This window comes from Silurus aristotelis (assembly GCF_946808225.1).
Source record: "Silurus aristotelis genome assembly, chromosome: 25".
In the NCBI taxonomy this organism is placed as follows: Eukaryota; Metazoa; Chordata; class Actinopteri; order Siluriformes; family Siluridae; genus Silurus; species Silurus aristotelis.
This window is the reverse complement of record NC_139598.1, coordinates 2,982,835-3,104,730: the sequence shown is the minus strand read 5'-3', so window position 1 is coordinate 3,104,730 and position 121,896 is coordinate 2,982,835. Positions and strand designations below refer to the sequence as shown.

General features: G+C 38.2%; 11 protein-coding genes across 21 annotated transcripts; 4 read left to right on the top strand and 7 right to left on the bottom strand.

Moving 5' to 3' along the window:
* Positions 1-514: 514 nt before the first annotated feature.
* On the bottom strand, positions 515-3,180 carry mix23 (mitochondrial matrix import factor 23). Its single transcript, XM_083530202.1, has 5 exons — positions 3,078-3,180; positions 2,146-2,271; positions 1,883-2,029; positions 1,270-1,329; positions 515-679 (listed from the first exon to the last, which is right to left on the bottom strand). Exons 1-5 carry the CDS (start codon positions 3,126-3,128, stop codon positions 629-631), a joined length of 435 nt encoding a protein of 144 aa, XP_083386328.1. The 5' UTR covers positions 3,129-3,180; the 3' UTR covers positions 515-628.
* Positions 3,181-3,571: 391 nt separating this feature from the next.
* Positions 3,572-7,243, top strand: fam162a (family with sequence similarity 162 member A). The gene is made up of 5 exons (XM_083530201.1): positions 3,572-4,179; positions 4,589-4,675; positions 5,157-5,268; positions 6,221-6,329; positions 6,571-7,243. The coding sequence occupies exons 1-5, from the start codon at positions 4,128-4,130 to the stop codon at positions 6,676-6,678; spliced, it is 468 nt and encodes a 155-aa protein (XP_083386327.1). The 5' UTR covers positions 3,572-4,127; the 3' UTR covers positions 6,679-7,243.
* On the bottom strand, positions 4,587-22,648 carry kpna1 (karyopherin alpha 1 (importin alpha 5)). 3 transcript variants are annotated; one of them, XR_014531614.1, is made up of 15 exons: positions 22,536-22,648; positions 19,264-19,397; positions 18,889-19,002; positions 18,588-18,687; positions 18,210-18,304; positions 17,476-17,607; positions 16,423-16,511; positions 14,856-14,955; positions 14,502-14,665; positions 14,160-14,238; positions 13,925-14,050; positions 13,715-13,842; positions 12,834-13,009; positions 9,117-11,291; positions 4,587-8,776 (listed from the first exon to the last, which is right to left on the bottom strand). XR_014531614.1 is itself a non-coding variant. In XM_083530178.1 (14 exons), exons 2-14 carry the CDS (start codon positions 19,387-19,389, stop codon positions 11,104-11,106), a joined length of 1,617 nt encoding a protein of 538 aa, XP_083386304.1. In that variant the 5' UTR covers positions 19,390-19,397; positions 22,536-22,648; the 3' UTR covers positions 4,587-11,103. The 3 variants fall into 3 exon arrangements, 2 of the variants coding, with proteins under 2 accessions (XP_083386304.1, XP_083386305.1); XM_083530178.1 differs by having other exon boundaries at positions 4,587-11,291; XM_083530179.1 differs by lacking the exon at positions 22,536-22,648 and adding an exon at positions 21,988-22,215 and having other exon boundaries at positions 4,587-11,291.
* A 2,929-nt stretch (positions 22,649-25,577) lies between these two features.
* On the top strand, positions 25,578-28,372 carry LOC310720143 (thiosulfate:glutathione sulfurtransferase). The gene is made up of 3 exons (XM_083530487.1): positions 25,578-25,748; positions 26,989-27,111; positions 28,021-28,372. The coding sequence occupies exons 1-3, from the start codon at positions 25,625-25,627 to the stop codon at positions 28,212-28,214; spliced, it is 441 nt and encodes a 146-aa protein (XP_083386613.1). The 5' UTR covers positions 25,578-25,624; the 3' UTR covers positions 28,215-28,372.
* A 2,412-nt stretch (positions 28,373-30,784) lies between these two features.
* Positions 30,785-44,347, top strand: drd3 (dopamine receptor D3). The gene is made up of 8 exons (XM_083529587.1): positions 30,785-31,171; positions 33,767-34,066; positions 35,194-35,306; positions 36,793-36,929; positions 38,030-38,223; positions 40,769-40,840; positions 41,601-41,958; positions 43,470-44,347. Exons 2-8 carry the CDS (start codon positions 33,779-33,781, stop codon positions 43,664-43,666), a joined length of 1,359 nt encoding a protein of 452 aa, XP_083385713.1. The 5' UTR covers positions 30,785-31,171; positions 33,767-33,778; the 3' UTR covers positions 43,667-44,347.
* Positions 44,348-56,094: 11,747 nt separating this feature from the next.
* On the bottom strand, positions 56,095-67,761 carry qtrt2 (queuine tRNA-ribosyltransferase accessory subunit 2). Of its 3 annotated transcripts, none has more exons than XM_083530327.1 (9): positions 67,434-67,761; positions 66,231-66,437; positions 66,062-66,117; positions 63,458-63,534; positions 63,097-63,306; positions 61,871-62,070; positions 60,205-60,374; positions 57,390-57,495; positions 56,095-56,620 (listed from the first exon to the last, which is right to left on the bottom strand). In XM_083530327.1, the coding sequence occupies exons 2-9, from the start codon at positions 66,428-66,430 to the stop codon at positions 56,386-56,388; spliced, it is 1,254 nt and encodes a 417-aa protein (XP_083386453.1). In that variant the 5' UTR covers positions 66,431-66,437; positions 67,434-67,761; the 3' UTR covers positions 56,095-56,385. The 3 variants fall into 3 exon arrangements, with proteins under 3 accessions (XP_083386453.1, XP_083386455.1, XP_083386454.1); XM_083530329.1 differs by having other exon boundaries at positions 60,223-60,374; XM_083530328.1 differs by having other exon boundaries at positions 66,231-66,434; positions 67,434-67,561.
* A 1,278-nt stretch (positions 67,762-69,039) lies between these two features.
* Positions 69,040-77,444, bottom strand: LOC310719962 (importin subunit alpha-5-like). Its single transcript, XM_083530187.1, has 13 exons — positions 77,262-77,444; positions 76,826-76,922; positions 75,526-75,625; positions 73,841-73,935; positions 73,180-73,311; positions 72,337-72,425; positions 71,389-71,488; positions 71,094-71,257; positions 70,476-70,554; positions 70,257-70,382; positions 70,047-70,174; positions 69,285-69,445; positions 69,040-69,171 (listed from the first exon to the last, which is right to left on the bottom strand). The coding sequence occupies exons 2-13, from the start codon at positions 76,904-76,906 to the stop codon at positions 69,092-69,094; spliced, it is 1,335 nt and encodes a 444-aa protein (XP_083386313.1). The 5' UTR covers positions 76,907-76,922; positions 77,262-77,444; the 3' UTR covers positions 69,040-69,091.
* Positions 77,445-81,224: 3,780 nt separating this feature from the next.
* On the bottom strand, positions 81,225-82,817 carry LOC310720110 (uncharacterized protein; the record flags this gene model as incomplete). The annotated part of the gene is made up of 5 exons (XM_083530455.1): positions 82,390-82,817; positions 82,163-82,288; positions 81,954-82,081; positions 81,429-81,604; positions 81,225-81,313 (listed from the first exon to the last, which is right to left on the bottom strand). Exons 2-5 carry the CDS (start codon positions 82,283-82,285, stop codon positions 81,225-81,227), a joined length of 516 nt encoding a protein of 171 aa, XP_083386581.1. The 5' UTR covers positions 82,286-82,288; positions 82,390-82,817.
* A 612-nt stretch (positions 82,818-83,429) lies between these two features.
* ccdc191 (coiled-coil domain containing 191) lies at positions 83,430-95,436 on the top strand. 2 transcript variants are annotated; one of them, XM_083530161.1, is made up of 17 exons: positions 83,430-83,625; positions 83,781-83,888; positions 84,152-84,190; positions 84,277-84,412; positions 85,198-85,317; positions 85,396-85,798; positions 86,673-86,805; positions 87,319-87,509; positions 87,685-87,925; positions 89,430-89,812; positions 90,013-90,104; positions 91,318-91,400; positions 91,490-91,591; positions 93,283-93,426; positions 94,050-94,202; positions 94,371-94,525; positions 94,629-95,436. In XM_083530161.1, exons 2-17 carry the CDS (start codon positions 83,829-83,831, stop codon positions 94,798-94,800), a joined length of 2,607 nt encoding a protein of 868 aa, XP_083386287.1. In that variant the 5' UTR covers positions 83,430-83,625; positions 83,781-83,828; the 3' UTR covers positions 94,801-95,436. The 2 variants fall into 2 exon arrangements, with proteins under 2 accessions (XP_083386287.1, XP_083386286.1); XM_083530160.1 differs by having other exon boundaries at positions 83,431-83,888.
* Positions 94,856-101,953, bottom strand: zdhhc23b (zDHHC palmitoyltransferase 23b). 5 transcript variants are annotated; one of them, XR_014531615.1, is made up of 5 exons: positions 101,266-101,557; positions 100,176-100,358; positions 98,863-99,570; positions 97,044-98,260; positions 94,856-96,781 (listed from the first exon to the last, which is right to left on the bottom strand). XR_014531615.1 is itself a non-coding variant. In XM_083530191.1 (5 exons), exons 2-5 carry the CDS (start codon positions 100,310-100,312, stop codon positions 96,048-96,050), a joined length of 1,287 nt encoding a protein of 428 aa, XP_083386317.1. In that variant the 5' UTR covers positions 100,313-100,358; positions 101,806-101,953; the 3' UTR covers positions 94,856-96,047. The 5 variants fall into 5 exon arrangements, 4 of the variants coding, with proteins under 4 accessions (XP_083386317.1, XP_083386315.1, XP_083386318.1 ...); XM_083530191.1 differs by lacking the exon at positions 101,266-101,557 and adding an exon at positions 101,806-101,953 and having other exon boundaries at positions 94,856-96,321; positions 98,093-98,260; XM_083530189.1 differs by having other exon boundaries at positions 94,856-96,321; positions 98,093-98,260; positions 101,266-101,552.
* A 2,017-nt stretch (positions 101,954-103,970) lies between these two features.
* On the bottom strand, positions 103,971-120,919 carry gramd1c (GRAM domain containing 1c). Of its 2 annotated transcripts, XM_083530168.1 has the most exons (18): positions 120,742-120,919; positions 118,940-119,047; positions 118,141-118,249; positions 117,307-117,407; positions 117,018-117,116; positions 116,805-116,885; positions 113,433-113,557; positions 113,184-113,349; positions 112,648-112,807; positions 112,416-112,559; positions 112,031-112,149; positions 111,784-111,926; positions 111,603-111,706; positions 109,859-110,026; positions 108,405-108,471; positions 107,333-107,452; positions 105,336-105,441; positions 103,971-105,128 (listed from the first exon to the last, which is right to left on the bottom strand). In XM_083530168.1, the coding sequence occupies exons 2-18, from the start codon at positions 119,030-119,032 to the stop codon at positions 105,060-105,062; spliced, it is 1,974 nt and encodes a 657-aa protein (XP_083386294.1). In that variant the 5' UTR covers positions 119,033-119,047; positions 120,742-120,919; the 3' UTR covers positions 103,971-105,059. The 2 variants fall into 2 exon arrangements, with proteins under 2 accessions (XP_083386294.1, XP_083386293.1); XM_083530167.1 differs by lacking the exon at positions 120,742-120,919 and having other exon boundaries at positions 118,940-119,164.
* Positions 120,920-121,896: the final 977 nt, after the last annotated feature.

Here is a 121,896-nt window from a genome sequence, read left to right as displayed (position 1 = left end):
ATCATTCACCTGTCATAATGTAATGCTTATATATAAACTTAATTAAATATAATTACTTTTAATTTCAACTTTCTTAATGGGATACCATTTGGCCAGCAAATAACCAACAATGCTATCTAACATTTATGGAAGATTTTCATGTTTGTGTTTTTTCCTTGTTCCTTTTCTGTGTTCCTTCAATAACAAGTTAAAGACTGTCTCATTATCCGGAAGAGAGACTAAATGAAGCTTGAGAGGTAAAAACGGTTTGTGTCTCTTATACCATTAAAGTGATTACGTGAAATTGTGTGACAACTGTGACTTCCTGTTAAATTTCCATCAGAAAAATATCATCACTGGTATTCTGTGGATAAAACACTACACTGGTACAACGTAAACCGAAGTGTCCAATCAAATGTATCCTCCTTGTTATATTTTTCCCCATTTGATTTCCACCCAATCCGGTAATTTGCAGTGTAAATTTAAAACGGACAAAGAGACAGAAGTAGAACTAAACACACATTGGCCACTGGAGAAAAAAACAAACAAAATGTTTATAAAAATCCATTTTGTACAACAGCTGTATGAAGTCCAGTTGTTTTTTCACAGTCGTCTCAGCGAACGCTGCAGCTACAAATGGCACTGAAGTTTAATTGCTCTTAGGGGGGATGTAGTGGATTCGACATCGCTCATTGAAAACCTGTGGAGGAAGTGGGAAGCGGGTTAAAATTTGGTTTGCTAGAGAGACTTTCAAAAGAGAAAAAGAATACATCATAAATCATTGTTAAGTTACTAATAAATAAACACTTGTCTAAGGTAGTAACTGAAGTGGCAGATGCAAGAAAATGTTGCATTCATGAAAGCAGAAAAGTTTAATTCTTGTTCTAAAATTAACATTACATAAAGCAGTTCCTGTAACTTTTCACCTGTTTTCTGCTATTGTAGCCCCTTATACCTCAAAACTTTTTTTTTGTACATCTTGAAATGGTTTTCTGCTCACCACGGTTGTAGAGTGGTTATTACACTCGCACAAGAAACCACTCCATCATCAAAGTCACAATGTCAAAGAAAAATTATTAATTCATTCTGATGTTTTATTGACTCCTGATTAGAGAATTGCCTTCGTGAGCAGGGTAAAAAAATATATATATATTTATATATATGGCAGTGATCTAGCTGAGAGGTGGTAAATGTAAAAGTAAGGTTTCTGAATCGGCTGAACGGTGAAGGATAAGACAAAATGCACTGTTTGCGCAAATAGCCGGATAAAGAGCACGCAGCCTTCCTGACCTTCACACTGCGATCATTGATGACTTCTTCAACGTTCAGTTCGGACTGCATGAGTTTTAACTAGAAGAAATTGCGAAGAAGAAAAAAGAAAAATGTTATTGCTCATGACAAAATTCAATTCACTATATCAATTCAACTCTAATAACTTTAAAACAGATACAACTACAACAATTTGAACTTTTTTGTTCATTCCAATCATTTAATAGGATGTCATATGCGCTTTGTGCTAGGGTTTGTCGCCATCTAGTGGCAAGTCAGCAGACATATACAAAACATCAGTACATAAACACACATCCTTGGTAGACAGACACAATCCGCTGTTAGATAACTTTGCAAAATATGTACAAAACCTTGACAAACGTACATGAAAATTACACAACTTAGGTAGATGTACCAGATGTATAAGACATTAGAATAGAACACAATTTCAGTAGATAACCTCAAAACATAGATATGCACAGATTTGTACACAGCTTCAGGGAATACACACAGTCTCCACAATCTCAAAGTTAGGTATACAACCTCATTAGATAATCATGCAATCTCAGTATAGACATATAGGCCACTACCTCTGTATGCATGTAAATAACCTCTCCATAAAACGGCTCACTACCTTGTTTTGTTCTTTCCTGAGTTGTTTGATGATAGACAGGTTGTCGCTTTCCTTCGCCCTCGCTTCACGTAACCGCCCCACAACTTCTGAAGTTTCTACAATACATGTCTTTATTGCTTTATCTCTACTCATGTGGGCCTCCATCAGCTGGAAAAGACATGCAAAACATATACAAAGTTGCTAAGTCTCTTGTACTAGCAAACACATAACGACTGAAAACTGAACGGTATGTTCGGATCGGTTTAGTTACACAAGACACGTACAGACTCGTAAAGCTCTTTGCAGGTCTGTGAGGCGTCCACTTTTCCTGAGAAGGACACCGTGGGCACAGTAGTGTTGAGAGCGTGGACGATCCTGTCATCAAAGGTACGCATTGATTTTAACATCTCCTAAAGGAGAGAAATAAAGGACTGTAGTAAAATTTGCTCAAGGATAAATAAAAATTCCCCTTAAACAATAAAACAAACATTTATCGAAAATAAAAAGGGAATTCGAAGTTTGTCAAAAATATGTAGGGAATTTAAATTCCCTAACCCTAGATTTTTTTTTTAAACTTTATAATAAGATAATTAAAAATAAAGGTTGTCAAAGAAGATAAAAGATCTTTATTGAACAAAATGAACAACCAAAAATGGCATGTTACAACAGAAAGAATTTCTTAAACAGACAAGCATAATTATATAAATATATATTAGCATAAATATATATATCATAATATAAAGGACAGATTATTTAAAAAAAGAAAAAAATGAAGAGACTACTGGTTCTCTGCAGGTTTTACATCCCCTATCAAGTTACAGAGGTTTAAAGCATTTTCTTCTTCAATAATCTAAAAGTTAATAAGTAATAACAATCATTTGTGAAATATGAAGAAAAGACTTTAGTAAGGTTTAGGATGTAGAGCAAAATTCCTTCCTATGCATCCTATGTGCTGATTCGTATCCCAAATTACTGTAGATTCCCTATATTCGTGCCCTACATAGGGGATAAAAATAATGGATTCTACTCCCTAGTTAGTGCACTATATATTAATCAGGGAGATGTTTGAATTTCAGCTATGGTCATGCCTGTGACTAACCCTATGACAAAAAAGGACATTCATCTTAATTAAACTAAAACAAGCTCATAAATATGGGAATCTACTCAATAGAATTCCTCTAAATTAAATATAAAAAAGTGAAGCTAAAGTTTTTACCTGAAACATTAAAAAGTCCTCACAATTCAGAATGCCACCGGGCGCCGCCATGATAGACTGAAGGGTCCTCAAAATCAGTTAGGGTTATAGCTGGTCAAACAGTGCCTGAGTTATATTGCTGAAATATTATAACATGAGTTTTGTTTGGCAAATCTAATAAATGTTTTTTTTAAGTATTTATTATGATTTTAAATTAAAGAATTGTATGCATTTCGGGAAAAGTATCTAACTAGTAAACAAATTTTTACAGAAATAAAATTAAAAAAACGAACCGAAAAGTTTTTTTAAATGAACCTAAAAATACTGTAAAAGCAATCAAATGTAATATTTCAGCTGTATTGGTTATGATTTAGTGTGAAAATGACTGATGGTGACATTTTTATTCACTGTTTATTTTTATGCCCGATTTGTACTTGAACGTTTTAAATAGGCGCACTTTATGGACTACTAACAGTCTCCAACAAGGTCCTGTTTGCCAAATGTACATTCACTGCATCTACGTGTTGCAAAGTGTTTATCACTCCTATAGCAGTAAACTGTCAAATACTTGTTATTTAAATGGGTTACTAACTACGTGGTGGAAAACAAAATGCAGTCTTGCGCGTTATGCTGATTTAAACAAACTGTTATATTTAATTAGGTTTGTAAGAAAGTTTACTTTGAACTGTAGCGACAATGCAAGAACAACGTTTTAAGTTATAAACACGGAAAATGCATGATGAGGATTAATGTTTCGTACACATTTGTGTGCTCAGGATAGCTACTGCATCCTTACAGTGTTCGAATCATAAGCAAAGACGTCATGTGGGGGAAATGCATAATGTTGTTTATGATATTTGAAAACAGTGTATAACAAAGATCCGCTGGACCAGTGAATGTAGCACAGACCGGCTAGACAAGCTACGCACTTTAGAGACACAACAGTTTATTTGCAGACACAGGAGCAGCAAGCTGGACTGTTTGTATGGTTCTTTTTAGTAGTTAAATAGTCAAATTATTTGTTTTATTAGTACTATTATAGTCGTTGCACACATATATTGAACAACAGACATGGCTTTTAACGCAATCAGCAGATCTCGTGGCGCCTTTGGTGCTTTTATAGGTGAGTAACATTATTGTGTGTATAGGATATTTTTTTTTATTGTTTCTGGGTGCAAATAAGATTAATTAGTCAGAAAAAATAAATAAATAAAACTAAACATACAATCAAAGCTGTATTCATAGTAGTCTGATGACAAAACATTCATAATGACATATGAGTGAATATATTGTTAAAGGGAATATACCTTATTCCCACTTTCATACATCATCTATCTAACATATTTCTTTTTCTTAAACATGACCTTTAATAATCTGATTAACGTCACAAATTACAACCAGACCCTCCATTTTATGACGTCACTACTCCCGTTAAATAGCACAACTTGTACCCTCAGATTCGCACGTTTTCTTTCACAATATTGCTGAGTCATGTTTATGATTATATGCTTCTGATTTCGTTTTACCTGCAGGGCAACTGCAGAGATCCACATCGAATTCGGAAAGATGGAGGCTGTTGTGCACTAAACCACATCAGGAGGCATGTGTGCCAACACAAGGTGACCTTTTTTTTGTTTGTTTTTGTTTTTTTGAAACAAAATTTAAACCCATTTTCCTGTTCAAGTCTTTAAAAAAATAAGCTCAGCGTATGGAGTTTTAAAAATCTAATTTGTCTGAAATATTTTACTAATAAATTTTGAAAAACATTTCGCTGAGATTTGCTGAAAAACCATTTTTAACAGCCTTAAAAATGAAGATTCCCAATGACAAAGTAAATAAATCTAATAAAATTGAGTAACCCAATGATTTTTGTAGACACACCTCTAATTCACAAGGGATCTACACTATTTATTTATTTATATTTGTCTATAATGTATGTATATTTTCTATCCAGAATTTTTATATAAATCACTGAAAGCCTGTCCAATTATATTTAAAATAGCATTACATAGTATAAGGTTAAAGATGATGTCAGCAGACAGTGTGATAGCTGCTTGTCTACCAGGTCACTCTGACTCATCATTTTTCTGTTCACTGCAGCACAAAAGGCAGGGTTTAAAATGCCTGGCTACCGACCATCCGAGATGGATAAGAAGATTCTTGTGTGGTCCGGACGCTTCAAATCCAAGGAGCAGATCCCAGAGCATGTGTCGTAAGTGGTCACTTCCTGTCGCATAAACAGATAAAACAGAGTTTATGAAGTCATGTGATTTCTGTTCTAAAACTTCCCAGCGTGTAAAGGTAATTGGTGTAATTCGAGATCTCTGGGAGGGGATCAAAGAACAGATGTAGCTCAGGTGGAGAGCTGGAGATGTTCATATGATGGCATACAGATGCTTTCTTCCACGTTAATGAGATAAAAAAGTAAACGGGAGAGTGACCTCTGCACCAGCCGTGTCTGCCTGTTTATCTGTCAGTCACAATAAAGGAGGTGTGGCCTATGTATGTGTGTCAGTCAAGAGGTGTGGCCTATGCACCTTTTCTTCACAGTAAAGATGTGACCTTTCTACATGTCAGTCACAGTGAATGAGGTGCCCGCATTACCTGTCAATCATGGTGAAGGAGGCATGGTCTATGTACCTGTCAGACAGTTAAAGAGGCGTACCTCAGTCAGTCACAGTTAATAAGGTGTGGCCTATGTCAGACCTGTCAGTCATTATGAAGGGGGTGTGGTTTTAGTACTTGGCTTTTCTGGTGAAGGTGTGAAATATGTAATTGTCAATGAGGGAGGTGTGGCTTATGTACCTGAGAGTCAGAGGAGGTGTGGAGTGTGTGCTTTTCAGTTATGGTGAAGGTGTGGCCTATTTATGTCAGTCATGGTGAAGACTACTTTTTTTGAAACCAAAACAGGCTTGTCATAACTTAACATATAATAGTATAGTATAATAATAATTAATCACATATGACACACACTGTGTATTACTTCATTCCTAATATTTATAATGCAACAAATCCAAATAATGAACAAGTTCATTTCGGTTCATTATATGTAAGTGTTGCAGATGTGGCAAGTGTATGTATCTTCACTCAGGTTTTCAACAGCACTAACGCTATAAGCATTTTAAACATGCAGATTACAAACAATCTCTGTTACTGATTTCCAGATTTGAGATGATTGATGCAGCCAGGAACAAACTGCGGATAAGGGCATGCTATGTCATGATAGGTTTGACTATTGGAGGTTGCATCTGGATGGTCATTCTGGGAAAACAGGTACGTCATTCTTACACCTAAACCAGCTATCAGTAATGCACTATACAGATTTACTACTGACTGACTGTAGGAGGTGTATGTTACCTAATTATTAGGTGTATGTTACCTAATTATTTGGGTACTTGTGTATGAGACAGAAATCAAACCATTATAATTAAACTATAAAGGACACTTGTCTCCTTATTTCTGAGTGACCAATTTATATTAGTACCTAAAAAAAAAAAAATTTCTGCCCTTGCAGGCTGCTGGTCGCCATGACAACCTGACCAGCAGGAACATGGAGAAGAAGGCCCGGTTGAGACAAGAGAAGAAGGAGCTGGAGTTGGAAGGATCTCTGATGGAGAAATAAACGCAGTAAGGCGTTTCCAAACCTAAACAGGAACCCTAAGACTCACGCTTTTCAATAGTATCACATCGTCATCGAATAATTACATGGTAGTGCAGAGAAGATCCTGCGATGTTAAATAGATATATACACTGTTTAGAAAGTGTTTATCACCTGCTTCGGTATTTGTGAAAATATTTTCTATATTATATATAGAGAGATATTTGGGTTGAAAAAATTAAATAAGAATTGATGTTATCAGTGTCGCTTCTCTCTCTTTAAAATCAGGGATTAACCAATTGAAAAGTGTTATTCTTATATCTAATGAACTTTCACGTTCTTGTAAGCATAAAACACTTGAAATGATAAATTAATCTATAATGTTTTGGACCACTGGATTAGTATCTGATTAAAAATATATTTTTAAAATGTGCCATGAATAAACAGTCCTAGGGTCATATCTGCCCACCTTCCCTGCCTCTACAGCACCCCTTTTATTTTTTTATCTTCTGATATAAAACAAGTATCATATCAGATTGATAGCCAGAACTTTATAATCATAATGATCATTAAATGAATTATGCCAGTCTTCTTTTGTTTTTAATTGCTTATATGTTCCTTTTCAGACCAAATTAATTTAGCATCCAGTATGGGGTTAAAAATGCTTTATTTGTGCATTAAATTGGTAAAAGGTTGATTTAAAAAAGAAAAAAAAAAAGGAAATATGTTTGCTTTAAGACATTGTTTCACTGATCTTTTTATTTAGTTTAAGACTACTTTATTACTGTAAATGCTGCAATCCTTACTGTATTGCGATACGTGTGATCATGTGTCTCCTGATTTTATTATACCGTGGTGTGTTTTTCATCAGATCAAAAAAAAAACCCACAAACTGGATTTAGTGCATTGCTAAACTTGATAACGTTTATATAATTAGTAAATGTTTACCTCTGACAGGATGTAATTGGTACACCTGCAACTATGAGCAAGCTCAGAATCACAAGGCTCTTTTGTTTGATGTTGCGTTTCATATCTTGAGCTAAAACCCTGCCTGACGAAAGGGAAGTAGCAGGGTATTAAACATTACTTCTAAGTGTTGGGTTAAAAAAAAAAAAAAAAAAAAAAAAAAAGATATGTATGACCACCTGCCCAAGTTGGTCCCCCTTTTGCGGGCAAACAGTCCCGACCCTGTCGCCTGGTTCACCACTGTTCCTTCCTTCTACTACTTTTGATATATACGGAGTACTGCAGACTGGGAACATCCCACAAGAGCTGCAGTTTTGAAATTGCTCTGACCCAGTCGTCTAGACATCACAATTTGTCCCTCGTCAAAATCACTCAAATCCCTACACACCATTTTTCCTGCTTCTAACATGTCAACATTGAGGATAAAATGTTCACTTGCTGTCTAATAAATATATCTCACCCACGAATACATGCCATGATGAAGAGATAATCAGTGTTATTCATTTACCGGTTATAATGTTATAATGCCATAATGTTATGCCTGATCTGTGTATATCGCCATCCATTTCTCAGGAGGGAAAATGCAGCTGTTTGTACTTATTTGAATGGCAAATCCGTGTCTACAGGTCAGTCACAAGGAAGTAGGCACGGCTTGGGGAGTGGTAGCTCAGTGGTTAAGGCACTGGGTTACTGATCGGAAGGTCGGGGGTTCAAGCCCTGGTGTCACCAAGCTGCCACTCCTGGGCCCTTAAGCAAGGCCCTTAACCCTCTGTGCTCCAGGGGCACCGTATCATGGCCGACTCTGCACTCTGACCCCCGCTTCTGAGCAAGCTGGGATATGCGAAGAACAAATTTCACTGTGCTGTAAAGTATATGTGACAAATAAAGGCTATTCTTCTTCTTATGCACTTGTTAGTCACAGTGCAGGAGGTTTGGCCTGTGTGCCTAATAGGTCACTCAAAAGCCAAAAGAAGGTGGTAACATATGCGGACAGTTTGTATTTGTGAATAAAGACACGTGTCAGTTTCTACACAATCACAGGGAAGGGGGTGTGGCTACTGTACCTGTCAGTTACAGTGAAGAAGGTGTAGTTAATGCACCTGTCTGGCAGCTTATGAACTTGTCATTCATAGTAAAGCAGGTGTGGCCTGTGTGCCTGTAAGGTCATTTAGAAGACAAAAAGGAAAAAAAAAAAGGCAGCCGCATATTTGGGCAGTGCCATAAAGTATTTACTGTGTTCATTAGTTCTGACTATTGGCTGGTCTTGATTGACCGTTCTGCTTGAAAATAAATAAATAAATGTGATCGTTTCACAAGTAAAATATTCATAATTCATACTGTTAAAAGAAATCCGATTTAAAACAGTACATGAAAATCATTAACTGGATTGCCTACTTGTTTTAACTCAATTCAATTTAAACTGGTGTAATATGTAATAATTCACTCATCATTCGGATCATAGAACAGATCATTCCGCTACATGTGAAAATATTTACCTTGTTATTCACCGTCCTGTACGGAAGTCCTTAAAGGCCATGCGTAGTAATTTTACTTTTGTTTTCTCGTGATCACGAATTTTCTCCACACGCCCACACTGGTGCCCGTCCACGTGCCCGCTGCCACGAATGGTTATGGTTATTATCCATGATGCTGCGTTTAATTCATGCTCTTATGCCGAATACATAGAAAAATTAAGTACTGATCATGAGGAAACCATATTGTGTCAAGATCATGGGAAAATTAAGTCGCGATCACGAGAAAACAAGAAAGAAAATCTAAATCTATATTATGCGTGGGTTTAGGACTTGCAGTCCTAAACAAAGAGGTGCAGAAATGGAAGAGAGCACAGGACAGGAACTCATGAAACAGCATTTATGCAAATGGCTTAACAGAGAACAGTTACACAATCTCAATACAACAGCAGTATTGAAAATGAAGAGCTGGTCATCTCTCTCTCTCTCTCTCTCTCTCTCTCTCTTGGAGAATCAGACATTAAAAAAACAAAAAAGAAAAACCAGTAAACAATCTTGCAGCTTTTGAGCAAACAAAATCACCAGTATGCCTCAAGCTCAATTTGGATTCATTTTTGCCTTTTTAAGTAGCCTTTTATAAGTTGCTGCTGGGTTGTAAATCTTAATTATCAGATAAGGATTATGGCACAGTTGGTACTAACAGATTCCATCCCCAAAATGAGACGTGAAGAATTTTTTTTTTGTTACTTTATATGTCACTAGATAATATTGATATTACATGAGGATATCTGAACATGGGTCTGTGATCAGTAATATCAGTCATGTTAAGTGTGTGTGTGTGTGTCACACACTGGGAAGCTAAGATTTCAGCTCGCTAAATGTTATGAGTCCGAGTAGTGGAGGAAGCTTCAGAAGGGCAAAGCTAATCAGCCATGAAATTTCACTCCAATATTTAGTGTGTTCAGTTCTGTAAAGAAACGTCCTGCGATCTGGGGTGTGCACCGAGCACACACACCTTTCTCGTTTCATTTCCTGAGGAGCGGAGAGCCAAGTACTGTATGGAAAGGAAAACGATTTCCATTTGAACCAAACGATTTGTGTTCCTGAACATAAAGTGCTGCTGATGATAAAGGATGGTTATCGTATGGAATCGTCCTTTTAAGTCCGAAGCGTCTGGCACACAGGCTCGAAGAGGGGAAGGGAACAAAAGTTCGTCTTTGTCTCAGTGCGCAGGGAAACTCCACCTCCCAGAAGGTGCAAACACGTAATTGAAGGAAGCCTGCACACTCGTCGTAGGAATGCATGAGAATGAGAGCAAACGAGTTCGATATTCAATTAAGTGGCACACAGTCAGTAACACACAGTCTGGAATCAGGTCTCAGTCAGTCAGCAACAGTTGCCTTTTCACCGGCAGTCTTCGTAGCAGGAGTAGAGAAAATGCTTAAGTCTTTTCAGTCTTCAGAGCAGACTGGCCAAATTGTGCCTTTCTGTTGGTGTTTTTTCTTCTTTTCTTCTTTGTTTTTAAATATTTGTCCGTGCGCTTCAAGGCGCACCCACAGTCACGCGGTCAGTCCAGTGTTTCTGAACGAATGAGAAAACAATCGCGTACAGGCCATCTGTCTCCAAGACGTCCATATTGCAGCAAGGTCGTACGTACAAGCAGTCAATATCCAGCCTCTAACAGACGCTTAGCTGGATGCAGTGTTTAGTCTTAATGCTTGTTTATGTTGGACGGAGGATCTATTCTGGGTTCGGTGGTGGGAATAACTGTAAGGTAGGCTATGTGGGAGTCTTTCAACAGTACCAAAGCTGCACTGGTGGTCATTTTTAGGGTCAATCTGGCTCTATATTCCTGAATTCGCTCTTCGAAACCAGTTACAGCAGATGTGAAGGGAGCAGGTAAGGTGAAGGTTAAGGAAGTCGACCAGCAACACAGGCTCTTGCAATGTGACACGCTTTAACATCATTATACTCATATTAAGAACTCTCTTCGCTGTGGCTCTTCTGGCGCTCAGAGCTGAAAGCCCTCCATGGGAGCCTCGCACTGCTGGAAAAGGAACTGCTGCTGCTCCAGGTCGACAGCCGGGGCCAGGGCTGGATCCTCGTCATCGGGGCTGAAGTAGCGCTCGATCAGATCGAATGCCTTCTGATAGATCTCCTGGTTTTCGTGGCCCTGCAGGAACTCCAGCTTATCGAGACCTGCATGGAAAAAAAGAGAATGAGTACTTAACAATGCAATAGGGGTGACCCTGAAAAGTTAAAGATTTGATGCCTCGAAAGGAGGAGCCTGATTCCACTGCAAATCTCACAGTCGAATCTTTGCAGAGGTGTTATAAAATGAGGATCATGGCATTTTGTTTATATGGGGGTGTTCAATGTCTGATTTCACATAGAACTACTGGTTTTCCACCAAAAAGTGGAAACAATGGAAACACCATCCCAACAATGAACTCTTTTCTTTGTTGCGTTCAGGGAAACGCTTCCGCTCCCTGAAAGCAAACACAGAGAGAATGAGGAGGAGCTTTTTCCCGCAGGCCATTCGGAGTTTGAACCAGGAAACACCCAGGATCTAAAAGCTGGTCACTCTCTCCATCATCACACTTCTGCAAATATTTTTCTTTTCGCACTACAACACTTTAAACTGGACTGTCACTTTAACTGTGGACCTGCACAGCACAGTGCACTTTATACCACACCACACCACACCGCACACGTTCACTTTATACCACACCACACCGCACACGTTCACTTTTTACCACACCACACCACACACGGTCACGTTATACCACACCACACCGCACAGTGGACTTTATACCACACCACACTGCACACGTTCACTTAATACCACACCACACCGCACATGTTCACTTTAAGGACAATCACATCAACCACCTTATGTAATTACTGTTTACTGTACATAAGCATACCCTGTATATACACTTTTTACTATATATATCTTTATATATTTTATATTTTACATAGGTTTTTCTCTTTATTTATCTGTTTTCTTTTTCTTTGTTTTAATTTCTTCTCCCCATCTGATTCTCTCATGTCGGACAGTCGTACAAAGCATTTCTGTCGTATTCTGTATGTATGTGTATGTGACAAATAAATTATTATTTTTTTAATTTGATTTGATAAGTTAACATACAGTCTATTATGCTAAATACAATATGCACAAAGCCAACTGAGCCGATTTTGCCGACATGTGAAATGCAAATCCTGTCTGTAGTGTTCCGCAGTATTCATTAGGTTTATTGATCCAAAATGTTATATATACACATTTTCTTCTATAGCTTTGTGTGATGATTTGTACATCATGGCTTTAAAAATTTAACATTGTTTTATAAATGTTTATCCTTTCATTTCAACTTCAAAAAGGAAAAAAGGAATCATCAGTTTTCTCTATAACCTGACAGGCAGTTCTGGGCGCTTTATTACAATATTGTTTCCGTGTGCTGTGTGTGAAAGAAAATAAAAGTTGTCTTGCCCACTTGTTTGCTACCTGGTATGCCCCATCCCCCCAAACACACAAACTATTGGACTATCAGTCTAGTGTGAGCTAGGTGTGAGTTTAATAATAGAAAGTGTTCATATATAGACCACCGACTGAGACCATTGCGTTGCAAGACTTGATTCTAATTTAACTATGTAAATCAATAGTCGGGGACACCCATAAAGGCAAGATCTTTTTTTTATTTTTTTTATGAGAAAAATTAAATCCTGAATGTGTTGAGTTACCGTATGCTTCCTCGATGAGGGCACAGTACGGGTTGATTCCTCCTCCTCGCTTGGCCTCCAGCTCTCCCAGTCTGAGGATGTTCTCCAAGCCATTCAGTGCCACCTGCACAATCTTGGAGTCCATCAAGGTCAGAAGGTCACAGAGAGGCTTGATACAACCCAGCTCCACCAAATTCCTGTTTGTAATAAAAATAAGTTTTAAGAAAATCCTTTAAATTTTCTCTGCCATGACAGAATGATGAATCCAGGCATCTTTATTTAGGCCTAGAATTTTGTTTACTTTCAGGGTTTCGCTTGTAACAGGTTGAAGCTGCGCTTTTCCCCCCATGCTGGAATGTTGTTAGTATTTAACAGATATTTCTTGTGGTATATAATGGAGGTAGTTTGGCACTTACTGAATCAAGTTTTTGCTCTCTACCGCTTGTGAAAGTAAATAATTACAATATTTAATTCATTATGGTCAGGTTTGCCAGAGTATCTTATGAGGGTCAATCCTGTTACTATAGTAAGTGCTCATATCTGACCCTAGAAAGTAACAAAGTCACATAATTATAAATAAATGATCAGCAGCAGCATGCACCAAAAGTGACAATGAAATTGAGATTTTCTCAATTTGATGCATTTATAGATCAGATAGTTTTACTATAAGTGAAAGTGGAGGAAAAACAACACCCGAGAGTGCACATCCACTGAGTAACAGCAGGGGTCACTACACAACCACAAGGCTACAAGCTGAACAAGCGACTCGTCAAATATGCTGTTCTTCTACCTCCTTTGCATCTTACTTTTTATGAAAAATCTTTCTGAGAGTAAATTAAATAAAACACGGTACACTGGCTCCTCTGCTCATGTTTGCATAGTTCGTTTTAGATAATACTGACCTGATCTGCTCAGCAGAGCCCCCGGACGTTGCATTGGTGATGGCCCATGCAGCCTCCTTCCTTGTCCGAAACTCGGCCACTTGAAGGATAGAGATAAGAGGAGGAAGCAGACCTGCATCTATCACCATCTAAAGATAAAGAGAGGGGGCGAAATCAATAAAGTACAAACAGATTATAGCTGAGTAAATACTGAGCCTGACAGAGACACACCTGTATCTGTGCCCGGTTACCAGCAGTAATGTTGGAGATTGTCCAACAGGCTTCTTTCTTAATGGACTCTTTAGGGCTACATAGCAGGTGAAGGAGACTCTGAAGAGCAGAACAGTTCAGGATCACCTGTTCAGGTAAAACACAAAAAACGTAAAAATCCTAAATGTCTAAATGTGATTTTTTTTTAACTGCCAAGTTAAACACGTTCCTAAAGGTGACACTTTGTTTTTATGACCTGTGTCTGGACGTCATCTCCTGTGACGATGTTCCCCACAGCCCGAAGCGCGGGAGAGACAACCTTATAATCTGAATGTCTACAAAAAATAAAAAAATAAAAAATACGCCAATAAAATGGAGTTTTGCTCTTATCTTACATCCATTATATATAAGATGAAGATTTGCCTTGTCAATTTTTTAGCACACTTGTATATGGGCTACTATGTAAAAGGAATAAAACAAATCTCTACTTTGTAGAATTTGTATTATTTTGCATTATATTTAGCAAATTATAGCACCACCTGTAAATCCTTCTAACTGCACACCACACCGCCTTCTAAGCCCAAGAGTAATATCTTACAGTAGCAGCTCCACCAGTCTGCGGCACACGCCCGAGTCTATAACAGATTGGATCTTTTCATTGGGCCCGTCAGACAGGTAGGAGAGCGCCCAGCATGCATCAGCCAGAATGTCCGTGTCATTCACAAAGAGTAGCCAGGAGAGTACACTGAGGCATGGTGACACCTACGCACACACACACACACACACACACACACATTTAGCATACAATCTATCACTTAAGTAAATATACCTAAGATTACACACCCAGTGTTACATTTCATAATGCTCTTATTGAAAACTGGAAAGCTACAATAGAAATCCATTAAATGAAAATAGGAATACAATATGAAAACCCTCATTCCCTGTGTCTCACCTTGTTGAAATCTGGAGGTGGGTTCTTGCCTCTGCACAGGTTAGACAGAGCCCACACTGCATTTCTCATCATAGTCAAACGATTCTGTTTGGTCAAGAGCCTAAAAACAGTATAACAGACACACACAAACATCTATATACAAGTGATGCATAAAAAATATTTATTTATATATATATATATATATATATATATATATATATATATATATATATATATATATATATATATAATGTTTGTTTATATGTATGTATGTATGTATGTATGTATGTATATGACACCCACCAGTCATAACTTTATAGCCACCTGCCTAATATTGTGTTGGTCCCGCTTCTGCTAAAACAGTCCTGACCTATCGAACATTAAGAGCATTAACTTCTTCAGCAATTTGATCTACAGTAACTCGTCTGTTAGATCGGACCACACGGATCAGCCTTTACTCCCCACGTGCATCATTAAGCCTCGGCCGCCCATGACCCTGTCGCCTGCTTCAACACTGTTCTTTCCGTGGAGCACTTGTCAAACTCACTCAAATCCCTACAATCGCCCATTTTTCCTGCTAACACATTAAATTTGAGGACAAAATGTTCATTTGCTGCCTAATATATCTCACCTACTAACAGGTGAAATGATAGAGATAAACATGCCCCCGAGGTTCCAGTGACCAATGTTACTGTCTTTTCTTCTCTTCAGTTCTGCCAGGTTGTCCTATGTCCTACCTCTTGATGGAGTCCTTCTCAATTGAAACCACTCTGTGTAGCTGGGGATGGTTCCACACCTACAGCCTAGAAAAAAAAAAACCTCTCTTTCGGCTTCTCCCGTTAGGGGTCGCCACAGCGGATTATCCGTATTCATGAGCCGCATGTTCGATTTGGCAAGTTTTTATGCTGGATGCACTTCCTAACGCAACCCTCCCCATTTATCCGGGCTTGGGACCAGCACTAAGAGTGTCTGGGGTTGGTTCCCTGACCGGGGATCGAACCCAGGCCGCAGCGGTGAGAGAACCACATCCTAACCACTAGACCACCAAAGATCCATAATATCAACAGTCTACTACAATGGCTGAAGACCACAAGTTTGCACAAATAGATCTGAATTTACACACCTATTACTACACACCTAAACAATGGTGCTGTAATAAATCGACATTCGGTGCCACCCAGATAAAAATGGTTCCCTTTTGAATCTGGTTCCTCTCAAGGTTTCTCCCTCCTACTATCTAAGGGAGTTTTTCCTTGCAATAGTTGCCACTGGTTTGCTTATCAGGGATAAACAATTATAAGGAACTACCTCATATCTAATAAACTTACACATTTCTTTATATAACCATATTACTGCTTTATCTGTGTAAAGCTACTTTGAGACAATCTCCATCGTAAAATGTGCTATACAAATAAAACTAAATAAAATAATCAGTGTTATTTACTTTACCGGTCATAAAGTTATAATATGTCATTCCTTGTTGGTATGTGCAGGCATATTTGTATATATGTATATAAATGCGCAGCAGTATAAAATGTGATAGACATTCACAAAGAGGTCAATTAGGGCATTTTGGAAAGAAACCTACTGTACAAGTGAGGGAAGGATGTTGCAATCCAACACATAATCTCTGCACTCTGTGCTATCTCCTGCAATGTTTCCCAACGCCCACACCGCCTGCACAGAAACACAAGACCATAAGGAAAAACGAGACAGGATAGAGCATGAATCAAAATGAAAAAAAGAAAGAAAGAGGTCCACATAGACAATTGTGCGTTTGTTTCTCTCACTGGCTTGAGAGAGACAGACACAGACAAACAGACAAGGAGTGTCTCATAGAACATGGACAGACAGACAGACAGACAGACAGACAGACAGACAGACAGACAGACAGACAGACAGACAGACAGACAGACACAGAGATACATAAACAGGCATGTACACAGACAGAGACACTCCCAGACAGTTCCACTTATTTACACAATAGAACAAAATCAAATGCAAAAGAATTCATGATTCAAGGCAAGTGTTTGGCCTTCTGTCAGCAGTAAATAAATAAACAGTCATATAGCATGATTTTGGGTTGATCTGTTTCGACACATATGCAATACACTTGTCCAGATGCATGCTGCATGACGATGCAGCAGGTAATGTTGCCGTCTCACAGCTCCAGGGTCACAAATCCTGAAGTCAGATTACTGTCTGTGTGGTGTTTTACATGTTCTCCCCATGGCTGTGTGGGTTTCATCCCACCTCACAAAAACATTCTGGTGGGTGGATTGTCCATGTTAAATCATTCAATGTGTGAATGAGTGTGTGCATTATCAGTATTGCCAAATTCAGCACTATCCTGAATCCCCCATGACCCGGACCACTACAATTACCATATATTTAATAATGAAGTCAGTCTGAAAACATTCTTAAGAATCTGAGACTGAGTGAAAAACAGGGTCTGCTGTTGCTACGGTAACCTGATTGTTTAGCAAACGCGATACTGGGAATACGGTTTGATCATTTTGAATCGGTCTGCTCAGTCCCATTTATGTACATTTTTAATTCTTCATGTACTGCTAACACCTGGTGAAGACTTATCCTGCATTTTAGAAAAATAAACAGAGAACTGGAGTATAGTTGACTCTACCTGCTCCTGGACATCCTCAAAGTCAGAGCTAAGCATCTCTATGAAGATGGGCACAGCACCAGCCTGGATCACCACGCGCGTCTGGTGAGATGTGCCAGAGGCGATGTTTGTCAAAACCCACGCTGCTTCAAACTGTGGAGATACAACACACCGTTGCCACAATGGCTTTCTACTTCTGTCGTTTTTAGACCAAGCAGATCACACACACACACACATTCCTCCAGCATGAGCTTATCGCAATAGCATTTCAACTGGAGTAAGTAAGTGACTCATGGCTGCTGTGGGACTGAAAGCTTAAAATGGGATCCTGGCTGTTTAGCATCTGAGGAATGAGGTGGTATGGTGTGTTTATTGTCAGACGGACCCTACATTTACAGTAGCAAGCTATACACAAATATTCGGTTTAGATGTCCCATTGCTCCACTCATGCATTTTATTCGATTATTTAACAGCAGTCTGCTTGAGTATGTACTTTCTTTATACTATTTATACTATTGGTTCAATCATAACAGGAACGACATAACTACATTTAAAAAAGCCCTACTGAGGAGGGGCCAAATGCAAAGTGTTGAAGGACATCGATGAAACATCTTCACACCTTGCATTACCAGAATTTTGGTATGTTCAGCTAAAACATTAAGACTACCACTAAATACTGAACAGATCCTAACTGGGGGCAACATCAACTTGTTGCTAAACATGAAGAGTCACTGATATTTCTGTGTGGGTTTCACCTGTAGTGTGCAGTTCTCCTTTCTCTTCAGGAACTCCACAAATCGCTCCACTACACCAAGTGTGGCTATGACTTCATCAATGGGGGGGTTGGGCTCTAAAGACGGGACAGACACCAATTACATGAACAACGAATACTACATATTAAACACACAGTGTGTTTATTTCACATGTGGATAGGAATGTCAGGCGTTATAAATAGTGTGAACATGTGGCTGACCCCCGTGAAGAAAACTGCATTTTAACAAGACAAAAAAAAATCCAAATATATAATTCAATTGTAAATGTTGAGGTTATATTCGATTAATATGCTAATTATGGCTGTAAAAGGTCCTCACAAGTACAGTAAGGCAAGTGCGAGTGTGTGCGTTTTCTCTAACCTTTAGACAAAAGCTTCCTGAAGCGTTGCGTTCCCATAAGCTGTTGTTCTGGAGAGCTGGAGAAGATCATCTGGGTCATGTCCTCGGATATAACACCACCCTGACGAATAAAGCACAAGACCTGAATAAACTGCTACTGAAAACGTGTGTATGTACACGGCATGCATGCACCTTTTTTTTTTGCTAATTGTTTACAAATGTATTATGTGAATAATCACTATTGTTATTTAATATAAGTTCAAACAGGGTTACAATTTAAGAAGGGTGTACATGCTTTTGTTTATTAATGCAGGCATCTTACCATGATTTGTTCCATGTTATTGGCCTGGGATTCCAGGTAGCCACTGTCTGACATCCCATCATCCTCCAGTGTGCAGTCGTCCTCCACTGTGGCCACATTCCTCCGTTTGAACAGCTGTAAGGCCATACAGATGTGCAAATGTTTTTTTTGTTGGTTTTTTTTTTTTTTCCAGCCATATCACCCATGCTGTCCATGTGACATTGTCGCATTCCTGGTCTGTCCACCAACATGGAACTCACATGTGACTTATAGCATTAAATTACTGACCAGATGGTTTGAGGAAATCCCCCTGATCAATTATGAGCAAGTTCCTGCCACCAAGGTAAACCAAGTGAACTCAGTTAATAAAAACACCAAAGCTGCTCATCAGCTCACCTGTTCGTCTTTCTTCTGTTTGCGTAGCTGCAGGCCTTCCTCCTCCCTCCTCCTCCTCATCTCATCTGTGTTAAGGGATTTGTTCTTATAGCTCCGGAGTCGTGCATTTTCCTTTCCTTGACTCATGGTTTAGACTTCCGGGGGAAAAAAAGCAATAACAAAATGAAAGTGTGTTAAGTAGGTGTTTGCTAATATATATTGTGGGCAAAAATATCGTAAATGTTGCTTTAACGATATGCAAAATCAGATAATCGACTACATCACTCAAAGCCGGAAGTGCGCAAACAAACAAAAAAATTATTCCACATACACCCAGAGAAAAGGTTCAAACGCAAAAATAAATCTTCGATCAAAAAGGGGGCAAAGACTCAGGCAAGAGGAAGTAAAACCAAACAACAAATAATACAAAGCAAACTTGCAGGCATCAGGAACCCATAGCAGACAAACCGGCAAAAGAGCGAAACAAAAGGAGAGCTATTTATTCACGCAGGAAAACGAATCTCAGCTGAATCTTAGCGTTGGCAGTCGCGATATTGGAAAAAAAACACGGGGGACATTACCCGGAAAAACCCCCGAATACTGACAAGTTCTCTTTACAGCAGAGCAGTGATTTTTGTTCTTACTTGAATACTTCAGTCTTAAATAATAAACACTGACCTTCAATATACTGTTTCAATTCATCAGTATACTACTGACTACTACAATGTAAGAAATTTACAAACACAATTTTAAATTATGGACTATCGTCTGATTATTGTTATCGGCAAAATCCAAGAAAATATCGAGATAAAACTTTTCCAATATCGCGCACACCTAGTGTTAAGCTTCCAGTTTAAATCCTGTGATCCAATTGCATTGCAAAGTTCTGAGGATTAAATCTCGGGGCTGGACAATACATTAAAGCCAATATTTAATAGTTCAGGTAATTGTAGGGTCCACCAGGAGATAACAATCATAAATCAATTGGCTTTCAAATGAAAAGTAGTGGTTGTCTTAGGCATCTGGTATTGTTTCTTCATTAGAAAGTGCTGTTGAATTTTCTCAACCTGATTAGTCAGAATGTGTTCGAATACATCTAATCTTCTCTATGGTAACAGCTCGTTTACGGGGACCTGTAAAGCAGACATGGCTAACGTTCCATAAATCAATGCCATGCAACTCCATTGGGACTGCAGCTAACTGGAACTAACTTCACCCTAAAAAAGACAATGAGCCGAAGCATATGTCCCAGCTCTGTAAGAATTATTTAGAAAGCAGCCAGTCCTCTGAAGTGTTATCTATCCTGGAATGACCTGCCCAATCACTTCACCTAAATCCTTTTGAACTGGATCCTACTGTCAGAAAGAAATCTCCAACTAGTAAATAACAATTTTCTGGCATTTTTTCAAGAGGCAAGTATTTCAACTAAACGTTTGGAACTGTTGAGATGCAGAGAGTGTGTAAAGCTGTTATTGATGCTAAGGGAGGATTTTTCAATGACAATACAGTGAAACATCTGGACATTAATATATTGTTTGGTTAAAGTAAATCTTCAGACTGTTTAATGTTTGTTGCATAAAAATGTAAACAACTGATTTGTATAAACATAAAAAAACATTTATATAAGATGTGCATGGGACTACTCCTAATGCCGGCACCTACGCAGTGTTGAAAACCTGAAGCTGCATTCATTTTATTTATGTTTTGCAGACTGTCAGGCTCACAAGGGACGCCATTTGTTTATATTGCTCGTCTTCCAGCTTCTTAACAAGCTTTCATTTGCATTGGCAGGGAAAGCAAACAAAACAATGATAGGTACATAAACGCTTTGCAACCAAGAGCAGCTGAGTATTTTCATCATCATACCAAGTTTGCTTCACGGGAAACAAAAAACAAACCTTTTTTGTAAAGAAAACTAGAAATGCTGTAGTGTTTCTTGGTCTATCAAAGCCAACATGGCACATTTTAGTGTTTTAGCAGCTGAGACCTGACGGTCATCACTTCATTACCATTCAGCTGAAGCAAAAGCGAGTGTTTGTGCAGAAAAGTCACTGCAATGTGCAGCTGGAAACAGATTAAAGGATGGGTGCAGGATTTAGTGAAACACTAAAGTACTCCGGATTACACAACGTTCAAATCTGCAATGGCTGGAAAACAACAATCGTTGCACAGGATTACAATATTTTTTTCTTATCCTGATATTTAAACCAGGTGTGTATTCATTTCCGTTTCCAGGATTCCCGGAGTGAAATCCGTGTCAGTTTAGTAGTGAGTGAAGGTAGTGAATGAATGCATGAGCATCTACAAAAGCCAGGCAGGAAAACCCTGTTCAGGAAACAGACTGCAAAACGGATATGAAATAGACCTGGGATACACTGCACCATGATGACCAGGATGACGTTAAACATGGAAATGTACAAATAAAGACTGTGAAAATAGGCAGATTACAAAGTGTACCGTGATATAGTAAACACAGTAATATTCAATGAATTAATGATTTAATAAATGTCTACTGAATTTCCATAATATCCCAGGAATGAACAGGAGTGGAATTAAATTACCAATTTTTCCAGACATGCGCAGTTTGCCCACTGTACAGCATGTACACTGCACAAATACATGACATAAAAAGCTTGCTACCTGCACTTTCGCCCAGTAATATCACTATAATATATAATAATAATATAATATCACCAAATAACATTTTCTGTTTATTGTATTATTTTTTTCCAGTATGACACAAACCCTTTGCTCGCTCACTTAGGCACCAGAAGCCTCGGTATCCTTAAACAGGAAGCCCCTTAATAAAGAATTAATCTTTACATTACCGTGTATTTCACCTTATATATTTTTATGTAATATCTCCTAATTTCCCTCTGTATCGCAAGATAAATGTCAAACCATATACAAATATCAAAGAAAACAAGCTAGCCGCAATGACGCCCTAGCGGCTTTTTCGAGAATAAATTCCCCATCCGTGTTCAGAAAGCCCCGCCTACTTGATAAGGATTGGCTCGTCCACCAAATAACGTGTACGTACAAACGTACTAACCAATCCGATCACAGAAAACAGGACAGTGTTAACCAATCAGAAAACAGGACGCGGGACTTGTCGAAAACAAGTAGAGAAAAAGATAACCGCCTAACTGGCGTCGCTAACTGACAAGGGCTAGATCTACTTCACCGGATAGCTTGTACATCGTGTATTCGGAATGATTTCCGTTCAGTAGTTCTCGCTGAATAAGTATAAATAGATAATAAGTGAAATTCTGCTCATTCCTTTAGACACCAACCTGTTAAAACGGCAACGATTTATCCCCTCGTCGTTCAGGCCACTGATCTGAAGAGTCCGCCGGTATTGTGCTACTGCGCATGCGTGATTCCTTAGGCTGGCGTTCTATCGGCGCATGCGCATTCAACTACTATTATTTAACGTAATTCATATACAGTTTATATGAATACATCATACTCCTTATTATTATTGATTAATACATTATTTGTGTATTTACATTACCATTTATTATTATAAATATAATACATATATTTATAATAATACATGTTAATATTAATACACAAGTAATAACAGTGATGTATTACATGATTAATATTAATTCATTATTATATTTAATAAGATTCATATTTATTAATACATGAATTATTATTTTTTTATATTTAGTTTAACCTATTAAAACTCATTTATTTTAAATGTTTACAATTTAAAGTATTTTTTTTATTATTTTTTGGGCAAAAATACTGCAGTACCTCTTGAGGTCTGAATGCAGTAAAAAAAATATATATATATATACATTGTTTGTCAGCTTTTGTTTGCTTGAATCAAAAGCCAATTTTTTGCTATCATTTCACATATCATATTAGCCCTAATGGGCTGTGATTCATGGTGCCAGAAACATGGAAAGCTGCAGCCGAGTGACCCAATGGCAAGAAGGCAGACACACAGTGATTTATTGCATTATATAAACATATAGTAATGGTTAAGGTAAGGGTTAGATAGTCCTATAATAATTATTGAATGACAGCCACAGGAATCCTGTATGCGAGTTAAGAACACACATAGGATTAAGCATTAGTTCACGATTAGCCTCAGCATTAGTCTTAAAAAAAAAAACCCAGAGGAAACCCAGACAGGCACAGGGAGAACATGCACCAAAACTTCGCACCAGAAGTAATGCCAGCTCAAGATCACATCTGGGCTCTTGAGGCGAAAACACTGCCCACTGCACCAGCATGCTGTCCTTCAGCAAATACGTCCTTCATATCATTTACAATTGCAGTGTCCCTGGTTCAACCTTGAGCTGTGTATGTATCCACATATCCATGTGTAGTTTTTCTAGGTTCACCACACCTCACAAACACATACCAGAAGTATTTTCTGTCTTAAATGATCTTGTGTGAATGAAATTGTGAATGTAGTATGCAAGGTGCCCATCAATGATCCCATTCAGAGTCTTTTCCAACTTTACCAACAAGATTTCAGATTCCTTTCCAACCCTGACAGAAGATATCTGAATAAGGATTCCCTGAATTATTGATTTTCTGAATTATGAATGATTTTTTTTTTGTAGTCTAAATCAAATCCCTGATAGCTTCTAAATACCTGTATTACTTTAAACAAAATCCAATATCGTTTTTTTATTATTATTATTATTATTATTATTATTATTATTATTATTATTATTATTAATATAGTTTTATTGATTTCTTATTAAAACTTAAACAAAACAACATCATGCATTGAGGCATATTAATAACAATATAACAACAATGTATTGTTAATATGAGAAAGTGATCAACGGAAAGGCAAAGGGCGAATCAAAACATGAGGGGACAAATAAACAAATCAATCAATACATAAATAAATAAATAAGTCAGGACTAGGGTCTTGCTTGTTCAAGTAAATTCCACAAATGGGCCCAAATTCACCAAAATATATCGGATTCGTTCTGCAAGTCATATGCAAGTTTTTCCAAAGGGAGAAGATTAGTCACTCGTGCTGAAACAGTTGGTACCCGTGGCGATGACCATAGAATAAGTATACATTTCTTTGCTGAATAAGTAATGACATTTATTAAAGAGTGTGAGTCAGTAGAGAAATCTAATAACCTGGTAATCTCTAATAATCTGAACTCTGTTTACCTGCTGTTTTTTTGCACCTCTTGACTGCTGCTACTGCTGTTTTTTGCACTGCATTGTGTCTGTTTATATAATACTCCTAGTTATAGTTTTTACAGTTCTCTTTGCACAGTACTGTATATTCAGAGTATACAGTAGGTTTACTGGTTGGCGCTATCTTGGGTTTTGTTTTGTGTTGTCTGTCTGCACTGTCTGTCAGGACTGTTTTTCGTCTGCACTGTTTGCACTGGGTTGCACTCTATGTAGTTTTATGTTGTGTTGTTTAGTGTTGCACCAGGGTTCTGGAGGAACGTTGTCTCGTTTTTACCGTGTACTGTGTACCAGTGTATAGTAGAAATGACAATAAAAGCAAGAGGCTTGACTTGACTTGCAGTTTATGAGATATATAGTTGGAGACAGTGAATTTTCTAGCCATATCAAGTACCTCATGCCAAAAAGGTTTTATATTCTTACTGTTCCAAAATAAATCAACTTTCCTATTTCAGATTTTACTAGGGTAAGATTTATTCTTTATATAAATGTAAAGTTTTTCTCATGCACAGAGCTTGAGTTTGATTTATGAAAAACCTCCTCACATACGGAGATTCATTTGTCATCAGTAAATGGTTGGACCATATCCCTTTCCCAAATCTTTCTTAAAAGGTTTAAAGGGGAAGAGGGTTCTGATAACAGAGAATACAGATAGGAAATCTGGGAATTTGGTAGTCTAGTCTAAGCGTCTCAAAAAGATTTAAAAACATTTCCTGTAAATAAAGTGGCTTAATCAGGTACCCAGGAACCCTTCTGCACAGGTCTGAAGGCCAATACAGGCTAACGAGTGAGAGAAATTAGGGTTTAAAGCGATTGTGGATTACATTGACAAATTCTTGGGGGCGTCTTCCAAAGCCAAAAATCAATCACTTTCAGAATGTTTTACTTGAAAATGTGTTGCACTTAAATACATGCTCATTTTCCATGGTTGAAAGTCAGTTAGTGAAATTGTTTGTCAGACACTATACAGAGATAAAATAGTCAGAAATTAATAATCATTTTTATGCATTTACTCTCTCTTCCGCGCGCGCCCTCTGACGTCTAAATTGCGTACTGCGCGTAGTTGTCTATAATACAGTAGGATTAGAAATAAATGGGCGTGGCTCTGCATACACCAGGTTTGACTGTTCACACACACACCTATGAATGCAGTCATTTACAACAACTGTAACAGAAGTGAGATTTTGGTTTTCAAGTGACTATGATGCTGTACCCCTGTTTACGACGTGTTATTGTATCTGTGTCTGCGCTTAGACCTGTTCACTGTGTGCGACTCAGTGCTGGACTGAAGAGATCATGCATCCATCAGGACAAATCTGATCTGGGTAAAGACAAGAAAAAAATAATGCTTTGCATATGTGTTTATAAGTGATCTATCTATTCCAGATTGATATTATATCTATTTTAATAAATGATAATTAATGCATGTTAGAGTTACAATTTACATTCTTTTTACAAGCAAACTCATGTGTGGTGCCAATATTTGTTTTCCATTTCCTACTGCCCTGCCACAGTAAACATTTTTTATTATACAATATGCATACGCACATATCATGGCCTCATTACTAAATATGCACAAGTGTAAATGTCTAATTTATTTTAGGCTTGTAATAATTTGTAATAAAATGCCTGTGGGTTTAAAGGTCACCAGGAGAGAAGTGTCTTATCGTGTATGAAATACTACAAAGGTTAACTCACATTTTACAACTCTAAATACTTGTTGTCCTTTTGTCCTGATGCGGGTTCAGATGTGTAAAGAGTAGCTATAAATAATACTTGAGTAAAAGTATAGACACCTTACTGCAAAACTTTCTCCATTACTTCAAGTTAAAAAGTCACCAATACCAATATGACGATTAAAATTCTTAGAGTATCATATTGAGCATAGGCTTAAAGATGCACTAGTCCACAACACCAAGACACATGTTAGTGAAAAGCCCCAAACAGTTGATTTTTTTTATATAAAAATATAATCGAATTGTACACCTCAACACTGAATAAACCAAAGATAAACACAAGTTGGTCGAAAAAAAAGAGACAAAGAAGTAAAGCAATCTTTTAAAAAGCGATCTTCAGTTAACAAATAAAATGACCATATCAGGTCACAAAGTAGAAGAACCATTAAAATTCAATGAACAAATAAAATGAAAGTAAATACTTTTAGATTAAGTCAAAGTAAATATTCAGAGCTGACTGTAATTTGATACACCGCTCATGTTTTAGAGAGGGGCAACATTTTTTATTGAACTGCAGCAAAAGCTGCTTCTCAAAGTTGTTGGAATTTATTCAAGCTCTTTTCAGACTGAAAATAAGCACATCGTTGATAAAAAAAAAAAAGTCGCTTACAGGCAGCAGAGGCGAGTAGGGGAGTGTATATTAAATCATAAATGTAGTTGAGAAGAGAGTAAAAGTTGCTTATATCTTTGAGAAAATGATTTCAGTACAGTAACTAAGTACATGTATTTAAATAATTTACACAGCTGTTGTCCAGATCAGATCAGCTTGTGTTGGACACTGTCCTTTTACCCTGTTATGACTAATTCCGTATTTGCTTCACATTTTCAGACTTTGTCGTGACATATGAACAACTTAAGGTGATGCTGGCCGACCACAGCGTCCAGTTATTTGACGTTCGAAAACCAGATGAATTCCAGGCAGGCCGTATTCCCGGGTCTGTCAATGTTCCATGTGAGCACCATCTCAATTAAATCTACAGTGTTTTTATATCATAACTAATCATTAAATCACAATGCTGTTGGATTACATGATGAAAGGTGTCGATTCAGTTTATGTATTATTTATGTAAAAAATATATCAAAAATATATCAAAGCTGAGTGCTCATTCCGGTTCAACAGTAATGTCATGGTTTTCTGTTTTATTGAATGAAAGACAGAGAAAAAAGAGAGGCAGGTACAACTGTTTATAGCTGCTATAACACCAGTAATATCAGGAACTTATCTTGTGGAAGTTTCACAACAGTAAATGTAATTCTAACTAAAATGCACACCGGATCATTCATAATGAAAAATATTGTAATCTGTCTTATATGACATATAAGTACATTTTAATAAAAAATAATTTTACTACTACTTTTTCTATAAAAGCAAATCTATTCAAGGTGCCAGATTGTGTTTTCGTAACCCAATGCCCCCCCCGCAGCTACAGTTTGCTTACACAGCTGATAAAGATTTTGCTTACATTTTTATAGTCTTTTTATTTGAGCAATTATACCATACATTATACATTATGCACAACATTAAGTGTAATTTACGAATTGTCATTTATTAATAATAAATATTGTAATCCTTGGCAAATGTAGTGTAAGATAAATAAAACATTCTGTGGTGGTAATGCTTTACACCACCTTATTATGGATAACTTTCTTATAACAGCACACCATGTTGTGTTTAATACATTGTTTAATGAATACTGTGTTGGCTTAGTATTTCTGGTTCTGAACATGTGACTAAAAATTTACTCTTTACTTTTTCCTTTACTCTTAAAACCACTATTCGTAAAAAAAAAAAAAAAAAAAAGTGCGCCTAAATGCAACGCTTGATCATATCATCATGCTCCCCTTTCCCCTCCTTACACAGTGGGAGTGCTTGAGGAATCGTTGAAACTTTCTCCAGTGCAATTCGAAAAGGTTTTCAATGTGAAGGCCCCCAAAAAGGAGGATGACAATATCATTTTTCTTTGCCAAAGAGGCCGTAGGAGTCTAACAGCTCTGGAAACTGCATGGCGTCTGGGATTCAGCAAGCAAGTAGCAAATTATTTATATGCAATTTGAGCTTCATACCATGCTTGGGTGCTAAACACACACTCTGCTTTTGTTTTTCAGGGCGCGTCACTATGCAGGAGGATACAGTGAATGGGCTGAGAAAGAAAAAAGTAGCTAATCAAAGTGAAATGCACATTACTTTTTTTAGGGGGGGACAAACCAATGGACCTGCTCACCATTCTGATTCTGATGGTATGAACATAGAATTTAAATGCGTACTGAAATAAAAAATTACAAAAAACATCTGTATTAGATTTCATCTTTCAGAATCCATGTCAGATTATTTGCAGTTATAAAATGCATCATTTCAGATTACACAGTACAATATGAACTGGCTGGGGCTGATTTATTTCTCACCCAGACGTACAATAATGCAGCCCCTCAGATTCAGTGGTCTCAGGTGATTACTCATTGGGGCAGATATATTGTAGACACATCCCTAATATCTCATTAGCTGTTATTGTGCATGTAAAAGACTGCTATAGGTGTAATGAAGGTGAACTTAAACTTAGGTGGTTGATTAGTTGTTAACGCATCTGATTGTGGATCCGAAGGTCACGATTTCAAATAACACCACGCCCTTAACCCTGCTCAGTTGTAAGTCGTTCTGAATAAAGGCATCTATCAAATGGCATAAATGTAAATGTAACTGTAAAGGATGAGAGATATAGTTCAATGGTACATTGCCAATGTACAATGTGACAACTAATAAAGCTATTAAGTTTGAGCAATGTGCCATATCTCTCATCAGTGGCATAGTAAGAATGTTGTAGAGCAATAAATTAAACGTGCTTAAAGGTAGCTGCTTTATAATTTCTCATTTTTTCCAGTGTTTAATATTAAGTGGCACTTTGGCAACCAGCAGCCAGAAGGGGGCAGCAGAGCAACATTCATGGTTCACTTCAATATTTCATGAACTGTAGTAGTGTCAAGAACTTTAGTACTGTATATCATTACCCATAGAACCAGCCCCATGGCCACAAGTGCTGAGGAACTAATTAAACTGACAAAGGATAGATGTGGCCACACTTGCTGTCACATTCAAGGACTACACATTTCTGAGGAAGATCTCCAGCTCAAGTTTAACAAATAGCGTTGCAACAAACTCTCACTGAAAAAAAAAGCAATTGCAGGAGTCAACTTATTGATTCCACTGACTATTTAGTCTTAGCCTGGGACATTCCTCCATTCACTTAGTCAATCAAGTTAATCCCAAAGCTTTGTTTCTCTACACTAAAGGGGCTCATAAATTACCTGATTTATTTTTCTTCTTCTGGATTTTCAGTAGATTTCCAGTTAATATTCTTGTTGATGTCACTCACAGTTTCTCAGGCTGATAACAATATAAAAACCCCAGCCCCAAAATAAATCCATGAAATACAAATCTCTCTCTCTCTCTCTCTTCTCTCTCTCTCTCTCTCTCTCTCTCTCTCTCTCTCTCTCTCTCTCTCTCTCTCTCTCTCTCTCTCTCTGCAGTTTCCTAATGCTGTAAACAAAACACCCAAATTGCCTGTTTTATATGTTAATATGATAAACGGGTTTCTATTAAATGCCAGACAAGCCAAAGAACATCATTCATTATGTCATTAGTATGATGTAACTTATAATTCTGTGGTTAATTTTATCTTAAAATTAGTGGATTCAGTCCCTCTGTCCAGACAATAATTAATGTCAAGGCAGCAAAGAGGAGGAATGGATAAACAGAAAGACAGATGCAGATACAGATGGTTGGATAGATATACTGGCAAACACCATGAAAAGGATGGATGGATGGATGGATGGATGGATGGATGGATGGATGGATACAGTAAGTTGGATGAATGGACAGACAATGCCAGGATAACAGATAAACAGACACAAAAAGATAAGAAAAAAATAAATATATATATATATAAACAGAAACAATTGTTGGATGGGTGAGATTGTGTAATGTATGTATGGAAGAGGGATAGAAAAACAAATATGTTGACAGATTCGACATACTTTTCAGCAGTTGTATAGATAGATATTTTCATTTAGAGCATTTGGCAGACCTTGCTCAAGGGCCCAGCTGTGGTATCTTAGTGGTGCTGATAGATAGATAGATAGATAGATAGATAGATAGATAGATAGATAGATAGATAGATAGATAGATAGATAGATAGATAGATAGATAGATAGATAGATAGATAGATAGATAGATAGACAGACAGGCAGGCAGGCAGACAGACAGACAGACAGACAGACAGACAGACAGACAGACAGAGTTATAAATGTAAAAAAAAGAAAAGATGGATGGACAGATTAACATGCACAAACACACTTAAGATGAACAAACAAACAGAGTTAGAAAGACTGTTTTATGTTTCCATGTTTCCTGTTGGGTCTATTATCTTTCATTCTTTCCTTTTTTTACAGTGATGGTTTTATACAGGAGGAAGCAGCGTCTGTAGAGCATTAATCAAGTAATATTCAACAATAACACTGTTAGAAACGGTAGTGTAGCTAAATAGGATTCAGTAGAAGTGATGTTTACAGTAATTACTGAGGTCGGTTTTGGCTTCAGTATCCAGCCTGGATTCAGTAGTCCAGTAGCAGCGTGGAAAGAAGGGGGATCATTTCACTCATTACTTTTCTCAAATACTGCTTTGTGCACATCGGGGCTAATGGACAAATCTGAACTCTATCATTATCAGTGTGTTTGGTGCAGGATGCTCTCCACGGTGCAGGACAGCACTCGGCTCGCGCTCTCAGGGGCGACACGAAGACGCGTCCTCACGGCAGGTGCTCGCAAAAACCTCCTGGATTTTGGTGGAGTTAATGGGTGTCAGAAAGCGCAGCGGGTGTCTGGCAGCCGGCATTGAGGAGAAGCTTTATATGCTCTCTAACCTGAAGAAGAAAATGGAGAAGAGAACAGGCGAAGAGTCGGGAGAAGTTTGAGCGCGTGCACACGAGCGGGTCTTTCCCGAGCTGAACGCCCAACAAAGGTAACATCATCCGCATGGGGGTTTTGTATTTATTGATATGGTTTCTATATGTGCATGTGTATGTGAGTCAATCTTTTTTAGATGATTAAACGAATTATAGACTTTATTGCAGTATTAAGTTACAAAACTTCACTGTTTAGTTCATTAGAAAGTTTATTAAATATGACCATTAGAAACGTGTCCTGGTTTTCACCATCTCAGCCTCAGTCTGTTATATTCCAGCAAAATAGTCCTGTGTCATGCTGTTCATCCAGAGATAAATTAGAATATGATATTAGAGGCTAATGCCATTTGTTCATCTTGTTGTCTAGCATAATCTAATAAAAGACTGAAGTATATCCAAATGTGGTCTTTGAGTAAATCTGTCTGAAGGGTAAATTCAGGATGTTCATTTAGCACTTATATACAACACTCAATGCAGTTTTTTTTTCACTGGACAAGCTATTTATCAGAGTTTATTTGTCCATAATCGTTGGTGATTCATCAATGAACATCAGTGATTATTTGCATAGTTGATTCTTAAGTTCCTACTAAGGTGTCACAAGCCATCACCTTTTAGCCCAGAAACCACCCCCTCCCACACAAACACACACACACACACACACACACACACACACACACACACACACACACACACACACACACACACACACACACACATACACTTTCTCCTCCTCCCCCTGAGAAACGTTAGAAAGTCATTTTATGACTTGTCAAGACACGTCATGAGGGATTTACCCAGACATCTAACCTTTACTAGACCTACTACTAAAACTTCCAATGGAAATCCTATATAAATTTTTTTGATCAATGAAAATGTAAAGATTTTTAGGACGATGCTTATTTTACCAAATCCATTGTGTGCAGAATAAATTAGGGTGTTTTGTAGAATTTCCAAAGATTAATGAGAACACAGCAGTCTCTTCCCTTGTGCTGGCTCAAGGCTAATTGAAATGGGAGCGTCAAAACAGAAAATAGAGGTCGAATGAGGACTGACCCACACTATTGTTAGTTTTATTGCTGCAAGCCGAAATTAAACCCAATTAAAATTGATGCACAATTAAAACTGTACATGGTGGTATTCACTCTCCCTCAATTCACTCTCAAGCTACTTCCATTTTTTATTGACTTGACAATGGCATATTTTCACAAAGCAAACTGAACATAATTCATTATTCAAGTTGTAAAATAATTGATTGCAACAAGAACACAACTGCTACCAATATAATACTAGCTATTGTTACTACTAATAATAGCTAATATGTGTTAACATGTACTATATGTGTATTTGCAAGAAGGTCATTTACATGTTCCTTTGATGGAGATGGACGAGTAGACGTTATAAACTGTACTCCCTAACTTTTCAGGATTTTACACATTTTTTTCCCCCCAGTTTAGTCACTTTCTAATTCACAATAGTAGAGAGAAAATGCTAATTATCCTTCAAGACATCACAAATGCAGCTAAACATACTCAGAAAAGACACAAACTTCCTGCACTAACTAAGGGTAACTTAGATTGTCATGGGATAAAGAAATATCAGTTCACCAAAAGAACATGACAATTAAATCATGTTGAACTCGTTTTTTTTTTTTTTACATGTATTCAGGGAATAAAGCAATCTCTTCTCTTTAGTCAGACAGGATTGTTAGTGTGTCTATAGCCAGTGTGTTCTGTCTATACAATCTATAAAGCATAAGCTATAAATTAAACACTTCAACCGAAAACCCTATACTAAAGAAATGGCCAAGGGCTTATTACAGTTTTATTGCATTGGCTCAATTTTAATTATAATATTAAAGTGCTGCTCAAACAGCAAACAAGCAATTGAGAATCACGACAGACCCTAAGTAGATCTGTGTTAGGTATAGATCCTTGAAAAATAACAGGTCACGACTGTGAATGAGGAACTAGAAGAGGATAGAAGGTTCATTCTCTGCTGAAATCACTTTAAGACCTTTAATGAGGAGACAGCAGATCCAGGCTTAGCTGTAGGTCCTGTACACTGGGAGACTGCAGATGAAGAATTCTCTGTAGTACAGTAGGTGAGACCATTGAGAACATGTCCAGGAATTGGAGGTATTGAGAAGGCTGAAACAGACCTGATTTGTTATACTCTTTTAACTGCAACTGTTAAAATAAATAAATATTTATATACTGCATATAGAGATATAATTGGTTACTGGTGTAAAATCTGCTTAGTGAGGAACAACAGGCTAAGGCTTTTCAACAGCATCTGTTCAGTTGCATACAGCAGTTCCAGCCGTTGCTGTAAAAATCTAAATTTTCTTTAATCTCTGTTCTGTGAGACAGTAGGTCCAAGTGTAGGCCATATTGAGAAAGAGAAAGCAGGCCCATGCTTTACTGTAAACCATGTTCAAAGAAAAGTGTATATTCAGGGGTTGCTGTTGTTTTTCTTCATGCCTTCTTTCTCCTTTCTTCTCTTTTAAATATTTTACTCTTTCAGTTCATTTTCTGAGCTGTTATAGCTCTGATATGAGTCTGCTTCTATAAGTCTATGCTACAAATAGCATTTGTAGCAGTATGTTAAAAATGTTTTCCTCTCAGATTCCTTAATCCATGCCTGTTTCTCAGGTTTTACTCTCCATGGCAATGTTACACAGCAGTGAATGGTGGTGGAATGACTCGGAGCGATCTGCCAATGTGATGCCGAACTCCAGCCTGGGTCCAGTTGAGGAGGATGGGGTTCGCAACTACTACGCCATGTTCTATTCACTACTCATCCTGGCGATTGTTTTTGGGAATGTTTTAGTGTGTTTGGCAGTGGTTCGAGAAAAGTCGCTTCAAACCACAACAAATTATCTTGTGGTTAGTCTGGCTGTGGCTGATCTGCTGGTGGCTTCACTGGTTATGCCTTGGGTTGTCTATTTAGAGGTGAGCCCAAAGAGACCATATTTCTCATGCACTGTAGCTGTACTGTTCCTGAGTAGGACAAAGTGGTTAATGAAAGAGAGTGAGTGAGAGTGAGCGTGGCTATATTTCATTTTAGTTGATCGATGGATGTTGTTTTGTCCCTGTCTCTCCATCTGGCTGGGGGTCTAAGGCAACAGGATGCAACAGCAAAATTTGTAATTCACAGGCAAGGTCAAAAAATGACAAAGGATTTGCTTCTCAGGCAAATCCATAATGACTTATATCCATAAAGTCATATTAGAAGACAATTTCCAAAGCAATTTGTACAATCAACTGGAAAACAAAGACACATGGAAGTCAGAAACTTGTTTGAATTGTGTGAAACACAAAGGGGTATATTCACAGATTAAAGACACAATGAACATAAGTCAGAGCAGCAAGTGACAGCAATAATGAGTGAGGGCGATGGTAGGGAAGAAATAATGAACGCAGGAGGAGAGAAGAAAGGAATAAAACAATTGAAGCATAGTGTTATTGGGACTGGGTGATATGATCCAGCCTGACATGTAAATAGTTAGTGATATTATACCACAGTGGATTACTTTCTGAAAACAGTATGCCATGAAGTTACTCAGTTTATACCAGAGAAAATTTCCAACAACTACAAAGTTTAATTTTTACTTAATTATCAAATAATAGAAAGCTGGAGCCGGTTAGTTCCTGTTAAATAGTTACAATTATGATGCATCTTTTAGCAGCTACAAACAGAGTTCAAGACTTTAAAAAAATCGACCTGAAGTGATATGGTATTTTAGGGGAGCGAAGCAGCTAATAATCTCAGTTCATTAGAGTGTGTCACAGATATAGCACTTGGGGACAACATTTCAGTAGACGAAACTAGAATCCGTATTACAGAGCTGAAGCATCTCTACCAGGTAAAACTGCATCATGCAAAAAATATATATATTTTTTTTATAAAGGACAATGATGAGAAATTTCTGGGTATCTGTTTGTGCATTGGACAAAATCTTACTAGTTCGTAATGTTGTGGAAAGTAGTCTTGCCGCTTTAGGATATATTTCTGTAAAGTGATTATGTTGGCAAGAGTTTGAGTAAAGCATTTGCATGTAAAACCGCTTTGTTTGCAGGTGGTCGGTGGCTCTTGGCTCTTTAGCCGTTTGTACTGCAATATTTTTGTGACACTGGACGTGATGATGTGTACAGCCAGCATCCTTAATCTGTGTGCCATCAGCATCGACAGGTAACATCACCACTGATTATTCATGGGGGTAATGCATGCAGATTATTCATCCGCAGTAAGGAATTTAACAAGACAAGTAAAAGATTGCTCCAAAGCTAATAGTTTTACATTCTTTAGTACTGAGTAAGAACTGTGGTTTGCAATTCAGTGTGAATGGCCTTCCAACCAACCAGTCGATTCTACACTAGATTTGTTTGTTGAATCTGTACCAGCCTTAATGAAAAAATGTGCTAAGCAGATATGATAGTAAAAGCAAGAACGTGTGGTACATATTTCATATACATCAATGAAAACATTAATAAATATACAGCACTTAGAAACCAAGTTTATTGCTCGTCCCAGACCAAAATTGGATTTGTAGAATCGACTAATGAGGTCACAATTCCTATTCTTCAACAAACTTGGAAGAATAGGAATAATTTTTAAGGCATGTTCAATGCAATGCTTTTGCATTAATTGGTAAAATAAAAGGAGTGCGGTTCAAGGCCACGACTGATTCAATTGAGCACATCCCATTCTTTGTTTCTGAAATGCATGAATCAGACATGTACATGAATGTTAATCCTTAAAGAAAATGTTAGTTTTCTTATTATACATTTCATGATAGCAGTAACACGAGCAACCAGGAGTGGGCAAAGTATATAAATTCGCTTTCATTTTAATTATCGCTTTGATGACTTTCTTAGAAACAAGCCACGGCTTGCCACAATAAAACAGACACTTTTAATTAACTTTCAAAGTTAATTAATTTGGAAATAGTGAGGGTGTCCGCGGATCTGAGGGGATTTTAATTACAATCCGAGCTGAATGGCACGGTTCAAACCTTTATCATCGCTGTCATTATCATATCAATTATTTCAGCGGCAAAACTGCAATCAACAAAGAAGCAGTGCGCTGGTGAGACTACAAAACGAGCACATTAATATTAATTCTGTTCAGACACAGAAGGCTATCTTTTTTATTACAGATGTTCACACATATCCCTTGTCTGTCTTTCTTCTTTCTAATTCGTTCCTGTATCTAGTCTATGTGTCCACATTTGTCTCTGCTTTTACTCCTTTTACTTCATATCACTCTATTAAAGCAATGTAGGCCAAAAGCTTAAACACAGATTGCTGGGTGAATGTGTGGAAAACAACTGCCCCGGATGTGTATGCCATTTATTATTGATACCTATACACCATTATTAAAGAAAGCCTAAATCCTTCTGCCATAGTAATTATATTTTAGAGGGCAATAAAAAACACGCCTGTTCAGTTTGAGCAAAGTGAAGAGATAAATAATTAAAGCTCCTGTGGCAGCAGAATAAATAAACTGTGAGAATATAAAAATGGAGCATAACCTGAGATGCACAAAGTATGCAAGGTAGGCAATTCTATGCATTTTCCCACCAGTAGCTTATATTTATGACAGGCATAATATATAATACTTTATATTAAAATATTAACATTGGTACGATAATACGGTATTTTCTGTTTCTCTGCAGGTACACAGCCGTAGTGATGCCTGTACTGTACAACACCACTGACAGTTCACGTAAAAGAGTGTCAGTCATGATAGCCGCAGTGTGGATCCTAGCCTTTGCTGTCTCATGCCCTTTACTGTTTGGCTTCAACACCACATGTGAGGATGCAGATGTTTCTAGTCCTGTATCAGTCACAGGATGCCAAAGATTTCTTTCGGAATCGCATTTGTTGTATGGTCTGTTATGTGTGTGTCTCTTGTGGTTCTTAAATGAAATGGTTCTTACTTTGCTGAAATTGACCTTTTTAACACAGTGTTTAACTTTTATGATTTCGCTTCTTTTTCATGATTAAAAAAAGTTGTATTCAGGTTTATATTTTACAATTAATTACGTTTGGATTAATAACAAATCTTTAAATCTTCCTACAACAGCACATTGCTCATAGTTTTATTCCTCTTTATTTTTCTTGAATCACAACAATTTGTCAACAATTGCAGTTTTTTGAATCAAAGAATCATATTTCATTTATTCATTTAACTACCAATTATACATTTTATTATTGTTCACAAAACAAGTTATTTCCCGCAACTTGTGCAATTGTGCAATAAGAACCAGGTCATGATACTGGAATGAGACGTACACACCTCTGTATGCTGTGTGCCGATTGATTTTGATCAGAGCTTGGATTTGCTACTTCATAACTAATTATTAGATCAAAAGTTAACAGTAAAAAAAAAAACATTGAGACTTTCAAACAGTTTGAGAAAAGTATTTCCGAAGCAGAGATGCAATGTATGATATACAAATAAGCCTTTCAGGTATAATACAGCAGCTATCTTATATTGGTTCCCAATAGATCAGTCCCGCTCTGTCTTCATAACAGGGCAGATTAGGTATTTGAATTTTGATTATGTTACCTTAGAAACAAGATCATTTATCTGTGCAGTCCAAAGATTTGTACAGATGAGCTTATTGATTACATATAAAGACTTAGCTGACTTCATCACCCCCTGACTGTTATCACATCATGTCTTTAATGTCTCGAGCGCAACTGAAAATAAAATAAGCTAAATTTTGGTGGACGGTAATTGTGATTAATGACAAATAGATAGTATAGACACACTAAATTCCCTAAAATATAGCCTCATTAGTTTATCTCCATTCTCTAATGATGTTATAGTGATTCAGATTTTATATGCACTTTCTATTATTAGTACAAGAATTATTAAATGTATTTATGGTATGTTTGTGTTTGCAGATGACCCACTGGTGTGCTCCATATCGAACCCTGATTTTGTCATCTATTCATCTATAGTGTCATTCTACCTTCCCTTCATGGTGACTTTGCTAGTTTACGTGCGCATTTACATCTTCCTCAGGAGGAGGAGGAAGAGGATAACGTTTCGGCAAGCCAGCAGTGAAGCTCCGCCAAGACCAACGCTGCCAACTGCAGTAAGTGGAACACATGTTCACACAGATGTGTAGCAGGAAATGAGGCATGGGTTTGGGGCCTTTTGGTGGATTTTGAGTTTTGAGTGAATTAAGGCTGATAAAACACGTTAACGCAAATACATTTTAATGGCAAAAATTTTATTAACACATTTCTGTTTGATAATTGTTCATGCTCTATGTTGAGTATGGTTTCACTAATAATAAACATACTTTTGCATAAAGCATTTAGAACAGATAAAAATATGCGATTAAGTTGCAATTAATCACGAGTTAACTCATGACATGTGATTAATTGCGATTAAATATTTTAATCGAATGAAAGCCCTAGTTTAAATATTTATATATAATAAGTTCCTTATGCTGATTCATGACCAGTTAACATAACACACAACTAATGCAGATGATTCTAAATGTTTCGAGATAACGATAATAATAATAATAATAATGATAATAATAATAATAATGTTTGCATTATGTAATTGCACTGTGGTGAGTTCTCCTAATGATTCTTCAATATTTATCTGATCCAAATGTCAAAGGCACATGAACATGAATCCTTAATATGTTTAATCAGATTTTAATGGCTTCCAGCTGCTAGCAAGAGAAAAAGAATGAACCACTCAGGGTCATTTTTCCCCATAGCTGTTTGAAAGCTAGCTAAACACTGAGCCTAGGGGTACTGAATTGACCAGAGATGAAGTACTACAAGCGTACTGCAGAAAAAAGAAAAGTCTTTATATGAATAAAGGTCATTTTTACAGGCTTCTAACGGGCATTCACCTAACTGGTGGGAGATCTCAAGTTCAAATTCAAACGATGCCAAGGGACACAAGGTAGCAAAATTAGCTGTGGGTGGGAGAGAGGGCATACTCTCTTTCTCCTGTCAATTAGAGCAACACAAACCAATCACAGGTGTCTGTGAGCTCATGTGTGAGGAAAAAGTCAGATGGTACTTTCCTCCAAGTGCATATACTCTGCCCTGTGACACAGCAGGAGCATCTGGTCGAAATTACACTGGGTTCATGTGTCTCGAAGGACGCACATGTCTTCCTCTTCCCTGGTTGCCAGCTGTCAGGCGATAGGTAAAGCTGGCTGGTGGTGAGAAGTGACCAGCCTGGGGTGGAATCTTGCATCATGTTTAAATAATTTTCCTAAAGGTGTTTTATGGCAGCATTATTAATCTAAGAAGATTTGGCAAAAACTTACATACATTCAAAATCCATGGCCATATCATATTTATCAATATAATTGTACACAGACCTCCTCCTCCTTTCTTTCGGCTTTTCCCGTTAGGGGTCGCCACAGCGGATCCTCCGCACGTTTGATTTGGCACATGTTTTACGCTGGATGCCCTTCCTAACGCAACCCTCCCCAATTTATCCGGGCTCGGGACCGGCACTGAAAGTGGCTGGGGATGGTTCCCTGACCGGGGATCGAACCCGGGTCGCAGCGGTGAGAACGCTGCATCTTAACCACTAGACCACCAGGGGACCTATAATTGTACACAGACCATGCTCTACAAAACCTGAAATTAATTCCTGACCATGCCAATGTGTTCATAGATTGTAAAAACATAAAACAGACCACAAGATATTAATAGAAGCCTCTCTCATGCATAAGGTGTTGGTGTTCCAGCATAACATGTTACAGATCAATTTTGGATCACTAGCCAAACTGGTATTATATTTCTCCATTTCAGATACGTATTTCCCAGCAGAGCATGTAAAGAGCATTATTTATCGCTGGAGCAGGTCAATCTGAGCCATATCTTTGATCAGCAGACGTGCTTTCTGTTTTTCTGTTGAAATTGAGCCGGGACCTTGAAACTGTTTCAACAAGGCCATTTCAGTGCTATTTGCTAATCCCCATCTACCACTGAGAATTTTTATACATTACTTTTACACAGATATTAGACCTGAGCACAGCACCTGAATTTTAACAGATAAAATGTCTCGGTTAACCTATTTTCAATTTGTGCCTCATCTAAGATTTCTTTCTAAAATACCTGGAGTAAGATTGTGAAAGAAAAGGTTAGTCTTTTCAGATTCTTTCTCCCCAATCTTATTTTTTCAGGTTTATTTGAGTGCGACTGAAGTAAATAGTACATAGGACATATTTTCTTCAAAATTCAATTCATGTTTTTTTTTTGTTTACATAGTACACTTACTAAGAAATACTGTATTATTGAAACAAACCTATGCAAAACAAAGTTCTATTGTAACTGTGTTATTAAATTGTGCCTGCTTTTTAAAGATTTCATTCCCATACCTTACGTAGCCACGCCTGTGTTAGATAGTTTTTAGTACTTTAACTACATGTTGAAAAAGTCACGGACCATAACCATTAGGTCTTTGTACGATTTATAATATATCTATGCAAGTCATCTAGTCATGTGTAACAGGTGAAAGATTGTTTTTCTTTCCTCTTGTTTTTTTTCCCGCTCTTTTTTCCAGTCTGCTCTTAAACCTTCTCTCCTTTTCCGTCTTCTCTTTCTCCTCCTCTCACACAAATTCCCTCTGCTTCTCTTTCTGACTCTCTCCCTAAGGAGACATGTTTGCAAGAGGACGCTCAGAAAGACAGACGCGACCTGTCTCCCATCAGGATCAACGTGGTAAATGTGTGTATATCTTGTGTGTTATACACTTGACACCTGGTATAAATATCCCCTACTGAAATAGGTGTGTGTGCCGAGTGGCTCCTCTCTCTAATGAATGGCAGTCAAGCTTGCTCTTTATTTAACCCAGTGAGTCCATTTCGCCATACTGTATTATTCTCCCTGGAGATGCAAGCTGTGGGATGGAAATCTGCGATCCCAAAGCGCAGGTTCTTACAGCATGTCATGCTGGGTGCAACGTTCTTCTCTCAGGGTCTTAATGCTGCACTGTCATACCAATTTTTCGCACCAATTTTCATCCCAAAAGAGCACCTTAGCAGTGAACACGACAGTTAATATGGCATTGAAAACGTTCGAGGCTCAGGAGTGAGATGAGAAAAGCAGAAGATGCAGAGAGCTCTAGACCTGATATGATGTATGGATTAATTAAGTAGCCAAATAGGGTATCATTGGTTTAGACCAGTAAGTAAAGAAATCAATATCTTCAGCAGGTAATTTATCAAAGAGCATTAAAGTGTTTAAATATCCATTGCTACAGGCAGAGCTGATATTAAATGAAGAACCTTCCAATGTTGTGTTTCAATGGTTTATCTTCTAATGCTATAATTTTTAAAGGTTCGAATTGTTAGATTGTTGAAATAAAGGTGGTTCTGGTTTTGTTTATTGCTAATTATTAATTATTTACTTTTCTATTGACAATTTGCAATATCTAGCTGCTGACACTGGTAAATACTGTCACATATATTGTTAATGGAATTTCCAGGAGAGCACAGAGAAGATGGGTCGTCCCCAGCTGCTCTCAGGCTGCCTACGGCGAAAACGACCCAAGACCGTCCCCGTTGATAATTCTCTCCTTCCCCCGGCGGACACACCGAACTACTGCAGCATCAGCCAGGCCTCTTTCGCTCGTACTGAACCTTATCCCAAATGTGACGAAGAGGTGGGGCAAGAAGAAGAAGAGCAGGCGACTGTGAGGAGTAGTGAAGTGAAGGAGCTGTCTAACGGACGTGCTCTCACCACAGCTCGGCCTCGTCAAGTCTCACGGTGTAACAACCAGAGCCGCTACAGGAACCGACAGTCCAGAGAGAAGAAAGCAACCCAGATGCTTGCCATTGTACTGGGTGAGTTCTGCTGTATGTACTAAACTGAACTAATAGTCGGTGCCGAGTACAAAGTCATGTAACAAACTTTTCAAGCCAGCAATAGTGCTGTAATTACACACCAACAGCAAAAATAAAATCTCCAGAAGATCAAACCTTGCTGTGCTCTCTGGGAGGTAGGGATGACATTACTTTTTCTACCATCAGTCAAAGTAACAGTAACCAATTATCTGTATCTATGAACTTATTCATGCACAAAGGATGAAAAAGGAATAACCCTGACCACTAACTTAGTGTTGGATTCAAAAACCAATATAGTACATACAAAAATTTCAACATTTATCTCAAGATGGCTCAACAAGGATGGGATGTGTACTATAGTGTTAGAACCCCAACACGGCTATATTGTATGTACCAGTGCTACACACATTACCATATCTTTGTCCGTTCTGTGCCGATGAGCCACTACTTGAATATAATTTTTTATTGATCGCCACAGGATAAAGGTTGTCTGAAAAATTGCACATGCAATAACAGTAACTGTATATGTACTGGCTAGTGAACCTGAAAAAAAAAAATAGCTGGACCACATTGGTACAAAAACATTCTGAGAGCTTATTTGCATGAATCAATGATGAGCTGCAGATGGAGAAAAAATAGCCAATCAATGTAGATTAGTTCTTAGTTAGCTGGTGCACAGTAATTTACCTGCTATCTCACTTTCCTGCTGACACCTGGCACAAGCTCCAACTCATCATCTGCTAAAAGAAAGATAATGTGCACCTGCTCCTAGGAATCTGGCTGCAAGCCCACTGTAATATACAGACACCGAAGCCCCTGCATATCTCATGGATATACCTTTATCGGAATGTCTTTGGGGTTTACCACCTAATCTAATCTTTTGAGAAAAGTCAGTAAGGGATTTAGATACATTGATTCACTTGTCCATCTCATTGCTTGCCTGGAATTTAAAAGCAGCCTGATCACATCTCGTAGACCACTCTGTACCTGGGCTGTGCTAGCTGTCCACTTGGAGCAAAGCTTTCAAGGGATCTGTGGCCAGTGTCATTCAGGCACACTCAGAGTCGGACTCTGTAAAATAAGAGTGACGGCTCGCTAAGGACCCAGAAAACAATTTTATAGAATGAATGCTCTGTTGCCGTGTCGAAGCTAGCATAACCTGAATGAATGGCATTGAGGGTCATCTGAGGTGTCGTGATAGTTAGGGAGGGATTTAAATCACGTTAATGACAGCTGCCTTAGCACAGTGTCCGACTGGACCTTTTTACTTTTTGTTCAGAAAAAGTTGAATAGTGAATGTTAGAAAGAGTAGCTGCTGGAGGTCTAACATTTAAACATTGTATTTACATATATCTGTAAAGACTAATGAGCATGCCATGTTTGATGTTTTAATTAAGAGTAAATGCCTAGTCTCTTGTCTGTCTTTGTGTGCGTGTGCGTGTGTGTGTGTGTGTGTGTGTGTGTGTGTGTGTGTGTGTGTGTGTGTGTGTGTGTGAATGGATTTCCCCCAGGGGTCTTTCTTATCTGCTGGCTGCCTTTCTTTGTGACTCACATCTTGAACACTCACTGTCGGAAGTGCCATGTTCCGCCCGAGCTGTACAACGCTTTTACCTGGCTCGGCTATGTCAACAGCGCACTCAATCCGGTCATTTACACTACTTTTAACATCGAATTTCGACGAGCATTTATCAAAATCCTGACCTGCTGAACTTTATTTTGTAATTTTTCACACATCCCTGCTGTAGAATTGGTACCAACATGTTAGACTTTTGAAAGCTGGTCGTCGGCTGGCCATGTTCTAAATCACTTCATGCTTCCAACAAAGAGCCCAATTTTAAAAACTGCACATTTAAGGGCCACTGGATTCACTAATAAAACGAGGAGAGAAAAGTGTTAGCCTTTCTGATTTTTTGGATGCTTGAACTGACTATGAAGGACAAAAGTGGATTGGATCAAGCAGAGAACACTCCAGGACACAATCGACATCCCCTGGACTAAAAACTTGTGGATTACACTGTTCACTTGAGGACCTAATTTGTGTAATATGGCCTAAAAGTGGTCTGGTTCACATATCAGGAGATCTCAAGGGCTCAATCAGAATCTGAACCCTTTATGGACCTAACCAGACTGTTTCTTACTTTTTTCAGTTACTGGTCTGGTGCTTCATCTGTATTTATAAATGTTCAGAAAGAATCCAGACAGTGTTTGAGGAAGTAAAGTTTTATGTGTAGTCTGGTATAAGCATCTTTAAACAGGTTGCTTTGAGTCCTAAATGGCATGAACCCATGGTGGGGGCCATTACATTTGTAACATATTTATATATATTGGAAATTAAAGCAAAAAAAATTAATGAGCTTTGTTTTGATCAGTCCAAAATAGAATCACTGAGGAAGAATGACCTTGAGCCAAGGCACAAAGAAAGACAAAGGAAAGACGAAAACAAGGTGAAAGTGTATTAAAAAGAATGAAATCAGTGCGAGTTTGTTTTCCAAAAAAGCACTAAGTCATCAGACCAGCTGGAGGCCTGCTCTGGAGATGAAAAGAAAGGAAGAAGGATGGAGAGACAGGAAATGTACACCACATTCGAGTGAATTTAGACTTAAACGTTTTAGCTCTGAAAAGCCGCTGCTTTGTTTGAACCTATTCAGGAAGCCTCGTTGTTCACAGTATAAACACGTCTCACAGGCATGACAATGTGGGTGATGGCAGCTGCCCTCTCTCTCTGTCTGTTTAAATAGTCATTCATAGCAAAAGACAGATAATGAATTTGCTTTGATTTGTCTTCAGTCATGTGGCGTTCTTCCTCTGTCCAGCTTACTCACTCATTCAAGCTGCTTGTCTCTGTTAAGCTTTTACAAAATGTGAGGTCCTGTCACTGTGGCTTATCGCTTCCTGTACTCATTTCTCTATGAGGGATTGTGTGTGTGTGTGTGTGTGTGTGTGTGTGTGTGTGTGTGTGTGTGTGTGTGTGTGTGTGTGTGTGTGTGTGTGTGTTTGTGTGCACGCTTTTCTTTTCCCTGTTGGCTTTGAAAGCAGATGCATCTTAAAACAGCACAAAGGTATTAACAGCAACATGCAAGATGTTTTACAGTATGTCTTATAGCAGTTTATTTTCAGTGTCCAGCTGCTGTTGAAGGTGCTAGCATTTGCTTTACCAAAGATATTGTCAATACACATAAGTTTCCTTTTTTTTAAAAGGATGTCTTACCAGGAAGATTTATTGTTTTCAAAATGCATGACCAAGCACAAGATGACCAAGCACAAGTGTTACTCTGAATAATGCATACCTTCTCAAAAAGCATACATTTGTAAAGTATGCTTGTATTTGTTGTAAATAATTAAAATTAACATACAATGTAGTCAAAAAAGTGATCCAAAAGCAGTTTAGAGTATACAAATAAGGTGATAAAGGAGATGTGAACTTTTAAAGTGACTTAAAAAAAATGTAATAATAAGGAACAGAAGAAACCTCGAAACCCTTTACAATCATCCAGGGTAATACATATATTGACCAGTATTCCCAGTAGCCTTGGGGTTGGTAGGGCTACTAACTTATGCATTCATCTGTAGCTGGGAAAATTCAGTGATTAAACGGATTAACCCTCTCACGGCATTTACATTTCTACAAAACAGTCTGGTAGTGATTGAATGAATAAAGAGATCCATGGGAGAATGCGCTTTAAGTGCTGAAAATGTGTGAACTAATTGGGCCATAGGGATTCAGAGTCATTCATGCGAATTTATGAGGTACTTTATCAAGAAAAAGTACAGACATGGAATAGTTAAAGCCATAAGAAGCAAGAAAGTGAAGAAAGCAGAAAGTAGTGAATTAACACTTATAAAGTAGTGACTGTGCATTATAACAGATTATATGATTGTACTTCATAAAGGAGAGAAATGAGAGGGAGGTGTGAGATCGAATTCCAGCAGCGATCAATTGAGCTTTGTGCTTGCATGCTTTGCATAATACCTGAAGCGGTCGAACAGAGCAGGGCCCCTGGGACGTTTAGAGGTTTAGTATTGGCAGATTGATGATGCGTTTTACTGTCTACACACAAACACACGCTCATACAAAACATGACTGTGCTTAAATTGCTTACATACATGGCTGGTTGGTATGTCATTCAGAATGCATGATTCTGTTGTAATAATGTGTGGCTTCATTATTCAGAGTAAACCCTGAAGGTGTATGTGTTTGTCCTGAAGTGCTAAATGATGAGCTGTGTGACACTAAAGCGTGAAAACTCCCCCCGCCTGGGGTCCAATCTCCAAACTCATCCGGCATTTTTCAGCCGTTATTGGCTGCGGCAGCATGTGGATGCGCCGTAGCTGGAGATACTTATGGAAATTTGTCCCCCAGCCTAAAAGCCTGCTACCTCTTTTAAACCTGAGTGAAACGTTTTCCCAACCAAACTAGCTTCAGCACAATTCCCAATTCCTGTGCTGTGCTTAAACCCTCTGGCTTTAGTGTGATAAGAAGTAGAGCAGAGCAAGAGAAGCCATGCGTGACTAACATACAAAAACTATAAAACAATTCATTTACAATAACTCAATGGAGCGGGTTTTAATAAGGGTTAATAAAAGTTTAAAAGGGTAAAAGGGATTATGACACTTTTTGGACCCAGTCCATTTATGATACCACAGAAGCAACATTTTTCATATTTCTTTCTAAAATATTCAAGTCAAGTTTTAGGGCAGTAGTCTCCAATTTAAGTCCAAGTCACCATGCTGCAATTGAGGTTGTGGGGTGGGAGTAATGGATTACATTAACGCATTGCAATAGGGATGGTACAGTGGCATAGGTGGCATGTTAATGATGTTCAACATTTCAAAATTCTGAGTTCAATCATGAGCAGCTTTGTGAAAGTCCTCTTATTTGTAATGCATTCTGTATTCCTGCCTGCTTTCCAATGTTGCTATGATAAGCTCTGGCTCCATCACCACTGTGATGAGGATAAGGCATTATTAAATTACTCAAGTGCCGCTGAGTAGGTTCGCAATTTTAAATTTTTGTAAAATATCCTCTGCAATGAGATCAAGATGTTCCAGTGATTAAAGCATCACTCTGTAAGAGCAAAATGCACCTGTATGGTAGATACACCAATTAAAAATGGCTAATGAGTATTTATATTTGCATGCAAGTAACAATGGGGATTTAATACCCATAATACTTGCATATTTTCATTACTTTTTTTTGTGTGTGCTAATTATGCAATAAAATAACCACTACTACTATTTAAGAAAAATTTTTCCAGATTATTGATTGTCCCAAGTAGAACTTTTAGTTTTCTTGTTGTTACCAATACCAATACATAAAGGAAAAAAAGGTCTGATGAGGGAAGGTTAAATATATGATTCTTCATGGTGCACTAGAAGTACAGTCCTCGACATGTACCTTGCCCTTTGTTTGAAAACAATCCTCATTCTGTCACTGGAATGGATTTTACTGTCCTCCCTATGTAGGACACTTAGTATGCTCACTTCCTGTAAAAAAGCAAATTAAAAAATCCACTGGCACTAATGAGAATTGGAAATGACACATTTTTTTTTGTTTTCGATACCAGAATAATTACAATATAAATATACACATTATCTACCTTAATGATGCTTTAATTATTTTACATATTTCAACTCTTATATTGTGGATGGTGTGACTGATGTGCACAGACTGCATTAACATTTCAAAAAGCCCCTGAAAACACTAGGAGATAAGGAGAAAATGATTATCTTCACTACAGCCACTATCTATCACCATATCAGGGCTCTGATTCAGCAGTGGTGAGACACTGAAGAAGATCAATGATTGTTATTTCTAAGCTCATTGAGTCTCACTTTTCATTCTGTCAGGCTTTCTGACCAACGTCAGCATCTGTATATTTATCACCTTAGCACAAAGCCGGTGTGACTGCTGCAGAAAGTGAGAGTGCTAAGCAAAACCTTTACTATTCTTTATATAGGAAGGTATGGTATGTGTGAATTTCTCTAAGAGCTCCGTGTTTCAGGACCTTGACATCCAAACATCCTGCTGGTGATTGGAGTCAGAGAAAATTTTATGGCTGAAATTGAAACAAGGGGAATCACAGGGGGAAAAAATATTCTATAAACAGTTGCTGAGCTGCTCTGAGTCACTGTGGAAGTGTAAGTTCTGTAATAGTAATGGGCTCAAACCAGAAGCATTTTTAAACATATACAGTGAGGAAAATAAGTATTTGAACAACCTGCTATTTTGCAAGTTCTCCCACTTGGAAATCATGGAGGGGTCTGAAATTGTCATCGTATGTGCATGTCCACTGTGAGAGACATAATCTAAAAAGAAAAATTCCAGAAATCACAATATATGATTTTTAAACTATTTATTTGTAGTATACATCTGCAAATAAGTATTTGAACACCTGAGAAAGTCAATGTTAATATTTGGTACAGGAGCCTTTGTTTGCAATTACAGAGGTCAAAGGTTTCCTGTAGTTTTTCACCAGGTTTGCACACACTGCAGGAGGGATTTTGGCCCACTCCTCCACACAGATCTTCTCTAGATCAGTCAGGTTTCTGGCCTGTCGCTGAGAAACATGGAGTTTGAGCTCCCTCCAAAGATTCTATATTAGGTTTAGGTCTGGAGACTGGCTAGGCCACACCAGAACCTTGATATGCTTCTTATAGAGCCACTCCTTGGTTATCCTGGCTGTGTGCTTCGGGTCATCACCCCTCCATGATTTCTAAGTGGGAGAACTTGCAAAATAGCAGGGTGTTCAAATACTTATTTTCCTCACTGTATATCTAGAGAGATTAGAACAAGAACAAGCTATCATTTTTTTTATTTTGCTTTTCTTCTCATAAACTCATCTAGTTTAGCTCTCTTGCAGAGGTCAGAAGTTACTGCATGTTCTTTGGCCAGTTTTAATTTGGAGTTGGACTCTTTTTATCTCTAACTCCAGTTGAAAATATTTGGGAAAGTAATTACTTACTTTACACTATAGTTACATACCTATACACTGATAAGCAGGACAGTGGTGACTGTGGTAAGAAAAAAACTCAGGTGTGACCTGTGTGCTGTTAGACCCAGTGGAGGAGGTGTGGCCTGTGTGCTGTTAGACCCAGTGGAGGAGGTGTGGCCTGTGTGCTGTTAGTCCCAGTGGAGGAGGTGTGGCCTGTGTGCTGTTAGTCCCAGTGGAGGAGGTGTGGCCTGTGTGCTGTTAGACCCAGTGGAGGAGGTGTGGCCTGTGTGCTGTTAGTCCCAGTGAAGAAGGTGGGGGCCTTAAAATTCTTAAATAGTATAAAAGTGTAAATTGCATGAATCACATTGTATTAATTTGCTGACTACTTTATGTCATACACAACCTTGGTAGTTACTTATCAAGATCAGATTCTCACAAAAGGAGAGATAAACAGCCCTGACCTGTGAGATAATTCACACCATTAAATATAAAAACCTATTGTCTCACTTTTCTTTCTTGTCCCAAAAGTTTTGCCATCACTGACACACACTCCAGCGAGGCCTGTCCATCAATTATCACTGCTCATTCATGTACCAAAGTCTGCCATAATTCCAGTCTCTCTCACTAACGCTCCAGCGGGTTGAAGGTGATGGAATTTCTTCATGTTAATTGCTTTTTTAGCTGGTAGGTTGTGTGCCATGGAGGCCGGCTTAATGGAGCCATAGACAGCAAAAATTTACTAATAGATGAAAAAGATAAATTTATTCATGACAAATAACCCTAACACCCTAACACACTGTGTAAACATACTGATGTGGACTTTAATTCAGCAGGAAAAATTATTTATATACACACACACACACACACACACACACACACACACACACACACACACACACATATATATATATATATATATATATATATATATATATATATATATATATATATATATATATATATATATATATAATCTTATTCAGAGTCTGCTTTTAGTAATGTTAAAGCAAATGATTAATAATACATTAAATCAAATGAGACAAAGTGGCGCTGTGCCATTAACCATCTAGGGAAAATATTAATTAGAGCTTATTTAAAGCTTCATGATGGAGCAGGTAGAAACAGCTGGATATCTGGAGTAAGGACTGATCAGAATCTCCTTGTAGCTGGAGCCTCTACCAGGAACACTTGGATAAGATGTCATGCTTCATAGAAGCAGTAAATAAAGTACATTATAAGACTGCGCCATTATGCTTGACGAAAACCATCAGGTTCCATCACATGTTCAAATTGTGTAAACATCAATCAGAGTGATTACAATGTTGTAATCAGACACACCATTTTAGATTATTGGCCTCTAAAACCACACCTTATTACAGTGATCCGGTTAACAATCCTTGGTATTAGAACTATTTTCCAAATGCTTTAGAATTTTTGGAGATAATTGTTCAATGACCTTTCCTAAAATCATTCCTTGCTATAGCCATTGCCTTGAATGGACAGTGGTTTAATTATTTAGATTGCTTGACTTTCTATTTGAGACGGGAACCGAAAATGATTTTTGACTTGACCCTGTGAACCTGGTTCATGTTGTGAAGACGAAAGAAGAAAATAAAGTTAATTGGTGTGCTTAGATCTCCGTGTTAATCGGAGCGAGAGTACTATACATGCCCCCCACAGTGCTCAATCATTGGATTATTATGCACATAAAGTCATGCAATCAGTGGAATATCTAGCATGTCAATACACACACACACACACACACACACACACACACACACACATAATTTCTTTCAGGATGGTTGGCAATTGACACAGCTGTGCCTCAAATCCACCCGAAATCCACACACACAATTTCTGAGACACTCATACATGTTTGATGAGGCGTCCCCCTCCTCATCAGTCAGTGTAATGGGAAAGGTGGAACGAGGCGACAGGCAGTCAAGATCTTGTTCAAACACTCACTTATCACACTGGATATCAATCACAGCACAATCCAGCCTTGTTACATCCCAGCATACCAATGCTTTAGCCATATCCAAAGCATTTAAGTTCCTCACAGCCTAAAGGTAAAGTATTGGACCACAACTTTTGCCTGCTTATAAAACGAAAAACCTTCAACATCGTAGAGACTTTTAAGCATTTATGAATTCATTCTACAAAAAACACCCTGTCCTAAACATCACACCAAGCTAGACACTTATTTGACACTATTTTAATTGGATTTGATAAAATCTTAGCCATAATATGACAGGCCCTGGGTATATATCTCATTTAACGCTACTACAAATTTGTGCTTTCATTTCCAGGCTATACAGATTTTATTTACTACATGCTTCTGTTCATTTCAGTAGCGCCTTGAAGGAGATGAGGGAGATGAAGGAAGTGGACTTATTTCTCCAAACATATTGGAAATTATCCCATTATTCATCCGTGGCGCTGCCATTACAGATTTTCCACTTATAAGGGATGATACACGGGTTCATCCAAAGTTCCTCTCTTTTGTAGCACAGGCTCCAAGTTTCAAACTCTGTTGAAATAAGTAAAAGTTCCTCAGGCTAGAGGAAAAGTTCCTCATGTGTTTTTATTGCTTGATTCTTTTTTTGGAATTAACAAAGGATAGTTCTTGAGTAAACCAGATCATTCCAAAGCTGTTCTTGTGTATCTCAATTTTAGTTACCAGATCAGTGAAAAAGAAAGAAAAAGAGAAAGAAAGATCCTAATGAAATTATTTTGAATTAATGAGCAGATGTTCAGTTTGTCTTTTCCAGAGAGAAATGTAGTCAAGAATTCTTCCAGTTAACATAATATAATATCTAGCTGAACGCTCAAAATGCTGTGGTTCTACAAGACAAAGGGATAAAGAGCTCATCTGTCCATTCATCCGTCCTTTGATTTAATTCATAGAATGATTATAGCAGCTGTCTTTATCAGCGATTTTAAATAAAGTATATTAGGTATACATCCAGATGCCTTCACTCAGTTTTCATATTCATTTTGACATTCATGTGTATTTATTTTTACACATTGTAAGTATTAAAATTGATTTAGGATATAAGTATCCAGACTCATTACTCATTAGTTTGTCAAAGTACCGTGGCAGATTTTTAAATGCCAGTTACCTAGATACTTCTTGGGTTTAACTCTAAACTTGGACTTGCAGATCTTCCCAATTTTCTCTCTATAGGAACTCTCCCGTCTCTATGAGTCACTGTACTGCTATTTTCAGGCCTGTCTGGAGCTGATCAATCGGGCTTGAGGCCAGGTTCTGTCGGGACCACTGAAGGACGTTTACCGACCTGTCCTAAACGCAATCATTTTCACATTGGACATACCGATTGGAGATTTTGAGTGCTCTGGACCAGGTTTACCTCAAGGGCGTTACTGTACCTTGATCTTTAGAGCTTTCAATCGATCCTGGTGTATAAAGGTGTATAAAAGCTTTGCAGTACAACTCACAAGCCTGAGCCAAAAAAATCCCAAACTGGGAACTTTTAAGCCTTTTTGACTTTTTCCCTTCCTTGTTGATTTTAATCTACCACTATGATTTATGAGATGTCACAAAGTCACCTACCTTACATTGACTTTACTCAACTTTCCAGATGTGAACAGAGTGCAAGCTCCATTTATCACCACTAACAGGATATACATGAAAACAATTTGTTGCTAAAATATAAGACATGAACGCAGATTTCAGGAAAGGTCACGCACCCTGTTTGACCTATTCAGAGCATAGCAGCAGACGCCTGTGGCCTTTACCTCAACTCTGTCTGACGTCACGAGCATCTGGGGGGAAAACACAAAATAATGGAGCATAGGGAAGTAGTACAAGGCAACCTGGATATGTTCATTACCTCTAGTTCAAATCAGGACTTGCAGATTCCCAATGGAACACAAATCTTGAAGCATCTTGAATTTACCCTGGAATAAGGGACAAGAATTATGTACCTAATATTTCATCCAGATACTTAACATGGCACATTTTGTTAATTCATGACAGTACGGGCCCTGATTAAATACTGATGTATTGCTTGTCACAAGGAAGATAAAGAGGAGGCTTTGACAGAAATATAATATAATTTAACATGACAGCAAGATCAAAAATATTATTTTGCTAATTATGGAACAGACCCTTCATTGACACAATTGGATTGAAAGTTTCAAGTGAGCATCTACTGTACTTACATGAATCACTGTCAAAGGTCAGATTTAACCCTAAACCTAAAGATCTAAGCCTTTTTCAACAGTGGAACAAAGAGGGGATCAAATTTGACTAGTAATGGAGTAAGTTAAATATTATAGCATTTAGAATGTGACTAGAAACCCTTATTTGTGTCCAACATTAATTTACTGGGTTATATCATCTCTTTTGCATCACATTCTCTTATCTTTAAAGGTCGAAAAGACTTCTTTAGTCGTCTTGAAGCACAATAATTGCAAATACTGAGTTACTCTAGTACTGATTATGTTAACCTTATTATGGATCAGTAAGAAACACAAAAATAAAATAAAAAACAGATTCTTTTTCTTTCAACTGTACATGGAACTGAATTGTGAGGTGAAAGACACATCGAGTGTCACAAAATGGCTACTGTTTTGACGTGTTTATTAAACAATACTGATTTACAATAGAGTCACGATGAGTCAATAAATCTTTACGCCTTTCCATGTTATTAAATTTGAAGTGGGTGTATTCGGCAAGTGTGGAGGCTGCAGAAAAGCATCCCGCACAGCGAGACTTTTAATGATCCGCTCTGGACTCTCGCTGCCAAGTTAATTGGCTGAAATGATCAGGCTACGAAAGTCACGCAGCACCTTTTAAATAGAAACACTGCCTGCTGTCATTTTATACACACACAGTGCTGTTAAGGTCACGCTAATCATGTCAAGTCAAGTCAAGTCAAGTTTATTTGTATAGCGCTTTTCACAACAGACATTGTCTCAAAGCAGCTTTACAGAAAACAACAGTGAAGGTGAATGGTGTGCGTTTGTCCCTGATGAGCAGCCGTGGCGACAGTGGCAAGGAAAAACTCCCTTAGATGATATGAGGAAGAAACCTTGAGAGGAACCAGACTCAAAGGGGAACCCATCCTCATATGGGTGACATCAAAAGTTTGGTCATAAATCTTTCAACAATACAGAACAATTTGTGATCATCATAGATCCAGCATCAGCTTCTCCATGCCAGGGCCTTTAAACACTCGGCATCTACTTCTCCATGATCATCCATAGGTCCATAATCTTCACGAGGTGGGACGTGACTGGAGCTGGCCAAACCTCAGGAAGCCTCGGGATGGGGAGAGAAAGAGAAGCAGTGGAGAGGAATTAGCGTAGCTGCTGTTCATGATATTAACAGCACAAGTTGATAATGTGCATGTGATCAGATGTTCTGGAGCACAAGGTTGTGATGTGATGTGCGTGATGTGTGTTATGTGTAGGCTTTGCTAAAAAGATATGTTTTTAATCTACACTTAAACTGGGAGAGTGTATCTGAACCCCGAACACTGTCAGGAAGACTATTCCAGAGTTTAGGAGCTAAATGTGAAAATGCTCTACCGCCTTTAGTGGACTTTGCTATTCTAGGAACTACTAGAAGCCCAGAGTTTTGAGATCTCAGGGAGCGTGACGGATTGTAGCGTGTTAAGAGACTGGATAGATACATGGGAGCCAAACCATTTAGTGCTTTATAAGTGAGTAGCAGTAGTTTGTAGTCTATTCGAAACTTAATAGGAAGCCAATGTAGGGACGATAAGATTGGGGTTATATGATCGTATTTTCTTGACCTAGTAAGAACTCTTGCTGCGGCATTCTGAACTAACTGAAGCTTGTTTATTAATGATGCAGGACATCCACCTAGTAATGCATTACAGTAGTCTATTCTAGAGGTCATAAACGCATGGACGAGCTTCTCTGCATCAGATATAGATAACATATTTCTTAGCTTAGAAATATTTCTAAGGTGAAAGAAGGCTGTTTTTGTAACTTGATTGATGTGATTTTTAAAAGATAAGTTGCTGTCTAAAATAACTCCCAGGTCTTTTACCGTTGAACTAGTAGTTACAGAACAACCGTCTAAATGCAGGCTGAGATGCTGGAGCTTCTGTGTACTATTTTTTGGGCCGATGAGCAAAATCTCCGTTTTATCAGGATTTAATAGCAGAAAGTTATGGGTCATCCAATCTCTTATTTCTTCAACATACTCAGTTATGCGAGCTAATTGAGCTGTATCGCCTGGTTTGGATGAAATATATAGCTGGGTATCATCAGCATAACAATGGAAGCTAATTCCATGCCTTCTAATAATATTTCCTAATGGAAGCATGTATATTGTAAAAAGCAGGGGTCCCAGAACTGACCCTTGTGGCACGCCATAATTTACTAGCATTTAAATTGACTATACAAACATCGAAACCAAGGCTACTATGCCTTCTGAGACCATGTCGGCAATCACACACACAAATCACGACAAAGGACCCATCCATGTCCTTTTGTCCCACAAGGTGTCATGTGATAACTAAGTGCTGTATACGCAAGGGTTTTTATGCTCTCGCCAGATAAACAGAATTCATTTTCAAAGCTCAATCTCCTAGAACCCACTGTTTATATGATGGTTAAAAATTGGTGCATTTAGAAGAAACGCTAATAAAATGCTGAAAAAGCTGAAGAATTAAGCCGTGAAAAACATGCAACACAAAAAAACACAAAGCACAGAACTGTGCAGATCGTAGTAACAATAAGCTGTCAAAAAATTCTTCACCCTTATCTAGAATACAAGTATTTAATACACAATTATATATTTAAATATTATTCATATTGTTTATTACACATATCATTATACATAATGTGTGTAAATTGCATGCTCATAGCACAGCTGTTTATCCAGCTGTTCCCCCACCCACAAAACTATATATGAAAGGCTCAGAGAGCCAAAATGCAAACAGTGAAACTGAAATCCACTCATCGGTAGTGTGCTCTAAATCTTCAAGTACTGCAGCTCAGCCATTGCAGTGAATCAGCAACATTAATAAGGGTTGATAGGGTGAAATTGAAAATGAAATAATTATCAGGCATTGTATATGGAATGGTTTTGTCATCAATACAAACAACATTAAATGTTTGTCACTGAAATAAATGAAAAATGTAACAAACTTGACAACACATTTCATATATAAAGCTGAAGAAACTCATTGCCTTTGAAACCGTATTCAGTTAACATTAGTCCGTTTACTCATATAACTTTTACATACACTCATAGAATACAAACTTAAAATAACAGGATTGTCATAAATACTGCGTTTCTGTAAACGCTCCAGTGAAAAATTCACAAAAACAATAGTGGTAAAAGCCCTACTCCATTAACAGGAATGATGTTGAAATTTTACGCAGATGGTGGATATAATAAATATACACAAAATTGGCATCATATTTATAGAGCATTTAAACTACATTTTCTTGTTTCCCTGAATACTCATTGATGACACTTATTCCATGTTCTCTAGCCCACATGGGTCTCTAACACTTTGCTCTTCAAGTCCTGGAGCCGGTCGGTGGCCACAGCTTCCCTCAGGGCACAGAAGAATCCCAGGTAGTGAGCGGTGTTGTGCAACATCAGTAAAACCCCTGCCAGCAGCTCGTTGGTCACCAGCAAATGATGGATGTAAGCTCTTTTATGATTCTTACAGGAGTAACAGCTACACCCGTCCACCAGCGGGCGGAAATCATCCCGGTACCTGAAAAAAAAAAACAGCTATGTTTACAGAGACCCTAATGAATTTATTAACCACTTAGCCACTCAGCCAGCTCCATTTTGAACATTGTTTCTGTACTACTCATATCAACAACAAGCTGCTAAAACTTCTGCAACAAAAATTTTGCTTTTAGAATGTGATATTTAATAAAAGTGGCATGAAGTCATAGGTCACAGCAGGACCTTCAGTCATTCGTGCCTCTTGAACTGTAAAAGAAGAAATGGAGCAACAACAACAAAAAAAAAAGCATTGTGCAAAAATAACTTGGTGTAGATACATATGCATGCAGGAACTCTTTCTGCTGTTGTGCTGCAATTTTTAAAGTAAGTATAAAATGGGTTTTGGATTAATTAAGAGGCTGGCAGATTGCCAATACAAAAAACACTAATCGTGTCTTGAGAAATCGTGTCTGTGGTAAAGAAAATCAGATTTTATATGCAACTAATCCTTCAATAATCTGTACCGTTAGTGTACATGCTTTATATGGTGCTGCCATCCTGACTGCCCTGGGAACACTGTTGTAGCAAAAGCCTCCCACTATTTACCCCTTAATCTGATCTCATTCAACAATTGAAAGACTTGCTGTGGAAAAACCACAGTGACCAAATAAGACTGGTCTGAATTAGTTCCAGCCATCCAGCAATTTTATCGAGATGATCAGATTAGAGTCACTGTTACCAGAATGAGGTCGCTGTGGACATAATAGGATAGAAGGGGGGGGGGGGGGGGGAGACAATTATCCCTCATATACCTTGTGTCCTTCAGGTTTATCTCAAATCGTGTCATATTTTTAGGGCTGTTCTCTCCGTTTTCCTTCAGTTCTTCAACAGCAGGCTTCTCTCCATTCAATTCCAATACTGTCACACATACACACACACACACACACACACACACACACACACACACACACACACACACAATTTAAAATAACTAAGAGTCCTTGATACAAAACCCCCACAACCAAATATTAATGTGAACAAATTAGACAGCCCCCACCACAAACTAGTTTTGTTTTATTTTTTTATTTTTAAATCACACACGATTAAATACAAACCCAGATGCACAGACACACAGATATCGATTAAAAGTACATACAGCTAGAATTGCTGTTTGGTTACTGGCTTTAATATTTAATCAAATGCCACCGGAGAGACAAATGCACTCTGGAACGGTGAAATCGCTGCTTAATTACTTCTAAAATATGTGTGAAAAAAAAAAAGAGAAAGGTATGAGAACTACAGAACTGAGACCTAAAACACAAGGGATTGTGAAATCTGCAAGAAAGTTTAGAAACAGTCTGAAATAGAATATACAAAAGTAATAAGTTCAGGTGGAAACGTGTCCCGCGGCTTAAATTGTTAGTGCATCAATCAGCGAGGAGCAACCTGGGGTTTAACCGTTCTGTAGAACCTGCTAATGTGCTCAGAGGAAATCTAAAGAATTCCCAGGGGCAGAGCGGAACAGCAAACTACTCCGATTTTCATTACTCTCTTCGCTCGTAATCGATTCATTCCACCTGACACAGCACCTCTTTACACATCACTGAATATAATTATTCTACTCTGAGGGTGTGATGTTCTGCCCATTACAGACATCTGTTATGGACTTTATGTGGTCAGAAAGCTTACAGAATAAATTAGCACCTCTGTCCTGCTCGGGAGGCAGAGTGACATCAGGCACTTTGGTTTAGCTGCAACTTAATTCTTAATACTGAGCTTTACATATAGATTCACTCATATTTAATGTAAGCAAATTATTCAGACCTTCTCAACAAGTCCTGCAGAGCACCAGTCATGGCATGAACTTACAGACACACAAAATGTAATAAATATGTTGTTGCGACAAAGGCTTCATTTCTCCTAGTATTTGATTGGGCATCAATACGCCATATATTAATATATACATCAATATGGCTTAGAAATCCACTCCTGTCTGGTTACTTTATACTGTATTAGCAAACAAGCTAATCATAAAATTTAAGTAAAATTATAAAAAAAAAAATCCCCTCAGGTTCGATTGTCAGCTAGCTTGCAAAAAAAATAAAAATTTATTAATTTCTAAAACTTAAAAATCCTTTTAGAAATCTTGTCAGCACGTACTAGCCACTTATGTGAAACTAGAGGATTACAAAACTTATGTATTATCCCGCTAATGACTTGTTAGTTATTATTATATAACTGCATTTCGTTGGCTCTGTACATGTACCCTGCACAATGACAAAGTTAAATTTAATTTAATTTAATCTAATCTAATCTAATTAGCTAACTGTAGAAGTAATCTCCATCTCTCTCTCTCACACACACACACACACACACACACACACACACACACACACACATCTACAACTCAAAAAAACCCTTTAGGAATCCAGTCAGGTTAGCACAAATTTACCAAAAACAAAATTCAAATAATAGAAATAAGGGTTACACAAGCTCTAATTTATATTTATATTTATATATATATATTCCTCTCAGAAATCTCACAAATGTTGGTTTAGGTTAGCTAGCTAGCAATCATTATAAATTTACATTAAACCATAGAAAGGTTTAACAATATAATCAACTGTAATTAACCAAGATTTTAACCATTATTTGATAGCGCTTATCAACTTATTAGCCAACTAGCAAATGTTAGGAGTGATTGTAGAAAGAGAAGTCTTTTAACTTCAAATAAATCCTGTCACATTAACTAGCTGGATAGCTAGAACAATGAAACCTACGCACATTTATGAATATGAATTCCACACATGGCATGATGTGTCAGTATTTTCTATATATAACCACAAACTGACAACAGCCCCAGATAAAGCCAGCGGAATTAAGCAACGTCGGTGCAAGTGAGCAGTTTCTGACCAGGCAGGTGAGGAGGCATGACATTCATCCATTATAGTCTAATTTAACTCATTACCCTGACTGACTGCGCAGCCTCGGAGTGGCAGAGACACACGGATAGTAAGTTAATCAGCTGTCCAGTTTGCATTTATCTTTTTATCTGGTTGCTACAAAACTTGCTTTGAACAGATAGAGGGTTTATCTCCCTTAGGTGCAGTGGAGATAAGAAAAAATACTAAATACAAATAAATACACGAGGGTGAAGCAAGCATGCCTTTTTGTGTAGAAAGCAGTAAAGGTGGTGATTAACAAATGTGTTTAAAACTTAAGGCATGACCTAATACAAACCTGTCTTGCCATAATAACATTGCCATTAAACATTATGACAGCTGCATAAAAAAATCATTAAAATAGCCTGAATAATTATAGTAAACAGTATAGTATTGAGAAATGGCATTTTATTTATAAAAACAGATCTACTTGTCTTTTTTCTGCCTTTCATTTTAATATCCCTCTACAGACCATAGCTAGCTGTCTAGTGATTTTCAAAACCGAAACAGGAATTATTATTTTTTAAAAAGACTCCTTACACTGGACAAGAATACAAAGAGAGAGAAAGAAAGGATGGGGGGGGGGGGGGGGGAATCTGCACTCATCAACACATTAATCTAATTTTCTTGACGTCTCAAAAAAAAATGGATCGAAAACAGACCGGGAGTGTAGACAGTGGCCCACCTGTAGGGGGAGATGTACCTGCAGTCTCTGGGTCAGGTGAGATGGTGTAGTTGAAGCATAAGGCACAGCCTCGCTCAGTCACCTGGAAAGGGAAAAATCCCTCAAACAGATCCACTCCAGCTTCCACACAAGCTAGGACCTCATCTGGACAACCCACGCCTTTCACCAACCTGACACCCAAACAAAAACACTACATGAATATAACGTATCACAACCCTTCGGAGACAGAAGTGTGTCCTGGGAGTCACATAGAATACGAAGTCACATAGAATACAGATTAACATGGCAGAGGTAGAGCTGCATCAAATGAAGTACATTTATGATACACGTTTATTTCCTTGTATCAGACAAACGGAAAAACTGTCTGTACCATATTGAATTGCATAGAATCATATTTCTTCTATTGCATCGTATTGCATTGAAATCACATTGTGTTGAATCAAATCTTCATATGTATCTATAACATATGGCCGATGCAAATGGAATCGGCCACACTTATAGAGATGCACATCCCTAATGCAGATTAATGATGCACAATAAAAGCTGTATTTTGTTGTCAATAATTTGCCGCATTTATATATTCTTTAAGCAGCTGCACGAATAACAATGACCTTGACACAGCTCTGGAAAAAAGACAATGAGCATGTGTGTACTTGACCCAGCTTTCCATGAGCTTGTGGTGCACACTGTTAGCTGGCTCCACACGTGTATGTGAAAAATGTCTGGCTAACAAGCCCTAGTCTAGAGTCTAGAGTCGACTGGTCTTGTGATGACGTTTTGATGCTTTTCAGAGAAGCTTCCTCACAAGCTCTGTGGCAACTATTAGGCTCTAGATGGTAAATGAAAAAAAAGATCCAAGGGGATTAGAGAGGGCTCGCTATTGGGAAGCAGAAGGCAGGAGCTTCAGAACAAACACTCCTCGACCGGCTCTGTTGTAAAGCTGTGAGAACGACATCAGTAAGGGTTGGAAAGTGTTTCAGGTAGTGCAGTGACCTTGATGATGCTGTATTAGTGTAATATATAAAGAGAAATGGTTGAGTGGCTTTTCTGGTCACTGAGAAGGTCATTGAAGGCTACAAGAATGACAAGAAAGGTCCATCAACAAATACATACACTTGGCTATATTTGTGTGCTTCTTTAGAAGCATCACGGTATGTATTAAACATCAGTAGACAAGTCTTTAAGATAGAAATGAAACAATTTTCGTTCATATCCAAGAACAGTGCTCATTTTATAGGGTTCGGTAAATTAATATAAATCGAAAACCATTTCTAGTATGCTGTATATAGTAAATCATACTTGGATATAAAAAATTAATTTAATCACCGCCCAGTTTTGGTACTAGATTTTTCTATAAGAGACAAAACATATTTTGTCATTCCGACTCAATGCACAGCCTGCTGGCTTATGACTGAGATGACTGAAGCGTTGTCCTACATTCCACCGTCAGAACATTGTCAAAGTTTGTTCTTAAAACTCTGCTCCATCCTTCTGCATCATGGCCACTGAGGCCCCTGGAGTGAGGAGCGGCTGTGCAGAGTCTGAGGGCATGCAATCAGTGATGGGAGAGAAGTGAAGCACAGAGCACAAACACTCGGTCTCCAGCCGAGAGAAACATGTACACAAAGCATGTGATACGAGAGTGGGGCTTTAGGGTGAGTTATACCTCGGTTTATCCTGAGGCAGCTCAGCAGTCACTGCTGTGATCAGCTGCTCCCTCAGCTTTTGCTCTATGGAGGAGGACTGGAAGCCATCCAGGACGAATCCAGCCACGGGCCGCTTGGCCGTCTCACGTGCTGACCTCGTTCTCTCCTCCAAGATATCACCTCCCTCCACCACGCCGAATATCTCCGACCCTTTTAGTTCCTATTGAAAAATAATTATGATAAATAAATTGAAGATAAATCAGTCTGTAGATGGTCAAGCTTGTTCTGAATTACGATCAAAAACCCGTATCGGTATCCAGTCTGGTTTAAAAAAACAAAAAAAACTACTTTGTCAGAGATTGATACTACAAAACCTTAAGGAAAATATCAGCAACTAGAATTATTCAGAAACGTTGCTGAATACTCTCACAGTATTTACTTGAGAATGTTCATTTTCTTTAGCAACAGCTGCCCCTTGACTTCCATCGTAAGTGAGTTAAGGAAGTACAAAATATAAGTGGTACCTGATTTATATACAGGTATGCTAGTCAAAAATCTGTTGTAATATCACATACATGCACATGGTGGATGGAGAATATGCATATGTGTAATCCTTTCAGGTTAATGAAAGAAGCTGTAATTATTAAACTCGACATAAACTTGAAGAAGGTTTTAAGGAATAAAAATGTTACCCTGCACCACCAGCACTTCAAAATTAGGCCACAAACTGTCTTTAAGCATAAGTGAACTCAAACCTGCCTGCAAATCGAAGAGAGTTTTTGTACGCCTGATATTTACTAACCCTTCGGTTTAGGTCATTTGTCAAATCCAGCTTGCGATGCCTTTTAAAATGTAATATTTTTATGACAGTTTGTGCAAAAATGCAAAAAAAAAAATAAATAAATAAAAAACGAGGATGAGATTTTTTTTTTCATTGGCACCAAATGATATGCAAGAATATATATGCAATATTCTATAATTAATACAGCAAATGCTGCCATGATTTAGCAGGAAACGATCCAACAAATGCAAAGCAATATTGATGCCCGGAGCAGTAAAGAGACCAAAGTAAGCTCCTAATCCAGGATGTGTTAATGAAACTAATTTGAACTCATTAACATTTTGCTGGAAGCAACAGAAATGTTGATCAAAAATTGCTTGCTGTAATTGGCACAATTACTGTGGAGAGGGCCGATTTTACCTCAGAGTCTGATATACTGGAGTGAGTCGATGTAGTGTACTGTACCTGCGTTTTGTGGTGCAATTCGAGACACGCATCCAAATGTGCGAGAGTGCGCTCCACTGCTTTACGCACCCTCTTCCGGGACGTGTTCTCCTGCCACGTCTCCCCATCCGCCATGCTCTCATAACAGTCTGGCCGGATAGCTGCCTGCAGGGCCATAAACTTGGCCACTGACAGCTCTATTCTTCCTCCACTTCCCCACACGGACACCGTCTGCAAAGCCACATCCACACAAACACAATCCTAAACTAATGGCTTGGCATTGAAATTGAAAGGAACATAAAATAGGTCTCCATCTTTATAACTCAAACTAATCACTACTGAAACGGCCGAGTTCAACTTTAACGGCACACGCGGCAGTGACCTTGTTGGTGACGTGGCCAGCGGGATTGGTCGTGGCGGGGTCATGGAGGGAGCAGAAGAGCAGTGTGTTGTGAAGACCTGATTAAATAAAGAATAATATCGAGAGTTAGAATTTTCAGTCGTACAAATACTTTTCTTAAAAGTAGTTAATGTAGCTGCCTGGGGTGCATCGTTTTCCTGGCTTTCTATCAACACGAGGTTGGAGGCTGTTAACAGTGTAAATCGAAGAGATGGCTTCATTATGAGCCAAAGGACAAACACTGGCATAAAACCATATTAAAAATATACATATAAAAATAATATTAAAATCTTTCTTAATAAAAATATCTCAGTGAAATCATTAACATTCATTCAAAATGTTATAATAAAGCATTTCAACAAAACAACAATTACATTGGGCTAATAGAGTCAATATTTTCAGCCATTTTCTTTTTAAATATATTATAATGTAAATGCCGATGTCTGTATTAAAAAATAAATAAATCATAAAAGTGCCTTTTTCTGCATCATTTACTTACAGACACTCCTCTCTGAAAACACCCAGTAATCATTACCATTCATAAAGCAAACTCCAGTCTTCTTTATTATTCATTAGCTTGCTAATTGCCTACTTAATAAAAGGAAAGACACTTTCTATCTCAATACAGGCAGTAGTCATCTTTGAAATAAGTCTTTTGTAACCTGCTACAGATTCAAATCCCGACTATACTCGTTTTATTTAATGGAATGAAACCAAGAAGTAAATTAGTTTACCAAAAATCTACAGCAAAACTAAAGAAGCTGCAAGAATATCTGTTAAGTACTGTCCCATACATGTAACAAAAGTCTGTCATTTTTATACCTATGCTGTAGGGCATGGTGGCTGGACAGAAGCGATGTCGTCCCCCCCCCATAAAAAAAAAAAAAAAAAAAAAAAAAAAAAAAAAACTAAACCCTGAACCATCCTACTATGTGGCAAAATGATTAATTGTCCTATGAGACCAAGGTAGAAATTTTGTGGGCATAATTCCAAGATATGTTTAGTGCAAAAACAAGACTAGTTATCAGCCAAAGAGCACTCTTCCCTAATGTAAAATAAAAATTAAACAAATATATCACTTATATATCTAAAGATATTTAATTCATCTTAAAAAAAACAAGCCAAAAAAAAATAAAACATTTATTCAAAAGTCAACAATTCCCTGTTGGAAAACTTAAGAAATGAATCAGGTTAGGACTTCAGTGTAAACCCTGAATAAACTGGCAGTGGTATTTGCACTCGGCTGATCAGCGCACAAGTTATTGACTAAATCCAGCTGCAAATCCAGCTGCTGTCTGGAACCAGTAATGATCTCTAGATACTTTATCAACACACATGAAGTGGACAGCGAATGCAAAACAAATAGCTGTGGTCAATAAAGCAGGAACGTTGATCAATACAGCACCTCTGCTTGGTCAGGGAGAAGGAAAACTACAAGGGCTCACTGATCTCAGCAGAACCCTGGAGGAAAATGAATCCATTGAAGAGTGCGAGTGTGATGGTGCCGGTGCATATCTGAATGAAGGATACAAACTGTTTGGTTCACGATGTGTATAAGAAATATATCTGAATGAGAACTAAGTCATCAGTTTGAGCAAACCTCAAGACAAGTGATGGTGAAATAAAGAAAAGAAGAAGCGAAAGGTGTTTGACAGCATTTAGAAAAACGTCATTTATTATTCCATTTAATTCCCTACACAGGTGACTTGCTGCAACAATTCCATTTCTTGTGTGTGTGCAGCAGGTGTGTCAGGGCTCACTGAATTTGACTGGCTCTCATTATAAAAAGCCTTTGTGCTTGTAAATATACAGGCACGTTTGACAGAAACTTAATACGTTCTTATGAATAATAGGATTAATACTGACACCATGGGCCTCGCATTTATTTATAAAGAAAAACAGACAGAGACAATATTAAATATATTGATGCTTTTCTCATACCTTTTCCAGGTGAGTATACAGAGGCTGTCAAATGTGTAGAAACATCTAGTCTTTTACGAGTTTTGAGACTCACGCATGTTCCTTAAGTTTCTTTGCGGCAAACAAAGTCAAAGACAAAAACACACAAGAACTGGACAGTGAATGAGTGGAAGAAGGTTCTGTGGACAGACGAGTGCAAATGTGACATTTTTATCTCTAACAGAAGAACTTGTGTAAGACAGAGAACAGGAGAGATGTGATTAGACTGCCTCACCCCCCACAGTCAAACATACTAGTAAAAGCTTAATAGTTTGGGGTTGTTTTGGAGATTTATTCCTGGAAAAAAGAAAACTGAATCAACATGGCAACCATTCTATAAACCATTAAAACCATCTGAACCCATGCAATTCTGTCTGGACTGTGGCTTATTGGAACCGACGTCACCATATTACAAAACTATAAGCCGAAGCGTACGCCCAAACTCTCTAATCGATTATTTAGAGCACAAAAAGTTTGGAATGTTGCCTATCATGGAATGGCCTTCCCAGTCACCAAACCTAAATCCTATTGAACTGCTCTGGGATAAACTGGATGACAACTTTGGCAAGTTTTACAAGAGGCACAGCAAAGTATTTTATTTGCAGGATATTCGAGAGCTTCACTAACCTGCAAACTTTCTTACACCGTGTTTAAACTCCTCCAGGATTTCCTGGTGTTCTGCCCTAAAAGAGAAAGCATCTTAGCACAAAGTGATGATGACATCCGGATCTGATGCATAAATCAAAATATCTCAGCCACATAAAACGAGCAGAAAAGAAGATCAGCAGAAACTTACAGGCTCTCCAGTGTGACCTGTGTAACCGCAGGCAGGTTGCTGAGTGTGTAAAGCGTGTCCTGGGTCAGATGGGGCACACTGGCACAGCGGGTGTACAGGAGACAGCCTGGGACTTCCAGGGAATGTTGCTCGGTTTGTCCGATACCGGTCAAAAGTCCAAGACGACAACCGCGCACCAGCTTAGACAACTTCAGCTTCATGGCACTGCTGCAGACGAGATTCATTAATTAAGTAAGCAGCTCAGTGGGCTGCTCTGACAACAGTTCATATATAACTGTAATACATAAATCTTTTAGACATCTAATTGTTTTGCATAAAGAGAAATTAATAGTTTTTTTTCATTTCATTTCATCTTCTCCCGCTTATCCGTAATTCGGGTCGCGGGGGCAGCAGTATAAGCAGATTCCCCAGACACTTCTCCGTGTCCAGGGATCGGGCTGTCAAGGCCCCCGCCTTCGACTGCTGCCCAATCCTCTCAGCACCGGTCCCTTACGGTCCCTCCTGCAGGTGGTGAGCCCACAGCAAGGCGGCCCCATGACGCTCCGACGGTCCTTGATTTTTATTTTCTCGTAAGGGTCCCCTGGAGCATAGAGGGTTAAGGGCCTTGCTCAAGGGCCCAAGAGTGGCAGCTTGGCGATACCGGGGCTTGAACCCCCGACCTTCCGATCGGTAACCCAGCGCCTTAACCCCTGGAGCCACCACTCCCCCCCAGAAATGAATAGTACAATATCAAAATATTTCAATATTAATAAACGTGATGTTCATTGAAAAGAAATGACTTGTGGAATATGGATTTAAATGTAATACAGGAGTAGCACTGCTCAGTCAATTCTGTTTTATTATTATTATTATTATTAATATTATTAACCTGTTCAAGTTGTTTATTTCATAACAGAATACGAATCAAATACAAAAGAAAATGGAAGTCATACACCACTGATATAATTAGATTGTATTTGATTAATTTGATTTGATCCATTTCCTTTTTTATACAATGTAAAATATTGTATGTATTATTTAAAATTGTGTATATATAACACATACGGCTTCCGGTACCTCTTCAGCTACAGATCATTTTCAAAAATAACAAAAAGATGTATAAACACTACTAAAGCTATAAATGCTCATAAACTACATGAACACAATCTCCATCTATTTGTTCAAATGATTATAAACGGGATTATTTGAACTTCCTCTGCTTACCTAAAAGGCACGTGAACAGATATACTTCAAGGCGCAAGTTTATGAATGAATCCGAACGAGGCGTCGCACGTTTATTACGTCATCAATAACCCGCTTGCTCGGTTCGGGCGATAACGAAGATAAAAAACACTAGGTTGTGTTTATAAAATCCCACCGGTGAAGGAAAAAATGTCCGCAGGAAAACGCTATGACCGGATTTATAGGGTTTGTAGTTTTATGCGAGAACATTTCTGTATACTAACTAGTTCGCCTACTAACTACATTTCCCACGAGACACTCGGGCATAAAGACGACAACTCCGAATCAATTCACGGATTCAAATCCTTCTGAATCACTCAGTGAACGGATCCGAGTCTAACGATTCTGCCTGCTTTGCCATCGAATTCCACTAGAGGGCACTCGCCGAGTCTTTAGAATTAACCGAATCGGTTGACTCATGAATAGGGAACAGCGATATCAATTATTTTCATTTCGATCCGATAACAAGTACTTTTAAGACAAGTATCGTGAACATCTATACCGATACTTCTATGAAATACGTACAAAATGTTTTTTTATAAAATTCTTGTTGTCTAAAACAAAATGTCCAGTTTGAATATTTATTCTTATATACAGTGTAATATTCTGCTCCACATGAAATTCTGTAATATCGTCATATCTGAAACAATATGCATATCTGTTACATACATATCTGTATGGTATAAAGTATACCTATACATAAATTTAACTCGACTTTTTGTATTTAAATAACCTAATCACCACTTTGTACCTGGATAATGTCTCTGAAGGTCTCTCTAAAATGATAAAGATGGAGGTCGTGTCTGTGTTACTTCCTCTGCTTGCCTCAGCTGTGCTCTGTCTATAGCGTATTTTACATTTAGATGCTTTGTCATATTTGTGGTATTGCCACAGTGGCATATCTTTTGACAAATGTCGCATGAAGCATTATCAATGTTAACTGAAATGAAAAAAACGTAAAAAAAAAAAAAAACATCTTACAAGGCCTCCTGTCGTTCATCACCGCAATTGGCAAAGGATCCTTAGCATCTGACCATCTACAAATACCTTCAAGAGCGCAAGAGTTATTCCCACCCTGAAGAAACCTGCTGTGGATCTAATCCGACATAAACAACTACAGAGCAGTATCACTTCTCTCCTTTCTTTCTAAAACTCAAAGCATTGCTTATAAAATTATTCCTACCCTGAGAGATGGTGGGACCTTTTGAGTAGTGCTAGAAGATCTGAGGGAGTGTGGTGCATTGCAAAGAGTCATGAGAGATTTGAGGTAAAAGGGTGCTGGTCCATTTTTTGCTTTGTAGGAAAGCATCAGGGTTTTGAATCTAATGTGTGCAGCTACCAAAAGCCAGTGGAGGGAGCAGTAGTGGGGTGGTGTGAAACAAGTGGTTGAAAAAAACTCACACAGCTGCATTTGGGATCATTCGCAGAGGATAAGTTGCATTCAGAGAAAGATCTGCCAGCAGAGATCTCTTTTTCTAAAGTCGCTCTTTGAACCCAGTGATGTGATGGAAGCAGGAAAGGTGAAGCTTAAAGAAGTCGACCAGCAACACAGGCTATTGCAACATCACATGCTTTAATAATTATAGTGTTATTGAGAACTCTTCTCTGGTGCTCAGAGCTGAAATCAGTCAATGGGAGTCTTACACTGCTGCTGCAGGTCGACAGAGGGGGTACAGGGCTGGATCCTCATCCTCAGGGCTAAAGTAGTAATCAATCAGACCTGCAAGATTAAAGGAAGCGAATAAGTCCTTAATAATGTAAGACTGAAATCTATGAGATGATTCGATTTTTTTTTTTTATTAGAAAAATAGAAGCCTGAATGTGTGGTGTTACCGTATACACCCTCGTACGGGTTGAATCCTCCTTGCTGGGCTTCCTTCTCTCCCAGTCTGAGGATGTTCTCCAAGCCATTTAGTGCCACCTGCACAATGTTGGAGTCCTTCAGGGTCAGAAGGTCACAGAGAGGATTGATGCAACCCAGCTTCACCAGATGCCTGTTTTAAAGAGAAAAGTTTTAAGAAAATCCTTTTAATTTTCCTTTTGCCCTAAAAGAATGACGAATCCAGGCATCTTTTTTTAGGCCTAGAATTTTGTTCACATTGTGGGGTTCTGCTTGCAACAGATAGAAGTTGCACTTGTCCCATGCTGAAATATTGTTGGTTATCTACAAGATATTTCTTGTGGTCTATAATGGATGCAGTTCAGCACTTATGGAATCTTATGGAAGTTTTGCTTTTTACCGTTTGTGAAAGTAAAAAAATTCCCATATTTAATTAATTATGGTCTGATGAGAATAAATCCTGTTTCTATAGCAATTGCTCATACCTGACCCTACATTCACAATAGAAAGCAGCAGTCACATAATCGAAAATGAATGATCATCTATAATAGATACAGCAGCAAGCAACAACGTGACAATGAAATTGAGATTCTCAATTTAATGCATTAATAGATCAGAAAACTAAAAGCGAGAAAAAGAAGAAGAAAGAAAACGCAAGACAGTGCACACCCACTGAGTGACAGCAAGGGTCACGGTGAGAGAAATTAAATAAAATTGTATTCATGTTTGCATAGTTCGATTTAGATAATACCGACCTGATCTGCTCAGCAGAGCCCCCGACCACAGCATTTGTGATGGCCCTTGCTGCCGCCTCCCTCATCTCGAGATCGGCCACTTCAAGAGTATAGATAAGAGTAGGAAGCAGCCCTGCATCTATCACCATCTTAAGGTAGAAGAGGTGAAAACTCTTAATCAAGTGCAAACACACTATAACTGAGTATATAGTGAGCCTGACAGAGACCCACCTGTATCTGTGCCCGGTTACCAGCAGTAATATTAGAGATTGTACAACAGACTTCTTTCTTAATGGACTTTTGAGGGCAACAGAGCAGGTAAAGAAGTCCCTGAAGGGCAGAACAGTCCAGGATCGCCTAAAACACACAAAAAAACGTTAAACCTCCAAAAATCCTTTTTTTATTGCCACGCTAAACACATTCCTAAAGGTAAACCTTTGTTTTTATGACCTGTTTCTGGGAGTCATTTCCGTTGACAATGTTCCGCACAGCCCGAAGCGCAGGAAAGACCACCTCATAATTTAAATGTCTACAAAAAAAAAAAATATATGAATAAATAAATAAGAATAGAGTAAAAACTAAACAGGGCTGAACAGCAAAATAAGAAGCAATTTTGCACTGATCTTAGAATCATTATATAAGCTGAAAGATTTTTGTCTTCAATGTTTTAGCACAATTGTATACAGGCTGTGTACAGGAATTTGCAGGAACGGATCATACTTAGAATTTGTATTGTATTTGTATTGTATTTGCATTATTTAATCACATTTAGAACAATGACATCAAAATCATGAGGTTCATACCACAATTAACATGCTGTAATATGCTAATTACTTTGCTGTCATTAGAATATCCATAACGTGAATCCACACATTCCGAGCTTTCTCTGAATTTTGATTAACCCTAGAAAATCTTTGTGGTATGGAAGATGCCTAACAGCTAATTAATGCGCCACCTGTCCAGCCTTCTACCTGCAGCAGATTTGTGCATCGTGTGAACAATGTTATACATCTAAAACCCCATGAACATATGTAGAGTAGAATGAATATATGAAGAGTAATATCTTGCCGTAGCAGGTCCACCAGTCTGGTGCACACCCCTGAGTCTATAACAGATTGGATCTTATCTTCAGGCCCGTCTGCCAGGTAGGAGAGTGTCCAGCATGTGTTAACCAGAATGTCTGTGTCATTCACACAGACTAGCCAGGAGAGAACGCTGAGGCATTGTGTCACCTACACACACACACACACACACACACATTTCGTATTCAATCTCTCAATTAAGTAAATATACTTAGGATTAAACACCCACTGTTACGTTTTATAATGCTTATGAATAAATCTTTGAAATCCCGGTATTTTACCATGTGGAAATCTGGAGGTGGGTTCTTGCCTCTGCACAGGTTTCTCAAAGCCCACACTGCATTTCTCATCATAGACAAGCTACTCCATCTGGTCAAGTGCCTGTAAAGGATTATGATTAATTATGATTTCATGTATTAATGGAAAAAGCAGTCCAAACCTGACTGGCCCAATGTAAAAAAGTAATTGCTGACCTTCTGCCACCCAATCCCTTGCTAATCATGAATAAATATTCTGTGGACTTATGAGACTAGAGATGTACATTTATAAAACTTTAAAACTGACACCGCATTTCATAAAAAGAAAATCATACCAACAGTCAAAAATGGTGGTGGTTGTGTGATGGTCTGGGGTCGCTTTGCAGCTTTAGGACCTGGACAACTTATTTATTAAAACTGTGAATTCTACACTCTACCAGAAAATCCTAAATCCCAAATGATGTCAAACTCAAGCACACAGTTTGATTATGCAGTAGGACAATGATCTGAAACAAACCATCTCTGAATGGCTGAAAAAAGAATTTAGGTTTAAAAGTGGCCTAGTCAAAGACTGGACTTAAATCCAACTGAGATGTTTAATTCATTGCCGTTGTTGCCTTCAAGTGTGGCACAACCAGTTATTAGGTTTAGGGAGCAATTACTTTTTCGTGTAGGGCCAGACCGGTTTGGACAGCTTTTTTCCCTTAATAAATGAAATCATCGTTTTAAAAAATGCATTTTGTATTTACTTTGGCCATCGTTGTGTAATATTCAAATGTGCTTAAGTGTGACAAATATGCAAAAAAATCAGCAAATACTTTTTTACAGCACTGTGTGTATATATACTGTATTTATATATGTGTGTGTGTGTGTGTGTGAGTGTGAGTAATGGTGATTATTTGCAGTAGTGTTAAAATGGTGATAAACAGTAACAAAGAAGTCAATTAGGATGTTTTTTGAAAAGAAAATTACTGTAAAAGTGAAGGAATGATGTTGCAATCCAACACATAATCTCTGCACTCTGTGCTGGCTCCTGCAATGTTCCCTAACGGCCACAGAACCTGCACAAAAACATGAGACCATCAGGAAAAATGTGACAGGATAGAGAGAGCATGAATCAAAATGAAAAACAGAAAGAAATAAGCCCAGAGATCCACATAGACAATTATGTGTGTGTCTTGAGAGACAGACACAAACAAATAAAGACTGACAAAGACATAGAACCATATGCAAAGCAAGGCAAGAGACAAGAAACAACAGACAGACAGACAGACAGACAGACAGACAGACAGACAGACAGACAGACAGACAGACAGACAGAGACACTCCCAGAGAGTGCCAATTATTCACACAATAGAACAAATTTAAATGCAACAGGATTCAGGATTCCCCTGTAGGACAAGGCAAGTGTTTGGCCTTTTGCCAGCAATATGTAAATAAACATAGCCTGATTTCGGATTGTTTTGTTTGCACGTACGCATATAAACGCTTGTCCAGATACATGCTGCATGACGGTGCAGCAGGTAATGCCGTCTAACAGCTCCAGGGTCACAGATCCCGAAGTCAGATTGGACACATTTTGGTGGGTGGATTGTCTATGTTAAATCATTCCATGTGTAAATGAGTGTATCCATGCCCAGTATTGCCAGATGCACCACTATCCCGTATCCCCCATGACCCAGACTGGATCGGACTGAGTCGACCGATTTACGGTTTGATAATTTAGAATCGATTATTCTACTTATACTGCAAACACATGGAGAATTGCTCTGCATTTTAAAAATAAACAGAGAACTGGAGTATAGTTGACTCTACCTGCTCCTGGATATCCTGACAGTCTGAGTTGAGCATCTCTATGAAGATGGGCACAGCACCAGCCTCGATCACCATGCGTGTCTGGTCAGATGTGCCAGAGGCAATGTTTGTCAAAACCCACACTGCTTCAAGCTGTGGAGATACAACACACCGTTGCCACAATGGCCTTCTACTTCTGTCGTTTTCAGACCAAGCAGATCACACACACACATTGTTCCAGCATAAGCTTTTTACAATAGCGATATGCAAATGGGATCCTGGCTGTTCAGCATCTAAAGAATGAGGTGGTATGGTTTGTTTATTTTCAGTCAGACTCTACATTTACAGTAGCAAGCTATACATGAATATTCAGTTTATATACCCCATGGCTCATTTTATCTGATTATTGAACAGCAGTTTAGTTTTCTTGAGTACATGTTGTCTTTATATTTAGCCTAGCTCAATTATAACAGGAAATACAGAATTAAAATAAAAAAAGTCCTACTGAAGTGGGGCCAAATGCTAAGTTTTGAGGGACATCTCATATTGCTAGAATTGTGGTCTGTTCAGTGGAAACTATAAAGATAACTACTTAATACTGAACAGATCCTAACTGGGGGCAGCAAAATCTCATCACTGGCTAACCATAAAGAATCATTGATATTTGTATGTATTTTTTAACCTGTAGCCTGTGGTCCTCCTTTCTCTCCAGGAACTTCACAAAATGCTCCACTGCACCAGGTATGGCTATGACTTCATTAATGGGGGGGTCAGGCTCTAATGATAGGACACACATCACTTACATGAGCGACTATACACTAGATTAGGGCTGCAGCTAATCGATAAAATAATTGGAAAAAATCGATAATAAAATTCGTTGTTAACAAATTTGTTATTGATCAATTGGGCTGCTTAAGTTACGGGTTAGCATGAAGGCAAGACAACACAGCCACTTGCGAAAATAGCAGACAGTACAGGGTCAATCGGCAGCAGGAAAAAGTGTGCGTCCCAAGTCATCCGAGGCATGGGAGCATTTTATATTAAACGCAACAAAAAAACCTGTACCTGGAAGTTTTGCAAAGTGGAGTTTGTGCGGTATGGAAGTACCAGTGATGTGTACGAGCACGTGAATAGAAAACCCACTGATGTCATGTATGAAGGCGAAACATCAGCAAAAACTGTATAATCCTCATCATGTGAAATGGTGTAGTTTAATAAAGTGCTTGTGTGTAAACGGTTTGTTTGATAACTTCAGGACAGTCTGTGCATCTGTTCTGTCGTGACTCGCGAGCATCATGTTGCGCAATCAGATCACTCGCGACATAGTGATGGATTCAATTGAAACGGTGTGAACAAACACTAAATCAAAAAGCAGCAAATAACAGCAGCAGTAAACGATCACATTTTTAGTCACTGTTGTGGTTTACAGCTAATGTTTATGCATTTGCACACCAATATATTTTTAGTTTTTTTTAATGAAGCCTGTTAGATTGCTGTGTTTCTCCGTTCTATTCTCTTTTTATAGCATTTGTCTACTACAACAGTAACTTATCTGTTTTCAGACGTGATTTACTGCGGCTTTACTACGTTCAAATGCTTGTTTTTAATGTTTGTAGATTAAATTTATGCATATATCATTTAATTATTATACAAAATTAACTTAATTATATATTCTAGATGCTTATATCTTTACAACTGAACAAAACGTGCGTGTAATTTTTTATTTTTTAAACATGGTTGTCAGCTTGCCTTCTTCCAAATACAAAACAGATGTTGATTTACACAAATTGCTTCAACTTGCATACTCATTTCATTTTTACAGAAAGAAACAACCTGACTGAATTTGTTCAAAGGAGAAATTACTCAACAAGCAGCCACTATAAGCTTTAAAATGTCTTAATTAAGGATACTTCAACTCAATATGTGGGCCTTTGAATTTTTTTTTACTTTTATATATAAATACCTGGAATTGGGGTTTTATATAGTTATTATATGCGAAACATCTAATTAAAAAAATTAATGTTTTATTTGATTAATCGGAAGAAAAAAAAACACTCGATTAAACGGTTATCAAAATAATCATTAGTTGCAGCCCTACACTACATACATACATACATACATACATACACAGTTAAATTACATACACAGTGTGTGTTTTTGCATGTAGTTTATATATGGATATGAATGTCAGACAAGATGTGGCTGATAAATAAAACTGCATTTTAACAAGAACATAGACATATTTCATTTAATTATTAATGTTAGGGTTATATTGGAATGTTGGAATAGCAATAATTAGATCATTTTGTCAGTGAAAGGTCTTTAGAAGTAAAGTAAGAGAAAGGTGTATGTGATTTCTCCTCTAACCTCTACACAGAAGGTTCCTGAAACGTTGCGTTCCCATAAGCTGCTGTTGTGGAGAGCTGGAGAAGATCATCCGTGTCATGTCCTCGGATATAACAACACTCTGATGAATAAAACACAAGACCTGAATAAACTGCTCTGTGTTGCCCAGTCCTGTGTTTTGACTAAAGGTGTCCCTAATTAATGATTTACATAGTCGAATCAGAATTGTCAAGTCTTGCCCATAGTCGATGTGTGTGTGTTTGTGTGTGTGTGTGTGTGTGTGTGTGTGTGTGTGTGTGTGTGTGTGTGTGTGTGTGTGTGTGTGTGTGTGTGTGTGTGTCTCGAGGTGGCTGGAAGACGTTGTAAAATGATTCTTCATAACATTTTAAGGCCACCATGTACAAAAAATCGCACAAAGATATAGAATAAAAACACACACACACACACACACACACACATACACACACACACACACACACACACACATATATATATATACTGTATATATAAAACAAATAACTGTAGAAATGCCACACTGCAGACAGGATTTGCATTTCACGTTGGCAAATCAAAAAATAAATCAGCGACATTGTAGTATAAGTACAGCACAACATCGATGAACTAAAAAACAATACAAAATTTACAGAATTAAATTAGAACAGAATATACTTTTACAAAATCTCCCAGACATTGTAAAATATTGTATAAATGTAAAGTGAAACTTAAATCTGTCACTGGGGAGGAATGAGGTTGAATTTATTCACGCATGCTGAACATTCAAATGAAAAGTGTCTGTCAACACACATTTTTATTTACAGCATTATCATAATAGGCTGTTTATTAACTTATTGAAAGGAAAACGGTAGTTCTATGTGAAATCAGATATTGTGCACGCCCATACAAGCAAAATGGCATGATCCTGGTTTTATAACACCTGAGAAAAGATACGATTGTAGGCTCCTCAGGCTCCTCCTATCGAAGTTTTGATTATTCGGGGTAACCCCTACGGCTGACTTAAGTTAAACAAAGTTATAGCTAAAATTAATTATAATAACATATTACGTGCCAGTTGGTGTATTAATACAGACCGAGGGGGGAAACAAACAAATATACTGTATGAACATTATCTGCTTCTTAAGATGTTTCTAATGTAAAGCACATTGTGGTTGGGCAACCTTTCAGCGCTACGAATTTCAGCACGCATAAACAGGATTTTTTTTTTTTTTACAATATTCAAATATAAATTACAAATCCATTACATGAATAATCACTATTGTTAGTTCACAAGGGGTTACAATTTAAGAAGGATGTACACGCTTACTCTGATTGGTTCCACGTTATCGGACCCTGTCTGACATCCCGTCATCCTCCAGTGTGAGATCTTCCTCCTCTGTGGCCACATTTCTCTGTTTGAACAGCTGTACAGCCACACAAATGCTCAAATGTTTTAGCAAACTTAATTATGAGTAACTGAGTGAACTCTACAAAGTAGCTCATAAAAACAATTGTCATATTGATTATGTATTGATTCTGCAGTTTTACAATTAGACAAACTGAAATTCAATTTTTTTTTTGTTTTAGTTTCTCTTTTCCGTGCATTCAAAAAGAAACGGGGAAATTACTATGTTTTCCGTTGTTTGTTTTAAAAGTTTAAAAGTTAAAATGAAAAACAACTGTCCTTTTTCATTTTTCAAAACTCTCTTTTCTAAAATGGAAATGGAATGGTCAGATTATGCGATTGTGAATTGAAAATATACCTTATTTAAATGGATTTTGTTTTAGATATCGATGGAATAAAATGTACGTTTAACAGCTCAGACGCACAAAAAGCACAATGTATGCGTATCGGAAAGTGCAACTATTTATGGGCATTGTATAAGCTCCGCCCACTTATAAACCAAAACCTCTGTGACGTTCCAAAACAAAAAAAATCCACGCGTTTCCTGCGGGCGCTGTAATAAACGATTAATGAAACAATTTCCGCCGGAAGTAGTAGCCCTGTTGACTGACTTGCGTCGACGGCAGTGTTGCCAGGGTTGCGGTTTTACCGCACATTTTGGCTATTTGGAAAATGCGGTTGTGGGAACACATACGGGGTTGCAGTTTGCGGTTTTTTTGCGGGGAAACGTCCATAACGTGCCGCCGCGGCCGCCAAAATGTATAAAATACATAAATAAATAAAACAAAAATTCGTTTCTTACTGGTCATTCTTACTGGAATGAATACCTGGCAACCCAAAGATCGCTGCACGTGTGCGAGTAAAACAGTAAGTGAAAAAGAGCGAGTCTTTTTGTGTTTCTTAAATGTATACATCTGTTAAAATATGCTGAAATAAGTAAAACATTAAGTAGAAAGTATTTTTACTAAATTAAATATAAACTGTAAAACACACACACACACACACACACACACACACACACACACACACACACACATCTGTATGGCCCAAATGGATCAGTATGAAAACAAATGAAAACTATTTCATTTAACTTTCCCTTTTATTTTTATTTAATCTATTTAGTTTGTGCCAGTTTAATCAATTACTCAATTTAATCAATCCAAATGTATTGGTAAACGTTTACAAAATAAGTATTTATATTCAGAGAATTACTAGTAAATAACTATTTCCTGTATGGATCAGGTAATGTCAAGTATGGTTCAAGTAAGTCAGGTAATGTCATATTTTGAGCTCTCCAGGCCTGTCCCAATTTGTTTGTTAATAATTCGCCATCCAATCACCAAAATTTGCTCCTTTTGAATTGACAATTAGTAGACAACTGTAAAACACCAGAAAGAAATGAGCACCATAAAGACTAAAAAAAGAGTCTTGCTCTAACTCTTTGCAACGATGCATCTGACTGTCATGACTATGCAATAAAGTTGAAAGATTCTACAGAAAAATTAAAAAGAAAAGATCCCTTCTCGCCGCTAAAGAACACACCAACAGCTAAAAAGAAGGATTCAGGGACAGAAGAAGAAGAAGGTATGAATTCGGTCTTGAAAGCAATTAAGCAGCCAACTGATAAAATGGATACACTCGGCTCTCAGCTGCAGCACAACTCAATCATGTTAAGCAGAAATCACAGACTGCAAGACTCAGTTACAATCTTCTGTTCGGGAAGTTTCGACTTTGAAGAAAGACAATGCAGAGTTAATGGAATGTGTCTTAAAGCTTGAGTGATACAAACGCCTGTGGAATCTTAGGATTCGTGGTCTGAAAGAAAAGGAAGGTGAAGACATACGTCAGGAAGTTGCTGTACTACTGGGGAAGATTTCCCCAGCGTGGTCCTCAAGCATCAATCACATTGTGGACTCATTGTGGTTCATCGAATGGGTTGACGTAAAGAAAACAAAAGGCAGGTCATTGTTTAGTTCACAGGATGACCAATTAATTCTCTTCAAAGCTTAGTCTGTGCGACTGTTGATAATATTTGCTGGCAGTTGCAAATTTGTTTGTTATGAATCCTTTTTTTTCTTGTATTTCACTTAATGCTAGGGCTTAAGAGAGATCCCTAAGTTTAAATCGTGATTTTTGTTTTGCAAGGGCGAAAAAGCACACTTTATTTAGTTGCAAGACGCACTCAGAACAAGAGGATGAAAATTATAGGGTAAACCAGTGGGGAGACAAACTGATCTTTGACCATGGGTCCACTAGATCAGCAGGTGTGGCTATCTTGTTTTGTAACTCACCTGGGAAATCAGTGACCTCTAGATTTAGTAATATGGTCACTGGCTGATTTGTGTCATGAATATGGATGATCAGTACTATATTTTGGTCAATGTTTACGTTTTAATAATGCAATTCAGAACAGACATCTTGACTTTCGACGTTTCCAATGGCATCAGAAGCCTTAAACTCATTTATCAAACTGCGATTATAATTATGCGTGGTGATTTTAACATGCTTAGTGATGAATGGCTTGAAAGATATCCGTCCAGGTGTCATCACAGTTCTTACAACCCTGTGTTAATTGACTTATGTCACACTCAAAATTGAGTAGATCCCTGGCGATTTAAATATCCCAACATTAAACAATATTCATGGTTATACACACACACACACACACACACACACACACATATATATATATATATATATATATATATATATATACACACACACACACACACTGGCGATCATAATTAGAGAACAATTTATAAACAATTGAACAATTCTGAAATAATGTCATTACAGGAGTTTTTGTCCTGTCTATACCATGCTACCAGAACATTTTTTCCACAAATTAACTAAGGCATTTAAAAAAAAAAACAAAGTGCTTGGTGAATCACCATCGTTTGTCCTGTCTTCCTTCCAGCACAGAACACAAAGCTCTACTATACTGGTGCCGAAACCTGGGCTGGAATAGAAGATAACCAGGAAGGCTTCACCTTGGTGGAGCTTGACCAGGCCATCACAGAGAGCTGCAGCCACTCTGGCCATCATCAGCATCCTGTTCAAATGGATTTGATCGAAACTTTGATTTCAGGAGAAACCCCCCCACACTCACTCCACTCACCATGAACAGCCTTGTGGCAGCAGCCCCTCACATCCAAGCCACAACCAGGACAGCCAGGCACAAGAAAAGCTTCTTCCCAACTTCTATTGTGCAATAAAAATATGTGCAATATTTATTTTTTTTTGCTCAAAAAAATATAGTTTTTTATATATTTTTTATTTTTTTATTTTTCCATGCAATAATACCTTTTATTTTATTTCTTAGAAAAAATGTGCAATACCACTTTTCATTTATAAAAGAAATGTTTGGAAACTGAATGCTTCTGTCACCAAAACAAATCTATCACGAGTGCAAACATACATTACACAATAAAACAATTTCTGATTCCGATTCTGAATGAAGGAAGGACAGAATAAATTCATTTATAAATAAATAAATTGAATGAATAAATGAATATCTTGTGTTTTTCAAATGCAGATATTTGCTAATGTGTGCTGAAATAAGTAGAACAGTTACGTAAAAATACATATTTTTATAAAATCACAAATTATATACACGTTCCTGTCACCCAAATGTTTTTTTAATGAAATGTTACCATTATTTAATCAATTTAATTTGTGCCAATTTAATATTTTAATTAATGTATTAAAAATATTGTATTAATTTGATTTATTATATTTTCTATATAAATATATATATATATATATATATATTTATATATATATATATATATATATATATATATTTTATTTTTTATTTTTTTTTTATTATTATTCATTTAAATTAAGCAGGAATTGTATTTAAAATTATTTAAAAAATGTTTAAAAAATGTCAACTTTTGATGTTCACAAATATTAATAAATGTTAATAAAAAAAACAAAAAGCGAAAACTTTTAGTTTTTAATGCTTGTTTATGTTGGATGGGGGATCTTTTCTGGGTTCGCTGGTAGGAATTACTGTAAGGTGGGCAATATGGGAGTCTTTCGAGTGTTCCAATGCTGCAATGGTGGTCTTTTTTTTTTTGTCGGTTAATCTGGCTCTATATTCCTGAAGTCGCTCTTTGAAAATAAGTTACAGCAGATATGAAGGGAGCAGGTAAGGTGAAGGTTAAAGAAGTTGACCAGCAACACAGGCTCTTGCAATGTGACACGCTTTAATATCATTATATACATATTAAGCACTCTCTTGCTGTGGCTCTTCTGGTTCTCGGAGCTCTGAGTTCTCCATCAGTGCATCTCGACAGCAGGTGCCGGGTCTGCGTCCTCATCTGAGATAATTCCCAATCAGTACAAATGCCCCCAGACGGATTCCCTCCTCTTCATGGCTTTTTAGGCTCTCCAGCGTTTGGTGGTCTGCAAGGTAAAAGGGAGCAAATGAGTCCTTAATCATTTAAGATTAAAACCTTGTGAAAAGTTTCATTTTTTTATTAGGAATTATAAAAATAGAAGCCTGAATGTGTGGAGTTACTGTTTTCTGCCTTGAAGAGGTCAAGGTACGGATTGGTTCCTCCTCCTTCCTGGGCCTCCATCTGTCCCAGTTTGAGTATTTTCTCCAAGCCAAACAGTGCCAACTGCACAATATCGGAGTTACTGCATCTCAGAAGGTAACAGAGAGACCTGATACAACCCAGCTCCACCAAATGCCTGTTTAAAGAAAGGTTTAAAGAAAATCCTTTTAATTTTCCTTTTGCCTTGACAGAATGCAACAAAGTGCAACAAAATGACAATGAAAATAAGATGTTCTCAATTTGATGCATTTATAGATCAGTTTTACTCAAACTGAAATGAAGAAAAATATAACACCAGACAGTGCACACCCACTGAGTGACAGCAGAGGTCAATACACACCCACAAGACTATAAGCTGGATAAGTGACTTGTTAAAGATTGTGCTGTTCATCTACTTTTTTTGTATTTATTTTTATAAAGAATCTTTTTTACACAAAATCAAATCAATTTCAATGTTTGTATAGTTAGTTTGAAGTAATACAGACCTGATCTGCTCAGCAGAGCCCACGAACACAGCAGTGGCGATAGGCCATCCTGCATCAAACTCTGAATCGAGCTCGGACTGTTGAAGCATTTCAATAAGTCCAGAAAACATACCTTTGTCTATCACCCTCTAAAGAAAAAAGGAAGGGGACTCTTAATTAAGTACAAACATACTATAACTGAGTATATACTGAGTCTGACAGAAACGTACCTGAATGTGTGACTGGGTACAAGCAGTGAATTTGCCGATTGCATAATAGTTTTTTTTCTTAACGCGTTTACTAGAGAAATATATCAGGTAATGTAAACCCCTAAGGACCGAACAATCCAGCATCACCTGTTCAGGTAAAACACAAAAAACACTTTAAACATCCCAAATGTCCTTTTTTAACTGGCATGCGAAACACATTCCTAAAGGTAAAACTTTGTTTTTATGACCTCTTTCTGGGCATCATTTCCTGAGATGATGCAGTGCACAGCGTGAAGCGCAGAAAAGACAACGTCATCATGTGGATGTCTACAAAAAAATAATAAAATAAGAATAGAGTGAAGAATCACAGATCTGAACAGCAAAATAAGATGGAGTTTTGCACTGATCTTACAATCATTATATGAGCTGGAGATTTTTGTCTTTTCGGTGTTTTGCACACTTGTATACAGGCTAATGTGTACAATAAATAAAACCTTTTATTTACACATGTATGCATTATTTAATCACATTCAGAACAATGTCATGTCTAGCCTATACCATTGTAATATGCAAATTACTTTGCTGTCATTAGAATATTCATAAAGTGAATCTACACATTGCTAGCCTTTTCTGAATTTTGATCACCTATTGAAAATTATTGTGGTATGCAAGTTAAATATCAGCTAATTAATGCACCACCTGTCCAGCCTTCCAAATGCAGTAGATGTAGAATTGTCACATGCACATTATCCCTCAGGTAGCCACTGTCTGACATCCCATCGACCTGCATTGTGCAGTCGTCCTCCACTGTGGCCGCATTCCTCCATTTGTACAGCTGTAAGGCCATACAGAAGCACATTTTTTTAAAACAATTTAGGCTGTTTCTGCCACCAAGGTAAACTAAGTGAACTCTGCTTCTACCCACTACAGAGCAGTTCATAAAAACACTGAAGCTGCTCATCATCTCACCTGTTCGTCTCTCTTCTGTTTGCGTAGCTGCAGGTCGACCACCTCCCTCCTCCTCCTCATCTCATCAGTGTCAAGTGATTTGTTCTTATAGCTCCGGAGTCGTGCATTGTAATTTTCATGACTCATGGTTCAGACTTTAAGGGAAAAATACCCTGTGTGTGTGTGTGTGTGTGTGTGTGTGTGTGTGTGTGTGTGTGTGTGTGTGTGTGTGTGTGTGTGTGTGTGTGTGTGTAGGAGTTAGAAGTTAGTCAAATAGTTACAACTAAAACGAAAATAAAGACTATAGGCTAAGTTTATAAAAATCGCCTGTGAGAATAAAAAGGTCAGGAACACTGTTGTTATGGTTACGGAGAAACGCTACGTCAGGATTAGTGGTATTTGTAGTTTTTATGTGAAAGCATATCTGCGTTTCAACCGAAGCGCGAGTTCGTTTCCTAACTACATTTCCCATGATTCACTCAGGCACAAACCCAAACGACTCACGCTGCTTAATGGTTTTAGGAGCAGTAAACTAGGTGATAAATCGATTTTAATGGATGTTTCGACTTTTTAATGTTAAAGTTTGAAAACCAGTGTGAGACGTTAATATTCCACACGACCTTTGTTTTTGATGTAGGTATAATGTTTTACTGTTACTCGATAGTTACTCGATAGTTTTTACTGTATTTAGTATTCAGTTGTTGGCGTCTGTATCAGCTGAACTGTATACGACCTGAAAATGGCACGTCCATCACACTGGAAAAGATTTTCAAGACCCGCAACCCAAACAAGCACCAAGGCAAGTTTCTTCTCCATCACATATAAACGTGCTAAACCACATTTTTCTCACAAATGTTGCTTTTCCTTGATGTCATTTGTTTAAAGATCTTTTGATCGGCCATAACAAACCCTTAGATTTGATTTATTCACTTTCTGATCCTGTTCATACTGTGCAGTCAAATCCGGCTGTTCATCCAGACAGAGGTTCCACGTTAAATTTTACGTTCAAAGTGTTTATTTATTACTTACATTTTATATTAATTCATAGAATGTCTTTTGTAGGTGCACCTGACTGATGGGGATATAAACACGTGGATGAAGGTTAGATTGACTTTTAGTGGGTATAAATAAATATGACAAACTCACATGCCCAGATTGAGATATGCACTCATTTCTACTTTTTGCAGAAGGTAGAGATGGCGTCGGAGTTCGCTGTATCTCAAGTGTTATCCTCACAGAAACCACGCTCTGGTAAACCAAACACGGCTGTAGCCCTGCAAAGCATGGATCAGCTCCAGGACCATGATGATGCGTATGGTGAAGGTACATATGCACCCACTAATCTTACATACAGGAATGTTTTTTTTTCCCCTAACAAACACAAATTTATTTAAGAGCCTAATTTAGAATCGATGAAATTACTGTACAGGTTTTCCAACATTTGTCCTGTGTCTGCATGGGTTTCCTCCCTCCTCCATTAACATATTTTTAGATGAAATACTGTGGTTTGATTCCCTGATAGGGAAATTTTTGGAATCTCTTTGGTTAAGACTCCGAGATCCTGATGAGAAGGTCTTGGTTTCAAGCCCTAGCACCACAAGCTAACACTGTTGGGCCCTTAATCCTCTCCACTGTAATCGAAGGTGCTGTAATATAATCCCTGGTCATTTGCAAAGGAATAATTTAAGGTTGTCATTAATATGCCAGTCTATTTAAATGATATATGATTGACAGTTTATATGTAATTAAAAATTTAGTAATGAAAGTGTTTTATACCAGTTTTCTATATCAGTTATTTTTATACCAGGTTAGTATGTAATATCATGCACATATTTAATGCACTAATTTGTTAGTTTTATGCTGTTGTGCAATTCTGATGGATATTTATTTGTGAAAGCTTATAACCTGTAATGAAACCATTTTAGGTAATTGTGTGATTAATGATCCAGTAAGAATGTGTGTAAATAGCAGAATACACACAGATGGTTATTATCACAAAATAAAGCCCCCTGAAGCAGCTGCATGTATATGACTAGCTACAAAATATTTGTTATTAAGTACTTTATTTTGACAGTTTCATTTGTGTTCTTCTGTTTTGTATCCCACAGCACAGTCTATTCTTAGCGACTGGATGAACAAGAAGCTGCGCCTAGAGCTTGAACTGGATGAAGAAGAGGACAAGGAAGAGGAAGAGCAGCCTGCAAACCTAAACTATAACAACTTTAATGGTACAGATTTGTGTGATATAATTGGGGGGGTGCAGTATGACTGAATCAAAGTTGATTATTTCCTCCCGTCTTTTTCAGAAATGTATTCCCAACTTTTGTCTGAAGATGAGAGCTTTGAGGTGCGCCATTTCCTCCAGGACTTGATGGAGACAGATGTGATGGACTGCAAGACAGTGCAGGGTCTCCAGCTGGACGTGGGGAATGAGAAGAAGAGAAGTCGCGACCAATGCGTCACTATGGACATACGGCACAAGCAGGTCAAGGAGCGGCGTGCACAGAGGGATGCGGTGCGGGAGAGGCAACGCAAGGAGCAGGAGGCTCATAGGGAGGCGCTGGAGGAGGCTAAGCGTCTGGAGTGCGAGGAACAGAGGAGGAGCAAACTGGAAGCTCAGAGACAAGAAGAGCTTTTGCAGCAGGAAGTGGTGCGCCTGCGCAGAGAAATGCAGGAGAAAAGGAACATGGAGCAGCGGGCACGAAAGAGGTTCATGATCATTATTATTCCAGAGAGGCGGCCTGATGTAGTTACATTTCCTCTTAATGTTCACAATATAACAGCTATAAACATCCCTATTTTACTAACCTTCCAATTTCTTCCACAAAGTAGTTACAACAGTATTAGGCACTTTAACTGGAGACTCATTTGTAAAAAAAAAACTTTACTAATAATCTCACATAACACTGTGATAACACAATTTTTGAATCCAATATACAAGTTTATGTGTATTAACTGTTACCCTATGATAATAATAATTTTTTACAATGCAGTTATATATTTATATCTTTTAATCTATTATTATCTTCTTTCCAAGTCTGAAATGTTTGTCTGGATTTATATAAAATGGTAATGCTTTAAAGTAAGATTACATTTGTAAAATTAAGTGAAGTAGATAAATGCTTTGGAAGTATTTTTTATAGTTTATTTGTTAAAATCAACCTTTACTAATACATTTTTTAATTAAGTTGATTTTCATTTTATCTGTTAACCCCAACCCTAGTTACTGATCTAAAATGTGCGCATTTTAATGTGCCAAAACAGACAGGATGTGTTGTCAGTGATTCGCCTCTAGAGGCTGCTCTTGTGCTGTATAATGACAGCGGACATCCTCAGCCGCTCTAGTGCAAATGCAACCCGGAAAAACTATTGGTATGGATTTTTACAGATAGCCGACATTTTCAGCAATCGACTATCGGTGGCGATTAATGGGCAAAACCAATAAATCAGTCGACCCCTTCATAAGACCTTTAAAACTGTTAAAAGTATTTATGTGTATGACACAATCATTAGCTGTAATTCGGATATTCCTGGGACAGTTCATCAACAGGGCTTTGGTTTGCCTATATTTCTGTATCAACAGGGAGCGAGAGAGGCTAGTGAAACCAAACACTGTCACAGACTCCATCGCACCAAAACCTGACCATGTCACACAGAGGCAGCTGAGCCACAGAGAGCGAGAAGTGGAGGCCAAGGCTCACATTCTCAACCTGCAGGTAAGAAAATGTCTATGGTTTTAATTATTCATTGTAATACAGACTGTATAACAAAACATTAATATACAACTGAATATCTGCAGACTGATTTTAAACAGATATTCAGACATAAATTAATTATCGTTATTGCTCATGACTATAGCAGCTCTCATCAGTTGTTCCTTCACCAGCCTGTCTTTTTGTCTCTATTGAAGCTAACAAAACCAAGGGAACATGGTTTATAGAAAACCTTTTTCCAAATGTCCCAAGGTCGCCAACTCCTGGTTCCAAAACTTCTTGTTTTCCCAGATAGCTGTTGTGATAGAAACCGAATCGACCCCTTCTGACCAATCAGACAGCAGGATTTAAGAGTGGTTAATTTATAGCAAGTGACTGTTTAGAACATAATAGCTAAATGTCATTATTGGTTTGTCGTCTACTCAGAAAAAGAAGTGGGTTAGGAACAGAAGCGTGGGTTAAAACGTTTATTGCCATTTGAATATATAAATTTTTTTGTTTGTGTGTCTGTTTCAGTGCATGCTGAAGCATTTCTCCGCCTGGTACTCTGCGGTGTTAGAGAAAAGGGTGCAACTGGGTAAAGCAGCGGCACTCTGTGATTGGAGGAGGCAACTGAGGGCATGGCGGGCGTGGAGGGCGCTGGTGTGGGTGAGGAGAAAAGAGAGAGAAGCTGAGAGGATGGAGGAGGAACTGAGGCTGGAAAACAGGTATACGTTGTGCCTATGTACATATATACACACACACACACACACACACACACACGCACACACACAATAATGAAGTCTCTGTTGGAAAGTTGTACTCGGAAACCTCACAAGACTCTAACTGTGTCTTGGGTCTGATCTGAGGTTTAAATCTGAAATGTGTCTGCGTTTCCTATAGGCACTGTCAGCTAGCAGAGGAGAGCGATCGAAGACGGCTCCTGAGGCGCTGCCTGAGTGATTGGCATTTGTGGTGCCGAATGGAGAGAGGCCGGAGGGAACTGCTCAGCCAGCAGGAAGAAACCAGGCGGAAAATGGCCGCCCTGATCGATGCAGCTGCTTCAGGGAAACTAACTAACAAATGCACCGACTCGCCAATCACAATCCAGCCAGAAACCGTGGACCAATCGGAAAACAACACAGTAAGTGAAACACACATAAAACACACATGTACTTTGGTCTTGTGTCTTACTATTTTATTATTTGATAATAGATATAAAAATGTTGAATGATCATTTCAATAATTTTATGTTGTTTTAAAATAGTATTTATGACAAAAATGTACACACGCAGAAATCTTTGAATGAATATACAAAACACACAGAACGTTACCTTGGTGTGAGATCCATCTTCTAATATGGATATTGCGTTTATTGGGTATTTGTTAAAAAATTTTTTCATTCACCTTTTTTTTATTCTTCCCAAAGTTTATCGTTCAATTATCCCTGTGTTAGTGGATATTTTTTAAATATTGTTATAATAAGTAATAATGCAAGTACAATTACTACTGTATTAAGCTTCTTTCCTTTTTTTAGGATACTGGCAAAGTCTCAAAAAAATTAAGCAAAATATAACGTGACACAATATACAAACCGTTGACGGATTAAATGCAAACGCAGCATACAAGTATATTAAGTACATCTTCATCATATCATTTCTAAACACCTGTGGAAGATTTTCCCCTAATCTGGTGTATGGTTGATGGCGGTCACAGTCATTCCTGTGTTTTCCAAAGTTGCCACTCAGGTTTAGACCTGGTCATTCAGTAACGATCATTCCGTATGACGTACATCAGTTTCTTTCTCATCAAGTTAGCCCTCCTGCCTTGTGCATGTGTGTGAGGAGTGGCGTCAATCTGAAGCCCACACCCATAAGGATAAAGGTTTTATCGCAGTGCCATGGTGCAAGGGGTCAAGTAAAAGCAAAGCAGGCCAGTAAAAGAAATAAATGCTCATCAGGGGGATAACACTAAGGTAGCAAAGGATCTGTTCTGTTATCACCTTAGGTTTTTCCAAATCTTTCTGCACCAGAGCTGATAGTTTCTGCCCCAATGAACTGTCAGATGTGTGTTCATTCCAGTAATGTGAGGTTTATGTAGCGCAGAGCTACTATTATATCTCTCTCTGTGTAGACTATTATAAACCTGTCACCTGCACCCAATAGGTTTCTCCTTTAATTTATTTAGGTTTTTCCTTTGGTCACCCATCTGTCTATCTATCTGGCTGTCTATCTATCTATGTATCTTTCTATCTGTCTATAGGATAATGCATGTATAAAAAGATATGTCTTTTAAACTTTATTTCAGCTTATTTTTTTCCTGTTTGTTATTTGTGCAAGGCCTTATAGATAATTAAATACATAGCTCATAGCACAGCTTTTTTTTTTCTTTCCTCAGCAGAAAAGACTTCTGCTTATTAAAAGGAAATAAAAGGCCCCTCTAGACTTTGTTAGTTTTATCCGATGTGATCTTTGTGCTTTTTTGTGTTCAATGAGACATGAGGAATGGAGTTAATTAAAAACTAGGAATACTAGGAAAAAAGGAAGTTGGCACAGAAGATGCATGACATCTGCGACTGCGTAATCAGTTATATCCCCTGCACAGACAAAAAAACCACGAATAAATTTCTACTTCTTTATCAACTCCAGGCCCAGGTACCAGCACAACGAGCCGCCTCGGCTCTTCCTCCACCCACTTTGACTGACAGGAGAGAAGCCCCACCCTCTCAGGCCTGGCAAGTGACTCGTCGACACGCTGCACTTTCTTTAGCTGAGGTTCGGGAGGGGCGGAAACTGAGTGTCGCCCCCCACTGTCCGGGCACAGAAATGAATGGCGGACATTTTGAGCATCGTCACATGGCTCAGCAGAGGATTATTACAGAGCAAAAACGCCTTCTTAAAGAACAGCAGGATATGATCTCCGAGCTGCAGGAGAGACAGAAACTACAGGAACTTCGGGAGGAAGCAGAAAAAGCTGTACAGCTGGCAGTCCAGCTCAAACCATCAGTACCTCAGAATGTTATAAAGACAAGGTACATTCCCTGGCATTGTTTACAAACTAGAAATCCCAAAGCAGCAGCTTGCTTTAGAAAATTTCTGAAAATATCACTGCAATTATTAATTGGTTTAATTAAAATTCATTATGGTTGATGCCGCCTTTTGTATAAGGGGGAAAAGAATCCACTGTAAGAAATAAATCCAAATACATTATTCGTACACCTCACACTTATAGATCAAAAGGAGCCACTGGCGGAAACAGCGCCAGTCGTCCTGCACCTAAAGAACATGACAGTCGTCTGGCCAGCCTTCATCCTGCAGTTCGAGGTCAGATTTACATACACTCACAATCACACACACCTCCTCTGCTGGAGGTGACAACGTCTCAGAGATTCTTTTCGTGCTGTTGTGAGGGAGAATTATCCATGAGAAAAAAGTCACACTTCAAAGTCTCGCAGGCTGAATTTAGTACAGTGGGAGAACTGACAGTGAGAATGAGACAGGAAATGTTGTTACATGAGGCCACACAGGTGGTGTCAATGTATAGACAGACACACACCAGGCTATTTCTGCAGGTATTGTGAGCTAGACAAGGATAAAGCTGTTTGTTCGTGTGTATCTAATAGGGATGTGCATCTCCATAACTGAGGCATTGTCAACAGTACGATGCATTAATGCTACATATGGAGCTACCGATGCGATACGATACTATTCACCCCCTATAGCGATCCGATTTCCATTTGATTCAACACAATGTGATTCAATGCAATGGAAAAAAATAAGATGCTATGCAATTTAATATGATACAGATAATTCGCTTTTAATTCTTTGGTTCAGACAGACAACAAATCCTAAATTTACTTAAGTGCCTTCTGACTTCTAACGCATGGCCCTTTCACAAACGGGCCTTATATAACTGACGCAGTACACAGCGAAATGAGACGTTCCTCCAGAACCCTGGTGCTACATTTAACAACATTAAGCTGCACTTTCTAAATAACTAAAGTATAGAGTATCTAATAATTATATTTAAAGAAATCGGGTTTTACAGATGCATATATGTTAAAAACTTGAATCCAACACACACTTTTCTAAATCGATGCATCACATTATTAACTCTTACTCTGATGCTTCTTACCGTCTGTACAGCTAAAGTGTATTCTCAAAGTAGAAATAGATTTGCAAAACCCACAGCGATATTTTTTTGCCTGTGTTTTAAGAGACTCCCACATCTCCTCACAAACTCACAGAAACGTGAGCTGAATCCTAAAAGGTGTGCTGCTTTTCTAAATAAGCGCCGGTACTATGATTGGGAAAATAGGATACTGGAGACAGAGAAAAATGGATCAGCCATTGATCGAGGCTTTTAAACCTCTTAAGCTCTTAACTATAAAAGCTTTTCCCAAATAAGCTGATAAAAGGTAGAAGCATATGCTGTTTGTAAGGCACCGAACCAAGATGTTGCTTGATCATACCTATACCCGACTTTCATCCTGACCTTTGAATTCTTTTGTGATTTCTCTCCCTCGATTTTGTTCAGCCATGAAGGAGCGAGCTCAGCAGCGTGAAGAGCGCAAGAAGGAGGTAGAGGAGATGAAGAGGAGGCGGGAGGAGGAGAAGCTGGTGAGCACCGAATGGGCCGGTAGATGAAATTAGATACGTTGTATTGAATTACGAGTCCATCAATGTGTTTCTTTTATTTTTTGCCTCAGGCTCAGATGAAGGCGGAGGAGGAGGAGAGACTGAGGCTGGAGGAGGAAGCAAAACGAATAGAGGTCGAAAAAAAGAGGGAGGAAAGGAGACAGAAAAAGCAGGTGTGTGTGTGTGTGTGTGTGTGTGTGTGTGTGTGTGTGTGTGTGTGTGTGTGTGTTTAACTTTTCTTAGACAAGGACATGCTGGTTCTTTTATAGCACCTCTTTATTAAACATTTAATTAAAGCTTTTTGAATATGCATTTGACACTCAGCAGTTAGTCAGTAGTTTTATAAGCCTGGCTCATGTCCAGGCTCATGGCCTACAAAAACAACGGACATGTTAAAATATTTAAACAAAACAATTTATCCTATTGATATGATACCTGTATAAGAATGTATTGATGGTTAATAGTTTTCTTCTGCTTTGGTTAGAAAATATAATTTAATTGCTAAAATAATATCTTTGAGTTCTGAAAATCTAAAGAAGAGCAGGACTGCATGCAGTTTATCACCAGCATCGGCAGGTCCACCTGGCAAAAAGAGATACACTACTTCCAACTTCGTGACTTCTCATTTCTAAATCGGCTGCAATTTGTACAAATTCGCCACACGAAACACAATGTTTAGTGACACAGCAACATTATAAATAGCCTTCTTGTTTCGCCAATGAACAATGAACCATAAATAAAAAATAAGCTCTGGAAAAGAGTCGAATAGTTCTGTTATATACACCGACCAGCCATAACATTATGACCGGTGAAGTGAATAACACTGATTATCTTTTCATCCTGGCACTTGTTAGTGGGAAAAATATATTTAGAAGGCAGCAAGTGAACATTTTGTTCTCAAAGTTTATGTTATGTGACGTCTAGACGGCTGGGTCAGAGCATCTCCAAAACTGCAGCTCTTGTGGGGGCAAACTGGCAACAAGGTCATGTGCAGCCGAGGCTCATTGATGCTCATGTGGAGCGAAGGCTGGTCTGCTGAAGAAGTTCATGCTGTTAATATTTGATGGGCCACGACACAATATTAGGCAGGTGGTCATAATGTTATGGCTGATCGGGGTACAGCGGAACTCGTTCATACTGCATAATTTATCGTTTGGGACATTTTTAATGGAAAGGTATTTGTAGTCAGCAGTGTATTTGTATGGGTCTGATCTCACAATGTAAACCAACAACACACTTACAATGTATGTAACAGCAGAGGAAAAAGGGATAGGAAAGTCATCAGTAGGGTGTTGCGATGAGTGATGGCTATAGAAATGTCCAGTTGCATTAAAAGTTGTGGACCAGCTACAAAACAAGCCAGTTCCTGTTCTCACTAGCATCGATGAATTCTCTAATAGGCCAGGAAAATCGCAGCGATCCCTCTGTGGTACAAAAATCATAACGCTTCAGCTTTGACTCTTTTCATGCTCTGACACTGGAGACTCCTTCCATAAATGTGTCTCCGTATGAATCCTTTTTAGGTTAAAAACACCAAGTTTATATTGAGCTCTAGATCACATGTAGCAACAGCCACACGCACCCTTGAGAAAGAGTTGCAACTATAGAAATAATATTGAAAATTAGAATCAAGAAGTCAAGATTAGAAATTTGTGACTGATCAAACATATAGTAGATGTAAGAAAACCGAATGATGACACTGGAGTGTTCTTTTAATAGCTAATCTGTTTTGTTTAGAGGGTTTACTTCAGAGTATTAAGCATTATAATTGATGAACTACTACAGTAGCTGGCCTGGTTTCTGCTTCAGCTCCATAAACTGTGTGTGTGTGTGTGTGTGTGTGTGTGTGTGTGTGTGTGTGTAGAGGGAGTTGGAGAAACAGAGAAGAATGGAGCTGGAGCAGAATTTGTTAAAGCAGGCCAGAGAGCATTACCATCGATCCCTGCTGGTACACAGGGGAATAACACCATGGAGGCGGCTGGTGGAGAACAGCCAAGCCAATGCTCAGGTACACACACACACACACACACACACACACACACACACACACACACACACACACACCAGTGAGCTGACACCCATTCTCAAACTCACATCTCATCACACCTCTAACTCACACACTGTGCACAAAGCCCAAGGTACTGCCTTTCGTACAGCACCATGGCCTGTCCTTTGTTTTTCCGATGTTCCTGTCATACCTGTCTTTATACCTGTCCAGACGTTTAAGATGAATGAGCACAATCGTGATGCTGAGCTTCTGGCTGGAGAAAAAAATGTGAGGAGAGAAAAGTACGCTACCAAATCCGATTAGTCAAAAAAGCAGCAAGAGGTTTTAGCCAACCAGATGACCAGATGGTATAGCCTGAAAAAGCGGATGTGCATTGATCCGAACACTTATTACACACTTGCATGACAGGCATTGGCATTCTTTCTTTGATGCAATGATCCTTCCAAAATCGTCGTAGAACCTCGACACACACAGAGCCTGTAATCCTTCCCACAGAGGGCGAGACTGATGTCAGTTGTCCTTGTGCACACATGACATATGGAACGGGTGCGACTTTACCAATGCACCATCTGAGGGGAATCAGGCTATGATCGTAATTACGTTCATGTTTCGTTTTCCACTAGAAAGCTGAGGAGCATCATGCCCAGGTTGTACGAAGACGCTGCTTTCTGTCTTGGTTACGCACAACAGGCGAGGCCCTGGACGAAAGAAAGAGACGCGCAGACCAGCTGTACGAGTGCCTTCTGCTCCGGCGAGCTCTATACAGCTGGAAAATAGTAGGAACAAGTACACTGTAGTAGCTACAGCCCATTTATCAATCTGCATTTAGCTCCGTTTGAAACTATTTTCACTTTTTACATGTGGCCAAGTGTTTTAAAGAATAGATTTCAGCCTGTTGAAACCATTTTTAATCTCTGCTAATGAATCAACTTGTGTTTACTTAGTATAAGCACCTGCAGTCTCAGCTGGAGATACGAGCGGAGAGCTTCTACACTACTCGGACTCAAAGGAAGGTCTTCAAGGCACTGCTGGATCTCACAATCCAACAGAGACTGGAGGCTTGGGACAAAGAGCGTCAGGCTGCCGAGCACCGTTCCAGGTCAGCAACATGGCCAAGACAAAATGCAAGGCCTTTTTGTTAGGGTTGTGAGCTAACTGTGTGTGTGTGTGTGTGTGTTTGTGTGTGTGTGTGTGTGTGTCAGGCAAGTTATGAGCAGATGTTTCGTTGCTTGGCGGCGTCTCCCGGAGGCACTGCAGGAAGAAAAAGAGCGAGAGGATCGGCGAGAGCAGCTCAGACGCAAAGTGTCCGAGATCCTCCCGGATTTCCGATCAACGCCGCCAGATGCCATATGGAGCTCGGCGTCATGCGTCTAACAAAAACAACACACCCACATACACATTTTTACTGAAAAATAAATTGCTGGAAATCTTTTTGAAATTTTTTATTAATTTATTTTTTTCTTTTGTGAGTCTGTCTGAGCAGCTCGTCACTAATGCATCACTGTACAAAGATCAGAACAAACACTGCTTGGAGGAAACCAGTGTTTTACCATGAATGGTTTTTATAAATTTTATTTCCCTTTTGCTTGTTTGTGTTTTACAGATTTTCTCAGTTGCTTTGGAACATTTTTCAGATCAGAAAAATTATCAATTGTTTATGTGATGTTGATCAAAATATATTATACTGATTCTCACCTGAATAGTCTAAACTTCCACAATATTTCGTCATCAGTTCACTGTATAAGTCATTGAATGCAAAATGGTTAAATCAGTTGACAATCTGTCGAGCTTAAATTTCTAGTAAATGTCTTTTTGTAAATGTGTCTTCAATTCATGAATTGTGCAGATGAATCTTGAACGTCACTAATCGAATGGAAGTGAACGGCATCAGATCAGCCGATGATCAACGGGCAAATATTAAGAATGATTTGAGAAATGTTTCAAAGCAACTAAGAAAAAAACTGTAACAAGGCTTTAAAATGAAATAAAATTCTGACCTGAATTCTCAAACACTGCAACTTGACTATTTGTTTAACATGAACGTCATAGACTTATCAGCGTTCGAAGAATATATAAACACAAAACAAGCACACAGCGACCTCCGACAACATCTGTCGGCTGTTATTGTACATTTACTGTCTGAGTTTTATAGCTGGCTGGACAAGGACGCATTATGGTGCAGTCTCCTACCAACAAGGCAATAAATCAAGCTGGATCATGAAACAATGTCTACACGACACTGCTTTACATTCTGGGCAGCAGAGAGACAGAAACACACAGCAGCTTTGAAAGTTATGGTTTCACTGCATACTTTATATGGCTTAAGATGTACAGATGTTGGGTCTGGCGAACAGTTTAATTTTCAGACTTCCTCACTGTTGAGTGCACTGATGAGGATTTGGTTATAGCCTAATGAAATATACAGAAGTGTGAAGTATACTGCTCCCACCTAGTGGACAAAGAAAACAATTACATCCTCTCTGGTACTTAGTTAAAAACAGAGAAATAAAACTAAACTCAGGCCTGCGGTGTGTCTGCACGTGTGCAATGATTCGGTCTAATAGCTTTTTGTGACCTCCAAACAGTCACACTTCTTTAAGGCTCATACATGTAGCAGACATCTAAACCAGATCTGTAGGTTTCAGGGCTTTGGGCTCCAACGTCTCGCCCATAGTGAGGAATTCAGTCCAGTTGCTATGAAAGCCACGGGAGTACACACCCGTGTCGATGATTAGGCCCCAGAAGAGACTGCGTCCAGTTTTGTCTCTCAGAGCGATCCGAGCCTCTCGCTCAGTTATGTTGTAGCTGACATTGATCAGCTGCAGCACTAGCAGGTGGAGCAGGCCGCCGGTCACAATGCTGCTGTACCAGGCACAGGTGTAGCACAAAGCCGAGCTGGACAAACACACGGTTAGACTACTGATGACAGATGAATTTTTAAATTGGCATGTCCATGTAATTCAACACAAACATTTCTAATAGGCTTTTAGGAATTTACAATATACAAACAACTTAGAGAAAGTGGTGACTCTGTGATTAAGGCTCTGGGTTACGGTTAAAAAGGTCGGGGGTTTAAGTCCCGGTATCGCCAAGCTGCCACTCTTCGGGGCTCTTGAGCAAGGCCCTTAACTCTCTGTGCTCCAGAGTTGCTGTATCATGGCTGAAACTTTCTTTTTGTGCAAAAAAAGTGTGCAGGGTTCCCATTGGTCATGGTATTTTAAAGGGTCTATTCCAGAAATTGAAAGTCAGGGAATCGTATATATTTTTTTGTCCAAGTCATGGAATATCAGGGATTTTTCTTTATCGCTTTAAATTGTAGTTTACATTTATTAAAATGTAAATCTTCAAAACCAAACTTTGTTTTTTTTTTAGCACGTTTTACTCATTTTTCCTATTTTTTTTATTCCCTTCCCGCTAATCAACTGACAATCGCTTAATCAAATGCAATCACCAGTCTGTACCTGTTACTGAGGAAAACATGGCAGGACATTTTTTAGTTAAAGAGTTTTGGCTACAAAATGTACTACTTCAAAAAGTAGTAAAAGTAGACGGCAGAAAAGCTACATGTAAAGTTAATACAACTACCTTCACGCTATCAGATATAGGAGATGAAGCACTTCGCAGCCTTCTCATATATCTTTAAGAGAACAACAGTCAGCTAATGAAGCTGCTCGCACCTCCAGCAGTGACAGTAGTGTGAGACACAGTGGAGCACATCTGGGCTTGACACCAGCAAAGATCCTGGAGGGTGAAATCTTGTGCTGCCTGAAGCTTACTGAGTTCCACTGGTCATACAGGTCATCAAAACAAAGTGGTATGTCACTAAAACTTTAGCTAGCTAGTTATAATTTCAAAATGATGTTTAAAATGTAGCCTATGTTACGTAGCATTAGTGGTCGCTTACAGAATAAAAAATATAGCTAATTAGGTAACGAGCTAATTACTGTTACCTCTTGACAAATTCTTAGCCTCTGCAACCTGTATTTATTTATGTATTTAAACAAATAGATTTGTGTAAATGAATTGTTATTTTACAGTTTTAATCAATGAATGAATTTATGAATGGATTTAAAATACGATCTGTGGCTGTTTTTTTCTCTGCTCGGTGCTCAGCACAACAGTGGCCTGTTTTTTCCGTTCATTATACGTCAAGGAAATTCGGCTTTTTAGTCAGTGAATGTCAGAAAAAAAAGGCCGGAGGTTTGACGTTTGGTTTAGAGTGGAAACCCTGAGTGTGAAACTCAATCTTGTAGCAAAATTTCCAACACTTTTACTCACAATTAAAACATATTTAAATGTACATCATTTGTACCTAAAACAATGCCAATGATGCACATTTACTGCACCCTGTCACGAAGGCATAAAATTATGACCACCTGCCTAATATTGTGCACGCTCACCACTGTTCCTTCCTTGGAGCACTTCTGATAGATACTGACCACTGCAGACCAGGAACATCACACAAGAGCTGCAGTTTTGGATATGCTCTGACCCAGTCGTCTAGACGTCACAATTTTGCATTATTCATATGAGGATTTTTACACCCTCTTCACTGAAAACCTCTTCAAACATAGCAACAGTCACTACGAAGGGTGAACTGCAGAACCTCAATATTGTGATTCTTTTCCAAATTAATTTCATTAAAAAGCAGTAAAAGGGTTCACACCTGGACTGACTGTAGACGTCAGGACAATAGAGCAGGGCGGTCAGGAGGCTCTGGGTGGGACACACGCTGCGCAGCACCAGGCTGATTCCATACAGCGAGGTCAACAGGAAGAAGAAGAGTGTCAGCAGGAAGCTGCGATGGTTAGCCTGACCCACACAGCTGTTAATCCTGTTGAAGCAACAGAACACCTCAGGATTTCATCACAACCTTCAACTGTGTAACTGTATGATGCTCCTAATTTCTTTCTATTTTGATCTAACTGCAATCCTCACATATCTTTGGAAAACTACGTAAGGTTTAACACATGCTACTAATCAACTCATCTGTCAACTCCGTCTGCTTACTCATGCACTGTAACACACTTTTACGACTATCTGCCCTCTTCCACATACCAGCTTACAGACACCAAATGCACCTGTTCACACAACCAGCTCTGTGAAGATCTAGTTTCCAGGAGTTGCAATGGCCTGCTACAGAACACTGATCTCAACCCTATTAAACACCATTGGGATGAACTGAAACGGTGAATGTACCTCAGGCCTCCTCACATCACCTACATCAGTATCCCCCCTGTGTTTAGACGAGCACAAATCTCCACACGCACACTCCAAAATCTAGTGGAACACTTTGAGGTGCATTTTAATGTACTAGATTTGTAATAATAGATCATTATTTATTTATTACTGTTATAATTATAGTAAATCTATACAACAATGTATAAAATAAAAGTGTAGTAGTAAATGCTTTTAAGAGAAAGAAGTCAAATGTACCAGACACAGTGATGATCCAAACGTAGGACACAAGCGCAACAGATTCTGCAGTGTCCGGCTCTTGGAGGTTGCGCCAGCTTGCAAAACGGACACCAGTTTCTCCTGCTGATGTCTTTCTCCAACTCACCGCCTGCGTCAGTTCTGGGCTCAGCGCCCTGCTCAGCAGGACTCGTCCGATTGGCTATCACCACCTGATGGCGTGAACCGTTGTGGTAGGAGGAGTCTATATCCGGGAGAGGGCTGTGATAGGTCACTGTGCTGTGTGTGTCAGCAGGACCGGGCTTGACGTAGCCTGGCCCTTTCTTGGTACGCACGAGGGCTAGGAGTGTAAGCGCCACGCCTAGCGTGATGATCCCCAGCTGTATGTCGGTGACGTCGCCTCGCGGCACAACCTCAGTGAGGAAGAGGTAGTACATGTAGATCAGGGAGAACAGTGCCAGGCTGAGGAAGAACAGCGTGCGTCCTTTCTTGCGGTGAGTGAAATAGTAATACCAAAGCACCATGCCTGGTAGCGCTGTCAGGACTACGATACCCAGCAGGTAGTGCAGAGCAGCGATGTGCAAAAGGATGGGGAGTAGGATGAGAGGTGGGATCAGGGACAGATCGACTTTTTTAGCTCCTGAAATCCAGGGTACTCGTAAACGATCAGTCACCGTGGCCGCCACTCGAGACAGCGAGTCTGGGTTTTGGGGTTTTCTCTTTGTCCATCTGTTAAAGAGAAAGAGAATTTGTTAAAAAAATATGTTGAAATAGGTGGTCAGTCTAACAAAGAAAACATATGTGATGAATAAAAGGAAGCTGAAATAGCTGCTCCTGTTTTCAACACATACCACACATACAGTACAGTATATAACTAGGAAGCTGCTACTTGCATTGAGTGCATACTCCCTAAATAAATTATCCTCACTTTGTCATTTTCATCTCAGAATGTACAGAATCAGGGCTTCTTTTTTATGTAATCAGATTTCTGGATGCTTCCAATGAGATGAACATCAAGGCTGCAGGTCATACATCTGACATCGTTGCTCTAAACCAGGGGTCTCCAATCTTTTCCAGAAAGGGCCAGTGTGGGTGCAGGTTTTCATTCCAACCAAGCAAGTCCACACCTAATTCTACCTGTTCAAATCTAATGATCTACATTTTTTATTGACTATCAGGTGTGACCATTGATTGGTTGTAATGAAAACCTGCACCCACACTGGCCCTTTCTGGAAAAGATTGGAGACCCCTGCTCTAAACCTTGTCTAACTTCCTTAAAATTCCCTTAGTAAGTTATGACCCGTGCATCCCGGCCAGTCACCCACCTCCCTCACCTGTCACAAGCCTCGTCCAGATCCTCACAGTCACAGCAGCACGATGCCATGTGACTCCGCCCACCAAGTCTGTCCACATACTCACAGCAACACAAAGAATCATCCGGCTCCGACGCCTTGGCGGCTCGCTTCTTCATGATGAACAGCAGCTTATCCGACAAGTCTTAAAAGGTCATCGTTCACCTTCAGGGAAACAGGGGGGTAAAAAAAAATAAACGAATTGAGGGCAGATTGTTTACACGTTACAGCCTCATTCATTATACATCCTTTTTTCCTCCGCTTTACCGGGATAAATTTCAGACTCGAAAGCTTTGTTCAGTCTTGAACAATGTAGGTGCACTATCGCATAGTGTCAGAGTGCACAGAAACTTAGAGGGTTAAGGGCCTTGTTTAGGGGCCCCAAGAATGGCAGCTTGGGAATACTACTGGGATGGTTGGAGGAATATACCCAGAGCTTTAACTACTGGGCTATCATGAGTGGGTGAGAAAGGGGGTGAGAATATCACTGGCTTCTGTCAGAGAAAACTTCTCTAACCGGAAGTTTGGATCTAGGCCAGCTAGAACAAGTTTTTCTTTTTCTTTCAGTAGGCTGGAATGGCCTGATGTATTGTACACACACACCGCTCCAGCTTTTGGAGTCAAGGTCGAAGCTCGGCTCATTAAAAGCAGTGCAGTGTGAAGAAGCTCCTGCGCTTCACCACCGACCGGAGGGTGAAAGATCCAAACCGGAAGGATCATCAAAGGATTTTCAGGAACACACGCGTTACAATGTATACATTTAGCGCGTGCGTGGGGGCACGTGTGTGTGCGTTTGAGAAGGATGACGACGAACAAGGTTACTGAGAACATAAACACGCCCTGAGCAGTGTTTTATCCGTTTTTCTTTACCCGTGTTTGCAAACTGTGCACCACGTTACGGTGTAAAAAAGTTCATGCATTACAAGGAAGTGTCACTGATGTTCTGCATCTCTATGAAGTTATCTACTGTAACGCGGGGCGTCAGTGACTTTCCCGCTTTTCTTTCATGAAATGAAGGAAATCTGAAGCACCTCCCTGTCGCCCTCACTGCACTCACACACACATTTCTTACCTGTGTTTGGCGACGTGACACGTTGGGGGGAAATCGCTCAGACACGGTAACGCACCCGCCCGGCGGGTTGCCAGGTCACATTTTCACCCTGCATGAAAACATTCCTGTCTCCCTAATATTGTACTGAACAAGGGTAAGTTCTCTTATCCGAGATCGAAGTGTCTCGCTGATACTGATACCTAGTGACACTGTCTACAACCACAGATTCGACGCTGCCCATTATCTCACACACGTTCCCATGATTCGCTTCATGTCCGCTCCATGTAGTGTACTTAGCGGGTTGCCAGATCCTCGTTAAAACCCCTACTGCATGTTGTCATTACAGAACAAATTGGAGGCAGAGATACCAAAAGTACACACATCCTTCACTCAAGTAGAAGTACAGATACTAATGTTTGAAAACACTGGTAAAAGTTCTGACTACACTTCTTCACTGAAGTTAAAGTAAAGAAGTTTGGGCTCTGATATTATTGTCACTCTGGTAACTGGACCTCCCATCAAAATAATATATTAATACAAAATAATTTTAAATTGTGTTACCTGATGAATGTATGCCAGCTGAACAACCACCATATAGAACACAAGAAGATGATAATGATCAGGAATGTCTCAGTCATGTTTACATCGCTGACTCCCTCTGTCTCATCCACGTTAACCCCAAACTTCTTGTTGCCTTCTGCTTTGCTCGTTGTGAGCTTCATAAACTAGCCTACGTCTGTGGTGTGTGAGAGCCAGGAAATGGTAACCCCAGTAACCCCAGTAATTTAACACCAGTGGTAGATTAAAAAAGATGCACAATGACAAGAAACAGGTTGATGGACTGAAAATTAGAAAAAATATATATATTAATTGTCACCTCAAACAGATTAAAACTAAAGTAACGAGCCTGTTTTGAAAATGTAAGAAGTAGAAAGTACAGATATTTGTGTAAAAAAAGAAATGAGTGCACATGTCCAAACCATCTTAATCACACCTCCCTCACCTCGTCCCCAAAACGTCCTACATGCGCTGTCTCTCTAATAAACTAATTTCTAATCCTGTCCATCGTGGTCACTCCCAATGAAAACCTCAACATCTTCAGCTCTGCTACCTCCAGCTCCACCTCCTGTCTTTTACTCAATGCCACTGTCTCTAAACCATACAACATCTCAGGTCTCACCACAGTCCTATAAACTTTCCCTTTTACTCTCACAGACACTCTTCTATCACAAATCACTCCTGCTATCACTCTTCTCCACCCACTCCACCCTGCCTGCACTCTTTTCTTCACTTCACTAACACACTCTCCATTACTTTGCCCCAGGTAATTAAACTCCTCCACCTTCACCACCTCTTCTCCCTGTAACCGCACCACTCCACTGCCCTCCCTCTCATTCACACACATGCACTCTGTCCTACTCCCATGCTTTCATTCCTCTTCTCTCCAGCTCTCCAGGCTCTTCTCCACCTGCTTCCTACTCTCAAAAAAAAATATCAAAATATCATCCACAAACACCATAGGCTATGAAGACTCCTGTCTGGACTTGTCTATCAACCTGTCCATCACCACTGTAAACAGGAAAGTGCACAGAGCCGATCCTTGATGCCATTCCAAGTGAAGTAAAGTACTGATACCAGAAAAATCTAATTAAATACAGTAACAAAGTATTTGTACTTTATTACTTATCACTCAAGAGGAACATCTTATATTGGATTGCTGACCCACTAATTAAGTAAATTTAGATCAGACCATGTGTATATAAGATAGTAAACCTGAGCCTGATAAATCCCTATCAAGTTTATGGTGGCTGAAGATCCTATACTGGAACTCCATAATGTGTGAAAAGGGTCTTGTTAGATTATATACTGTATACAGTAGGTTTAAGATTGGAAAAACATTTCTGTTTGAGCCCTTCTACCTCAAGATTTGACAAGTAGGTATTTAAGTTAAATATTTTATCATCACAGATGCCTATCAGGCAAATCTCAGAAATCCAGCCGTTGCCTAATTGTTTGACATGAACATTAATTAACGCTATTATTCTGTACTTGAATGATTTTATCCACTAATGACACATGTTTGGTTGATTGGATAATTGCATGAATAAGCAAGTGGGCATATGTTCATAATGAGTTTAATGTTCAGAGAATTTGGATTGATTTAAGAAACAGCAAATGAAATAAATTGTTGCATAAATCATAAATCACATTTATATTGCACAATTAAAACCTGATTGTAATCAAACAATGACAGTTCAAAAATATAGATTACATTATATTTACATGTGTGTAAATAGGCCAAGAAAATGAGATACTCATAAAAGTCATATTCATTATGATCATTCACAAATGAAGGCCAACCCTGGAGTCTGATATTCCATATTGTTTAGATTGGATTTGGTATGCTGCAAATTATGCTGAGGCATAAGGAATCACATTCATATTGTATTGTGTGGAAGCCTATTATAGTTGGGGGGTTTCTTAAAATTTGGCAACACTGTTAAAAGCTTCGTTTGGTGTCCTGATTTACTTCCCATTTTCAAGAGGTGATGCTTTATGGCAGCATTAGAACACTGAACATTGGACCAACATAAACACAAGGACACCATCGGATTTTATTTTTAAAGAGGGGCACATTATTCTAAAAAGATGGCATTCTACCTGAATTACAAGCTGCAACTTATAAAGTTTTTATAGCATAAACCCATAAACTATAAATTACATCGCCACAGACAGGGCTTTTTATTTAAGGCATAAATAGACATTACACAATTTTATTTAAAACATCCATACAAATGGAAAACTAAAATCACATTCATGTCTGAAAAAGATTTACAATTCGTGGCTTAAACTTTTGTATCCATTAAAAACAAAAAAGCCCACAAAATCATTACAATTCTATCAGCTTGTGTGCAAACATTACCACTATTTAAGTCCTTATAATCTCTGTACAATTACAAATGACATCAAAATGCAGTGTAAACATCTTATAGATCAAATATCAAAATCAACTATTATGCACACCCGTTCCACATTATTTATAACTTTGCTGTACATGTATTCCTAAAGAGGAACATTTATAATCTAGCAGAATAAAAAAAAGAAAAAAAAAGAAAAGAAACCACTGCAGAGTCAAGAAACTGAAAACTCTGTATTCTGAGACATTCAGCAGTGTTTGGAGGTGCAAACATTTCTAGAAACATCAAAAAAAAAATTCTAGCCATAAGCAAATTTACCAAAATGGTAAAAAAAAAAAAAAAAAAAAAAAAAAAAAAAAAAAAAAAAAAAAAATTACAAAATTAAAACTTCATAATTCCCTGGATAAGAGTGCAATAACGGAATATTTATATTTATAGTCAATATATCTTCTTTCTCTCTCACGCACGCACACGCATGCACGCGCGCGCACACACGCACAATGTTCATAAAGCCCTGGAGAGAGGTTATAAACAGAGTTGTTAACTGTGCAAATCAACAGGCCAAAACAGGATACATTCAATAATTAAGGTAGATGACTGCAAGTATTTACACTATAATCAAAAGGGAAAAGGCAACACCTGTGAATTTAAACATACCCTGAGCTCACAATTTGCAGGGGCGATGGGCCTACATCGCTCCCTCTGCCACCACAAATCCCTACACACTCGCACACGGTTTAAAAACATCCACAGCGCAGAAGGCCTGAGGTAGTAACACCAGATGGCAAAAAAAAGGGACATCTCTGAGGTAACCATTGCCTATGGCAACGTCTCCTGATGTACGCAAAGCCTTGGGGGCAGAATTCCCCTGCAGTCTGTGTGTCACCAAGCAGCATGTCATAGCTGAGTAGCGGTCTTATTGGACCCTTGAAAGTTCTGCTGAAGCACCACGAGAGAATTACGTAACTGTGGAGGGAAAGCGGAATGGTCACAAATGGCAAAAAAAAAAAATAATTCTCAGAGAAATAAGACATGAGATACAGATATTGGGCACCAAAGAGGCATATCAAATTTTCTCTGCTGAGATCGTAAAGAAAATGATGTTCAAAGAATAGCTCAATCTGTGTCGAGGTAAAACGCGATTGTGTGCTGATGTGAGTCACATGAATATACCTGCTCCAGAAGGTTGATGGAGTCTTGCAGCACGGCCTTCAGTAAGCGAGTCTCCTCCTGGCTCCTGTGGAATGCATTTTGTTGAGGGCCCAGGTCAGGTGCCAACCTGGTGGGGGGACAATCCACTTTAAAACTTTTTATATTTACATATTTATTAAGTGATTTGTCATGTCATCGGTCATCTTCTCCCACTTATCCGAGGCCGGGTCGCGGGGGCAGCAGTCTAAGCAGAGATGCCCAGACTTCCCTCTCCCTAGACACTTCTTCCAGCTCTTCCGGGGGTAAGTGATTTGTGATTGTGTTATTGCGTGTTGCTGTGTTACCATTAATATTGTGAGAACGTATGTCTCGAATTTAACTATCGAGATCCTTCAGACTGCACAAAAGATTTTATTTCAGTATCTCAATGTCTGTCAGATTTCTTTCTGAATAAATGAAGTTTCCTCAAAATAACTGCTGCAGTGTCCGTTTACTAATTATAGCTCTGTGCTGATGCGCCACAAGACAGAATTCCCTTATTGCTAAATCCTAACCTAAAGTAGGATTTAAGTAAATCCTCCACCTCCATTTTATGCAAAACAGCAAAATGTTTCTCACAATTCTGTGATTTCTCTCAAAATATTACTTTAATCTCATATTGCTACTGCTTTACTCTTGTAATCTAAAAACATTTTCTTAACGTGGCACAAAATCGTATCAAATGGAAATCATGTATTACTGTTAGCTAATAGAAACAAAAGAAGCTTCACTTTCCATGTCACCATTTCCCAACATCATATTAATGAGAAATCCAGTGCAGATGTAGCAGGAAACAAAATGCACTGCAACTTTGCGACAGAGTTGCATCAAGTTACAGCAGCGTTTCGGCTCCACGGGTTGAGGGTATTAGCATAAAAGTTGAAGCTTTGGAAGTTAATGTATTCGAGTAGAATTGAGAGAGCTGGACAGACCAACCGATACCTGAAGCTCTGCTCTTTCATCTTTAGGTAAAGGCAGTGGTGTAAAGTTTTTAAGTAAATGTACTTTGTTACTGAACTTTAAGAACTTTTTCGGCTTCTTTCGAGTTCCACTGAGTATCAAAGATATAAGCAACTTTTACTTTCCACTCAAATACATTTATGATCGAATATACACAGATCAGGCATGACATTATGACATTATAGCATTATGACCGGTGAAGTGAATAACACTGATTATCTCTTCATTATTTCACCTGTTAATCAGTTTGATATATTGGGCAGCAAGTAAATATTTTGTCCTCAAAGTTGATGTGTTAGAAGCAGGAAAAATGGGCAAGCGTAAGGATTTGAGTGAGTGTGATGTCTAGACGATTGGGTCAGAGCATCTCCAAAACTGCAGCTCTTGTGGGCTGTTCCTGGTCTGCAGTGCTCAGTATCTATTAAAAGTGCTCCAAGGAAGGAACAGTGGTAAACCGGCGAAAGGGTCGTGGGCGGCCGAGGCTCATTGATGCACATGGGGAGTGAAGGCTGGTCCGTGTGGTCCGATCTAACAGACGAACTCCAGTAGCTCAAAATGCTGAAGTTGTTCATGCTGTTAATGATCAACGGGTCACGACTGTTTTAGCAGCAAAAGGGGGACCAACACAATATTAGGCAGGTGGTCACAATGTAATGCCAGGTGTATGTACTTTTTACTCCACTATAATTTACTTTATTCTTTACCACATGATCTGTGTTTAGGTAACTTAACTTGTAATGGAGTCAGTTTTGTATAATTTTACAACAGTATGATTTTCAGGTGCTCTTTACACCTCTGGGTAAAGAGAAAATGAGGAGTAATTTCCAATGAATTAGCAGGAAGTACATGTGGAAGTACATTGTGGGTAATGGAGGAAACAGTTAAGCAAAGTCGTTACATCCTGTTTTTACTTCTCTCTTGAGACATGTTTTTTGACTATTCTTGATTATGGTGCTTCGATATATACTCATGTATATACGTTACATTTACGCCTTCATTTTACGTTACGTGTCCCTTACCTGGCCTCGGCTCTTTCCCTTAATCGCTGCTTTGTGGTTAAGTACATACGCTGCGCCACATCCTCCATTGCCCAGAGCTTAAAGAACAGTCCCAGGTTCAATATGGTCAAAATCAACAATCTGAAAAAAAAAATTTAGATTTAGTTACAACCCTGTGCTCGGTAGAGATTTAGTTACTAGATCACAACTGTATTATCTCACACTGTAGTGTAATACTGAGACGATCACATGAGCACATATTATCAAAGTGATCTGTTTACACACGAGTAAAAGAGATAAATCTATACAACATATAAATAATTACTGCTTCACTTTTTGTCAAAAGTATTTTTTTGCTAGCGGAGATTTTGGGAGAATCAGAGCTTTACCGCACAAGGTTTCTCAATTTGCATCTCGTAATGATTAACGTTTTGTCAACTCGGCAGGCACCTGTAGCTTCAGCATTTCCTTATCGGCAGTTCATGGTCGTGTTACAACATACTGTAACCAGCTTCCTAATTCTGTATCTGGAGGTCATTACACAGCATGTCCTTTTATATACATGCATATCAATAGAGTAAAACACACTGGGGCTTATATTTATGGGGAAATAATTGGAAGTTGAGTTTGTTTCTCAATGACACATTAATGTTTAACGTTATGAAATCCACAATGCAAGTTAGTTCCTTTTATCAATTACGTCACTGCTGTTGAAATAAATCAGTCATGTCCTAATCAGCCTTTCTTTTTTCTCTCTAGAGTAATATGACAACAGCATGAAACTCACAAGACCAACACCCTCTTCTTCGATGGCCCCCCCCCTCCCGTACGTGATGAAAGTAAAGAGTCTTTCAATTGACTTTTAAATGATCACCTCCTTGCATAAAACTTACCATATAAACCATTATACATTGCTGATTAGAAACGCACTTGTTTATCAGTATACGATCAGCTCTGTATTATGCGTAAGTGCCATCTAAATGCTCCTTTACTATCGATTGTTTCTCGTGCTGCGGTATTAATGAAAACACAAATCAATTAAAAGCAGCTAATGCGCCTCACTGCACATGTATGGTGTGTTGTGCAGGCTTACATTAAGCTCATTCCTGCTATAATAGAAGTGATGGTCCACTTTTGTGTATTCTTTGTGTCTGCTGCACCTGAAATACAAGGCCAAACCAGGTATTAGTTATTTGCTCAGTGTACATTACAGCGAAGCACACAATCTGTGTGTACTCTGATAAACCATAGCATGCTCGGAGCAAAAGTTTTTTTCACAGCTGAAAAATTAAACTGTACCTCATCTTTTTCTTATGAGGAAATGAGTTCTTTGTAATACAAATATTACAGGAAAATAACACAATAAAACCTGACCTACATTAAACGGTGTCAATTTTTGGGAAAAGCATATCAGATATTAGTGATGAGAAGAAGATCAGCTCATTTTAGTGATTTGGTTCTTTAAATCTCGTTTATCAAAATGAACAAATCTTTTTTTGAGTCATTTAGTCAATTTCGTTTCTTTAAATCACCTTCATGCCGTATTTGGGAGTCACGTGACAAAAGAACGAACGACTTGGACCAAAAGAGTCTACTTAAATCAGTTTCCGGTACATAACCTACAGAGATTTTGTGATGCAAGATAAACTAAATATTCATAAACGACTCGTCGCCATCAGATATTAGGTCCTGTAATACATACCAAAAAATTGGAATCGAAAATGTTTTCCAATAAAAAAAAAAAATCTATCTATCTATCTATCTATCTATCTATCTATCTATCTATCTATCTATCTATCTATCTATCTATCTATCTATCATACAATATACACTTGTTATATTCACACACACACACACACACACACACGTTTGTGTGTAAGGGTTTAATTACAGCTTAGAATTTGATCAAGGAAAACAATATCAGATAAGAATCTGCATCAGACGATATTTAAAATGTACATTTATAGCGTTCAGCAGAAGCCCTTATCAACAGGGAGTTACCATTATCTTCTTTATACAGCTGAGGTTCAAGGGCCTTGCTCAAGTATCAGAAAATAAAGTGATATCATGCCACCTCAATGTGTTTTGTCAGGATTGTGAGCTCTAAATAGCTTTCTTTTTTAAGAAAATTAGTCATTTTCATGTTTTAAGTGATCATATGGCACTAAATACACATAACAATAAAAAGTGATAATGTTTCAAGGGTATATAATCTTCTATCCTACAAAATGAAATGTTTTCAAGACCACAAACTACCGAATAATTCTGGGTCATTTCGAAGGTGCAGTTGTAATTTAAAAGTAGTTCAAGACCGAGAACTGACAATTACAGATTTCTCAAGAGACCTCCGAAAAAACATCAGTTCTTAATACTGCTATCGAATGGAATTGATTGTGTTTATCTGGGATATTTTGTGCAATTCATACTTTGTAGTCTATAATTAATTAACACTCATCATATTAGCAAACTGTTTATATTAATGTCATGTTATAGTTTGCTACCAGTATTATCATTTTAAAAATAATATCAATAAAGAACTAAATATACCGATGGAGTTCTCTCGCTGCTGGTCGGGGTCTATACTGTACTGCCTGCCCGGTCTCATGTGCTCCTGAAGGGTGCGACTGAAGGTCCTCCTCCTTCTTCGCAAGCCAACTTTTCCAGCATCGCTGGAGCCTTGGTTAAGCTCCGCCTCCTCCTCAAGGAGCTCTGCCTCTGTTTATAGGGGAAAAAATGAAGATGTGATTTCTGCTGAGAAGATGATTGGCTGCAATCTTTCACCTCTACAGACCTGTGCACTTCCAGGTCCCTAAAGCAGACTTTGAGTCATTCCCCTCTTCATCTCATTCATTACATTAACGAAATCAACTATACTGCAACCCTGCACCGTTGGACTTATTTGGGAAATAGCATTTGCACTGCTTCACTTTACAAACCCTGCACAAATTATATAGTTAATGAATTTATCTACTTCTCCACCCCCCCCCCCCCCAGTTTTAATGGTTTTACATATTTATAAGCACCAGCACAACTTATTTGCTGCAGCTGATTTGTAAGTGGGATTAACGTAGACAACAATTTTGATGTTTACTTTTGATGAGAAAAAGACGTTTCCCTATACTTTTCCATACAAAAGTAGTTTTAGGTAGATTCCTCTATATATTTAAGTATAGATTTTATAAACATGTTTCATGAACGTTTTTATTAATTGAAGTTCAATCTGTAGATTAACAAAGTTTGGATTTGAAAGTATTTCCTTAGTACCAGGAAACGTCCAAATTCTTGTCTATGGTAATCCCACATATTCTACATTTTACAACATCTCTATTTAAACTAGGGCTGAAACTATTCCGTGAGTAACTAGATTAATTCAAAACAAAAAAAAAACAAAAAAACCCCAATAAACAATAAAAAAACAAAAAAAACAAAGAGGCTAATTATTTGTTTAGTCCATTTAACTACACAGGGAGCACAGTGTTTCCCCACGGACCATTATTACGGACACACCACCCCCTAAACTCTGGACCGCTCTCAGGTCTCTTTTATAAACATGAAAAAACTGGGCTGGAATCGTGCGTACGGCACTTTCCACGCATTTGTGCCACCAAATTCAAAACACTTTTATAAATGAGTCCCCCGGACAGGTAACAAAGAAAACGCTGCAGAATAAAGGAAACGGAGAGAAACAGCAAGGGGAAGGATTCAGGCCAAAGAACACCATAGAACATTTCCAAAGTTTGGGATTATTGTAAACTAAAACAGAAGTAAATTAAAATGTATTTTTAGATATTTATTTAAGATTTTTTTTCTCCGATTGCCATTTTGCTCATTTCATTTCCAGTCTTATTTGCTCTTAAATATTTAGTATTGCTCTTAATGAAGAAAAAGTACTTTCCTAACCGATTACTTGATTTATCGGTAGATTACGCGATTACTAAAATAATCGATATTTGCAGCTCTAATTTACACCATATTGCAGTTTGAACTGCTGACGGTTTCCCTTTACAATCAGTCACAACAAGGAGCTTTACAATCAATATACATACATGACCGAGGAGTTTTATTATGGGATGCACGAATTTGAGCCATTCAGTGGCACTCTGATTCTTCTGCTAACTCTTGTTAATCAATCAATAAAGCAAAGCCCATTTACTCACTCGTATTTTATTGCATCTATTTAGATTATATATACATACATTTAAACAGTTAAGACACCTTACACTGAGGACCAGGTCAGCAGATTTTAGAACCTTGTAATCTAGGCACAAGAGAGTAAGAGGTTTTCACTAACCAAGGTGCCTGAAGTAGTCCTCCAGGCCACTCCAAGAGTTTTTTGTAATAAAAGATTTCACAAATCCCCACGGCTGCTTCTTGTATTTCACGTCGGTGTAAATCCTGCACAGAATTGTTAAAACGGTTAACCTCGCAACGAGAAAGCAACACAAACTAAAAAGACAGGACAAGACGCTCACCGCAGTCTACACTTGCGCTTCGAGTTGCGAATGATGCAGTAACGATTCAGAGTGTAGAAATAGTCGTGGTACGGGACGTCATGTGTATAGACTTCTGAATCCACCAAGTAATAATGACCCTCCCTGGATTCCTTATATAGTGTCTAAAGCAAACAGTGGATGGAAGCAGTTACAACGGAAGCAGCACACAGGACGTAAACACTGAAGTTTGCGTTGAGCTTCGTTAATACTGTGACAGCAGGCCAACCTGGTTTTCCGTTGCAGTGGAAAATTTACCCACTAGTGGGTTGGAGATCGTGATTGTGTAATTTAAACTTCTCTTCATTGAGCCAGTGGAGTCCCTTTGCCAAGATGTAGAGGTCGCACCTGCGGAGGGTCAAAATGCATGTTAGGAACTACAGCGCAAATAATCCTAAGAAAATAATAATAATAATAATAATAATAAAGCCGAAATAATAACAGCATAACTAGTTATTGCAGTAAGATGGTGGAATTTCTACCTGTGGGGTTTTTCTTTAGTGTTTTTAGCAAAAAGTTATTTATTTACAGTCATGCGCTTATAGAGTTGTGTATATGGCGGCATTTCCTGACACTATAGAGAGGAATAGAATATGGCACATGCATATAAATACCAGTGATCTTCCTGGCATTCATAAAACGCCGGCAGAAATATGAATCGGTGAAAAGCAGCTCGAACATTTTCTCAGCACTGATACGGAACACCCTGTTCACGTACAGTCTTCCCTGAGGCGCCTGGGACACACAGTCTTGTTCCACTGCACCACACAGAAGGACAAAATGAATTAAACAAAACAGCCACACATTACCATGTGAACACACACACACACACACACACACACTCACCCTCCTCCATGCTATCAGATACGCTATTATCAGAGAGTCGGTCCTCATTGGCATTCAGATCCAAGGACAGAGACAAGCGCTTGGACAATCGCTCATTGCTGAAGCGGTCCAGGGAAAGATTAGGACTGCGTGGCTGTGAAGGTGTGCTCCGAGCATCATCCTAAACATGTTTAAAATATGTAAAATGTATGGCAGCACCAATGTGTCAAGTCCAACATTTATTCTGTGATACAACAGAGCTTTTCAGCTTAAATCGAAATTTTAAATACTATTGTAACTGTGTTGCCAATAACTAAAACATCAGTGCAACACATAACCTCTAAATTCATATAGAAATAACAACAAAATCACAAAGCATCAAATTTTCAATCTTAAAACTTTAATGTGTTTCAGGTCTTAGCTTTATGTCGACTAATTTCATAAACAATGTACACAATCCGAGTGAGGGGATGTTTAACTGCACATCTGTGTGTTCAGTAACTCAAATTAAACATCATTTACATGGACATTAGTTTATGTAGGAAAATGAACCGTACCCCATTCGGAGAGAGCGTGCTCTGCAGTCCGATGGACGATTGCGTGTCATCTCCCTGTGGTGTTGAGGCCTCGTGTGACGTCTGCTCGTTCTGAGGAAGTCGTAGAGAGGAAGGTCTCTCTAGTTTTACAGCGTGATCCTCGGTTTTCATGTTCAAGCTAAAACAACTATTTACAAATTGCAATTAGCAACAGCACTTCTTGCTTCAAATCCAAAGTATTTATACCATTTCAAAAAGTGGGTTTCTTACCTGGGCTGGTTATGTGTGACAGTATCTACTATCATCTGCATACTATCCATTTCCTCCTGGCTCAAACCCAAGTCATTGCCATAATGCTGTTTGACCATCTGCCACAGCTCTTGCTTGGTCAATTGCTAAAGAAACAGTAAACAACAAAATGAGTTAAAGGATCTGTACAACAAAAGCACGTTGTCTGATGTGCGTCTGATCTAATCCTTCCTCCTTGACACCAGGCACAATGCACCTTTCATTCCTGATTGAAAATACACCTAAACTCCTTTGCACTCATTTACAAAGATGTGATCACTGTAAACAGGCTCATTAAATCTTTAATATAATAACCACACAATGGATTTACTGCTCTTTGTGCTCTTTAACAGCGTCAAGGCTTTATTTAAACACTAAATTGGTTTCTGGCTGTAACTCATATGAGCTTGTAAAGGCACATCATGAAGGGCTGCAAACAACCATACACTCAACATCAAATAAAATTGCAATCACCTAAATCTATGAGTTGATGTGACTTTAAACAACAAAGTTTAGAAAATTACAGCGATAACGAGACCAGAAACATTCCTGGTTGAAAGTAGTATGATGTTTGGAATATTAAAAAAAACTAATCAATAAGTTGGTGTGAACTTTTATTATAAAAGTCAATAATTTTCCACTGATTCAAATAAGCTTCAAACTTTTTATCCATTTAAAGTTACACTTCATGTCCAGGAACCTATGCGAAGCATCGCTACAAAGCGCCGAGTTCACCGTGCTGTCTTTATATCAAAACGTGCACATTAATTGATCCTTTGCAGTCAGGAAAATAATGTCAGAGCTGCTCTTACAGAAAATTCATCAACACCTTCAGACAAATCAGAATCTGGCAATCAACAGGACTGCAGTATAAAAGCAGAACATTTCTCCAAACATGGAGGATTTTTTACAAGTTCAGACCTGTTACACACTTAAGTTTAGATTTGAAAGAAAACTGGTGGCACATTCAGACAATTCATTAACATCAATTAACCGTGTTGTTTATTTATTTTTTTTTAAAAGGTGAGGGGGGGGCATTTTTGTAGGCTACTGGCATAAGGCACATTGCAAAATAATCTACTACAATATCCTACAATCATATCGCTCGACTCCAAGGTGAACATTTAATGCGTTTTCTCTCTATAAACTTATATATTTAACAATGCAATGAGATTAACATAAGACAATGACAAACATGTTTTGCTGGCCACACTAGGTTATGTTTTGGTATTTATCACTATGGCATTTGGCATTGAAGAGAAACTTGTGGTGTTCCACAGATCTCTCTCTTATCTCTCGTCTGTAAGTCTGAAATCCAGCTCTGTTTTTTATTTTTCCTTCCTCTAATAATCTGATTGGTAGATGATAGGTAACTATGTAGAAAATGGAAACCACACCAGGCCATGTGTATTTGAGCAGTGTGTGTGTGTGTGTAATATATATATATAAACACTTGTACACACTACACAAATAAACACCACCTGCTTTACAACCAATAGCTATATATCCTTTAAAATCACTACCACATTAATTAATATAAGAACAACTTTGAAAAAAGAATTATAATATTATATATTATATATAAACAGTAAACAATCTGCTAAACAAACAATAACAATCTAAATACTGTACACTGTAGAGATCTAACATATAAACATAGTGACATTTACATCTAAAACACTGCGCGAAATGTATTAACCAATATTTTATTATGTAGTTTTGAGAGAGTTCACTTACAAACACGTTCCTCCGTTAAAATGTATAAGACGCTCGCTACCTGTCTCAGACCTGCAAATGAACGAAAGTGACCTCTGTCACTAAACACCCGGGCTCCTTCCCAAACACCGTAGTGTCCCCTATATATACGCACTTCCCAGGGTACGAGATGATGTCATTAGCACCCTTAATAGTCAACTTCATGTCCAACCTGAAGTGATTTGAGACTAAACGCCAGATCTGCTAATGCACCAATCAGGAAGCGGTTTCGGTTTGGCTGAGTTGCCAGATTGAAATAAAATAAAAAAATAAAAATAAATAAACTAGAAAAAGCTATTGTGCGTATTAAATATTATATATTAAATATATATTCACACAAGTGTAATTTAAGTAATACAGTGGAACCTCGGAGCTCGCGAGGGTTAGGGACCAAGACCGGTCGCGAGTTCCGAATTTTCGCGACCTTTTGATACGCCCCTTCCAACCCAGTAAAAACCCAAAGAACACTATACGAAATCGATTTAAATGACTAAATAACACTATTTCACTCCATAACACTTAATTATTAGACAACTTTAATGAGATAAACCTTGATTAGAAATGTTAAAACTAGCGTTTTGGGCAGCTCGCGGTTGCTCACGAGCCGATCTGAATGAGAGTCGCCGGTCGGAATGAAAGTCGCGAGCATGCGAGGTCGCGAGCGCTGAGGTCGCGAGATTCCACTGTATATGCATTCTGTCTTACACCTACACACACCTGAACAGCTCCATTTCAGCATACACTAGCTATGAGAGATTGCAGGCTATTTTTACCCCTGACAGGGCGCCTTGTTTTATTATGTAAAGCAGAAAGACACACCCAGAGAGTTCAGAGAACTTTACATTCATTCTGCTGGTTTGTGTGAAACTCCCAGCTGTCCTGCTTGCGGTTTGTTTTTCTTCCTACTGGCACTGCTTCTCAGCCTACACACAACACACTGGTCTAATCTACTAGCACAGGTTTATTAAGGCATTAAATAATAACATTATAATGTTATTGTGATATTGATCAATCTTTTTTTTAGACTACTTAAGACCACACCAGTTCTCACCCATATTTATAAAGGCAAACCCCCAAGATCTCCACAGTATCTATCTATCTATCTATCTATCTATCTATCTATCTATCTATCTATCTATCTATCTATCTATCTATCTATCTATCTATCTATCTATCTATCCATCCATCCATCCATCCATCCATCCATCCATCCATCCATCCATCCATCCATCCATCCATCTATAGTCCAATGATGGATTAGTGACTAATACAAACAAATACTCTGGACTAGAAAATAGATTACCTTTTTTATACCATGCTTCAGCTTTACTTAAACAGGGCAATGCATCAGCACTCCTTTACTCCTTTATTCTGTCCAGCTTTCTCATCCCCTCATCTGTATACTTTGCTCAAACAATTCAGCTTCCATGCTCATACCACTGTCAACACCATCATCAAAGTAATTTGCGGACATGTTTTTCGTAAATGGGATTGAACCCAGAGTAAATCAAAACCTGTTTTATATAAGACTGGGTCAATCGGCATGAGAGTTTATATAAAGGTGACGGTTAATTTGGTGACAAATAAAATCAGACTTACCTTATCCATCAGAAAATTCTGCCACAGACGAAAAATGCTCTGGTAACTTTTCTCCCTTGCAGTAAAAGATGTGAAGAAGAGCTAGAGGTGAGGAAGGAGTGTCACAAAAATGCACAAAGTTTTAAACAGTCCAGGTTTAACAATCATAGACATTCATAAGACATTTATTTGCAGCATATTGCAGTATATGATAATCTGATAATTTCCTTTTACCTTCTCTGTATTGGTCTGAATGATCTGAATGGCATTTGGTATCAATCGAGCTGTCTTCTCCCTCGTCATGGATGAGATATCTTTCATATTGACAATAATCTATAAGAAAAGACATTAGCACTGTCTAAGTCATGGCATGTTTTCAGTCGATGTGACGTGACTCTATATATATATATATATATATATATATATATATATATATATATATATATATATATATATATATATATATATATATATATATATATATATTTATTTTTTTATTTAATTTTTTTTTTTTTACATTTACCTTTGTTCCCCAAAAAACATGACTGTAGAAACAGAGAAAATTCTCTGTCACAAATATGCGTCCTTGCAATAAAATTTCTTTTTGCAGAGCACATGTGTAGTCTGGGGTGAAAAAAAAAAAGACAGTTGTGAAATGACACTGCATAAGCACATTTCAATACATGACAGTTTTTCCTGGTTGCTTTGGAGCGTTTCTCAGATCGGAAATAAAATTCTCAAAACTACGTGTTCAACGTCACCTGTGCACATAAAAAAAAAAAGCAATTCTTGTTGCTTTGTGCAAATTGTGAAGGCTTTGGTACATTTGTTTAATTGATTGTTTACGCTCGTCTGCTGTTTTCTTCATTATCAATTGTTTATGTCATGTTGATCAAAATATATGATAATGGTCTCACCTTAAAAGTCTTAACCCCCAAAATATCTCGGCATCAGTTCACTGAATGTAAAATGGTTAAACCAGTTGTCATAATCTTTCAAGCTTAAATTTTTATTTTTTTTGTAAATGTGTCTTGAATTGATGAATTGTGCAAATGGATCTTGAATGATCACTAACGAAGGAGAGTGTACAACATTAAGATCAACCAATGAAAATGGATGAACAACCAGAAAACGAATGAACACTAGTACAGTCCAGTAAAAGTGTGAATCCTGTCCTGGTTTCCAAATACTAAGGATGATTTGAGAAATTATCCAAAGCAACTGAAAATAGTGTACATTTTATGACATATTGATCAGGTATATATTTCTGTCATGTTGTGATAATATAGTTTGTAAATGCCTTAGGATGAGCTCACATGTTTCTCTCTCTCACTCTCGTGGTCTCTCTTTCACTCACCCACTATAAGCCTTTCTGTCTCATTCAGTTCTTTGAAAGTCTTCCTGAACTCCTCACTTCTCTGTTTGTAGCTGGTGGGAGATGATTGTGGGGTTATAATACTCCATTCCTGTAATGGCATATAAATACAAATGTCAAAGCTTTTATGTAACCATATTTCTTTAATTGAATAAAATGTTAAATTATGGGAGGAATAAAGGTGAAGCAGGGGGTGTTTCAGTCTTACACCTGCATCAATAGATACACCACCACCCTAATTGGAAATTTCAAGTTCACAAACAATGAAGGGATGTACAATAGAATATTTATGGGAACACATTGTATGAGCAACACCAGATCATGTTAACACACACATTCACACACTCAGTGACATGTATCTTAGCCTATTACCCTGTAACATGTTTTCAGGAGGGGGAAATCGAAGAATCCAGAGGAAATCTATATGTACACCACTAGAACATAGGAAAGTCCACACAAATGTTGACAGGATCAAACTCATAGAGTATTTATGATTTTCCCTGCCTTTATCATTAAGGTCAAGTGAGGGTGTACAATGATTACAAAACTAACAAATCTACAAGGTCAATTTTAGGATTACCGTATCTAAATACTGTAAAAGGTTAGTAACGTGTGCATAGCAAAATGAATACTGCACTGTATGCATGAGTGTTTTAAAATTGCAAATTAAAGTAAAAAAAACAAACAAAAAAAAACCTAGTAATGCATATAAAAGAAAAGGCAAAGTAGTAGAGACATTCTTGGTAAAAGTTCTTCTTGAGTATTATCTAAAACTGTTTACCTCGTGCTCTTCTGAGATCATTCGCACATCTCCAGCTGGACTGCTCTCCACAGTGCCATCAGTGCCTGATGTTGCTTTTATTACATGGGTCATTTTTCTTTCACCTGGCTGAAGAAGCAAAACCACACCGGACTCAATGAACTATCAGCGAAACTAAAAAATCAAGGTGGTTCACAGAGCACTGTAGCATGACATGACGAGTCTTTAAGTTATGTGAAGTATGATGTTCTAATTGACGTGATCATAATCCGGAATACAAAGAAGAAAAAAAACTGGCTCATCCTGTCTTGTGACCTGTCTCCAAAAAAAAAGATTTGCATCACACTAGTGAAGTTTGCACAGCCAAATCCTTTTGCAGTTTTACTTTGCATTTGTTTTGGAGCGTTTCTCAGATCAGAAATGAAATTCTCAAAACTACTTGTTCAACCTCCACGTCATTTAGTATAGCAATTCTTGTTGCTTTGATCAAATTGCGAATGCTTTTGTACATGCATTTAATCGATGTGTACAAATGTCTGCTTTTTTCTTACATTATCAGTTGTTTATGTTGATCAAAATATATTATACTGGTTTCACCTTAATAGTTTTAATCCCCAAAACATCTCAGCATCGATTCATTGTATACGTCATTGAATGCAAAATGGTTAAACCAGATGTCATCATCTGTCGTCTAAAATTTCTATTCAACTTTTTTTTTGGAAATGTGTTGAATTGATGAATTGTGCAGATGAATCTTGAATGTCACTAATGAAGGCGTGTGTACGGCATCAGATCAACCTATAATCAACCAGTTCTCTAAAACAGGTCAAAGGTGAATTTTTGTGAACTTCAATTGGCTAACAGATACAGACAGAGCAAAACATAGATATACAATTTCTGAAAATGGATGAACAACCAAGAAATGAACGCTTGTACAGTAAAAGTGTGAATCCTGTTTGGTCTTATGCAATCAATATAAATCAAATATGCATTCAAATAAATACATTTGTGCTGCTGAAATTCATAGACGCCAAACAGAATAAATTCAGCCTTGTGCATTTTCAATCGTTATAATCCAAACCGTAGTTTATATCAGGAAATACTGAAACTGTGCACCATCATATTGTCAACATGACCAAACATTTTGACAATTTGTTTGTGAACAATGACAAAGGAAGTTGTTATTATTTTGTGTGTAAGATGTCCATTGACACAAATACTTACTTATGAGAGATGAACTAAAGATTTAGTAAAAATACAGGCTTTTGCAAGAAATCCAATGTATTTTGCTGCGTGTACAAATTGTTTTGGGAATGCACTTACTGGTTTGCAAATATTAAGGATGATATGAGAAATGCTCCAAAGCAACTGAGAGAAACTGTAACACCTGCAGTGTTTGTATTTGTTCTACTGGATTTAGATGAAGTGTTAGTGAAATTTTAATTTGAAAAATTTTACACTTTAATTGTGAAATTCAGGGTGCAATCAGTGCCACTAAACTCATGCATTATGGAATCAGGAGCCAAAAAGTCAGTAGACCCTTAATTCTCCTATTCTTGGAGAAAACCCATGAAAAAAACCTGTGAGAATCAGTCCACAAACCTTGACTGTTTTATATGTGCATGTTATGTCATTTTGACATAATGCATTCACTTACATTATTGTAAGTTTGATAAATCAGTTCAATCATTCCCTCTTCCCAGCTGAAACCAATACAGTAGAGCCGTCTATTTCCCAACTCAATGTCATTAAAACTAGAACATGTAAAAAGTTCCATCTTGTTCAGGTGGTTATGTATTAAACAAAAAGGAAAATGTTCCTACCTGTGCTCACTCTGGTGAGATTTCAGGAGCTCTACACCAAATGTGGACCAGCTGTACAGAACAAGTGAAATAAAACATTAAGGAGGCATAGGTTTAAAATGGTGTGTTCAAATGAAGTGCTACAGTGTGATGCGTGCTGCTGTGTTGCCGGGTTGGAAGCGTGTCCTCACCTGGCGACAAGTGTGTTTCCTAGCCCAACCTGATCAGGAGGGAGCACACCATTCTCCACATGAGAGAACAGTTCTGTCGTGTTCTACATTTGCATACAGTACTGTGCAGAAGTTTTATAGGCAGGTGTAAAAAGAATGGCATGTAGTAAGAATGTTTAAAAAAATAAGTGTTAATAATTTATTTTTAGCAATTAACAAAATGGAAAGTAAATGAACAGAAGTAAAATTAAAATCAAATCAATATTTGCACCATTTCTTCTATGTACATTTGCACACTGTTTTTGAAGGAACTCGAACAGATCTTCTCAAATCTTCTCAATTCTCTTTATGTAATCATGTGTGCAAAGAACCTCCACCATGCTTCACCGTTGCCTGTGGACACTCATTATTGTAATGAAACAAGTGTCTGAAATTATAAAAAATTACCACCTGCTTTGTATAATTGGTTAATTATAAACATGACTAGGATCCTACGAAATCCCAGAGTTTGCGCAAGTGTACAAAGTGTGCTGAAGTAAGAACTGAAAGCCAAAGGGCGGTCACACCAAATACTGATGGACGATATTTGGATTATAAGTGTTCGTTTATTTTGTTAAGTGATAAAAAATGATCAATTATTAACACTTTTATTTTTTAAAGCTTTCCTACTTACAGCATTTCTTTACAAATATTACATAAACATTCATATTTTTGCTAATTGACCGCAGTAATAATGGCAATAAATAAATTAATCCCAAAGAATTACATTTTTATTTTCCCCAAACCAGCCCTAGTGTTATGTTCTAAGGTTATTAAAGGGCACACAATCTGTCTGTGACATCATGTGACAGCGAGACTCATTACACCAAACTTGATGAGCAGGATTCCTTCACGAATGCAACATATGCAAAAAAAAAAAGAAAAGCAGCTTTATTTAGCAGGACTCAGAAACAAGAACAAAAACAGTTAATATGTCATCATCTCATTTGCACAGAACATTTAGTTT

Coding starts and splice junctions, on each gene's coding strand:
- mix23 (XM_083530202.1), bottom strand. CDS start 3,128: ATGGCGGCGCCCGGTGGCATTCTGAATTGTGAGGACTTTTTAATGTTT. Junction 2,272..3,077: donor AGGACTTTTTAATGTTTCAG/GTAAAAACTTTA, acceptor TCTCTCCTTTAG/GAGATGTTAAAATCAATGCG. Junction 1,330..1,882: donor TCAGGAAAGAACAAAACAAG/GTAGTGAGCCGT, acceptor AATTTCTTCTAG/TTAAAACTCATGCAGTCCGA.
- fam162a (XM_083530201.1), top strand. CDS start 4,128: ATGGCTTTTAACGCAATCAGCAGATCTCGTGGCGCCTTTGGTGCTTTT. Junction 4,180..4,588: donor CGCCTTTGGTGCTTTTATAG/GTGAGTAACATT, acceptor TTTTACCTGCAG/GGCAACTGCAGAGATCCACA. Junction 4,676..5,156: donor GGCATGTGTGCCAACACAAG/GTGACCTTTTTT, acceptor TGTTCACTGCAG/CACAAAAGGCAGGGTTTAAA.
- kpna1 (XM_083530178.1), bottom strand. CDS start 19,389: ATGAGTCAAGGAAAGGAAAATGCACGACTCCGGAGCTATAAGAACAAA. Junction 16,512..17,475: donor TTGAGGATGTCCAGGAGCAG/GTAGAGTCAACT, acceptor GTTTCTGTGCAG/GCGGTGTGGGCGTTGGGAAA. Junction 14,956..16,422: donor ATCCTTCCCTCACTTGTACA/GTAGGTTTCTTT, acceptor TACTGTTTTTAG/GCTCTTGACCAAACAGAATC.
- LOC310720143 (XM_083530487.1), top strand. CDS start 25,625: ATGATGCTGTACCCCTGTTTACGACGTGTTATTGTATCTGTGTCTGCG. Junction 25,749..26,988: donor TCAGGACAAATCTGATCTGG/GTAAAGACAAGA, acceptor TCACATTTTCAG/ACTTTGTCGTGACATATGAA. Junction 27,112..28,020: donor CGGGTCTGTCAATGTTCCAT/GTGAGCACCATC, acceptor CTCCTTACACAG/TGGGAGTGCTTGAGGAATCG.
- drd3 (XM_083529587.1), top strand. CDS start 33,779: ATGGCAATGTTACACAGCAGTGAATGGTGGTGGAATGACTCGGAGCGA. Junction 38,224..40,768: donor GACCAACGCTGCCAACTGCA/GTAAGTGGAACA, acceptor TCTCTCCCTAAG/GAGACATGTTTGCAAGAGGA. Junction 41,959..43,469: donor GATGCTTGCCATTGTACTGG/GTGAGTTCTGCT, acceptor GATTTCCCCCAG/GGGTCTTTCTTATCTGCTGG.
- qtrt2 (XM_083530327.1), bottom strand. CDS start 66,430: ATGAAGCTGAAGTTGTCTAAGCTGGTGCGCGGTTGTCGTCTTGGACTT. Junction 60,375..61,870: donor CTGCCTCAGGATAAACCGAG/GTATAACTCACC, acceptor TTTGGGTGTCAG/GTTGGTGAAAGGCGTGGGTT. Junction 57,496..60,204: donor AGGTACATCTCCCCCTACAG/GTGGGCCACTGT, acceptor TATGTGTGACAG/TATTGGAATTGAATGGAGAG.
- LOC310719962 (XM_083530187.1), bottom strand. CDS start 76,906: ATGTGGCCACAGAGGAGGAAGATCTCACACTGGAGGATGACGGGATGT. Junction 73,936..75,525: donor CAGGAACCTTCTGTGTAGAG/GTTAGAGGAGAA, acceptor TCCTATCATTAG/AGCCTGACCCCCCCATTAAT. Junction 70,383..70,475: donor GAAATGACTCCCAGAAACAG/GTCATAAAAACA, acceptor TGTGTGTTTTAG/GCGATCCTGGACTGTTCTGC.
- ccdc191 (XM_083530161.1), top strand. CDS start 83,829: ATGGCACGTCCATCACACTGGAAAAGATTTTCAAGACCCGCAACCCAA. Junction 84,191..84,276: donor ATATAAACACGTGGATGAAG/GTTAGATTGACT, acceptor TACTTTTTGCAG/AAGGTAGAGATGGCGTCGGA. Junction 89,813..90,012: donor CAGAATGTTATAAAGACAAG/GTACATTCCCTG, acceptor TCACACTTATAG/ATCAAAAGGAGCCACTGGCG.
- zdhhc23b (XM_083530191.1), bottom strand. CDS start 100,312: ATGAAGAAGCGAGCCGCCAAGGCGTCGGAGCCGGATGATTCTTTGTGT. Junction 99,571..100,175: donor CTGGACGAGGCTTGTGACAG/GTGAGGGAGGTG, acceptor TCTCTTTAACAG/ATGGACAAAGAGAAAACCCC. Junction 96,322..98,092: donor GACGTCTACAGTCAGTCCAG/GTGTGAACCCTT, acceptor GTGTTTGTCCAG/CTCGGCTTTGTGCTACACCT.
- gramd1c (XM_083530168.1), bottom strand. CDS start 119,032: ATGACCCATGTAATAAAAGCAACATCAGGCACTGATGGCACTGTGGAG. Junction 111,927..112,030: donor CCACTGCAACGGAAAACCAG/GTTGGCCTGCTG, acceptor TGTTTGCTTTAG/ACACTATATAAGGAATCCAG. Junction 110,027..111,602: donor GGACTACTTCAGGCACCTTG/GTTAGTGAAAAC, acceptor CCCTATAAACAG/AGGCAGAGCTCCTTGAGGAG.